Source organism: Balaenoptera borealis (assembly GCF_965194805.1).
Source record: "Balaenoptera borealis genome assembly, chromosome: 17".
NCBI classification, from domain to species: Eukaryota; Metazoa; Chordata; class Mammalia; order Artiodactyla; family Balaenopteridae; genus Balaenoptera; species Balaenoptera borealis.
The window spans coordinates 21910748-22054926 of NC_138876.1; the positions used below are offsets into that span (position 1 = coordinate 21910748).

Below are 144179 nucleotides of genomic sequence, written 5' to 3' on the forward strand. Positions count from 1 at the left end.
GGGTAGATGAGAGTTTTCTGGAGGCCAGACAAGATATCACCATCCAAGAGAACAACTCTACCTTGTGTTACTTGCCTGGACTGCTTCTTAATGGGAAACACAGGTGGCCTCTGATATAATGTGAAATGACTTTGTGGCTCTTCACCGTCCTCTTCTCTCTCCAAAGGACAGCCTTGAGTCTAAGTCACTTTGATTCACATCTATCGAACAGCCTGCAAAAGAGAACATTTTGCCTTCTGACAACAGCTGCTACGAATCCTGGAGCATAGATTTGTGGTTTATTGAAGCACAGCTATAGATCGTTTTTATTGGCAGATTCGTATCTCCCAGCTCCTTCCACCCTTACCTACATCATAAACGAAGGTCCTAGAGAGATGTAGTCTGAAAAAATCTAAAGCTATTACCTTCAATTTGAAATAGAATTTTCTCCTGGTTGAAACCTCATTTTTTGCAATTCAGCTCAGTTTCCTTCAAATTGAGGTCTATGGATTTAGGCTACGATTGGAACTTCTCTCAATATCTATTTTTCGGGTTGAGTTTGCTCAGATCATGAGCTGAAGAATGCGAATTTGTGATTTTGCTGTGGTGATCCTGCCCGTCTGCTGAGCAGTCAGGTAGCTCTGGGCTGAAACTCTGACTTCCAGCCAACGGACTGGTCTTGGGTGAGCTCCCTAATCTCTTTGAGTCTCAGTTTGCTCATCTGTGTAACAGGGATAATCATGACCTATGGGATTTACGTGAGCTGATGGATGTAATGTGCTTATACAATACCTGGCACAGAATACATGCTTTATACATGTAGATTTAAAATTCTAACCAAGTCACAATAGCTTGCACATAACAACAAATAATTGTTACATAATAAGTAAATGAATATCCTTACCGACCAGCGCCGATGATGAAAGCTGCACATCTATTTACCAAAATTGTCTTCTATAATATTGCGAAAATGATTTATCCAGATTGCAAGACCAGTCAATATGTATGAATTGATCTCTTTCTTTAATTTACATGTTAATAGTAGCATCACTAACTGAGAGAATTATAACAGGAACTGTGCTAAATGCATATAAATATTATCTTTAATTCTCACAGCATACCTGTGAGGTTGGTATTATTATCCTTTCTGAAGAATAAGAAAGCAAACTTAGTGAAGTTAAATAACTTTCCCCAAAAATACACAGCCAGAAAGTGGCTGAGTTCACATTTGAATCTGGGTCTAACTTCAAAATTTCCTTCAAACCCAATTGAGAGGAGCTGTGGGAAAGATTTGAGGTTGCTTATTTCTTTTCTTTTTTTTTTTTAAATTAATTAATTTATTTATTTATGGCTGCACTGAGTCTTCATTGCTGCGTGCGGACTTTCTCTAGTTGCGGTGAGCGGGGGCTACTCTTCGTTGTGGTGCACGGGCTTCTCATTGCGGTGCCTTCTCTTGTTGCGGAGCATGGGCTCTAGGCGTGCGGGCTTCAGTAGTTGTGGTGCACTGGCTTAGCTGCTCTGCAGCTAAGATGTGAGATCTTCCCGGACCAGGGCTCGAACCCTTGTCCCCTGCATTGGCAGGCGGATTCTTAACCACTGCACCACCAGGGAAGTCCCTAGGTTGCTTATTTCTAAAAGAGTGTCCTTGGAGAGCAGAGACTCCTGGGGCCATGGGACAAGAAATGTTAGATTCCAAGTTTAAGTAACAGTGAGGGCCAGGAGAAGAGGGACATGACTCTGGGGGTGGACATGGGTCAAAGTCAGTGCAGAATGGCCTCAAGGCAGGTGGGAGAGAACTAGTGAGTGTTCAGGATACCTCTCTACTCCAGCGTGAAGGGAGAACCGTCAGCCAGGTGTCTAGAGGAGCTGCCGTAGGACCTGAGCCACCAGCATGCAAACTACACTAAGGTAGAGCCTTTGTCTTGTTCACGCTATGAACTGTGCGTGGTCTAGAGAGGGCACCCAGTAAACATTTGTATGTACAAATAGATGATTGATTAAAAACATTTGCTCTAATGCTTTGATTCTGAAATGGAGGAAGTAACTGGTCCAGGACACAGGACTCCAGGTGCTACTGGCCCTCAGTGGTAGGCACCCTGCTTAATACTGTTGAGGAAGATGAAGTAAGGAGTGGTACCCATGCTGTCTTCAAGCAGAAACCTAGTGTGGTTATGATGTTTACCATCTCCTTGTTAAGCTACAGTTTTTAAGACAGGCCCTTAAAAGGTTGTTTATTTCCTGTCAGATCCTTGGCCTCCACAGTAGGAAAACCAAAACCAAAAATCAATCCCTTAATGCAGTGTATAAATTTAAGTCTTTAAATGGGATCAGAGTGTTCTTTACCGAGGTTGGAAATGATTCAGTCGAATTGGTGAAAAGATGACACAAAACAAGCTAAACATATTGAAACACGTTTCTTCACCGGGGATTTCTGCACTTGTCCAAACTGTAGTTTAGAAACTCAGATAATGTCTAATTGCATTAAGAAGAGTCAAATTCCATGTTAATTCCTCTAGGCTACTCAACATTGGCCACCATCTCTTTTTTTTTTTTTTTAATTAATTTCATCTGTTTCTTTGTTTTTTGTTGTTGTTTTTAAAATTTTATTTATTTATTTATTTATGGCTGTGTTGGGTCTTCGTTTCTGTGCGAGGGCTTTCTCTAGTTGCGGCAAGTGGGGGCCACTCTTCATCGCGGTGTGCGGGCCTCTCACTATCGCGGCCTCTCTTGTTGCGGAGCACAGGCTCCAGACGCGCAGGCTCAGCAATTGTGGCCCACGGGCCTAGTCGCTCCGCGGCACGTGGGATCCTCCCAGACCAGGGCTCGAACTCGTGTCCCCTGCATTGGCAGGCAGATTCTCAACCACTGTGCCACCAGGGAAGCCCCTGGCCACCATCTCTTAAACAGCATTTGTTTTTCGTGTCTCCTTGGCCTGTCAATGTTTCTTATGTATGCCTCCGCTTGGTGGGTTTGGAGTGGGGTGTGTAGGGAAGGGGAGAGGAAGGGATAGAAAAGGTTGGTTTTGATTGGAAGAGCTTGTTGGGCAGTGTTATGTCACCTTTGACACTTTCACTTTCAACCTGGGATCTTGTCTTTGATATCAAATGGCTCTTTCAAGAGTAGCACCTTAATACGTTAACATAAATGTGTATTATAAATAGAAGGATTTTTTTAAATCTCTTTTATTGTGTTCCTTAATAACAAAAACCTTTTCCTTATTTTTTCCTGCTTAGCACACAATCGATGCAGCAGACAATGTAAAACTTTTTTTTTAATGTTGTCCCAGGACATCATAAGGCAGGGCAGCTTGTCCCTGGTGTATATTTAACTAGCATATTAATGAAGGGAAAAGCCTAAGTATTATTGTGGTTAATGCGGTTCTTTAAAGCTTCACAGCACAAAACAACATGTTTCACGTTACTGTTTACCCCCTTGAAGGAAACGGTGGTTTTAAGGGGACATCGTGAGATCTATCTGATTATGTGCCACCATGGCTGCTCACATATCTCCTAGAAATCTGAAACGCTTTAAACCCATCCCCATATTTCCATGGTGAGAATTTCTACGTGCAGTGCCCCCAAGCCCTGCTCTCGTCACAGAATGAGATTATTTACTGGAGGGCTCTGTTAATTACTAAAACAAATAATTTACCACCTTTTTTGGATAGGCATTGCAATATGTAATCATGGATATTAGAAACCTTTTGTCATCTACAGTTTTAGATGTTTCTTTTTTCTTAAGAATGGGAAAGGGGCCTAAATGTTCTTGTCTTCTGTGACATCTGAGTCCCTGTGCCCAATTCACTAGCTGGAGTAGGTAGATCGATTGTTTGGGGGCTGGAACAGAGCAGCGTTTGCTGTCAGGGACCCACCGAGCTACGCCCTCTTTGGCTTTCACCTGTACAGTAAGTCCCCTACATATGAACGAGTTCTGTTCTGAGAACGCGTTCATAAGTCCAATTTGTTTGTAAGTCCAACAAAGTTAGCCTAGGTACCCAACTAACACAATCGGCTATATAGTACTGTACTGTAATAGGTTTATAATACTTTTCAGACAAATAATACATAAAAAACAAACACAAAAATAAAGAATACATTTCTAATCTTACAGTACAGTACCTTGAAAAGTACAGTAGTACAGTACGACAGCTGACACTTCTTAGCAGTACCAGCTACATCACCGCTGCTTTTACGCTTGCTTCTGGACATCCTGGGCTTGAAATAAAGATACTGTATTACTGCACTCTGTACAGTATGGTACAGTAAAGTACACAAAAGCACAACCACTAGTAGAGGATGCACACATGTGACATTGTATGCCAGATGCATGAACTGATGTGATTGGACATGTGAAAGCACCTTTGCATCTTTGAAAATTCGCAACTTGAAGGTTCGTATGTAGGGGACTTACTGTAAAGGCAAAAGCCCTGTGTTTTATAAAATGTCCTCATTCTGTACTCATAAAGAACCTCTAAACATTAGGATGATTCTTTAACAAGGTATATATCCTGATGAAATGAAGTCATCAAAAGGACCCAAATGCCCAGCTATCTATAGAAGCTTCTATACAATCCTCCAGACTTGTTCACAGACAATGAAACGTGAAAGTACCTTCACACCTTTGAAATTCACAACTTGAAGTTTCGTTATGTCGGGGACTTACTGTGTACCGAGAGGCTGCTTCCTGGGACATCTGTGACTCTTTGCCTGGGGACATTTTTTCTGGCTGGGATCTGTGGCGTAAGTTGGAAGTTCTAGGGAGTTGATTCCCCAGAAGCAGCCTCAACCAATGAAGGATGAGGAATCGGTGGATAAAAGCCACAGCTTTCTTGCTCCTCAGTTAGGATAACTCTGAGGGAGAATCCTCACTGTCTACCAGTGTCCCCCATGGGAATCAAGCTCCAGGTGCTTCCTCCCTAAATACAAAGCACCCGTTATGCTTCTCTCCCATCCCTGCCACAGTTCCCAACTCATGACTGGTGCCTTCAGCATTTTCACCTCCCAACCACTCTACTGGCACTTGAATCCCAGAATCTGTTTCTGAAGAAATCCAGAAATCCTCAGGAAAGGTATCTGAAGTAATTTTGGGATTCAAGCAGAAGACATCTGAGTTATATTGAACCAGCCAGCCCCAGACTGTCATGAAGAAACTCTATGTCTCTTTGCTTTAAAAAAAAAAAAAAAGACTTTATTTTTTAGAGCATTTTTAGGTTCACAGCCAAATTGCACTGAAATTATAGAGAATCTCCCCCACCATAAATAGCCTGCATGAGAGCGGTACATTTGTAACGATCCGTGAACCTACGTTGGTGTGTCATCATGACTCAATGTCCAAAGTTTACCTTCGGGTTCACTCTTGGTGTTGTCCATTCTGTGGATTTGGACAAATGCACGACGACATGCATCCACCATGCTCTTGCTTCTCCTTAAGGATTGAATCCATGTTTTTTTCAAACCCTAAATTCATATTTAAATTTTACTCCTTTAGCTTTCCGTTCTGCTGCATTTCATCTGCGGGTCAGTGGGGGGAAAGCCATCCCTCAGCAGGTCATTGGGGGTGGCTGTGCATTCCTAAACGTGGAGGGATCATCACAGGCCCTGGGATCTTTGGTTGAAACAGGCTATGTAAATATTATCTATTATTATTGCTAATAATGACCCACAGCTGTAATGGCGATAAAGCTTGTGTGCAACGAGTCCCAGATGCAAGTCTCCTGGGCCCTTGTGCTCGACGGCGATGTGAACAGCAGTGAACTTATCTTGTCAGACCCTATCCCCACGCAGGGAACGAAATCCCTGTTGCTCAGAAATAGTGGCCCGTTGTGCTTTACTGCAACTCAAGCCTCATTTGCACTTCTGAGCAGTTTTCCCCACTCTTTTCTTTTTTTAAAAATGTAGAATGGAATAATCAGCTATAGTTCTTGGTGGGAGGTCCCTTGTGCTCTGCCCTAGATTTTCAATCTGGCTGTCAGGCCAAGCCAGATTGTAGACGGGGGAGGATTATTTTTGTTTGTTTGTTTGTTTGATTGATTGGTTTGGTTTTTTTGGGTTTCGAAGTGGGGGGGGGGGTGGCAATTTTCTTTCTTTTCTTTCTTTTTTTTTTTCCCTTTCCTTCTCCCCCTTTCCTTTTCATCCTTTCTCAATCACAGTGCTTGTAGCTGCACAGCTTCAAAAACTGTACATCCTCCCTGCTGGGCTGCAAGCAGTGAATTACCTCCCTGGGTTGAAGGAGAAAGTGACAGCCTGGGACCCAGGAGCCCAAGGTAGCTGTGTGGCTGAAAGCTTCCAGCTTAATATCTCAGCAAGTTTTAGATTCCCAGTCTGTCTTCTGTCCACGGGTATTGGAAGCACTGTGGAGTTACAGCCTTCTCTCTTATTTCCTCTTAAAAGTCCCTATAGGGACTTCCCTGGTGGTGCAGTGGTTAAGAATCCGCCTGCCAGTTCAGGGGATATGGGTTCGAGCCCTGGTCCAGGAAGATCCCACGTGCCGCGGAGCAACTAAGCCTGTGCGCCACAACTACTGAGCCTGCACTCTAGAGCCCGCGAGCCACAACTGTTGAGCCCACGTGCCACAACTACTGAAGCCCGCACGCCTAGAGCCCGTGCTCTGCAGCAAGAGAAGCCACCACAGCGAGAAGCCCGCGTACTGCAACGAAGAGTAGCCCCCCGCTTGCCGCAACTAGAGAAAGCCCACGCGCAACAACGAAGACCCAATGCAGCCAGACAATAAATAAATTAATTAATTAATTAAAAAAAAAAAGTCCCTATATATTTTCTTGAAAGCAATTTTGATCTGGTTGTATTGTGTTTGTTGGTTGGTTTGCCTTATCCAACATCTGCCTGCCTTACCGACTGTAGGGACCACCTCTCCGTGTCCAGCACACTGCCTGGCACTTAGGGAGGGCTCAGCAAATCCTTGTGTTGAAAGAGCAAATGAATGAAAAGCAAAAAGGAATCCCAGCTGTCAAATGGCCCAGTGTTCTCCTCCTGCAGATGAGAAAAACAAAAGTTCATTGAGGAAAATGACTTCTGAGAAGTTTCAGAGCGAAGATGCAAACCAGGAGGAAAACGCTTTAAACTTCCAACACGCCACGGAAATAGAAAGCGTATCCTTCTCCTGGTGAACTGGGCAAGGCGTCAGTGTGCTGATGGGAGAGCAGAGTCTGGGGACCCAGACGCGCACCCCACCTGGAAGGGCGTCTTCCACACGTCGGGCCCTGCAGCTGTTTTTCCAAGGCTACCAGGCTGCAACAGCCAGAGTCATGGGATTTTAATAGGCTCATTTCCAGAGCAGGAGGGAGGCACCTTCAGTTGGTTTTCCAGTCCAATTTCCCATTGTCCTTGCTTCCTAGCCAGCTGCATGTCCTATTAGCCATCTTTCAAACAATAGCAACTTCAGTGGCTGCTGACTTCCAGGCAGTTAGATTTTGATTGACGGCCTCCCTACCTGAGTGGGGCTAATGTGTTCTAGACAAATATTGGTTTCTATGAAATACGGTTGGAGCAGTGGTCACCCATCTCTGGGGTAGGAGCTACAGGCATAGAAGGATATTAAAAAAAATTCTGAAGCCTGGCTGTGTGCAAGGCAGAAGTGGCTTCGGTAAGGCTGGCTACTTTATTGAAGGGAGGTGGGGTTCTGTGATTCAGGTTAAGGACCAGGTGCCAAGGCTTAGAATGCTAATTAGAGAAGGAAAAATGCGTCAGCCATGACTTCAGTCTGGCAGGCTCTAGACAGACACGTAATAACGACATTGCTATACCCTTAAGCCAGTTACATGCTGAGGAAATCAGTTCAGTTTTGGGAAACCATCCTTCTTTCAAGGTGGATTTATTTCCTTCTCTGCAGTGTTTCCCATCTATGAAATGTTAATAAACGCTTTTTAAAAAAATCCAATATCTGGGTGAAATAAATTTTTAAAAGGAAGGGTTCAATGAGCTTAAACAGGTTAAGATGGCACTTTTCATTGTTTTTCTACAGTAGCGTTCTTAGGTTCTTTGGGCATTTTCTGTGTTGAGTATCCCCATCTTATGAGACCACGGAGCACTTTACGGGAGAGTGTGATGGAGGATTCTAATTCTGAGAAACACACCTTTGGAAACAGTCTTCTGGTGTCCTCCCAGGCTTCAACATGTACGATTTGAATGACTCCTTGGCTTCCTTGGGTAAATTTTCCCTGCCTTGACAATTGAATTCTCATGGAAACTTTTCTACTGTGTTTGTCTTCTTGCATTTATCAGAACGAGCAGTTCCATAATAGTCATCAACAAGCACAGTAGTTTTAGACACATGTAAATATTATTTGGAACTTGAGGAAATGAACATCCAGATAGGGTCAAATAATTTACCCAAGATCACATCATTTTATTTTATTTTTTATTTTATTTTATTTTATTTCTCTCTCTGTGAATACAAGAGCCTCTCCATTGAAGAGCTTCCTTTTTTTTTTTTCTTTTTCCCTGAGGCCTTTCAGAGCATCCTGGTGGGAAATACCTCATTCCATTGTAGAACACAGTAGGTCTGACCCAGAGGCCTGAGTGCTTTCGTAAACTCAGCAAAAGTGATGCTTATTACTGAGGAATATTTGCTCTTGCAAAGGAGCTCTTAGAATAAAGTATTTTTTGTTTGTTTGTTTTTTAACCCTAATTCATTTTGCATCGTGAGCAATGCAGAAACTGAAAATGCCAAAGAGGAGGAGGAGAGAGAGAGATCACAGAAAAGCTAGGCTCCTCAGAATAATGAACCTAATTTTTCCACAGCCAAATTGCTGGGACATGAAGACAGGAAAGCTTTTACCTGCCTGATGGAAAATGCCAAGCTGAAAGTGGAGTTCTCCGTTCCACTCCTGCTTGGTGGGAGGCCCTCGCAGTGTACACTTCTTTCCTGGCAGAGAGAGGAAGAGCCTGAAATATGGCTTTTCAACTTTATCAGCAATTGTATTGGGAAGCTATGGTGAGTTTGGGTTTGGTTTTCAAGTGTATGATTACCATCTTTCTAAGACGGTCAGAGAGAAAGCTTTTTAGGGGCAGGAGGAGGGACAGATCTGACATAGCTGTCACTGTCTCCCAAGGAGGCCCCAAAGGGCTTGGAAGTCCATCAAAGTAGGGATTCCCAAAGTGCATGGTCAGGAAATTTCTGGACAAAGTTTTGTTTGGAGAATTGGACTATGAAATGCCATTGACTGACTGAATAACAGAATTCATCTTGCCAGGAGTCTATTATAGACAGGGTTATTTCGAATTGGAATGGCTTGTCAATGGCTTCTCCCATTGTCCAGAAAGCAAAATGTCTCAGATGTGTATTATGTAGTGCAGAGGTAGGCACACATGCTTTGTGCATGTGCCTTATACATCAGCTAGTTCACTTTTGTAACCCCAGCAGTTAGCCCAGTGACTTGCATGAAGTAGGGAATTAGTGATGTTTGTTGAATGAATGAATTACTAAAGCGATTGAAGTTCTGATGTTGTAACTTTCTAGTTTAGAGATGGCTAAGTCACCCTAAGGTCTTCGAGCCTCTCTTCTCCTTTCATGTCTTCTACTAAAAATCTGATAATTCACAGTGCTTTTGTTGTTCAATACAGGAATCTGGCAACCTTAACATCTTAGCAATTATAAAGATGAACTGGATGTTCCAGAACAATTGGAAACAATGGTGAGGCCACAAAGGCCTCTTCTATGTGACAGAGAAGCAGCTCTAGGGAAGGACCCTGTTGGCTGAACTTGAAGCAACTGTTTGATAAACCAGTTACTAGAGACACTGCAGCCAGATGCTTGGGGGAGAAACTCATCTGTGATGTGGTTTTGAGAACCTTCTGGTTTTTCATGGCACTTCCTCCTCTGAATTCCAATAGTACCTTCTTTGTACTTTGCTTACATCACCTCACTTGGGAAGGAGCAAAGTGTTCGGGGTTGGAATTCCTGCAGTCAAGTCTGGTTGCTGTTGATTGTCCTCTTGCTATCATGTAGCATTTTTTCTAAGGACTAAACAAGATAATAAATGAGGAAATCCTGGTCACATCACAAAGCAACTTGCAGATAATAGTTGTGATGGTGGCATCTCATTTTATACTTAATTTTGGATAGGCCTGCTAGATTGTTCATTCCCTAAAAGCAGGAGGCTATGGATGATCTTTTTGTGTGTGTGTGTCACAGGGCCTAGTAGGGGGACTTAAATAAAATAATTGAAGAATTGAATCAGTACCGTGATAGGGTTAACAAATGACTAAGCCTTAAGCTGAGAGCAATCTTTCTTTGCCAGTTCAAACTTATAGTCATAAGGAGGGGCCTTTAGGAGATTGGGGAGGTGAGGGGCATGTAGGGGTGGAGGAGATGGGAGGAGGGAAAGGATATCAGAAGTCTAGGAAGGTATCTGTCATCCCCTCCCTCAGGGACAAATAGAAAAGGAAAGTCTGAGAGGAGGCCTAGTGGAGGTGCTCTTGAGAACATAAGTGCCTTCTTTTGTGGCAGCCAAGGGTGCATCTAAATGGGTCATGAACATTAGCATTGGCTCAGAAACCCCAGGCTGAGAAGCCAGCAGTGCCAAACGAGAGAAATAACCCGAAGGTTTTTTTTTTTAAACTACTGCTTATGGGGTCTTTTTTTTTTTTTTTAATATTTATTTATTTATTTGGTTGTGCCGGGTCTTAGTTGTGGCAGGCGGGCTCCTTAGTTGTGGCTCACGGGCTCCTTGGTTGTGGCAAGCGAACTCTTAGTTGCGGCATGCATGTGGGATCTAGTTCCCTGGCCAACGATTGAACCCAGGCCCCCTGCCTTGGGAGTGTGGAGTCTTAACCACTGTGCCACCAGAGAAGTCCTTAACCTGAAGATTTGAAAGAACCAAAATGCCCAATCCCCATGGAAGTTTGAAGGAGAATTAGAGGTCCATTGGCTTAGAGCAGGTCTTCCCTTCTGTCTAGCTAGGGATCGGAGGGACAGTGGCAGAGGTGAGGAAGCTCCATTGTTTGGCTGAACTCCATCGATATTGGAGGGCCAAATATGCATTTGGAAGATCTGGTGATTTTGTAAAGCTGTTTGCAAGGCCATATGGATATGTTTTTAGTTTAAATGAGGGTCAGTGTGATCTATTAAAGAGTCGGTGGCTTAAGTGTTCCTCCTGTCTCGCAAGGCAGCCCAGGGATGGTTTCATCCCTGTTGACAGCCACTCCCTGAAGCTCTGGACTAGGCATTACTGGCTTTGTTAAGGCGTGTCCCAGCCCTGTCTGCCTGACCAGCCCTTTCCTCTTTCTCCTGAGTCTTGTTTCTTTATGTGCTGCCTTGTCCTTTGTGTCTGAGGTGGGTACCGCTGCCTGCGAGTTCTCTCACTGTAGGTTTGGGTGTGGCTGCAGAGACAAAGATGAACATGACTCCTGGCTGCCTCCCAAGTGATTCTTCCAGTGGCAGCAGAATAACACCTGTGGGAAAGTCATCAAAGGCTAAACAGGACCCAGAAGGAGTAAGTCGGTCCCAGTGCCTCCCTGCCCAAGCTTCACTCCCCTCTACGCTCTCAGTACTAACTCTTCTCACAAGATCATCACACCCCTTTTTTCTGTCCCAAACGCTAAACCTTTTCTTGATATGAATCAATTCGTGTTGCCATCATTTGTTGTGTTGTTTCTGCATCCATTTGCGTGTTAAGTGAGTGTCTTCTATCTTCATTTATAAGTCCACAGCCATGAGGATTTGATTGTATCTATCTTAATGAGCTTCTCGAGAGGAGTAACAAAGGCTTATTCATGATCGCGTCCATGGGACCTGGGGATGGAGTTTCTGCTCTGGTACCGGCACATGGTTGTTCAATAAAGATTCAGAGGATAGGAACTGAAAAATGCCAGGCTTGTATGTGTGCCAGGAAAATGAGGAACACTGGTCATGAATCACGAGTGTGTTCATTAAAGACCCAGATGGAAATTCAGAGTGATCACGAATGCAGAGCTACTGATAAGCTGAGTTTCTGCTTTGCTTTTGACTCCCTTATCTTTGACAGGACCCCCATGTCAACTGGTAGCAAATGTAGGCTCGGGATCTATAAGATCTCTGAAGAAATAAAAGACCTAGTAGCCAAAAGTAGGCTCTGAATAGCTTATGTCTTTGGGAGACCAAGAAGGCTGTCCAGGAGTCAATGTGAAGCCTTGAAACTGTGTTGAGCAAACTTTTCCATCGTTTCTTTGCTGGCTCAAGAGTTCCCTCGTCAGCTGTGTGTTTCCCCTAATAAATCTGTTCATTATGTTGTGTATACATAGTTCTTTTAATTTCTGACTGGCTCAGTTACTTCTCAGAATGTTGTATAATTTCTATTGTGAATTGTTTTTGCTCTGAGAGAGACTGGAACTCATTTGCATGTATACCCTCTCTAAGCCAGTGCCACCCTAACGGCACACCACTAATTTATGACCTAAGTTTTTCTTTTTTTTTTAATCAGTGTCATCATGCTGAGGTCAGCTTCACTCTACCCTATGGGCTATGCTCTTCTTTACACAAGAACTTAAGGAATACATTAGGGACCCAGGAGGATAAGGGGACTCCTACAAATCCTGACTCCTCTCTCTGTGTCCAGAGATGGCATAGATGGGCTGAGTGTTTATAATCATGCTTGTCATGATGGCCATTAAGAGAGGATTAGGGGGTCTCCCTGGTGGCGCAGTGGTTGAGAATCTGCCTGCCAATGCAGGGGACACGGGTTCGAGCCCTGGTCTGGGAAGATCCCACATGCCGCGGAGCGACTAGGCCCGTGAGCCACAATTACTGAGCCTGCGTGTCTGGAGCCTGTGCTCCGCAACAAGAGAGGCCGCGATAGTGAGAGGCCAGCGCACCGCGATGAAGAGTGGCCCCCACTTGCCGCAACTAGAGAAAGCCCTCGCACAGAAACGAAGACCCAACACAGCCATAAATAAATAAATAAATAATTTTTTTAAAAAAAAGAGAGGATTAACGTAAGGAGATTAAAAGACTAACATAAGGAAATACGCTTTGAGGTTGTTCTAGGCATAGTTTGCTCTAGACCAATTAATACTGGAGAAATTATAGCTCACAAATGTCTACATTTTGATTTGCTTGAAATGTGATTTAGACCAGTTCAGTTTAACATATACTAACTGAACACCTACTATAAACTCAGAAAGTTTACTACGCACTTGGTATGCAGAGCTGGATGACACAGGCCCAGTTTTCAAAGAACTCATCAGAAGTTTTGTTCGCAACGATGAAGAATTCTACATTTAACCCTTAACATGGTTCTGAAACAATCTAGATTTCAGACCAAATGTATATCACAGGCACTGCCTTTCTTCATATTACTGATTATTCCTTATTCATATATATTTTTTCACTTTAGTGTTCTCATAGTTCCCATAGGATCTGCAAAATTGTTTACCTGGCCTTGGTCAATCTCCACCTACTGTTAATTTACCTGAAGACTGCTTCCCTTTACAGGGGCATAAATATACAAATAGTTTTATATTAGGTTTAGAGAAAAGAAGATGTATAAGCTCTAATTATTACAATGTCAGATTCAGCATTAACCTTTTTTTTTTTATAACATGTTTACCTGTCGCCGTGAAGATCTATCCTCTCTTTTCTGCTAGTCTGAGTTTTCTTCCTTCTCAGATTCAGCTCAGATCGCAACTCTTTTCTTGGGCCTTTCTTAACTGGCCCAGGCCCTTTTCTAACTTCTAAAACACTGATTTGTCTGACTGTATTTTGGCACTTAACGTGTATTTTATTGTTATTATCTCTCATCTCTGTTCTTCAATTAGCCCTGTGAGGAACTCAAGATGTAGCTGCATTGTGTGTGCTTTTGTGTTCTTTGAGCATCTAGCCTAGAACCTTGCACATAGTGTGCAGTTAACAAACAGCTCCTATTTGTTAATTGATTTTGCTTTTTCCTACGTGAGGTGTTGGTTACCCATATTAATTAACGCCCAAGGCAAAACATGACAGCTACATGTGCTGGTCTAAGAAAAATAAAAATCAAAGCAAACCCTTGAAAGCTGAGAGCCTAAAACCTCATCTTGATAAGGGAAAGAACAGTTTTATGAGCTCAGCCATCATTTAGCATTTTGGCTTCCCCTGCATGATCTGGCATGGTACCACACCACAGAAATATTTGTTTACTTCTTAGGACCCTGGGCTGGGGGCACAGTGCCGCTCTCCATTGCCTGCTTTTGTCATTTTTCATGTTTGGCAATTGAAGCTGATCCAAATAAAACGTTATTTGCAAAAAAGTTAAAAGCAAAATGTTCACTGAAAAGACATTCTTCTTTGAGTAGGGAATATCTCTGTATTTCTTGTTTGGTTTTAACATCTACATTGGCAAATTACTGGTTGATCAATGCTTGGCTGTTCACCATGCAGCATCTTATTGGAACAATTAAAATGGTACAGAAAAGTCATGGCAGTGGAGCTGAAGCTGGGAGTTTCCTGGGAACCATTTAAGATACTTGGCAGATTTTGCCAAACAGGCCTAGGCCATATGTAGGCAAATAACCATGCATTAAAGAACTTTTTCAAATCTCCGAGTAATCTCTCTTGGACATCTTTTTTCTTTTGTTTCCAAAAACACAAAAAGAAAGAGTCAGTGCCACTGAGCATAAATCATCTCAAGTTGCTCAGGGGTGACATAATGTGGGTCAAGGTCCAATGACCTGGAAAGATGGAGTCCAGTATAGCAGGAACCTCAGACTTGCCCCAACTCCCTCCATGTCGTCTAGCCCTAGTATGCTACTTCCTTCTGGTTCTGATATGTGTTATGTATCAGTTTATATCCTCTAAGACCTAAACCTGTATAAACATTTGACAACCTACAGAAAACCTTTTTTTGTAGGGTGGTGGGGAGAGAAAGCAAATAGCTAAATCTGACCACCCCCTTTAATACAAGGCCTCTGTCTCCATCCTTACTTTGAGAATCCTTTTAGCGTTGGAAAGCAGTAGGGTAGAATCCTAGACCTGTTTCTTTTCCAAGGGAAAAAAACTCTCATGGAATCAGAGGCTTTGGAATTTATTTGTGGCCACAGAGATAATCCCTTTTATAGGAAGAATGAACTAGCAAATAATTCCCAGCCTCGAGCATGCTTATCTCTTGCCGAATCCACCCTTTTTTCAAGTTAGAGTGTTCTTTATTGAGAAATGTGTTTGCTTTCCCAGTGATTCTGTCCTTGTGCAATTGTTTTCTGTTGTTGTTGTTGTTGTTTGACTTTGAGGTTCAAGGTTCTTGTCTGGAGGAACCTTGGGTTATTACCAAACTCATCCAAGATATGCAGGAAAGATCTCCGTTAAGTTAAAAGGTATTTGCTTGCCCACAAGTTCACATTTGCATTTGCATCTCGGCCAGCCTTTGTTTCTTGGAAAGCGTTTTTCACACATGCTGAGCCTTGGTGGGAAAATATAAACTCCTGGCTTTGAAGGGTGCCATGTATGCAAATGTAAAAATGTGGTAGGATAAAATATATCTCCGTACTGGGCCAAGGCTGGCTTTATATTTCTCATTTCGGTTGGCATCCATGGCTTTCACTTTTCTGAGAGATGTAAGTACAGTGCTGGGTGGGGTTTGTGTGGATAGTCTTACCAGTGTAGATCTAGAATCTGAATCAACCTGACCTCTGAACTTCCATTTTAATTCCATAGGAGATTTGAGCCTCAACGTTTTTTACATTTTGCCTGTCAGGGAGCAGCTTGACTGTTTCTGATGGGATACTCTTACATTTCTACAGGGGTATAAAGGTTCTTTCAACACCAAAGGAATAGAATCTAGGAGAGAGGCACAAAGCAGTGGAAGTGGTTTAGGGAACCTTATTTTCTTCCCAAATATAACTGAACTACTGAAAGTGTGGAAAAAGGAAAATAACTATTATTAAATGGTATAATCTAGTCAGGTATTTTCAAAAGACAAAATGACCACTCAGAAACTTTGAGTTCTAGCCAGTCCTCTCAGGAAGCTCTAACAAGTGACTGAAAGTCATGGGTGGAGCCATGGAAAATCACAGTCAAATAATGAAGTGTCAAAAAAGATCATTTAAATAAGTAACACAAAATGACCCAATGACACTGGTGAGCCGATTCTGAGATGAGGAGAGAATATTTTCATTCTACTGGAATAATTTTTCTGGCCATTGACTGTCATGTTCCTAAGTGTCTATATATTTAGGACTTCCTATGTTGCATTTGAATTATTCTCAGAATTGGGCCTTCAGTGTTGATCTAGGCCCTGGAGTTCTGTTCATATTACTAGGCAATGTGTGGGCAGCGCAGATGTCTTTCCATGGAAGCTATACTCTAGATTTAGTGACATAACTTAGGGAAGGCGCCTAGCATTGTGCCTGGCATGTAGCAAGTGCTCAATGCAGTAGTTACTGGTGCATTTCAGAAAAAAATCCTTGTCATCCAGGAGCATATAGCCAAGTAAAGTAAACAGAAAAGAGACATGAAACTATTATTAATGATGCAAGGCAACATATGATTATGTATCTGTTTTTAGAGTCAGTCAGACTGAACATTAGTGGTCCAGAGAAGGGAGACATCAATATGGACTTTGGCAGGGGGAAAGGTCTCACGGAGCAGAAACAACCTGAACTAGAACTGAGGTTAGGGAGAATTGGGACAGGCAAAGAGAAGGGAAATGATAGGCTAAGAGTATGGAAGTGATCTGGCATGATGAGGGGCAGTAAGCCCCAAAGTTGGTAGGGTCGTTGACTAGATCTGCTGTTTGTGCACCAGATCCCTAAAAGGAACAATATTTTCCTTCCTTGGTTAGTCATATTCACATTTTTTTTTCTTTGAATAGAAAAGTAGGCTTAGCCTAAATACCTTGGATGAGGCTGAGGTACCAACTTGCCTGCCAACAATGCTTTAAACGGAGCAGCTTTCCTGGCTACATAAACTAACGCGAACTATCAGAGGGAGATTCTGTGTGTCGATTTCCCAGAATATCTGACCATTGTCTGGGTCATAGAACTGATATTCCAAGTACAAGTTAGATCATTTCCATTCATGGACATAAGTGAAATGCTTCTCCTTTAGGTAACTCATTTGAAAATGCTGTTTCCTGAGTCCACATTCTTTATTTTATTTTATAGGGCAAATGTTATGTGCCTACAGCATAGGGTAGGATATCATAAAAGATACTTGTTCAGAGTTTAATTATTGTACACAAGACTCCAGCAGAGTGATTTCAAAGCCTTTTTGAATGACCGAATATTCAGTTTTCTGTACCCACAGCTGTCTATTCTTATGCTTTATGGAGGCCTTCCTTTCCTCTATTTGTTGAAGATATAAAACCACATCTCAAAACCCATGTAAAAATACTATAAAAAGCATCCATGATTAATAGAACGTTTTCTACATTAACTGTCTTAACCAATTCTATTAAAAGAAATTTTAAAGAATATCTCCCCTCTTTTTTCTCCTTCCAAGTTTTAGGGGGTGTTCCAAATATGGAAGCCTTCTGTCAGAATTCCCTCAGATTGACAGGGTGGCTTTATGATTGTGATATAAAAAGACAGAGGTTTCTACTTTCCACCCCCCCCCAATGGTTGTTTTAACCATCTGACAACTAAAAATGTGCTTAAGGACTTGGTACACTGATGAAAATGGAAGTCATACACTTTATCTGAGACCCTATCCATTTAAAAAATGACAGGAAACAGTCAAGGTGCTTTTAAACTCATTATTATTAACTCACTGCTTGGGGTGTTCCTTTCTCAGAGGCTATACCTTGTCTGAGAATCACCTCCTCTCTGTCTCTCTCTCTCTGTCTCTCTCAGCATTTTTTCCTCAACTGTCCCCTCTGCTGACTTTTCCGCAGACTTCACTTTATTTACGAGAAATTGAAGTGACAGTCTAACTGAGACGGTGATGGTCAGGTTTCAAAGAATAATACAGCACATCGAAGAGAAACAATCACCAGAAATCAAGCACTTGTAAGAAGCCCAAGATAAAAGACTCTTGTTTTCTTGGCAAGCCCGATAGATGTTCTGCAGTGACAAATGATATAACTGTTATCTTGACACCATACTCTCCCATGTTGAAACTGTTTATGAGAAACAAACATCATATGAAAAACAGATTGCCAGACACTAAGTAAATCACTATAAAGGGTAGTGAGTCAAGTATTGCCAGTTTTACCCACATTGTCATTGTTATGATGTAACACATTCCTGAAGTCTGATATTGTATCCAAATTTGGGCACAAAAAACCTCCTCTTGATCAGTTGGCTGAAATTCCCCGCCGCATAATATGTCACACACACACGGAGACAGACACACACATACACAGATTTGGACGCACATCCAACCTGAGCAAAGCACAAAGGACAATCCGGAAAGGGTGGAATATTAAAAAGGTGTGCAGAGATTATACAAACTGTAAATTTCAGCCCTTGCCCAGGCAATAAACCCAGTAATCCTCTAAGCTCTGCTAGCAATGATTAATAAACAGTGGGTGTGCTAAACATATGGAAAAATCATCCCATCTGGACCATTTAAAACTAGGACATAGACTTTATCTTTGTTTATTTCATCCTTAGCTAAAAGGCTTATTATGAATTGCAATAATCCAAGAAGCCAACCATGGAAGACAGACAAACTCTTTAGATAAAACCAAAAAAGCAAGTTCTGTAACCGAGGACCAGATGTATTTTTGGGTTTAGCCCTTGTACATATTTAGCCGAGCTTTTCAAGTGGTGAAGATTTGCATGTTTGTTTTGCAATACTAATGAATATGTTTTTGATTTACATTTTAGAAAATGGAAACTTTTATCTTCTTGGGGCTTTGTAACTTAATGACTTCCAGAGGGTGGCTTGGTGTCCTCTTTTAACCCTTCACCACGAGAAACGTATCTCTTTCAGAGGCCCAGCGCTCTATCTTCCTGAATGAAACCCCTAAGATAATGTGGTTCTGTCTTTTGTTGCCGGAATGGCAAGGGTTGAAGAGCTTTTGGCTTTCAATCTAGTGAAAACATATGTAAATGGCAAATTATTTTTAAACTAGCTTTAATGTGAATCTTGGGGGTATAGAGAATGACTCCACAGATGATATTTATATTAGATGAATAAGGACAACTCTTTTGGAAAAACATTGCTTTGAGAGGTAAGATCTTGAGTATTGGTTCAATTTCCTCGGAGATAAAGATTGTTTTAGGAGGATGAGGAAAACGTCTTACTGAATTTTTTACTTCTGGAAGATATCCTTAGGAGCAGTTCTTTCTTCCTTTAAGTTTCTTTGAAGATGTTACGTGGAAAAATAAGTAAACATGTTTTCCCCCCAAGACTTCCTGTGCTTGTAATTTGGATTCGACAAGGACCTTATCAGAAATGGAAAATTTATCCTTGAGGGATAACAGAGTATTTTAGAATAAGAGATAACTCGAGCTTTGAACTCTCATTATTTGACAAATTGGACCAAGGAGATAGTTTTTCTTCCAAATTCTTCCAGTAGTTTTTAAAAATAGAATATGATAAAAGAATAAGTATGCCCTTAAAAGCCTGTGTTGGGGCCATGAAATCTTTTAAATGCTTAACTTTCTGGGACAAACAAGTAAAGGTGTAATATCACACTGAGCATGAAATGGGAGATGTTTTGCATTAGTTCTACAGTGATTAGCTGCGTTGAGGTTCAATGAAAATGTGCTAGTGAGGGCTGAGTTGTCCTTTGATAAGGAACCAATGGCGTTTTTATTGTGTAATATCTGAAAGGCTTATGATCAAGAGTCCCTAAACCTAGTTCTTCACAAGGGAAATCATTTCTCCCCTAGAGAATATTTTTCCCACCCAGACTCTCTTAATAACTAGTTTTAACTTTCCAGAACAGTTTTATAGTGTTGTATTAAAATTGGATACATATTTGCTGTGAGTTCTTGGTTAGCAGGCATTTTCTAACACAATTTACTTAAACTAAAAAAGGTTGAAACGTGGTGTAAGAATTCCTTACTTTCCCTTAAAAATTCCTCCAAAACTTTCAGTTCTCGTCTATTTTAGATCCGAGAGAAAAAAATACCTAAGTGTATTTTAAAAATACCTAAATGTATTTTAAAAGTAGTTATTTTTCTTATTATTCAGGATCTAAGCCTAGATGGATATTTCTTTTAATGTGATCTTAACTTACGAGATCTTATTTTAAAATTATTTATTAATAATTTAGATCTTAATTTATCCTTGCTCTTCCTCTCCGCTAAAGAGGAAGGGAACAGGTAACCAATTGATTGTGTAAGCACTATGTGCCTGGAAGTTTGTCTTTGCTATGTTATGTTCACAGAGGCCTACAAGTAGATCTTATTACAGAGGAGCAAATCGAAGCTTAGAGAAGCTAACTAATGTAAGGTCACAGAATTAGGTTGATACAGACCCAGGATTCAAACTCAGTTCTTTTTGCTTTTCAAAATGATTTTCTCTGCCCAACATCATGCTGTTGTAGCCCTTGCATCTCAGAGTCATTAATCTCAAATCTCTTTTTTTGTTGGTGCCCTTCAAAATGAATGTGTCCAGCATACCAGGTACCTCGAATAATGTAAATCTGCTTGGGCATAGAAAACCAGCTGCTGGTGGGATTGCTGGATGAATATTGTGGAGAAGCTAGTGGGAGAGAGTTGGGGAAGAAGACCAGAAGGAGACATGGCATAGCCAGGCGAAGAGCAGTGGTGGCCTTGGCCAATGGTTCCTAACCTTTGTGTAGCATCCTTTGAGACTCTGATGGAAGTTATAGACCCTGTCCCTAGAAAATTTGCTAAAAATTTCAGGACTTTGCAGACCTGCTGAAGTTGCTGAGACTGACAGATTCTATGCTGAGTCCTTGGCCTTAGTCCTGGTTACTCTAAAGTATGGTCCATGGGCCAGCAGCATCAGCAATCTCTAAAAGCTTTTACAAGAGAAGGATCTCAGGCTCCAGTCAAGAACGATCAAATTAGAATCTACATTTTACAAGATCCCTAGATGATGCCCAAGCACCTTACAGTGTGAGAAACATTGGTCTAGGCAGGCAGTAGTCAAGTAGGAATGAGGGTGTGAGGTTGACGTGTCAGAGGGTAAAGGTAGTGAAGATTGTGCTTAAGCAGGAAGAATGGGGAGAGAACAGGGTCTCAGATTTATCAGGAAATGAGAAGATGGTTGGAGGCTGGTCATGGAGCTGTTAACTGTGGACATTTCTCATCTTCAGTCATGGTCAGTGGGTAGGAGGCACTTGCTTGAGTTGTCTGATTCTTCTTATCAACCACCTACACTTACTGAGTTTCAAATGACTAGAGTGGTTTTCACATAATAGCCATAAAAAAGTCATAGTTTAAAAGTAGGAAGTATTTGAGAAATGATGAAATTGTTTATTTGACTGTTAGTCACTTAAACTACTCAATTTGAGTTTGTTTTGATCATCTTAAATTAGTATTGCTAATAAATGGCTTCCACATCCTGTGGAAAAGTGGTTTGAACTATCTTCTTTTAATTAAGGGTTTTGGATGGATGTCCACACATTCCTTGCAGTTTCTGATGTATCCTCACGATCCCTGGGACAGAGTTGCAGGAAGTAGCTGAGCAAGGTGTCTTATACACCATAGCCATTCAGAGCATTTTTCAACAGGAGTGGAAGGTCCTTGTAGGGACTGGCCCTGGCAAGGCAGCATCAGGACTCTTAATCAGAACTTGGTCCACCCCACCCAAGATGAGAACCTGGGTCATATAGATGGTGACCGTAAGATAGTTTTGCTGTAAATGCACTTATTCACTTTTATTTGTTGGCCTTTTAAGCATGTGAAGCCTTAGCAAATAGTCATTAACTGCTTTAGCTTAAAAATCCCTTTGTGATAGGACAGTGCACAAGTCTATAGCACATAAGTGGTACCAGTGTTCTATTGGGAGCACTTCTTGGGTGGGAAAAGGACTTGAGACCCATAAAATAGTATAACTAAGCAAGATAAAGTATCTCTGGTTAAACTGTTTCTAGGTGCAATGGATTCTGGGAAGACACAGCAGGGTTTTCAATAAGAAAGTAATTTAGGCATTTGGCACACAGTCGTTGAGAACTGGCTCTGCTGCAGGCCTTGTGTGGGTGATGGACATACAGTTATGACAAGGACATGTTCCCTACCCTTAAGGAAGTCCAGTCAAGTGGAGTAGGTACTATGGGAGGGGAGGGGTAGAGTGCCATAAATGCGTATTGGAAAGTGCCCTTACCTAAATTTGTTGGGACAGTGAAGGCTTCCTGGAAGGAAGTAAAGGAAGTGAAGAAAGAGACATATAAGCTCATATTTGAAGTGGTGAGGGGGGCGGAAGGGTGCCCAGGCAGAGGGAATGGGACGTGCAAAGGCTCAGAAGTAAGAGATAGGATGGTGCTGTCAGACAACAGGAAACATGCCGACACCATGAGGGTGTCTTGCCTGCGGATCTGGAATAAAACCTTAGAGCTTGAAGAGGCCTTTTAGGTCAACTAGTCTCAGCCCCCCACGATGTCGTAACAGACGATCCCTCATTGTCCCTTCAGCACCTCCTGTGATGGAAAGCTGCCCAGCGAAGTCCTTCCACAGGGAGAAGTGAAATCCGTCTTCGGCTTCTCATCACTGGGCCTAGTGCTGCCCTTTCTTGTCACCAGGACAATTTGAAGCTTCTCCAGTGTTTAACAGTCACTAGTCAGTGACCCCAATACCCTTTTGGGGACTGCCTTGCCAAAGGAGATGAGGCAAAGTCCAACTGGACAATGGCATACATGTAGCAAATATTGTACTTCGTGCATTCAAATCCTACAATATCCCTGAACTGCAGTTTTATATAGGCTCTCAGTCAATCATGATATTTCACGGAAGAAGTGGGAAGAGGCCAGATATTTGGCTTAAAGAGCTCACATTGTTAAGATTATATTAAGGATTCAATTTTGTGCAAGCCTTCCTGTAAATTTCCGCCTCCCATCCACCAAGTCTTATACCATGCCACTGTTGTGCTGGCTTGAATTGTCAGCACACCTGTACTTTTTTAATGATTATGGCTAAACCCTAGTGCCAGCTGGAGGGAAAGGTCACATTTCATAGTGGTGTAATTGGAGAACTGTGTTTCTTAGGAATAGAGGTAGCAGAGCCTTGTTGGAAAGTTTGAGAACATAGACCTAGTCAAAAGCCACTTACCTTTAGCAGTGGATCACTTCTTAAATAACTGATTGGATCTCGATTTTTTATTGTGACTGCTCCCTCATATAGCTAGAGGATTAAGCTAACAGAATTAGATATGTCCAGAAACCAAAGCAGAATCTGGGTCATAAGAGAGGACAGAGTTGCAGGTAAGTGGGTCCAGTGTGTAATGTGGGGTCCATAATACACTTTCACACCTCCTGCATTTATGATTGAAAGGACGATTTTCCTCAGCAAGTGGCCCTGAATCATCTTTATTAGTTAAAGCCATGTTTGCTGTTCTAATAATAAAAAAGTAACTTTTTTAAAAAAAAAGTTTGTTTACTCTTTTTTTTTTTTTTTAAAGGGAACGCTATTTATTTATTTATTTATTTTGGCTGTGTTCGGTCTTCGTTTCTGTGCGAGGGCTTTCTCTAGTTGCAGCGAGCGGGGGCCACTCTTCATCGCGGTGCGCGGGCCTCTCAGTATCGTGGCTTCTCTTGTTGCGGAGCACAGGCTCCAGACGCGCAGGCTCAGTAGTTGTGGCTCACGGGCCTAGTTGCTCCCTGGCGTGTGGGATCTTCCCAGACCAGGGCTCGAACCCGTGTCCCCTGCATTGGCAGGCAGATTCTCAACCACTGTGCCACCAGGGAAGCCCAAAAAGTAACTTTTATTTATTTCTGTAGCCTGCCTGTTCCCTAATGCAGACTGTTGATGGAATACAGACATGGGTAAGCATTGTCATAGTGCCTTTTACACTGTAGAAGTATGTCCTTAGAAGAAGAGATTACATATGTAGAGTCACAATGCTTAAACTGTAGACATGAACTTGGTTTCAGAGGAGATGAAGTGACATCTAAAAGATGAAACATGCGTAGCATTTGAGTTTAGAAAATTTTAGTTTCATTTGCAGCAACACAGTGAAAATATCCAAGATCTAATCTTAAAATAAAACTTGGCTCTAAGAGGCATGTGTAATAAATTAGCAGATTAAAGTTGTTTACACCTTTGGCATTTTTAATCTCATATTTCTGCTTTAAATAGCTTTCCTGGCAATTATATACTAGTTTTTTTTTTACCATATAATTCTGAAAGTTGCATATTGGACATGCTTTTGATATTTACTTCAACTATTTCTTTCTGCCTCTGACCGTAAGATGACTATTAGTTAATGACAACTCACAAAATATTCTCATTTATGTTTGATTTACTTTTCAAATGAATAAATATGAAAATGTACTTTTCATGTAAATAAATAGTATTTGGTAAAACTATTTCCTGTTTCTTTTGAAAATGCCTTTATAAGTTGTTACTTTGATACTTTGAAATAATAAATATTTAAATTAATTCAACATATTTGAAGAAATATTTATGTGAGTCTCTGGTGAGTTAGACATGGCCCTACATCCTGCAGAGGATATCAAACTGAGGGACACATTCTTTAGCCCTACAGGGGCCTTACAACCTTGTAGACAATTTAGGACAGATACTCAAATGATTGTGATGGAAGGGCCATGAATGAAATTCAAAGACAGTACTGTGAATCCAAAGGGGGAAAAGGTAATGTCATTATGTGCTACAAATGTAAGATTTTTTTTCATATTGGGACATCCTCATCAGATACTTTCTTGAAGAGACTTTTCTTGACCTCCCCTAAAATGGGTCTGATTTCCTCGCTCTTAAAGATCTCCGTGTGCTTCCTTAAAAAAAAAAAAAAAACAGCTTTATGGAGGTATATTTCACATACCATGACATCCACTCATCTAAACATCCATGCACCTGTATGTTTCCGTGTGTGTGTGTGTGTGTGTGTGTATGTGTGTGCTTGAGCGTGTATGCATGTATGCACGGTGTGTGCACTAGACTAACCTAGGTCTGGACTTCCTCTGAGCACCCAGCTCTCCCTGCAACCCTGTCTGGTCATGGCTCTTTTCCTCTATCACCTCCTGGACCATTGGTCATGAAGGTGCATTTGGGTGTCTTCCTAGTTCACCATTTCCATTTCCAGACTGTTCATTCTCCCTCCCTCTTCCCTAGAACCCTGCAGTTTTGACTCCCTTGTCATTAGACAATCCCACCTACCACCTTCTTTGTCTGTGGACCCCGGGATCACTCCTGTTCATTTGTTGAAGACTTTCATTCCTGGTTGATTGTCGTTCTCTCTTTTCTTAATTCTCCCCTATTTTAATATCCAGAGGGTACTTGTGATATCCTGGCCACTCAGTTCCTTGACCTCCTTTCCTCCAGTGATCTCATTCCGCACTCTTCCTCTAGCCCCCTCCCTCCCATGGTTCTTCTCTAGACTAGAATCTAGACTTCCTGTGACCTGTCCGTAATTCCAGTTTCAAACATCCCACCCTCTGACCTCCACTTCCTATCTTTTCAGCTTAATTCCTCTAATATCTGACGCCATCACTCCTCGAACTCTCTGGGACCTGCAATCTATTGATCCTACCACCTTTCTCCTCTCCCTCCCTCCTAATGCTAATTCCTCTTACTACCCACCCATCTTACCACCTTTTTCCTTACCCTCCTTTTTAATCATGTTCCTCCCTTCCCAGCTTAAATCCTGTGCTCAGTTATTATAATCATACCCTTGTACCTGCTCTCAATTCTCTTGACTCTCTTGCTTCCTTGAACTGACTTCGGAAAAACCCATCCTTGGTTAAATCCAACTCTGCCTATTCTATGCCTGTACCTATGCACTGAATGTGGCTGGAAAACACACGCACACACACACACACACACACACAATGACTGGTTTTATTGTTAACCTTATGACCGTAAACCTCATGTGAATATCTAATGCTTCCCAGCAATCGTACTACATTTTCCTAATGTATTCACCCTGCTCTTCTGGACAACTGTTTTATACCCGTTCTTTCTTTTTCAAACCTCTAGCATCTCTGTGTCACCAGAGATGGCTTTGCTTCCTACTTTTTTGGAAACACAGAAGCAATCATAAGATAACTTCCTACAGAATACCACCACCAAATTTAGCTACCTCCCAGTACCTGTACTGACCTATTCTTGCATCCCTCCTGTTACCATAGAGAGGAAATGTCCATACTCCTATCTAAAGACAACCACTCCATGTGTCTATGGATTCCATAGCCTCTCACCTTACTCAAGGTCATTGCTCCAGCAATTTTGTTTCCCATATCATTAATTTCTCCCCTCTCCTGGATTATTCCCATCAGCATACAAATATTTACACTGTTATTTCTCTGATTAAAGTCTCCATCATGCCACAGAAACTTTTTCCCTCAAAGTTGCCGGTGACCTCACACTGCTAAGTCCATTGCTCCACTTTTAGTGCCCACGCTTAGACACAGTGGTCACTTCCTTCTCCTTGAAATGGTTTCTTCACTTGGCTTCTAGGGTCCTACACATTTCTAGTCTTCTCTTCACACCACTGACAGCTGCTCCTGTTTCCTTTGCTGATTCTTCATCATCTTCCCAGCATACAATGGGCTCAGTGCTTGGTCCTCTTCTTAGTTACCCGCATCCTCTCTCACTGCTCCCATCTATTTTCATGACTGTCAATATTGTCAACCTGCTGACAGCTCTTAAATTTATATCTCCAACTGCGACCTCTCCATGAACTCTAGATTTGTATGTTCAGCTGCCTCTGGGCATCTCCCCTTGGATGTCTAGCAGACAACTCAAATGAAACATCGCTAAAAGTGCACTGCTGATCTTTCCTCCCCAAACTGCTGCACCTTCATTCTCTCCCATCTTGGTAAATGACAGTTCTGTCTTTCCAGTTGCTCAGGCCAAAATGCTTGATATCATTGTCAACCCCTCTCTTTTTCTCATATCCCACACTCAATCTGTCAGCAAATATTATTGGCTTTTCTCTCAGAATATATTGAGAATCCAAACACTTTTTCCACATTCACCTCTGAAGGTGATGGTCTAAACCACCATCTTCTCTTACATAGATTGTTGCAATATGCTTCTCATTGAACTCTTGGCTTCCACTCTCACCTTGCATTGAGATCCCTTTAAATTCTAAGATGATGTCACTCCTATTTTCAAAAATTCCAATTTCTCTGCATCTGATACAGAAGAAAAGCCAAGGTCCTTAGTGACCCACAAGACCCTACTCAATCTGCCGACTCCTGTTCCACATTTACCTCTACGATTGCTACTTCTCTCCCCTCACTTTCTCTACTTCAGCCACGCTCTAGGAACTCTAGGTTTCCTCCTGGCTCAAGACCTTTATTACTGTATTCCATCTTCCTAGACTATTCCTTTCCCTCATTTGCCCCTCACTTCCTTCAAATCTTTGCTCCAACATCACCTTCTAAATGAGGTCTTCCTTAACTGCGTCATTTAAAAATCTAACCTCCTAGGTCCCTAACCCCATTCCCTGCTTTATTTTTTCCCATAGCATTTAGCTCATTTTAATATATCATATAATTTGGTTTTTAAAAAAATCTGTTTGATTTATTGACTTTCCCTCAACTAGAATATACACCCCATAAAGGCAGAGATTCTCTTCTGTTTCATCCATTGCTGTATTCCCTAGAACAGTACTGCCTAGATAACTAGATACTCAGTAATATTTGTTGGGCAAAGGGATGGAGTTCACACTAGCTTAGCTGAGATGAAGCCTACCATGGCCACGTGAAGGTCTGATTATTTTGTAGGTGCTCCCTCCAAGGACATGATTTTTAAAGCCTGCCTCCCCAGTGATCTTCTCCTTCCCCATCATTTCTCTGAGGACTATTCAAAGGAAACCAGATATAATCTGACTTCTGGAGTGGAGGGAAAAACAATGTGGGGGTCCCAGAGGAGGGGGACAAAGGGGTTAAAGTGACTGAGTGGGGCAAAGGGAGAGGGGAGAGCGGGTCCCAAAGGAGCGGTTTCGTTTCCCTGGAGACTGCCTGACACCTGTGAGTGGGCACCTGTTCAAAAGATCGACCCAAGCTTTCCTTTCAACTCAGGACTCCCACATCTTCCCCACACCTCCACATCCCTGGGCACTCAAGGTTTGTCACGCTCTCACGAGAGACTTCTCAAGCTGCTTCATGGGTGGTGGGGAGCGGGAAGGAAGTGTAATGTATTTTTACAAAACCACTCTAAAATTCTTGCATGAAAGGTGCTAAACATGCAAACTGTTAGATTTTATTTTTAAATTGTGCAAGCTATATATTTCCCCATTAAATGTTCACTTGCCAGTTATTCTCTTTCTGCTTGAAAAAATAATAAAATCAAATCGTATAGTATCCAATTACTGAGATAAATTTGAAATATAAAAGAAGTATTCTTTCTTGTTCCTGTGAGATGCTTCCAGTCATTTAAAGGATAATATTAGCCATAATGGCTTTCATATCTTCATTTCTAATGTAGTTACCATTCTGTCATAGACCATGATCTCTGAAGCAGATAACAGAAGAGTTGTAGGGCATGAAAGCAGGCTGTCTCTCCCCTAACTTGTCCTGTTAAGTCGCTCAACTTTTCCAAAGTCAAAATGTCTCTCTACCTTCTTTAAATCACCTAATTATATTTTAATTAAAAAAGAATAATTCTCCATCGGTGGGAAAATTAGTCCCCCTTTCCAACACTTATACTACCTCCTTCCTATTAAGACTATCCCGCGCCCCCCATCTAATGCATCCTGCTGCTTCTTGACAGTTTTTCTTGCTCAGTCATCAGTTGGACCCTGCTCAGAGTTTGAGCACCCGCTAAGACTAGGATGAAACCGGGGCATTTCTGAGCCTGGGCTTTGCAATAGAACAGACCCGACTGCCAGTGCATTCTCTGTCACTTGCTATGTGGAGAGGCTTGGGCGAGATACTCAATTGCTCTGAACCTCAGTTTCCTCTGCTGTTGAATAGAGATAATAATACATACCTTACACTGTTGTTTAAAAATTAATGCACTTCGCCTAAAGACCACTGGGAAAACACCTATAGTTCAACAGGTTGGGTTTATTACTTGTTGCATCGAGGAGAACACACAGTCCAGGCAAGTGTAGGATGGCTCAGTAAGAGGGCGTTAGAAAGAATCTGTCATAGAATTGGGGCCTTGGGTGGGTGATCTGGGGAAAGTTTCGCTCTGCATTAAATGTTGTCAGGAAGCAGAGGCAATACACAATATGATTGTGTATCTCAATAAATCTTATCTACAGGGAGCAGAGACCAGCATGAGTATAAAGCTGTGATTGGTAAATACGTAGGATTTTTTGGGGGGGCGTTGGTATTTTTAGGGTGGCACAGCGACCTTGCTTTTGTCTGCACTTGGACGAGGTTGTGAAGTGGCTTTGCTCTGTCCCGCTTTGTCATGGTCTCCCAGCAACCTTGTCTGAGGTTGGAATTCTGAGAGATGTTTTATGTCTAATAGGAGGATAACAAGACTTTGCTGGGAGTGCCAGGCCAGCTTCTGAATGCTGGAAGTTGCACTTTTTTCTCTTATTAAACATAAACCCTTGGCGCAGTATCTAGCCTCTGAGGACTCCATACATTGTGGCAATTTTCATGGTAAAAATCTAAATTACACACTCAGCCTTCTCAATTCCAGAATAAATAATTCTAGTTCTTTCACCTGAGCCTCAGGGTACTGGAGGGTAATAAAGATAACTGGTATTTCTTTAAATCCTATGCCAGCATCATGCTAAACACTTTAAGTAGATGCTCATGTGTAATCTTTACCGTAATCTGATGAGGTATTGTTATTTTTCACATTCTACAGATGAGGAGTTGATTTTTACAGGTGAAGAGGCTTCCCCAAAGTCATACAAACATAAGAATAAATGAGGGGAGGACAGATCCCGCCCCCAGGAAGTCTTCTTTCTTTAGAACCCAGATTCTTAAACATGACGTGATGCTTTCTATTTCCTGACTCATTGTGGATGGTCCAATCCAAAGCTTCTCTAGTACCAATTACATTTCTTATTCCTCATCTGAATTACAATTAACATTGTATTTCTTGCTCTTATTTTCCAACAATTCCTTTATAGTATCCATTAGCTGATAGCAAAGCATGTAGCTTTAATTCAAGACAGCTGGATTGTGCCTTCAGCATTAATTGAAGGACAAGTCTGGTAGAGTTTTAAATTGGAAAATTTTTAATCTTCTCTTTGGACTAGAGGAGAATGGCGATCCTAGATTGTGCATTCAAGACGCATTATGGTCCCCATGCTACTTTTTAAAAAATGAGTTTACAGTGTTCAAGCATAATGGTTTTTGGAGTTTTAACGAAATGGCAACACAAGGCAATATGTACCAGGCTGGAATTGGCATTTACTCGGCCTTATTATAATGTTGCTGTATCAACATTCAGTTGATGAGAATGCTGGCATTCACACTTACACGTGTTATATCTGCCTCTTAGAGTGCTTTGTGGGAATAGAGATCTCTGCTATATTATAGAGTTGGAAGAAGAGAATTAAAATATTTTGAGCATCCACTCTGTGCCAGGAATTGTCCTAGGTGCCTTTACACGATCTCATTTATTCTTTGCAACAACTCGAAGAAGGAAAGAATTGTTTGTGGCTCAAGTCACCAGCGTCTCACCCTGGGTTACTGCATATTAGCTTTCTAATTACTCCTTTGCTCTTGCTTTGCCCTCTTATGGTCAAGTCTAAAGTTTAAATGATCTTTTAAAATTGTAATTCAAAACTCATCACTTCCCTACTTAAACACTCCCCCTGGCTTTCCATTGCCCTTGCAATAAAATCCAAATCCCTTACCTTGACCTCCAAGCCTACTCTGTTTGACTCCTTCCTGCTCCTCTGACTTTATCTCAGCCACTCTCCCCCTTGCTCACTGTGCTACAGTCACACTGGTATTCTTTCCTTTTTTTTTTTTTTAAACACCTCAAGTGTGTTCCTACCTCAGGACCTTTGCACTTGCTGTTTTCTGTGCCTGGAATCCTCTGCCCCAATTCTTTCTTTGGCTGATTCCTTGTTGCCACTCAGTTTTTAGCACAAATGTAATTTTTTTCAGTGAAAACCTCCTGTGATTATAGAATTTGCAGTAGTTCTGCATTTCTAACCAGGCATTCTCCATAACTGCCATGTTTTTCTTATAGTTCTTCTCACCATCTAAAATCATGTTGTTCATTCATTTCTTCACCAGATTATTGTCTGTGTCTCTGCCTTTGGAAGTAATTTCCACGCTAGCAAGTACCCTGTCTGTCTTATTCACCACTGTATCCCTGGAGCCTAGTTCAGTGTTGAATGAACGAATATGCGTTTTTTTACAGATAAAGGAACTGAACAACTACAATAATAATCACAACAATAGCAACTGCAACCACCATTTATTGAGTGCCTTCCAAGTGCCGGACATTAAGCAAGGAACTTGAAAAATATTCTTTCACTTCTTTATTTAATTTTCAAAGCAACCCTCTGAGGCAGGTACAATTTGCTCCACCTCTCAGAGAAAAATGCTGAAGCGTAAGGCTGTAACATGGCCCAGCTCACTCAGCAGGTGATGGGTCCTAGAGTGACACTTGCTTGTCTGATTTTACTGTTCTTTTTCCTGTAGCGCACGAGAGAGCAGGGCTATGTCGGAACACATGTAATGCAGGAAAATTTTCCTCTTCAGTGAAAAGAGAGGCAAAATCCCACTTTAGATGTGATAGAAAGGTCATGGCACAGAGAAATGGTAAATCTCAGTAAGTGTTTTACAAAAAGTGACCAAACGCGCTCCAAGCCAAGTTGGCTGGGCCCAAGCAGAAGACCAGGGCCCAGTGTGTGAAGCCTGGACCGAGCCGGTTCTATGCTGATGATAGATAAGTTGGTGCAAGACCATGGCCAGGCCAGGCCCTGCTGAGCCCTGTGTGTGTGCAGCTGAGAGCAATGGAAGCCCATCTACTGCTTTATCAAGGGCCAGCTGCCATCTCTTGATTAGAAAAGCAACGTGCTCAGACTCACGTAGGAGGATTATTTCAAAAGTGCTTCATCAACAAGTCCCGGATATTCCAGGTTGCTTTCTTCAGGAAAGTGGGACGATTTGAAGGTTCCCAGAAAAAAAAAAATTTACAGTTGCCCCATTGGGCCCTGGTGTGACCTCGCCTGCCCAGCAAGTTGGTTTCTGCCACATCTTCAGGGAGCCTAAAGCTCATCCTCAACCCCAGGGCCTAATCCATCGTACCCTCTGGACTCTGACCTGGGCCCGAATCTGTCTGGGGAGTTCTGAACTCATCTTTGGTTGGTTTCAGGGTTACTCTGGTGGATCCTCTGAGGATACAGATCTCACTGGAGGTTGTGGGATGTTTGACTCCTGGGTTGTATAAAAACAGAGAAAGGACGTCATGAAAAACCTGATGAAATCTGAATAAAGTCTGTAGATTACTTAATAGCATTGTATCAATGTTAACTTATTGGTTTTGACAAACGTAACAAGGTTAGGCAAGATGTAAACATCAGGGGAAACTGGATGAAGGATAGATATATGGGAACTCTATGCAATGTTGCAACTTCCTGTAATTAAAAAATTATTTCAAAATAAAAAGGTTGTTAAAAAAAAAAAAGAAAAAAAATCACGTTGGAAAGCATGGCATGCTGGGGAATGAGAAAAGTGGGAAAAGGAAGGACAGGTAGGAACTGCTTTCGTGGAAAGTGACTCAGCTTTCAGCGTCCTCATTCAGATTGTTTGTTACCCCGGTTTTTAAATCGAAGGGGATATGTGGAATTGTACAACTCAGGAATTGTGTAGCGGCCTGAAGGAGAGAAGTTAGTGTCTTGGTTCATTTGGGTTGCTGTAGCAGACCACCTGAGTGTCTAGCTGGCTTGTAAACAGCAGAAGTTTATTTCTCACAGTTCTGGAGGCTCAGAAGTCCAAGATCCAGGCACTGGCAGATTCAGCGTCAGGTGAAGACCTGTTTTCTGCTTTATAAGCGGCTGTCTTCTTGCTGTGTCCTCACATGGTGAAAGGGGTCGAGGAAACTCTCTGGAGTCTCTTTTCTAAGAGCATGAATCCCATTTATGAGGGCTCCACCTTCATGATCTAATCACCCCAAAGGCTCTACCTTCTAATACCATCACATCAAGAATTAGGCTTCAACATATGAATTTAGGGGATGGAGAGGACACAGACATCCGGTCTATAGCAGTTACTGACCGAGAACATGCAGGGGCCAAGAGTATTGGTGAGACTGCAGGCATCTGGACTCTTATTCTGGGCTCGTCCAGGAATGCAACTGTTTGCGGAGCAATCAGCTTGAGAGACCACGTGGTGACTCCTCATATCATTAACATTTTTGACATAACCTCATCATACTAAACCCACTCCCACTATTTTATTTATTTTAGTCACTTCGATATGATTTGTAACTTGGAAAAGTAAAACCCCTCCAGAGTGGCTATCACTTTTTGGGGTGACATAGATAATTTATGCATCATCTCAATTGGTATAATATTCCTACAAGGTCAGTATTGTTATTTCCGTTTAAAGATGAGGTCACTGAGACTTGGCCAAAGTGGTACCATCAGTTAAGGTCAGACTTGGGATCAAATACAGGTTTGTTCAACTGCAAAGCTTGTATTCTAGCCCTTGAATTCCAGAGCTTTCCTCTTTGAGCCATTCTCCATAATCCAATTTTTTTTCCTGCAGTGCCTTTACATAATTCAACTTGCACATTATTGGTTGATTTTCACTTTCTATGGGTTGTCTTATCTGTAACAATGGTTCTCAACATTGGCTCTGCTAATATTTTGCAGCAGGTAATTCTTTGTTGCAGGAGGATGTCCTCTGTATTGTAGGATGTTTAATAGCATCCTTGGATTCCTCCTACTAGATATAAGTAACATCCTCACACCCCCAATTGTGAACATAAAATTGCTTTTAAACGTTGTCACATGTCCCTTTGGGGGCAAAATGTCCCTCATTTGAGAATCACTGATCTACAAAATTAAGCGATAAACTTCTTAAAGGTCAAAATCTCTACTGTATTTCAAAAGAACTCTGTGATGTCTACATCACTGAGGTCATTAGGTAAACACCATATGGGGTCAAACACCACTGGGGTCATTCAGTAAACACAAAAAACCCCTGTTCTGATTCAAAGTTTCCCAGTACCATTACTAAATAGCTGTGGGATTTGGAGCAAAATGTTTAGCTTGATAAGTCTCTGTTTTCTCATCTGTAAACCAGGGATTATACCAATTTCAAGCCCAGTTTTGAGAGTTACATGAAGGAATATATGAAAAGCACTTAGCGTAGTACCTTAACCCTGGTAAACACTCAAGTAATAGAGATTTTTGTATTTAAAAAAATTCATATTCAGTTTCTAGCTCAGGGCCTAGCACAAAGTAAGTGCTTAAAAATTTGTCATAAATAAGTGAGTGAAATGTTAAGTTACCCTACAGGCATAACTGCCTGCAAGAGTTATGAAACACAAACAGTCAAGGAAGTATAATGCTGACAGTGTTATTCATTCATTCAGGAAGACCCAGTATCACAATAGTACTCTTGCCTTTAATCATGGATGCCTGTGTTGTCTTCTATGATTTAATAAGGACTTTTAAGTATGGTAGCAAATGCCTATTTTATTGGGGCTCATGGGAAGGGAACACAACTAGAGAGTCCATCTCCAAGACTGTTGGTTGCTCTTTGGGAACTTGATCATAGAAGTGCTCTCTGCAAGTCAGGGGAACGTGATGTTTGTTCTTTAGACAGTGAGCCATTCTTGAAAAGAAACTAAAATGGCCAGGAAAGAGCTGAAAACTTTAGGTGACCCTCTCTCTTGTTGCTTCATTTTCTCCAAAATCAAATGTTTAAACAAGGATTCACAGCATGCTTCCCATGAGCTGATTGGGTTGACTCCAACAGTACTGATTGGGTAGACATGGCTTACATTCCCTGACTGGGGCATCAGACCTATGAAAACTGTGCCTTGAGTCCTTTATGAATCAGAGGGAAGGACTTCCATATTCTCCAATGAAAAGAAGGGGATCTGGATCAACACGAGGGCAGGACTTAAGTTGAAATAGGGAATCAAGATGCCAAGTGTACAGGTCAGAGGCGATAGAACTGAGGCTGTGGAATCATACAAATCTGGTTCAAATCCAGGCTCTTGAACTAACTAGCTCTAGGACCTGGGCCATTTTATTTAATCAGTGTGCATATGTGTAAAATGGCTATGATGATAATACCTAATTCACAAGGCTGTTGAAAAAATTAGAATAATGTAGGTAAACTGCTCAACATGGTACCCGGTGCGTAGTTAACTCTCAATAAATAGGAGCTGTTCTTTTTGGATATTCCGTAAACATCAGACAAATATCTTCATTATTCTGGGCCTGGTTATGCTGTTGACACGTGAGGAAATTGGATTTGATTAATGGTTAAGGCTTTTCCAAAGAGCCTTAGAGCCTTGCTGGGTGCTAGCAAGAGAAATTAAGACATAGAGTGTTTGTCGGGCTGGTGAGATAGCGTGCGTGCGGGTGCATGCGTGTGCGTGCGTGGAGGGGGTGGGAAGGGGGAAATGGGCTCTCAAACCTCTTGACTGCGCCAGAAAATCCACACATTGGGATTTTTCCATGTATTTGAAGGAAGGGTCCTGCTGCTAATAAACACCTATTAAAAATCACAGGGTTATATGATTTTTAATATCTTCCTCAGTTTTAAAATTCTAATGAACATATATATGTATACATATATTCACTTAGTGTGTGCACATGTTTATATAGTGTGTATATACACATAGAGTGGGTATATATATATATATATATAGTGTGTATATATAGAGAGAGTATGTATGTGTATATATATATGCAGCTAACATTTACTGAGTGCTTTCTATGTGTCACACACCATCCTAAGAACTTTCCATGGAATATCTTATTTAATCTGCACAAAACCCAATGAAACAGTTCCTGTTGTTATCCCCACTTTACGGCTAGACCGAGGCTTAGCGAGATTAGGTCACTTGCCAAAGTTACATAGCTAATAAAGAATTTCAGGCCAGATCTGACTGACGTCAGAGTCTGTACTTCTTTTTCCTCTTTTAACTAATTATCTGTTCATCTACTGTTACATTGCTCCTCTCGCATCTTAATATTCTGACTGGATTGAGTGATTGAAAACAATAAATAAAATCTTCTAGATTCCAATCCTTATCCTTAGCCATCCTGTCTACTTTAAATTCATAGCTGCTTGTGCTGGTTAAAGGTGGATAGATTTGATTTCCACCTTAGCTGTGTTTTTTGTGTTTATTACAGTTTTCCAGAGTAATCCAATCACTTAGCAAATAGTCATGGGATAACTATTATTGGGCAGGCACTGGGTGAGATCCTGAAAGCATATTAGTATGGAAACCATACTAGTTATAGAGTAATGTGCTAGTTATTGATTTTTAAACAATTCAAAAAATTTTAAAGCAATATGACTTAAAAAAAATAATAAATTCTGACATGGGATCTAGTATATAAAATCAATGAAAGTGGAACTGCAGGGGTGATTGAAGCAGAGGCAGAAGTCCAGAAGCCTGCTCTCGGGTCCTTGCCCTCATCCAGTTATAGCCCCCAAGGCATCTTTGTGGAACCCCAGGGGTGACCTGGAACACAGTCTGAAAACTGCAGACTTAGTGTAAGGCTTGGGCATGCCATGCTTAGACACCAGCTATCATTGGACATTTCCTGGGTCTCTTCATATATATCTGGTGAGCTTTGCCTTGGAGGCCAGGAATATACAGATGATGGTAATATGCGGTCCCTACCCTGATGAATTTGCTCTTTTTTTTTTTTAACGAGTGAAAAATAACCACCTCAACAATTATTCCTGTGTCCTAATGAGTGTTATTCTTCAAAATCCTGAACTGAGGTCAGTTATGCTTCAAGGTGCTTATGGAATTGCCTTTAAAACTCTTTTTCTAAGAAACTCTGCCTTTTAATTTTATATTCACACCTTAAATTAAAAACATTTCCTTAGTGCTGGATATTTGCCATACCAGATCCATGCTCCCATCAGAGTTATTTTAAAGAAATAGGATTGTATAGGTATCTTTACTTATTTTTTTTTTTTAATAAATGTTTATTTATTTATTTTTGGCTGCATTGAGTCTTCGTTGCTGTGCTTGGGCTTTCTCTAGCTGTGGTGAGGGGGGCTACTCTTCGTTGTGGTGCAGGGGCTTCTCATTGCGGTGGCTTCTCTTGTTTCAGAGCACGGTCTCTAGGTGCATGGGCTTCAGTAGTTGTGGCTCGCAGGCTCTAGAGCGCAGGCTCAGTAGTTGTGGCGCACGGGCTTAGTGCTCCGCGGCACGTGGGATCTTCCCGGACCAGGGCTCGAACCCGTGTCCGCTGCATTGGCAGGTGGATTCTTAACCACTGCGCCACCAGGGAAGTCCCTCTTTGCTTATTTTTAATGACTATGTCATCAAGAGTAATGTCTCATATTAATTAACATTTGTACATGTACATTACATGTGTAAATTACATCCCAGACCCTTTCTGAGTGTAGACTTGTCTGGGTTACTCTCATGTGATCCTCATAGCAGTCCCATATTGTGAGTACTAATAACGTCTCTGTCTTATAGCTTTTTCAAATGCACAGAAAAGATGTGTAATATGTTGAAAGTGACAAGCTGCTAATGGGGACCATCAGAATGTGACTGCAGAGTGACCCCACAGTCTCATGCTTGTCCACCCCCCCTTCTGTACAAGAACCAAGAACTGTCCAAACCACAACCACAGCTTTTGGTCCTTAGATGTATCAGAAGTCACCAGCCAAGGCAAAATCGATTTGCAAATAATGGGACAGTTGATTAATATTATCAAATTGATGATATTCTTATTATCTTACAATGTGTTCTTACACAATGAAGAAACAAGTTCTTACAATGTATTTCCTAGGAATGAAATGATGGGGCTCCCTACAACAATCCCAAAGAGCAAGTACCAATAAGACCCTTGAATGCAACTGTAATGCCAAAAATATTGAAAAAGCCACCTTCTCAGTGGCTTCCCTGTCTATTCTTCCCAAAATTTCCTTTCCTCCCAACTCATGACATTTCATATCTCTCTTCTATAATTAATGTTTTATATTTTCTCCTTAGTACTTAATGATCGCTAATATGCTATATATTTTACGTTTTTGCATCTTGTTTGTTGACTGTGACCACAGTAAACTTAAATTCTTTGAGAGCAGGGAGTTTTGTCTGTTTTGATCTTCACTGTGTCTTTGGCACCCAAAAGAGTGCCTGACCCATAACAGATTCTCAATAAATATTTGTTGAAAGGATGAGTGAGTGAATTACACACCTCCACACAGGACTCAACCACAGCACGTTTCATTTTCTCCTCATCTCTCTCCCCCTGCAGATGCAGGATCAGAGGATGGCAGTGACACAGGATGTGACATAGAACTGTTAGAGTCCCAGGTAGGCTGTGTGACCTCCACAGGCCATTCAGTCCCCCAGCCCCAGTTTCCACAAATGTGACGTGAAGATGATTAATAGCTGATTGTTATGGGAACGAAGTTATTTAAAACTCTTGCCAAAAGTATGTGCTTAATTAATAGAAGCTGGACCTGAAGCGAAACTCTTGTAAGAGTATTAAAAGCTTCTCTCTTTTAGAAAACATTGATTTTAGCTGAGGGATAAAAGCTAAAGGCAGTGTGAGATTTTTATTCTCCTGAGGGGGCCCTAAAACATTTTAGCAATTTCCCTTCTGGCAAATGCCAGAATGAAAACCGGCTGCTTAGCACACTTGCCTGCCCCCTTTACTCAGGCCCACATGAGCCTGGAAAGCTCTGGGGAATCCAAGGCAATTTCACAGTTGCTCGGGGACTGCAGGTGCTTTGTGAGGGCTTCCACAAGCTGTGGAGGCCAGAAAGACATGGAGCCGGATGTCAGAGGACCCAGGTGATGCCCTAGGTTGAGTTAGCTGTGAGTGGGTTGTGAGCATTGCTTGCTTAATGAGTGCAGAGCAATGCTGCATTTAACAGCAGATTTTTATGCCTCCTGTACATGCAGTACTAGTATTAAAAATGGAAACCCAGATGAAATCCATCAGAATGCTGATTTCAAGGTACTGAAATACAATGGTTCATAAGACCCCATGTTTGCAAATGAATCTTTCTATTTCATTCCTTTGTACAATGCCAGGGATTACTTATGAATTATGGAGAATAATTAAGGAGGACTGTTCTTGGTGGAAGACTATGAACCGAAAAATGACAGTGGTGGAGAGAGAGCTCAGGGCTGAGGTGAAGCTGAGGAAGTGGTTCTGTTGTCTGTGCACGAGGGCGTCACCAGGAGCCTTTCTAGTTGCGATAAGATGAATGAAGGGGATTTATTAACGCCCACAGGGATGGATGAATAGAATAAACTTGATTTCCTTTGGTTCTAGAGGAATAGATGGCTTTAAACTGCTATCTTTCCGGACTGTTTGCTAACATCTTTGAGGAAGAGATTTCAAATAATAAAGGTGACAATGGGAGGACAGACATAATTAAGAACGATGGAAAGAAGTGTCCTCTTTAAAAGAGAGTGCCTACAGAGCCATTTAAAAATACACTTTGCAGCATGTCTTTAAGATACCTTTATATAACATGTGATATAAAATAAAGCCAGGGATTGAAATTGCAAATACACCAGGAGAGTTTTTCCAAGATTGCTTTGTCCTATAGCATTTCTCTTGCACATGTATGAGAAAAATAGCTGACTAAGGAAGGCACAATTCCAATTCCCCACAAAAAGACTGTAGGTTGATGGCCATCACTTGTTTCGGGGTGTGGGCCTGGGGAAGGTACAGGAGAGGGTAGAAGGAAGAGCATTTTGCTAGGAATCAGAAAGTCTAGGTCCCACCTACTCTTGTCACTGTGTGACTTTGGTCAAATTTCTTGACTGCTTTGAGTTTCAGTTTTGTCATCTATAAAATGTCTAACCCACACAGTGGAAGAGAAGGGGGACAAGTGGGGAGGGAATACTTAGATACAAGTTATTGTAAATTTTCTGGTTCTGTGGTTGAATGTTGGGATTACGGGAATTCATGCGTTATTAGAACAAACCACCAATAAAAGTAGATGAAATAGAGCCATGCATGAGACAAGGATGATGGCATGTTATGAACTGAGGATTAAGATTGATGCAATTCTGTGCACCTGATTACTACAAATATAAACAAAGAAACAAACAGAAGGATAATCAATGGAATGAATGAGTGAATAGATTAATGTACTCTATTTACAGCTCTTGTAGCACTGGTTTTTTTATTCTAACAACTGATCAATGACAATGGTCTTTCTTGGTATAATTCATTTGGGGCAGGTAAAATCTAATTTATGAAGATACTGACATGAGGAAGGATGTTGCTATCAAAGAATAGGGCAGTTTCAACTGTACTGAAAATGTATTAGTCAGCACTGAAATCCTGACTGATCCTTGGCTCACTTTTAGCATCACAGAACCGCAGCTGCTGATGGCAATGAATGACTTCAGTGGACCACACCACCTGAAGACATAGATGTCAGCTGCAGTTCCAGTTTTTTTTTTTTTAATAATATTAATTTCTTAATGCAGTAGGCATTAATTTAGCTCCTACAAGGAGACAGACACTGCTCCACGTCTTATAAAGCTGAAACGACCCAGATTTTACAAGTGGGATGTTCCCTTAGTCCGGTTGGAGCAACATATATAAAAATAATTCCTACCTAGTAAGATGGGAAACATCATAAACCAGGTGAAAGTGTGTGATGAAAGTCTGGAGAGGAAAGATGAGTAGCAGGGACGAGGGAAGTTCTCAAGGAGAATGTGGGGTGATGTGGAGTATGAATACCTTCTGGGATTTAATCCAACTAGCCCCATTTTCATGACATATTAATGGCTGGGCGTCAGTTCCTTCAAATAAGGTTTGTGTTAGGAAATTAGGTGAATTGTAGGGAACCAGAAAGACCTGGTCCCCAATTCTCTGAGCAAAGAGGAGAATCAAGACAGTTAAGAGGGCTTCCCTGGTGGTGCAGTGGTTAAGAATCCGCCTGCCAATGCAGGGGACGCGGGTTCGAGCCCTAGTCAGGGAAGATCCCACATGCCGCGGAGCAACTGGGCCCCTGGGCCACAACTACTGAGCCTGCGCTCTAGAGCCCGTGTGCCACAACTACTGAGGCTGCGCTCTGGAGCCGGCAAGCCACAACTACTGAAGCCCGCGCACCTAGAGCCCGTGCTCCACAACAAGAGAAGCCACCGCAATGAGACGCCCACACACCACAACGAAGAGTAGCCGCCGCTCACCACAAGGAGACCCGCACAGCAACAAAGACCCAACGCAGCCGAAAATAAATACATAAAATAAATATATTTAAAAAAAAAAAAGACAGTTAAGAAATATTATAATTTCCTTTTACTGTAAATTTGCACTGATTCGTTTCTACTTGTTTTTTCCTTCTGTGGCTCATTTTCTCCTCCTTCTCCCCTCCCCCCTTCTTCTTCTTCCTCTTCTTTCTACTGCATTCTTTTTTTTTTTTAATTTATTTATTTTATTTATTTATTTTTGGCTGCGTTGGGTCTTCGTTACTGCACATGGGCTTTTTCTAGTTGCAGCAAGCTGGGGCTACTCTTCGTTGCGGTGCGCGGGTTTCTCATTGTGGTGGCTTCTCTTGTTGCGGAGCACGGGCTCTAGGGACGCGTGCTTCAGTAGTTGCGGCTCACGGGCTCTAGAGCACAGGCTCAGTAGTTGTGGCGCATGGGCTTAGCTGCTCCGTGGCATGTGGGATCTTCCTGGACCAGGGCTCGAACCCGTGTCCCCTGCATTGGCAGGCAGATTCTTAACCACTGTGCCACCAGGGAAGCCCTCTACTGCATTCTTAAGGACCAAATAGATTGTGAAACTGCGATTGACTCAGGATTCTTTTGAGATTCTCAAGAAAGTGAATCAACTTTGCATGAATTTTAAAAGTTATTTCAGGCAAAACTGTAAAGAACTTGGCTGAATTATCTAATTTTAATATTTTGGCACATTTCACAAGCAAATAAAGTTCTCCTTTTCCTATACACAGAGTCTCTCTATATAAAATTCTACTTGTCTGTGTATAGACACACATATGTGTATATCTATAAATGCATGTGTAATCAGTGAAACTATTCTGGCAAGTAGTAGTATGCATAATCTACTATCAGAGCAGTATTGCAATGCCAGCTAATGTTTGTTCTTGAACAAATATGTACAAAAGCAGCCAGTTATCTCTTTGGGTTAAAAAACATTGAAATGTGTTTAGGATGACCAAAACAGTCATGCCTTAGAGGGGAAAGAGCCCAAGGAACCCACACGTACAGGGTAGAAATATTCACTTTAGTTCCATAGTTTACAGTTTTGGAATACCTAGCAGTTTATAGTTTATTAACTTTGGGAAAAGTTGGGGAAGAATTTGGCACTTACCCAATGGAGCAGATTTTGTGACTTCTCTGTAAAGTGAAGAAACTTCCATTTGATGTATTGCTCATTTCTTTGTTGATTTTACTGAAGCTGTTATTTATCTAATCTTCACAGAATAGTTTTCATTTAAAGAGTAAAACACTTGAAGAATGTTATGCATATTCAACTTTTCTCTCTTTTTTTCTTGTGTTACCTTATTTAAAAGTCACCATAAGTCATCAACATTTTTTTCACAAAATCTTTTCTTTAGTTCAGAGGGTTCCCCATGAAACAAGCATGATTAGAATCATCAATCATACCAAAAATATCAGCAAAATTCTACCTTTGGTGACAAGTGGTAATTTTAACTCTGTTTTCTTTATAACATGGCTGTTAAATAATATGAATAAGTTGTAATCAACATGGTACTTTGGTAAGTCTGAAGTAAAGTTTTTCTCCCCATGGGCAGAAATCACTATTTTTTTAGGGTTAAAAGGCTATTCACTCAGGGAAACCTTATTGATATTTGTGAGGGTTGGGGGATATGGAGGATTATTCTAGAAACTTAGGTTCGTGGTGAGTTCCTAAAAGTAAGATTTAGGGATAAGCCATCCTCAGAGCTTCATTTTGGTTGGATCAACCCTTGTCCAGGCTTAAAGTCATCTGGTTAGGGCCATGGTCAGAGCAGTAGTGGAGGGGAGTTGGGGAGATGGGCACTTGTCTGTCCATTGTATGGAAGCGACCAGCTCCCCTACACCATTCCTCCCCTAGTCCCTCAACTTAGGGGGAGGAGTTTCTCTTCATACGGATGAGTTTCTTCTCCTCACTGATGTTCTGCAAGTTGCACTTTGCCCTAAGAACTGATTAGAGGAAGAAAAATACTTAGGTTGCATGTTTTCCCACACATGACTAGTACATTTTTAAAATCCTCTGAGTGACAGAGATCTTGCAGAAGGAAATAATTTTCCCACAAAGTGAAATCAGTAGATAATGACACAGCTTCATTATGGTAAACAAATTGGATTGCTCTCAGAGAGAATATGGCAGTTCCACTGTCACTCGTGTATTATATAATGTGTAAGCCTACAATTGTAGGGAAGACAGAAGCTGGTCTGAGCATGAACAAGGCTCACCACGTCTTGGATCCTGCCAATGATAGCTTCATTTAGGTTTCAAAGACAGAGATGAGTTCCAATCACAGCTGCCTGCTTTTGCTCCCGAGTCCTGTTCAGTGAAAACTGTTCAGCCACCACTCTCACCGGCGGGCAGATGGCTCAGAACTAGGAAGGAAGTTTGGCAGTGATGAAACATGCAGGGAGAAAATAGTAAAATAGTGGACCAGTGATCCATATGGATCAGGAAAAAAAATTAGGATAAAGAAACTGGGGCAAATTTATTCATTCATTCATTCAGCAATCATTCATTCAGCCATCATTCATTAAGCTGTTCATAAGGTATCAGACACCGGTTAAGTGCTGCCGGTTCAGAGATAAATGACATGGATCTAGCCCTTTTGGAAACCAATCTGGTGGCTTCAGTGGGAGAAATGAGTAGGTTGAAAGAAGACTGACAAATATCAAAGATGACAGTATAATGTGGATAGGGGCTACACTAGGGCTTTTCAGGATGGCACAGACGATGAAGGTCAGTAGGTGATTGAAATTGGTTTTCGAAAGGGGTGATGACTAAGCTGACTTCAGCTGAAGTCAGATGAAGGGTGATGGTGGTTGAGTCAGAGGAAGAAAAATGCAGCATCGTTTATTGAGAGCTCACTACATACCAGGCAATATGTTAAGCATTTTATGCATCAATACATTATCTTTTTAGTATTTACAATAACCCACATGATATAGGTATCACAAATCCTATTTTTATAGAAACAAAATTAGGTGTAAAAATTTGAGGAACTTGCCCAAGTTCACAGAGAAAATACGGAGGGTCTGTCTGGTCGCAAAGCGTGTGCCCTTAACATGATGTCGTCATACAGAGGCCAGAAATGTGGTATAAAGGAAACACCAGAAGGGAAGTGACCAGCATGTCAGGTGTTTTGACTCATTCCTGCCGGGGTTTTCACCTTCTGATTTGTTCTAGCTCCACACAATTTCCCCTGGATCCTGAGTTGCCCTGGAAGCCACCACATTATGGATCTTTGTGGTCAGTGGTCTCCAAACTGACATATGGGTGTTTATTTAAACATTATATACATATTCCACTGGATTGTATATTACATATGTTTTAAAACATAAGAAAAAGCTAAGAAAATTGTTGAAGGCATAAAATAAAGCAAACATACATGTTCTCAGGTTTCCTTATGCATCACCCCCTAGGGTGAATGGATCCATTTTGCAGACCACCACTCTAGATGGATCCTACTCCTTCTCTTCTCTGAACCGGGAGCTCCCTTCTCCTTTATTTTAACAAAGGTAAGGTTTACATTTATTTTCAGAGTAATATGGGCTTGAAAACTAAGTGAAAATGACAATAAACATAAAACATAAATCTCTTAACCTGACTTAACCAAAGGCCCGCCATCACTAGCTTAGCCGGAGTAATTTACAGGATTCCAGAACTCTATTCCTTTCTGCATGTCAGACTCTTTAATAGATAGGGCGGAGGTGAGGAAGAAATACAGATGGTGGGTGTCTCACCAGTTGCACCAGCTATGCCTGGCTATGACACTTAGCTTCAGTTAACACTCGTGTGTTCTGCAAAGGTTTTGAGGTCTATACTTTTCTACTGGTTTTCTTTACTCTTGGTTTCCTGTTAAGATCCCCTCTTGAAAAATTTCAATATAGTCTTGTTAAAACTAATATCAAAGGGGATTTCTTCTTCTGTAATCAGTTGGGGATGAGCAGAAGGTCAAAGACATTGGCTGTGCTGATAGCTGCCGCCATTTTGGTTCAAGATGGCAGGAATTGTAGGCAGAATTGGAGCAGTTCCAAACAGGCAAAAGCCAAGTGAAGAAATGAAGCAAGCTCAAGTGGCCACAGGGCTTTCTCTCTAAGGGTTCTAACTTTGTCAGAAATCCTGATTCATCCTTGTTCATCTGTTTGCATTTGGAGCCTTCAAATATTAGCCCCCATAATTCCTGTAAAGCAGCATAATGGAAGGATGAAAATTTGGATTTCAATTCTAAGAAAGCTTTTTTTGTTATTGTTGTTAAAGTTGTAACTGAAGAAATTCACTTGATAGTTTTTCATTATTAGGGGGTTAAGAACATATAAACAAAGCTGAGGATCAGAAAATTCTAAAGCAATCGTTATTAAAATGAACAAAGATGTTTATGAAATCAGACAAGCAGTTAGAGGGAGTGAAATGATTAGCTCTCTGCATGTGTAGTCATTTTTTATATCTAAGGATGAAGAAGCAGATGGTCTTGTTATCAGTTTGCATATTTGTCTGAAAAAAAGCAAACACCACAGGTGTAAGACCCACATTCCTTTCCACATGGTACGCATGTAAGAGTCTGGCTCTGAGTTTGTAATTATAGATGCTGCTTATAGAACTTGACATCATTTCGCTGCATCCCAGAGTGCACTGAATCTTTGAGCAAGAAACCAACCCATTTCTAGTAGCCACACTCCAAATCCATTTGTCCAAGAACTTGTTGATATTGCCCTTAGAGGGAGTCCTCTAATGATTCTTTGGCTTTATTGATTTATCAGAAATAATTATAGAATGATTACATTGACAGGCACTGTGCAAGGCACCCACTTGTACCTACAGCTCTTTTGGTGGAGATAAATAAGCACATAAACCTTGATTACTACATTTGCATATCCACCAAGGGGTCCATTTCTTATACATCATATGCAAATGCTTTTGGAAGAGAGTTTTATAAGAAAACTTCTCATAATTATAATTCAAATTCGGGTATCAGCAGCACAACGATACCTGAGATTTGGGAACAATGATTATCTATGGATTCTTCTGGAAGGCAAGTACACAAGATGGCTGCCCATACGCCAAATTCAACTGGCTGATGTATTTTGCTTTGCAGATTGTGTGTGTGTGTTGTGTTTTGAGTATTTTTAGACAGAACATTCTCAGTTTTCTACAGTCTTTATCAGTCACTCTTATCTTATTCCTTCTTGGGTCACATGTTTACATTAGTTGACCAGTCTATGGGTCTTCAATTCTGTTAGCTCTGATAGACATGGGAAGGGGAAAGGGAATAGGAAAAAGCAGTAGGAACAAATAGAAAGAGTAAAAGAGAGGGCTGGAACGGAATATAGGGGATTATGTAATGCAAAGGGCAGGTAGTCCCAGGCTGAGGACTTGGTCTAGAGCAGGTACCACCATGAACAACATGGGGCATCAGTGTAGGGAGAGAGGAAGAAACCAGAGGGAGACAGTTACTAATATCTATTAGGTATCACAGCCCAGGCATTTTACTCTCATTATCCCTTTTAATAAACATAAAAATCTACCACCAACCAGGTATTCATATAATGAGGTTATAGTCAAGGAAAAGGAAGTTTGGAGGTTAAATAATTCGCCCAAGATCATGAGTACTAGCAAAGGAGTGGGTTCTCAAACCCAGGGTTCTGTGACTCCAAGGCTGATATTTTCCCACTTTTCTATGACACTGGGATTCTATATATATATATAGTACTAAGTCCAATTCTGGAGAAAATAAAAATATTTCTTGGTCACATTCTTTTTCATCTAAAATTAAAATAGCTTTATCAAGTACTACAGAAAAAAATGTGTATTATTGTAACTTAAATTACCCATTTTACTGACTAAAGGATTGCCCATGAGGAAATTGGAATTACTTTTATCCACTAAGAATATTAACCCCTCAGATGTAGAAATACAGTTCAAAGAGCAGATCCAGGTGAGTCTGAGTGAGGGTTACTCAACATCTACAATGTGAAGCCATTCCAGGCTGAAATTATAGGTCGAATCAACAGTATATCCCTGATTCTGATTTTTAAGCTAAAAGCAAAAAGATGCAGCATAAGAGGAGATATGTCACTGCTTTGATTGCAGAAGTATCTTCTCAGAAGAGTCACTGATAGTAAGAGTGGAAAAAATGGTCTTTGGTAGATCTAACCTAGGTTGTCAGGGACAGGGAGAAAATGAGAAAGTTAGTTGATCATATGGCAAAGCATCAAAGTAGGGGAGAGGATGTCTAACAAACAAACTCAGAGAGTAATACTAAAAAAATGAGAAAAAATAGGCCTTATTACTAAAACTATAGGATGATAAAATCATGCCTGAAATCACAAAGATATAGAACTTCCTTATAATGCATGGTTAACAAGGCACTGTCATAAAGATACATGTAAACTATCAGGAAATAATTAAGAGCCTGTAAAAGTAGCTCTTGATAAAAGGTACTTAAAAGACCACTTAACGTGTTTGGACATATGTACAACCGGGACATATGTGCTTCTATTAAGATGTTGGTGACAACAGTAGTTAACAGTAGTTGCTGGCCTCTGAGGACTATTATGAAAATCCATAAGAAGTGGAAAGTGGTAACGAGTTTGTTTTACTGGTGGACATTACAGTAGTCCAGGAACTCATGAGAAGCCTGCTTGTTTCCATCAAGCATTTCTTCTGATAAGTTAAGTGACTTGAGTTACCCACCTGTGCTGGGCAGTCTCTGTTTGCCCCTCCAGATCCACCTTCCACCTCCTTCACCCTGCTCTGGGCCCTGGGAGGCTGATGTGTATGAACAGCATCCAGATTCCCTTGCCTTCTGGCTTCTAGTTGAGCTTGGCCTGCGGAGGCGGCAGCAGGAGAGGGTAGGGCAGGAGAGTGTGTTCAGGGCGTTGATTCCTCTGGCTGCCTTCTGCTGTGTTGTCCATTCTTTGTTTCTCCACTATGGACCACAGCTCCTGTGTGTGGAGGAGGAGAAGGCGCTTTCCTACAGCTCTGGATGAGTTCATGCCACCAGCCAAGGGTGGCATGAGCTCCTGGCTGTTGAGAGCTCCAGTGGGCTTCACATGAATTCTTCCTGCATCTTTGTAGCCCATCTCTTTCTAAAAGCTCTCCTCAAGTTCCCTGTTGGAGTATGCCTTGAGTGTGCCTGTTTCCTGACTGATAAATCACTGGACTTCAACTTTGACATTTGTACAGTGAGTTTTTGAAGGTCAGGCTATGAAGCTCTTCTAAGGGCTCACAGAAATAATTTTAAGTAACACTTCAAATTAGAGTAAATTAGAGTAATAAAAGTATTATAAATTATATTATCAACCAAAATGCAAAAATGGAAACTGCTTTGAGTGAGAGGAAAGAAAAGCCGTGTGAGTGTTTACATCAGAGAGTCTGCAGAATCGGCTGCCACAGGAGGACCCCAGGAGGTCTCCAGTGGCAGAATTTTCCTTATCCCTTTAGTTCCCTTTTCATGGATTAATGTCGGGTTGGCCAAGATAAGGCTCAGTGTTAGGCTTCCAGGCTATGCCACAGGGCAAGGCAGGAGGTAAGATTCTGGATGAAAAAACTGCAAATAGCTCACGCTTCTTATGAATCGTGGTAAAGTCTTATTTCGGAAATGTTTTTTCATCTAAATGCATCCCTAGAAAAGGCCTTAAAATTACATCTCAGCATCAGGTCAACACAGTCAAGTTCATTCTTCGTTGAAGCTGCCGGCTGGAGAAGAGGGTTCGTTTTCACATGGGGTGGACAATGGTGACTTCAAATTGTCTTCAGTTGCTTTCATTCAGCAAGATTCCAAATGCTTTCCCCATACAACAAGAGAATGGGGAACACACAGGTTTTTTGAGGTGAAACAACTTCAGAACCAAGGATGGCTGTTTGAGGGCACGTCACAGATCACAGCACTGCTCAACTGGAGAGAAATGAGGTCGGGAAAGAAAAGTCCCCTCCTTCCCAAACCTTCTGGAGCCGTAGAAAGAATCGGATAAATACAGCATCTTATAAATACTTAACTGGTCCTTGGCCAGAGCAGCAGGGCCCACACCTCTGTTCAATGCTTTTGGCCACTAGAGTAAACCCCACAAACTTCTGCTTCCCTGTTCCTGTTCCTCAGCATCAGGGAAGACCTCAAGTCTGGCCACTCCCATCACATCATAGGGTGGCCTGCGTTTTGTTTATATGCTGAGCTCTGTGCAAAGCTCTCACTAGGAATCATTAAATATAAAATATCAATTTCCCAAGTTTAAAGGCAGCCATGAAAAGGAAAATCCAGTTGTATTTTGGATGTGCTGAGTGAGGTTGCTTCCCCAGGCAAAGAATTTCAAGGTTTCAAGACTTTCGATCTATATGGTTTAATTATTGCAACATGTAGGGAGGCTCTTGGAGACCCAATCCATCAGTGTTACGAGATGGCCCGAGTCAGGCAAGGCCTCATTAGCTTCTACCATTTTTCACACAACAGGGAGGCCAGTGGGCAGACATTAAAATCCTAAGGCTCTTTCCAAAAGAATCATAGTAAGATACATCCTCTGGGATCCTGGGATCCTTTATCAAGGAAACAGGAGGCAGACAAGTGAGAGAAAATTTGCAAAGGTTTTTAGGTCTTATAAACACAAACTATATGAATAGTAGCATCAATATTAGGAAACATACCATCCTGTATATCCTTTTTTGTTCCTCTTCTGGAGAGACAAGGGCATAAAAAGGCAGAGAAATTGCTAGTTATCGAACAGAAATAGTGTTAGATCCAGCTTTCCCTTCTCAGAGGCAGTGTTATCTCCATATCTTTCCAAGTTTTGTTGGCTTGACAGAATGCTGCTAAAAAATGAACAGTCTGTATGCAGGCAATGCTCTAGCTGTAATTCCCCATTTAGTAGGAAAATAAGAAATCGCTTTTGCATGATTTGGTAGCCTCTGCCATAGTATCATATTACTGAAAAACATGGTATAGTTTCCTTTTCATAGCCCCAAATTGTCTTGTTTAACAATTTAAGCAGGAATTTAAACTAGGTCTTAACTCAAAAAGTTAAAACAAATATTAACCTAGTTATGATTTAAAGCCAAATAATCTGTCCTAATGCATTTCCCTTGTGGGGAGGTACAGGGCAATTTAAAGAGATCTTACAAAAATAATAAATTCTACCTAAGGGAAATGGAAATCTACAGTTTTTTGGGTTTTTTTTTTTTTCTATTTTTTTGTTTTTTTTTCCACAGTTCTTTTAAAAAGGGATTCACATTTCCAAGGAGCTGAAGGACGGAGTCTCTTGTTGGCAGACTCCATTAGCTGTAGGACCTGACATGGTAGAAGCAACCCAACAGGGTATCTTTCTCATTTTCATGTAATCGGAGATTTTTTCTTTTTTTTGTCTTTAAACAATAAGCGAGTCAAGTCACGGCTGAATGGATGTATTGCTCCGGTATTTTAATGTATTACAATTGATGGCAGTATTTACTTCAGCCCTTGGCTTGCTGACACTAAAATTATCTTAAACAGGAATTATAACATAAAATTAGATTAGATATACTTTAACAAGTTTATCTCTAACACTAAATATATACAAATTCTGAAATGAAGTACCCTGCAATTTTCAGCCAGTGCTTAAAGTAATTACACATTCTGTGGTGATAACACCTTCCGTTTTTTTATTGTGCCACAAGCTGGTGAGATACCTCTACCACGCATGTTAATGCTAATTAGCAGATAAAGTGTAAATCTGAGGGAGCCTTAAATTCTGTTGCTTTGCCAGTTTTCTCCTGACTGGAAATTGCAGGCCGAATTTCCTCTCATTCTGACTTGGTCTATTCAGGCATCGCCTGAGCTGTCTTTCTTCAGTGCGTTTTAATCCATCAGATCTGTTCGCCATTGAGTGCCTCACTGTTTGTTTTTAATTCAGCAGACTCACACAGTTTCCCCTATAACTGCCTTTTATAATCAATCATAGGAGAATTTTGACTCTGCAGAAAAATAGGTGGGGATGACATGTTTATGCCACGCTCCCTCATCCCTGTTGTTTAGCTGCTAATAAAGTGACATGTTGAAATATGTTCCCGAACCTAGAGGGAGAGAGGGAGGCTCTGTAGGAGCTTTGTTTCCACTTATGCATCCGGAGCCCTCAGCCTGGAGGAATGCACCCAGTGACTCCAGTTACAATGAGCCTTCAGAGGGATGCGAATGTGTGGGAGCAGGAAGGACTGTCCACCCTGTGCTCTGGGATGGCAGAGACCCAGAAGGTGTGGTCGGCAGCTTCCACAGTTCAAGTTCAAGTTCAAGAAGTACTTATCCGTAGCCTCCACGCAAACTTGAGGCACATTCCGTGACCTCTTTGCCTCTCTTCCCTATGGCCCAACTCTACCTTTGAAGTCACTGGGAGATCCTTTAGGAAGAGTTTTGCTTTGAGCTGTTGGGCTTGATTTAATTTGAATTTACATTCTGCCCTACAGCAAATACGTTTGAGTTTCATTAACCAGGATGTGCTCATCAAGGACCTTCCACACTCTTTTTATTTCCACCTGCCTTTTTGATTTCTACCTCTACATCAATTAGTCAATAAAAAATCTCCCCTGCTATCCCCACCATCTGTGTGTCCTCAGCTCTGTCCACGTTTGCTACATGCCTATTGAATTCTTAACTGACTGTGTGTGAACCACCAGGGTCCCAACGATGAGCATGAAATGTCCATCAGCTGGGTATGGAGAAGAATCAAAAGGCCTAGAAGAAAAAGTGGTTCAGGAACATTTGGAATTCACTTGTGTGTGTGGGGAAGAGCACTGCCACCTCTTCCATGTCTCGATAACCATGGGTGAGGGTTACCAAAATGATGTGATTGCTCAAAAAATTAACTACGAGGTTAAATACTTATGCATGATAATAAAAATGATTTTGTTGCACCACGATGTTTTTATTAGTCAGCTCGGGCTGCCATAACAAAATACCATAGACTGAGTGGCTTAAACAACAGAAATTAATTTTCTCATAGTTCTGGAGGCTGGGAAGTCCAAAATCAAAGTGCCTGCAGATTCAGTGTCTGGTGAGTCCTCTCCTCCTGGTTTGTAGCTGGCTGCCTTCTTGCTATGTTCTCATATGACAGAAGGGGAAGAGAGAGAGAGAAAAAGAGAGAGAGAGAGAGAGAGCGCGCGCGTGAGCACGCGAGAGAGCAAGCTCACAAGGGAACTTCTCATGTCTCTCTCTTTTTTTAAAAAATAAGGACACTAATCCTATCCGATCAGGGCCCCACTGTTATGATCTCCTTTAACCCTAATTACCTTCAGAAAGGCCCAACTCCAAATACAGACACATTGTGGGTTGGAGCATCAACATATAAATTTTGGGGGGGATGCAAACATTCAGTTCAAAACAATGTTTCTTTAGGCACCAAAGGCACAGAGGAAAGAGATAGTGATGCAGACCCTGAATACAAAAATTTTACTTTTCTGGACATGTGGTGTGATGTTTAATTGTTTAGAGTTGTATTTCTACTTTTATTAAATTTTAAGAGAAATAACATTAAGTTTTATCTTTAGTAAAGTTCTAATGTCCGTTAGAGAAGATTTTGAAAATATAGTTAAGAAAAAAGAAGAAAAAAATTATCTCCAGAAAACTCACCACCCAAAGAGAGTAACTGCTAACACATTGGTGAATATCTTTCTAGAATTTTCCTATGCAAGCATACACGTGCACATACACACACACACACATACACACACACACTATGCATTCTGTTTTTCAATATGAATTCACATTGCATTTGCATTTTAGAAATTTGCTTTTTTCCTTTACCAATATATCTTGAATATTTTTCCATGTCATTAAATGTTCTTTTATAACATGTGTTTCCATTTTTTTAATGAGAAAAAAGAGTGGTTTCTGCTGCAAGATTTCATGGTCAACTTGTTTAAATTTATGGCCAGAACATTTTTAATTGAAAGTGTATCAGAATGACATGCCCAGTCCTGGAGAGGAAATGGAGCAGAGGGGAGCAAAAGGGTGTAACCCGAGGACCTGGAAACACACAGAGGACAAATTACTGAGCAAATCAATACTTGAAGATGTGCAAAAGTCACTGTGCCCCAGTTACCAGCAAAATTCATTCTGTCTCTTGAAGACATTATTTGCAACAAGCCTGGAACTCAATAAACTTTGTGTTCAGTGATGGGATATGAAGTTGATTTAATAACCAAGGACCCTGCAATTTACTCAGCTGGCATAAAAAAAGTTGATCCTGTGGTATGACAAATGTGTGAATCTGTTGGATTATGTGGGAAAGTAGCAATCAGCTGCTGTTTAAATACTTGTAGGGATTACTTGCCATCTCTTAAAATCAGTTTCATAAAAACACTTTGTAAATTTACTTTCTGAACAGCCCTTGTGCATTTGATGCAAGAATGCTAATTTGGTGATCGACCAGAAAGTGACTGGCAGGAATGTCGATGACACTGGGAGCAGACAAATTGAGGCTAAAGCTGTCCTTTGGTTTAGAAAGTGTGAATAAAGACATTAAAATGTAGGACAAAGAGGAAACCAGAGGTGAAGGAAGAACTGGGAGTCTGGTTAGCATAATTTAGGAAAGATGACACTCAGTGGGATCTCCAGTCATGTGTCTGGAATATCATATTCATCTGACAGAGGTCAAATACTTCTGGGACCATGACAAATGGTGCGCTTTCAGTGGAGAGAAGAGTCTGAAATGGTGAAGAGTCTGAAAATCATGGCATATTAAGAACGTTTGAAGAGCTGTGTGCATTTAGTGCGAAAAAAGGAGAGCTGCAGTCAGCTACATGTATTGAGTTTGAGGTCTGATGAGGTATGTGCATACACTTATTCTGTGTTACAACAGATGGCTCAGAAGTTTCTCATGGTGATCTGCCACTGTTCTAGGATGTTTGAGGCAGGTCTGCATTGTGGCTTGTTGCTGTAGAAGATCTCTAACTTTCCTTTTAATTGAAGGTTTCCAGGGCCTCAACCTTCCTGCAAATTAGCTAAAAGCTCTTTGGTAGAGATGGCTGACAACCCACCAAAAGTTAGTGTTCTCCTTGCAGAGTAGGGAGCGATTGTTGGCAGAAAGGTGCCCAGCCAGAGGCTCTATTTCCCATTTCCATTCTAGGTGTGGCCGTATGACACTTCTCACCAATGGAAGGAGACTGGAAGGGATGGTGCTCACTTCGGGGTCAGGGCTTTTTAAGATACAGCCTGGGCTTCTTCCGTTCTCCATTTCCCTGTCTGCCAATTGAGTGCAAAAACCTTCAAGGCCCAGAGGATGGTGAGCTACAGGTGGAGGGAGCAGGTCCCTTAATCACCTTAATCACTAAACTACCTGCCCATCAGGAACACCAGCTCTGGACTATTATGTGAGAAATCAGCTTTTAAAGTGTTAAGCTGTTAAGATACGGGGTTTTATTTGTTACAGAAGCTAACCTAGTGCTTTCATCTGGGCCAATTCTGGGTGGTCTCCTGTACAAACAAGAACAGAGAAAACAGATCAGACCTTCAAATAAAATAACTATAGGGCAAGTACAGGGATTGTACCTGGACAATTGGGCCTAAAGAACTTTGCCTAGGACCAGAGGGAGGTGAGGAAGATGAAATAATGATAATGATGATGATAATAAAATATATAATTTAATATAATTATTTAATATATTTATAAATTTAATAATTATTATTATTATCAGTTAACATGTACCAGCACTGCACTCGGTAAATTACATTTGATCCTCACAATAACTCTATGAGTTTACCAATACCTTCCCCATGACAAAAATGAGGAGACTGAGATTCAGAGAAATTAAATAACTTGCTCAAGGTCACACAGCAAGTACGTGACTAAACCAGGATTTGAATGGAGGCTGTATAATGGCACCGTTTAATTCTAAGCCTGTGACTTGAAGAAGAAAAACCCTTTTAAATCCTGGGGTCATACTAGCTTTGGAGGGAGAACTACAAGCAGGAACCTTTCTGTTTTGCAGAGATATTGGAACTCTATGCCATGGTGCATTGTCCAATCTCTTCTGCTAGCATAAGCTTGCTTACTTTCTTGTTTTCCCTAAAACATATCTCCTGCAGAGCCTTCTAAGGTAACAAGAAATGCAGCTTCAATTCGAGCTCTGCAATGCATTCTAGAAGGGAACTCATCTGGATTCCCTTCACTGAGTAGAAAGTGTAGCTTTCAGCCAGAAACACTGCCTCTAACTGCCAAGGATCCCACACAGAATCCGGAATATTCCATTCACCCTACTCTCCACTATGTATCTTAAATCTGTAAGAGTGACTCTCTTTGTATGTTGAATTGTAGTGAAACACACAACTCATGTATGTCCGTGGTACCTTTAACCTGTGATGCAACTTTGGCTTCAAAACTCAGATGAAAGGACCCTTTTCTTACCTGCATTTAACTGGCTGTTTGTGGATACTCATCTCAGATATACAGATTGGGCCATTTTGTTATTTTGTTCCTGGGTTGTACCAGGCACTGGAGGAATTTGTGTAAAGTTACTGCTGAATCAAACTGAAATTTCCTGGGTCTGGGGAGGCATAGGTACCTACATATTTAATACGCTTCTCATGCACACAAAAAAATTGAGAATAATGCTTTATAGGATTGTAGAAAACTTATGTTTCTATAAAGTCTGAGTCTTTCTGCTTAAACATACAGACAGTGTGATGTTTTCTGAGCATCTTTCTATTGACTGAGCAAATGCTTCATTACATTTACTATGTCTAGAGCTCTGTCCTAAGAGCTGGAGATAAAACACCCTCTTGAAGCTTTCAGTCAGTTTGGGAAACAAAGTCAGCTTTTATAGTGCACTGTAGTAAATTATTGCTATGTTTTGTTCTGATTGATCTAGTAAGTTACTTGACCATGCCGCAGTACCCTGACTTCCTAGTTAAATTTTCCATTACAGGGGTGAGTATTATCTCAGGAATCTTTTATAGGGTTTTTCAACCTTGGCTGTTGTTAGTTTCACCTTGCAAATAAAAAGAATCTTGATGCAGCCTGGACCAATTAAATCCAAGTGTCTGGATTGGTGATCAGTGTTTTTCCCCAGGTTTTAGTTCCAATTTCAGTCTTAGCAGGATGTTTCTCTCCTCTGCCTTCCTGAGTATCTGTCCTTTGGGTGCTAGGAGGGTGTGTGTTTCCCAGAGACATCCATCATCGCGGAGCAGGATTTCCATTCAGATCTGATAGAAGGCCACGTACTTGGCTTCCCATCTGGGATGCGAGGTCCAACTCTTTAATTAGGCTTCCCCCACGTCCGCTATTGTATCTCCTTGTAATTACAAGAAGTTGGCATGGCTTGTGTTTGAGCAAGCCCATGAGTGATGTAGGCCTGTTTTCTGACATTTAAATTAGAAAAATTAATTTGCCGAGAGCAGAACGGAGGGGCTACCAGAGAGCCCTGGACCGAACAGTCTATCTTTAAAAACATCATTTCCTATTTGTTTGTATAAAGCATTTCAGGAAGCCTTAGGTGTTGGGATGATGAGAGAGGTGTAAAGCAATTCTACCAGCCACCCACAGGTAAGATGTTAATTACGCTGGGTGAGAGCCCAACACCAGTTGAAAACTAGATCCGTGAACACTAAGACGGGTGATTTTCCACTGAGAGAATATTTTTCCATTCTGGGGGTTATGCTTTTGACCTGAGACAGTGATTTAATAGTAGAGCCATTGAGCATATCCCGGATCTCTTCTTTGCCCAGGACTTTCTCAAAGTCCAGGCTAAGGCGAGTGACGGAATCTCTGGCGCGGAAATGCAGGCTCTAACGTTCTCCATTGTTTGCGCGTTTCTCCAGATGCCAGTCCACTTCGGCCTGGGTGGTCCAGGCTTGTGCTTCAGGCAGCTGCAGAGGTTCCAGCAGGCTGCAAGTCTCTGACGCAACCTTCCTTGTGAGGACTGATTGGCCAAGAGCTGGCAGCCAGCCACGGGTGTTTTTTTTTTTTTTCCTTCGCAGCGTTTGCACTTTTATGTCTAAGCTGCTACCTCTGCTGAGCTGAATGGAAGCAAAGTGTTCGAGCTTTATTTTCAAAACCGAGAAAGGTTTGTGGGAAGAAAGCGGTAACCAGGTTCTCATGTGGGTTTCTAGTAGAGGATGATGGCAGTTTATTATTATTTTTTTGGTGGGCATTTATAGATTCAGGTATCTCACAGTTTTGTGACTTTTTAATTTCTACTTTATGCTTCTGAGAGCATCACTGATTAAAATGATTTAAAGGATGATACAAGGAGGCACTTTGCTAGTTATCTTTTGCATTCTTCCACATCGCTGGTAGAAGACTCAAACATAAGTGGAGCACCTAATTTAAAGAGAACCCCACTTTGATTTCAGGGACAAATCAAAATGATCACGTCAGTGTCTTGTCTTTACATGTTTCCATTATCCATTGAGGATACTTGGACTTGAACCAGGGGAGGGAAGAAATTGCTTTTTGTTGAGTGGCATCCAGTTCCATGTACTTTCAATGGCCTGAATCAGCTAATCCTCACAGCAGTCCAATAAGGCAGGCACTCTCAGTGTCCTCATTTGACAACACAGGGAATTCAAGCTCAGAGAGGTCAAGCAACTTGGCTAACATTACAATATAGGGATTCCAGGAACCAAACCCTGGTTACTGAGACTCCAAAGTCCATGTCTTACCATTGCCATTATTTTTACCTCCTTGGCTCAGTCTAATTTGCAGCAGCTAATTCACAAGGCTGGGGCTCAAACCTAGAAGCCATTTAAATAGAAGGAATGCTTTGAACCAGGAGCACTTACTGCCTATCTTATTCACTGCTACATTCTCAGAGTGTGGAATAGAGTCATATATATGTGTATACACACACACACACACCCATACACAAACACACACACATACACACGTACACACACATATATAGAATATATATAGTAGATGCTCAGTAAATATTTTCTAACCAATTGAATGCTTTTTTTAAAAAAACCTTAACTCTTACAATAGTGTTCCTGAAACATGTAAACTTTGATCTCAATTAAGGTCTTTCTTTGTTTTTGTTTTTCTTGGTGTGGATCTTGGACTCCTCTTCTATATTTTCTATGCCTTGAAGGAAATGAGAGACCCCATTGTCTGGTTCTAACTGGTATAGTGAATGTCAGCAACTTAAGCCCTTTCTGCGGCCCACGAGGAAACCAACTATTGGACATGTGCCTGTGAGGGAAAAATACAATTTGTGTCTTACCTGATTTGAAAAGCCTTGTCTTGACATTCAGAGGCAAACTGGTGAAGTCCAGTCACTGTCATATCTGGTGAGCTCTGTTTAAATTCAAAACTTATTTAAGGAGACACTGCTCACACTAGAAATGCCAATAGCCAATGGATATGAGGCCAGGTTTGTCAAGATGCAATATTTTCCTGCCTTATTTTATGGAAATGCAGTATACCGTATGTCTCAAGGGTTGCAAAATCTGTGGCAGTATTGGATACCTAAATTATATCAAACTGTTTTGGCCTGAGTATATTTACTTAGTGGAACATGTAAGGTAGGAGGAGAGTAATTTAAATTACTAATCTTTTTTGAGAAACAAAATAATCCGTCTCTTTGTAGAGTATTTTTCTTTTGACTAATCTCATGAAGTATGAAAAGATAGTTATGGTAAAGATCCTTCTGCAATTCATTGAGGCTACTTCTAACCTCTTTTTATAAACTATTTTTCTGTGAGAATATTTAAGAGGTCATATAGAAGGAGTACATTTATAATAATAATAATACCAAACGACAGATATTTTCTGTACCAGTTACTGGTACCAAAAAGGACTTTAGCTGTATTATCTCAGAGGTGGGTATTTTTAATCTACATCAGTGTGAATATTGCAGCTCTAAGAGGTTTAAGATCACGCAGCCAGGAAGAAGCAGAAATGGGCTTTGAGTTCAGGTTTATTTGAGAACCAAGTTCACGGCAGGCCCTTATTTGCTGGGTATGCTATTTCCTGGTAATAGAGTGAAACATTTTGGTTAGTGTGATTTCCTTACTATTGTCCTTCCTAAAGTATAATCATGCTTCTGGTAGATATTAACTATACTTCTCTAAATATTAATTAGTTATGTATTTATTAATTAAATTAGTTGGCTCTGCATACTGAGGGAGGCTATATTTTTTATGTTATTAAGGAGAATAAATTTATTATATTATTACAAGGAGGAAAGAAAAAATTTATGCACCTAAAAGTGCAATTGGGAAGGAAAACTTGGAGCTAAATATAATATTTGTCTTGGGATCCAAAGCAATGAAAGAAGTTTTATATAAAGCAAAGTAAGAAATTGATTCTTGGATACATTTCTTTCCCATGCATCTGAAAAGTATCAGTAAGAGCATCTACAAAACAGTCACAAAATCATGAATGATTCCTAAATATTAGATCGAGCTTCTATTTCAGAAAGATTTGTTTTTTTTTTTTTTATGCAGGAGTGGACGTTTGGATTATTTCTCATCTTTGGCCGTTAAAAGTAAAGCTGCTATGAACATTCATATACATGATATTTTTGGGGTTTTTGGATTATTCATAGTTATAGAAACAACTGGTTTTTGAGTGTTGATTTTGTGCCCTTTAATGTTGCTTAATTTAGTTATTAATTTCACAGGATTTTTTGTGGAACCTTTAGGGTTTTCTATGTATAGGAAGACGTCACACATGAACAAAAAATTTTTTACTTCTTTCTTCCCAAATTGGATGTCTCTTGTGTCTTTTTCTTACCTAAGTGCTCTGGCTAAAACTTCCAATACTGTGCTGAATGGAAGTGGTAAAACTGGGCATGTTTGTCTTGTTCCTGATCTTAGGGAAAAAGCTATCAGTGTTTCAACACTAAGAATGATATTAGTGGGACTTCCCCTGTGGTCCAGTGGTTAAGACTCTGCACTTCCACTGCAGGAGCCATGGGTTCCATCCCTGGTTCCTGAGGGAGGCTATTTAGATGAGGATGCCCTGTTGTATTTGGCAGAGGACATCCAGACCCAGGAACCCAAATATCACTTTGTAAAATATGATTAGATCTTGGGCCAATGAGGCAATGCAGGCCATATATTTAGGGAGGAAAACTTTGGTGACTAGAACAAATATAAGAAGATGTTTTAATTCATGACTGACGATGTGATGATGTAACTTGAGAATGTTTTATGGAGAGTTTTCTCTCTTGTTGAAGTTTGGTTCAGCTCGGTATGATGTTGGGTCAAATTTCAGTTTGAGACGTGGAATGATACGGTGAAGAAGAGTGGGGAGTCCAGGGTAAAACTGTCTGAGTTTGAATTTCAGTTCCATTATTTACTAGTTGAGCATGTTCCTTCAACTCTGTTTGTCTCGGTTTCCTCATCTGTAGAATGTGGATAATGTCCAACTCATAGAGTAATTGGGAAGATACAAGTGAGATGATCTTGGTGGATATTTTTGCCTGACAGAGGAAGTACTCAACAAAAGTTGATAATAATTGTTAAAACTATATTTCTTTATTATTATAGTTACAGAGAGTGTTGGATGAATATGGTGATTCCAAGTCAGCTGGATGTTTCTAAGCATTTTCTTCAGCAGGTGTAGAAACCCTAACAAATGGTTTTTCTCCACTATAGAGAAATGTCAAAGAACCAGAGTCTGGCATGGAGTTCCCACTTCTCTTGCAGGAGCTAAAAAATAGACCCATTGTGTCTTACTTTCCGATTCGCATTTTCTGAGAGGTTGGGTGTGTTGGGAGCTACACCTTCCTGTGTTTCTCCCTTCCTCTCCTGCTACGACCAAACTCACAACCTTTCTAACACCAGATGTGTAGGGTTTTTTTCCCACACCGAGAAATTCTCTCTGATAGCAGCTGGTGTCCTCCAAGTCAGTTCAATTCTGACATTGACTGGAGTTAGTGCAGACCCCACAGGTGAAGGGCTCAGCCCCATGAGACTGCCCCCCACTTCAGACACCAATTGCAAATTGTAGGTCCCCAGGTTACCCACTACTTTTGTTCAACTTGGCTACAAGTTTGAGGTGCCTATGACCCACCTCCTTGAATGTGATCACAATCTTCCCTCAACTTCTGCAAGGGATTGGTTCTAGGACCCCCTGTGGATACCAAAATCTGTGGATGCTCAAGACGCTTACATAAAATGGCCTGGTATTTTCATATAATCTAGGCACATCCTCTCCTATACTTTAAATTGTCTCTAGATTACTTTTCAATGCAAATACTATGTAAATAGTTGTAAATACAATGTAAATAGTTGCCAGCACGTGGCAAATTCAAGTTTTGCTTTTTTGAACTTTGGAATTTTTTTTTTCCTTGAGTAATTTTGATCAGTAGCTGGTTGAATCCGTGGATGCTGAGCCCATGGATGCAGAACCCGTGGATCAAAAGGGCCAACTGTATTTGCTAGAACAGCTCATAGAACTCAGAGAAACAATTATTTTCACCCGTTTATTGTATAATAAAGGCTATGATAAAGGACAGAGATGAACAGCTAGATGAGGAGATACCCCGGGCGAGGTCTGGAAGGATCCCAGCACAGGAGCTTCTGTCTCCATGGAGTTGGGGTATGCCATCAGTGGGTGTGTTCACCAATCTGGAAGCTCCTTGTACCCCATACTGTTGGGATTTTTATGGAGGCTTCATCACATAGGTGAGATGGATTATTATCTCAATTCCCACTCCTCTTCCCTCTCTGGAGAATGGGGGTGTAGGGCTGAAAATTCCAAGCTTCCAGTTATGGCTTGGTCTTTCTGGTGACTAGCCCCCATCCAAGAGCCCACCAAGAGTCCCCACCTCATTAGAACAAAACACACTGCTATCACCCAGGAAATTCCAGGGGATTTAGGAGCTCTGTCTCAGGAATCAGAGTCAAAGATTAAATGTTGGAACACAAGAGTTCTCTAGCACCACTATTTAGAAAGGTTTTAGTTGCTTTGTGTCAGGAACCAGAGTGGGGGCAGTGGTGGGGGAAAGAGACCAATATATATATTTCTAATTATTTTACACTGGGCCAGACTATTTTTTTTAATATCAGTAACAGACTGAAATTCAGCATCCCTTTTCCAGCTCTCCATTGCCCACCCCACCTCACATTGCCATTGCCATTGCCATGCTGTTGTGCCTCCAGTTCATCGTATGTGTGTTTTCGTTCTCAGTGGTGTCAGATATTTGTTCCTTTCTGACACCAACCTTGGCACACACCTTCCTTTGGATCTATAATGACTACAGGTCATGTGTTACAGAAAGGCTTATTGCACAGTCAGAGAAGTTGCTTTGGTAACTTAATTGTTTCCCGTATTTTTCATAACCTAGTTTAATACTGTGTTAAAGATGCTTTATTTACTTTACTATGTCAAGATGCTTTCTTTCTCTCATGCCCAAATCCATTTTAGGGTTATTTTATGCATTTTGGGGGGGCCATACTTTTTAAAACGTTCAGTAGAATTTCATTTATTTTGATTCTTTGAAAGTTGAGCAACAGTAATTCTTCAGCCGTTTCCAGACTTGCAGAAGTATTTAAAAATAATAAGTTAATTTTTCTAAAAGTACTTTATAATTTGGAACTTTCTAGTTCATACATGGTTCCTTTCCTTTTTTCCCCTTCATTTGAGTTAATGTAATTTATTTTATATATGCTTTGATAACAGACACATATATGTTAAAAGATATTATTATATTATTACTCCGTATTTTTTTTAGTGTTGATCATTACTAATAATAATCACCAACATTTATTTGTAAGATATAGCTTGCAATTGCGTCTGCCTATGATGTTATTATTTCCATTTAGCAGATTGGGAAATGATGTTAAGTGAGAGATGACTAGCAAATGGCAGGGTAGTCATGTCAAGCTGGATCTTCTAATTCCAAAATGCATTCTTTTTGCAAAATACCACATTGTGTTTTTCTGAGAGTTACTGTACTTACGTAAAATAAGTGAATCTTATAGAGAACTGTGAAATCAAGATTACCCATTATCTGACTCCTTCTTTCATAAAAATGTAACATGCATTTTTGGGCTCACATTTCATATTGCGCTAAGTATGTACATGCTTATCCTCTACAAGGGTTTTAACCTTGCTTTTCTAGTCTTAAGATTAAGTGCTTCTTAATTTCTCCTCCCCCTTCCTTTGGTTTTGATATAGTGGAGATCTGAGGAACTGTAGTCTGTGATCTCCTGTGACCTTGAGCAGTTTTCATAACTTTTCTGAGCTTGTTTTCCTCTTTGGATATAATACCACAGTGAGTATCTGATACAATATGTAAAATACTTTGGAATGTGCCATACAAAAGTCATTTAATATTATTGTTGCGTTCATATTGTATATTATTTACGGGGTCGATTTATAAGAGTTATGGAATTAACAATTTTTATGTTAATCGCAGAATAATTCATTGCATCACTCCAAGTTCAAACGTCACTCCAGAGCTTTTGATCGTTGGCTGAAAGGGATCAGAGAGGCCATTCAGTGAGCTAATTAATTAGTTGACTAATGCCTTAAAAACTGTCATCCATATTTTAGTTGAAATGAAGAAATCAAGCTCAGAGAAGTGGTGAATGATTTGAAGTCACAGAGCAAGTTAAGTGAGAGAAAACAAACAAACTTAGGTCTTCTGATTCCAAACTGATGGGAATAGCATGGATCTGGAAAGCACATGGTACTCATGTATCCTGGTTCAGAGGCAACTCAATTAACATGTTCACATTCAGGCATTTTACACCTATTCCCAGGGTGGGGGACTCACAAGTGTCCCACATGTAAGGTTGTTTCTTTAGAGACTAAAACAACTTTCCAGATATATTAACCTAGACACCCTGATCCACTCTTAGCTGTTGTAACTACTTCCTGAGAATCAATTCCTGGTATCAAAGGCTTTCCTAAACCCAGACACCAATTATCTAAAGACAGTGTAAGCAGTGCTAGCACCTTTCTCTTCATATGTAGGATAGAAAAGTGGTTTTACATAGAATTCATAAAATTAGCCTGAAATAAATATTTGGGTTCGTCCATGAAAGTTCACCCATGCATTGAAACTGTTTATGCAGGCGACCTAGGGATTTGACGCAGATAGCTTTAAGGATCACAATACAGAAACTCTCATGCATGATTAGCTGTCCTCAATGTTTTAGACAAATAGAAAATAATGCCAATTTGCTTCTGTTTACTTTGAGGCCAAACTGATAAACTTCATAAGAAGGAAGAACGGATTTATTTAATAACGTTCAAGAGTTTGGTGCTGTTTCATCAAAGTTGTGTAACACTTTTCCCTTGTCGTAATATTTGTTTGTATCTTGGGGGACCTCTTTTCAGCATTCTTGGAAGCCGATTCTGTTACTGGAACACTTAACTCCTTTAATGATGGTGATGAATGCTCATTCATGACGTCCATCACTGGCTTTAGAATTCTCGTAAGAGGTGCATTTTGTACTATATACGTGTCTTTAACAGGATTGAATGCAAGAGGCATACAGAGTAAGGGTGATAGACTTTTAAAATCATGATTACTGTGAATGGCTTCAGTCTTTTAGATAGTTCTATAAAGGGTTTTTCTGTGACAGGTGAAATTCCAGTCAAGTGAAAAGGTGATCTTTTAACTCAGCTACTGTGGGACATATCTTAAAGGTTTTTTTGGGTTTTTTTTCCCTCCACAAATCTTTACAAAGCTTGTGAATCTGCATAGGGGAGAAACATCTCCACAGAAAACTTGTTCAAATGACAGATTTTTATGGTCTAGACATTCCAGAATTTCATAAGATTTACAAGGCTCCAGTAAATGTGGTAGAAAAACTTATAAAACTCCAGTGGCTTGAAATGAAACATTTTCATGGAGTGGAAATCAACCTGCTTTGATTAAAACACAGTTCAAAGGAGGTAAACCAATGTGATGTAACAGATTTAGTTAAAATAGTGCCTTTTCATCGTCCTCCACCATCCCTTCCCATTTCCTTCTCATCAGTGGAAAATGGTGTATTACAAAGAAGTTACTAATTATTTATTTATTATTTCCATGATCCTGCAACTGTGTCCTTGTTAGGTATATTAGGAAGGAATGTTGCTTCCCTGAAATAGTATCTTGTCAAGCACATACCTGTGCACACACATGCAAACTTTTAGACTTTCACTTGGGAGAGAAGCAACTTCTAGATCTCGCTCTAATTTAGGGAAGTGCCATTTATGCCCAATTTAAATGTAGTTTCCACGTTGGATCATAGGGGCGTTCTCAGCCTAGCTGAATCCTTTCCCACTGAATTTATTGTGTGCTGTGGGTTTGGAAACAGGTGTAGGGGGTACAGTTGGTTTCTGTTCTTCTTGGTCAAAGTCATAAAAACTTTCTTCTGGGGGATGGGTGTGTGTGGGTGGTGCCAGTGGTGGTGAGATGTAGATCTTTTAGTCTTTATGTCTGCTCCCTTGGTTGATGTTTTTCTTGTTTTTTGCATTTCTACAGAGAAGATGTTGTGGCTAAGAGGCTGAACCGAGAGAGGTGTCATCAAGCGGTTTAGTAGGTTGAGAAGGAAGCTTGTCATTACAGCTACGGTTGTCAGGCTCTTAGAATTTTTCCTACAATAATAAAGATTTCAAGAAATTATGGTGTGCCAAAATGCCAATTATTTAAGGAGTGAGATATAGTTTTCTAGTAAGCAGATTTCTCTTGAATACTAGCCATGCCACCCCTTTCCAGGATCATGGCACCTGTCAAATCAAATCAGTCATCTCAAGGTTACTTCTGAGCACAGAATCAGAGCACAGAAATATGGATGGTCTACTATGGTTCTGTTTTTAATATTTTTGCTTTTTCTTCTTCCAGTTTTATTGAGATATAATTGACATACAGCACTGGGTAAGTTGAAGTACAGCATAATGATTTGACTTACGTACATTATAAAATGATTACCGTAATAAGTTTCACAAACATCCGTCACCTCATATAGATACAAAATTAAAGAAATAGAAGAAAATGTTTTCCTTGTGATGAGAACTTTAAGGATGTACTCTTAACAACTTTCATGCATGTAAAACATCCAGCATAAACTGTGGTTCTTACATTTTAGTGTGTCTGAGAATCACCTAGAGGGCTTGTAAAACACAGATCAATGGACCTCATCCCCAGAGTTTCTGATTTAGTAGGTTGGGAGTGGAGCCCAAGAATTTGCATTTCTGACAAGTTCCCAAGTGGTGTTGATACTGTGCTCTGGAGGTCCATTTTAAGGACTACTATTTTACAGCAGTAATGTGTTGCTCAAGTTGTATTACAGCTTTGTGACTTATGCCTCCTTTGTCATAGAGTATAACTCCCCAATGACTAGGATACTTGTGTCCACCAAATGTAACTACTTCTCACCTCAGATGATACTTGATAAGCACCAACAAACTCTTTTTTCTTTTTTCAACATATTTATTGGAGTATAATTGCTTTACAATGTTGTGTTAATTTCTGCTGTATAACAAAGTGAATCAGCTTTATGTATACCTATATCTCCATATCCCCTCCCTCTTGCGTCTCCCTCCCACCCTCCCTATCCCACCCCTCTAGGTGGTCACAAAGCACCAAGCTGATCTCCCTGTGCTATGCAGCTGCTTCCCATTAGCTATCTATTTTACATTTGGTAGTGTATATATGTCAATGCTACTCTTTCACTTCGTCCCAGCTTACCCTTCCCACTCCCCGTGTCCTCAAGTCCATTCTCTATGTCTGTGTCTTTATTCCCGTCCTGCCCCTAGGTTCTTCAGAACCATTTTCTTTTTTTTTAGATTCCATATATATGTGTTAGCATACAGTATTTGTTTTTCTCTTTCTGACTTACTTCACTCTGTATGACAGACTCTAGATCCATCTACCTCATTACAAATAACTCAATTTTGTTTCTTTTTATGGCTGAGTAATATTAGATTGTATACGTGTGCCACATCTTCTTTATCCATTCATCTGTCAATGGACACAGGTTGCTTCCATGTCCTGGCTATTGTAAATAGTGCTGCAATGAACATTGTGGTACCTGACTCTTTTTGAATTATGGTTTTCTCAGGGTATATGCCCAATAGTGGGAGTGCTGGATTATATGGTAGTTCTATTTTTAGTTTTTTAAGGAACCTCCATACTGTTCTCCAAGTACCAACAAACTCTTATTAACCAGTACCTTTCCTATATCCGCCATCAAATATAATATTATTGAGAGACTCTACTTCCTCGTTACATTACAGTGTAATTAAGATGATCATAACTTTCTTTAATAATTATTAGATGTCAATTATGTTCTTCTGAGCACATCTCTTTGGTGCTTTGCTTTGGTTGGTAACTGGATTTCCTAGGTAGACATTTGGGAATCTGCTTTTTCTCATTAGCAAACAGCTTACAAACCATCTCCTTAAGATGAGGCTATTTCTCTGATAGGCAATCTCTTCTATGAGGGGTTCTTTCACTTGCTTCAATTCCAGAAAGTGGCATTTTTTTCTGACCCTGTCCCCCAAATCAAGTGGGGTGAAGTCTTTGTAGTTTCTCATGTGCATTTATGATGAGTAATGATATCTCACAATTATTTAGGGCTTATTATGTGTCAAAAGTTACTCTAGACACCTTGCACGTCTTAACTCATTTAATCTTCACCACAACCAAATGAAGAATGTACTTTTATTATCCCTACATTAAAGATGAGAAGATGAAGCCAAAGAGAGGTGAAGTAGTTTGCCAAGGGTCCCACTGATAATACATGGACCACCCAGGATTTGAACCCCAGGGTTAGATATTTGTCTGTTGGTTGTGGTTGGTCCTCCCCAATATGGGTGTTGAGGAGGGGAGCTTCTCCTCAGTCATTCTCCATAGTGTAGGGCCTCCATTGCTGCTCTGCAAGTTGGTCCTGCACAAAGGAAGCAGGACAAGAGGTTGAGAGCAGCTGAAACTGTGCTGTTCTCAGGTCACCAAGTCGTGTCCACCCTGGTGTGGGCTCTACCATCGGGGGTGGGCCTTCTCCAGCTTCACACATAGGATCTGTATAGGTCAGTGCTGATTAGAAAGGAACTCTTGCTCTGCTTTCCTGGGAGGGAAACGGATGGGAACAACATTTTGGGTCCCTTTCTGGCCTCCATTTCTCTGTAAAAGACATTTTAGTACATCCTTGCTGGTGTCCGGCTGTTCCTGTGATGGGGGAGGTGGTGATGAAGTTAAATTGGGGGTGTGTGTATGGGTGGTGGAATTAGAAAGCCTAATTGTGGCCTCACATCTAAGCAAAGTGTCTTAGGTTGGGTTCTCCAGAAGAAGAGCCTAGGAGGGATGTGAGTGCATGTGGTTTATTGAGGAAGTGTTCTCCAGGAAAACCCATCAGGGAGCAAGGGAAGCAGCATAGGCAACGGGGAAGACTTGAGCGAGGAAGAATGTGGCCTTGGGTCAAATTTACCTGATCCACAGGGGAAGACCCCAGCACACAGAGACCACTGCAGAGCTACTTCTCCTTGAGACAAAGGGGTGGAAGGGCTGCTGGGGTGGGGAGGGAGGAGGGAGTGGTGGGCTTGTAACTTCCCAGGTGAAGTGACCCCATCAACTGAGGACAGCTCTTCAGATTAGGGGGGCATCTATGCAACACTCACAGCAGCTGAGGGTGGGTGCACTGGGCCCTGAATGGGATCTGGGTGTGGTAGCAAGCTCTGTTTGTAAGTTTAGCTTTAATAGAAATAAATATCTGTATTGTCTTCTGTTTGACTCGTATATCTACTGTACAGATATAGGAGGAAAAGAGATGTGATTATCACGCTAAAAGCCCAGCATTAGGCCACCAAGCTTCACTCTGCATTAATACCAGCTTGAGATGGCTTATTTATAGATAAATCACACATTTACTGAAGCTTTTCATTATAGCACTGTAGGATTGAGTTTGTCTAGAAGAAAGAAATGAAAATAATAATTCGTTTGCTTTGATCATTTTTTTCTAACGAATGAAGGGTATGGCTTCTAGTTGCATATTGTAAAAAAGAGAACAAGAGAAGTCAAAGTAGATATATAAATGGTACTTTTGGCTACTGTTGTTGAGATTGCTCTAGCCATGAAGCCTCCATGAAGACCTCACAACATATTGGAGAATATCCAGGCTTTGGAGAAGAACAGGGATAGATTCAAATGGATCGGCTTCCACTTAGGAAAACTACTTAATCTCTTTGGGATTCATTCTCTTCATTCATAAGATTGTTGGGAGACGCAATAAGATGTTGTATATGAAGCTTCTCTTACAGTCCCTGGCACATAGTAGGTGCATAAAACATAAAAACCACTTGTTCAATAAAGATTTATTGCCTGTACTACTATAATACATGCTGAGCAATGCACTAGGCACTGGGGCTGTCAGTATGAATACAACACAGTCCTTTGCCCCCGAGTCTAGTGAAGGAAAAAGACACATGAGTAAATAATTACAACGTTAAGTGGGACAAAAGAGGTGTAGCTTGGGGAGACCAGATGAGGAAGTAGTTGCCTGAGGGAACTCCAGAAAGTCTTTGCAGGGGAGAAAAAAATTGAGTTGGATTTCACAAGATGGGAACAAGCTTGCTAAAAGGTAGAAGGAACTGTAGAAGGCATGGATGAATGGAAAGTTATGTGGTATTTAAACACTATGTAAAGGGTCCCCAACAAATAAATATACAATAAGAGTTTCTCAAAACTCTGTTTTGGGTCAACCTGATGCTCATACCTCTTGCTATAAACCAATACCCACATTCCATTTTGGTCCTATAAACTTTTGAACTGAATGATTGTTTATTTATGACACTTTATTTCCATCCCCAAACATGATTTCTGTAGGTATCAATGATGATGATGATAAAGATTGATGGTAAAGATTATGAAGATATATTTAATTTAATATGGGTGTATTGGATGTAGCAAAAGTGCATCAAAAACTTGATATGTGTATTTTGTTTAATTTGTGTTCATTGAAATGCAGCTTAAATGAATTGGAGACCCCATGTTTACATAAATATGGAGTTGGAACATTTAAGAAAAGGCTTTTTTTGTATTAAATAGCATTCCTAATATATCTATATAAATCAATACCTCCTGTTCTGGGATAGTTTAATCTGAGAAGATTATGGCTTTAAGATCTTTTAATCACTAAGGAGGAACAAATATGTATCAAGCACTTAACATGTGTTAGATGAATCACAGTATCATTCAAGCTTTTCAACATTCTTGACAGATACAAGGAGCAGTCATTACTGTTTGCCTACCTACCTCTACACTCCGCATTACTAACAATACTCTGATTTGTTCAGATGTGTGGTGGAGTAGATCCCTTTCCTAGCCATTGGGGATGAACAATGATACAGCTATAGTGCCATGTCTCTTTACCAGTGATTGGTTTAGAGGTGGACATACAACTCACTTCTGGCCAGTGGAACCTGAATTGACATCTCCTGGGGGCTTCTAGGTAATATTTTCCTCTTGGTGGAAAGGCAAAGCTGCATAAGGGAAGTGCTTCTCACCTTGTTCCAGCTTTGGACATTTTCATATGAAAATATAATTCTTGGAACCACTTTAGCCGTCTTGAGATCATGAGGAGGAAGCCAAGGCAATTGCACAGACCAACTCAATTTCTGAATACTTTAGCTGCAGAATCAACCCTGGAGCTTACCATCTTTGGACTGTGTGATATATTAGACAAATAAGCCACAATTGTTTGAGCCAGTTGTAGTCAGGTAATCTGTTACTTGCAGCCCAAAGCATCCTAATTATATATTCCCATTTTACAGGTTATGTCACTGAGGTGTAGGAGGCCAAATCATTTATTCAAGATCTTACTGATATTGAGCAGGGAAGAAAAACCAGGTCTGTTGAAATCCAAAGCCCGGTCTCTGTGTCTTGTAAGAAAAAAGAACTTAAGTTTAAAAAAAAGTCTTTTCTCTTCCTCACATATTGAACTCTATTTCATTCATTTTTTTCCCCTCAGGAATTTTCAGAAAGTGCCTCTCGTCAAACACCAGGGTAATGAAGCAGTTCAAAAACACATGGATGTTCCATTAACCAGCTTTACTATATAATAGCTAATAATTACAATTTATTGACAGTTTGATATATGCTTTGTGTGAAGTGCTTTCCATGCATCATTTTATTCTTGCAACAACCTTGTGAGGTAGGTTGTTTCAGATGAGGAAGATGCATTTCTGCAAGGTTAAACTACACGCCTAAAGTCACACAGCTCACAGAGGCAGAGCCAGGATACAAACCCACTTTTACCAGTGTGTTTAACCACTCTGCTATACTTTGCATAGCCCTATAATCCTGCTCGACCTAAGCTATCTGAAAATCCTGAGAAGAAAATAAACAGTTTTCCCAGCTTCTTTTCTGCTTTTACAAGGCAACCACACTGCCAATAGACGTTTCTGCAAGAATACATTTTACTTTTGCCAGGACAAAAAAGGAATTAACTTAATGTGGTGCCCAGCTGTTTGCCAATAAATTATAGCATTTTAGTTTGGAAGAGATTGTAGCAGCCATCTTGTTCAGGTTTTCTTTCCCAGGTTGGTCTCCCCAAGCAGAGGTTATTCAACCTTTGTAGAGAAACTTCCACTGATCTTGTAATGGCTCACCTCAGCATTGCTCCAATTGTTAGAGAACTCTTCCTTTTTATTGATTTTCTGTTTTTTCTTTGTAACATCATTTTAGCAATTCTAGGTCTGTCTTCTGTAGAAGTAGAAGCTTTGACATCACCGAGATCTGGGTTGATATCCTCCTGACTGGAATATTGTTTATCCTTGCTCAGTTCGAGTTTGCCTGTTATTAAGATGAACAAGAGCATCTCTAATACTACAGGGTCAAAGTAAGAATTAAAGGAAAGCCTCACAGCTCTAGTACAAATTCCCAAGGGAATCTAAGTGATTCGGTTAGACGCTATTACTTTAGGGGTAAAACTTCTGAAGCAAGTGACCTCATAGGCCACTCACTGGATGGGAGATAGTTTGCCTGTCTTTGTATCAGGTGCCCTGTTGTGCTCAAGGACCAAGTGTCACATGATAGAATGGCCCATTTTAAGAGTATGCCATGGGTGTACCTCATCAGAGACTGCACATCTTTCAGTTACCTTCTGTAGAGGGCCACAGACATGGTGGTAACAGAGTGTAGAGTCCTGTCTGGTACCCACACTTAGTTTGGTATATAAGTGCTCAATAAATTTGTTTTATTTATTTTTATTTTATTTATTTTTATTTATTTAGTTCATTTGACTCTTTCTTATTCCACTAGCCAGGCTTTCAAGTTCTTAGAGACGGCGCTCACTCAATTCGATTCAGCAAATACTCACTGAATGTACTGTGTTTGTATTAGCTTCCTAACTCTGCTGCAATTCCCCTGATGCAGGGATGCATCTTCCAGTTCTTTAGTCTTATTCTGTAGCCCTTAGATAATGACAGATTCCAAAGGGGACAAGCCTTCAACATTTGACAATCACCCCAGTTGATTCCAATATACCATTACACTGAAATTTTCATTCTTCAATGAGGGAAGCAGAGTTATGTCACCAAGTTATTTTTTGGGCCTCCACAGTTTCTAATAGCCTTCATTGGATGGTGAATGGCTGAAAATTTTAAATCTAGTAGAGGTTGCATTGGGGTACTCTGAAGGCTTTCGACTGGCTTTCTACCCTTCTACATTTTCTGTTGCCATAGTTGAGACCTGTGTCCTAAGCTAGCTCAGCTTCTAGTCTAATTTTCGAAGTTTAGTGCGCATAAGAATCTCCTGGGGACATTTTGCAGATTCCTAGACTTCATCCCCCAAGGATTCTGATTTATATGGAGCCTCAGAGTTGACTTTCTAAAATAATAATCCCCAGGTAATATTTTTGAGAAGCATAGAGCTAGGGTAAATATAAGAACCCTTAGATTGTCAGCTCAGTGATTTTCCATGAAAGTAAACTTGCTATGGGTTCAGCAGTGATCATCTTCCTGGATTCAGACTCTGGGCTCTTATTTCTTCCTTGTGAGAAAATACTTGCCTTTCGCCCCAATGTTGACCCTTGTCTTGTAACTACTCCCCCTGCAACACACACCTCTCAGAAACTGGGAACTTGGCACTGGATCCCAGTCCATTACGACTAGGTTCACGTTCTCTGTACTCACTTAAGGTATGGAGTTCTGCACCCAGAATAAAGTAAGGGGCAGGTAATTGATTAGATGAAGATGCAAAGGCAGAATGTCTGATTTGGTGTGGCATCTCCGGTGTGATAAAATTGAACCAGAAACAAAGTAATTGAACCACTGGCACCATCCCTGCAAGTTGTTTTCCTAGAATTTTTCTTCATTACTCAAATTGCTCTTTGGGTTGCTAGCTCATTTGACCCTTATTTTTGGTTTTATGGCTCTGGTTTTTGAATGTGTAAACTCCCTGACTCTCTGGCCTGACCCTGTACCACATCTAGACTATGTCCTAGTTTAATATTCTATCATGTATTCCTATTGAAAACTGATATAATGATAATAATTATGGTGGTCCTGCTACTACTACTACTAAATATCTATAGGGTACATATTATCAATATATGCTTTACATTCACAGCAAACATCTGAAGTAAGTCCTATTTTTATTCCAAGCTTTAAATAAAGAAACTGAGGTTAGAGTTATACAGCTGTTAAGTGGCTGAGCCAGAAAGGCTATGCAGGCAGTCTCACTCCTGGAGCCGTGCTCTCATCAAGCACATTACATTGTTCATTTCCATCTCTGCTGTACCTGCCATTGCTCACTGAGTGACAAAGAAGTCTCCAAAAATCTTACATTTTCTTTAATGTATATGGTAAATGGAGACAGGGGATGAAAGTTCCCAATAATTCCTTTTTGGAACTCCTTGAGCACCACTGAATTTCAACAAAATTTTTCCTCCAAAGAGCATTTTTGAAACCGTGACATTCCCTGTTATCTCTCCTAACTAGTGAGATCATCCCAGTGATTCTGGGGGGTGCTTCATTGCATTTTATCAGTGGCGCCTTTGTTGTACAATTTCCACTTTTGCTCTTGAAGATACAATAAAAGATTTATGTCTGATGGACTATGATGTGGTTTGCATCTAAGAGAAAAACAATTCCTCCCAAAAAAGTACCATATCCCCAAATGATTTCATAATTGCAAACAGTGTTGACGAGCTCTTTGGCTTAAATCAGTTTACAACATATTTGCTGTGTTTTTGTGTAGATATGTTTTGATGTGCTTGCTAAGGAAAAATAATTAAAACCCCTCTGCCATTTCTAATTGAGAAGAAAGAAATGTAACCCATTAGTTGATGTCTACCATAATAAGATTTTTTTCTCCCTCATTTCATTCCAGATTTGTTTCAAGGATTAACTTGCATTAAATGGTTTCAGGTCTGAACGTCAGCCATGTTTCTCATTATTGGAGATCAAAATGGCTTAATTCCTTTTGTGTGTTGGTGCCACTAAAACACAAGGGAATCTTAAAACGACAAACTTCTGATAGAAGCACCACATTTTCCTCGTCAATCTGCCCAGCAGAGCTTGTGTTTTTCCTCCATTTACTGCTGGAAAAATGCTGTGTACTGACAAGTTTTGGGGTTCTGGTGTCATGCACAGGCTAGGCAAGACTTACTTTGAATCTAGTTACTGTTGTATTTTCAAATATGTTGATGTGAACTTTGTTTTCTAATGCTCCTTGAGTCAACTATTGTCTTTGATCTTTAAACAGAATGTGGCCATCCATCTAGTGGGATGGTAAGGACTAGCATCTAGGTTAATCCAGGGGCCTCTGGATTTAAACAGACCTGACTTTAAATTCTGATTCCACCACTAGCTATATAACCTGGGTCAGTTTTGAAAACTTGCCTTGTCTGTAAAATGGAGCTAATGATAGTACCTATTTATTGGCTGTAGAGTGGCATACAAGAGCGAATGCATGTTAAAACATTGCTGAGCAAAGGAGAACGTGTTAAGTGACCAGTTAGTTCTATTGTTATGTTACCCTATTGTAGGGACTATTACCCAGAGTGTTGTATTACCCAGGATGAGTTGGAGTCTCATTCCCCGTCCTGGTATCTGGGTTGGCCTCAGTGACTTGATTAGCCATCAGAATGTGGCAAAAGGGACATTCTGGGACTTCTAAGGCTGAGTAATAAGAAGCCTGGCAGCTTTTGTCTGGGTGTCTTGGAATGCTTGCTCTGGGGAAAATCAGCTGCATGCTGTGAGAAGCTCAAGCCACATAGAAAGGCCATTGATAGGAGCTCAGGTTGACAGCCCCAGCTGAGCTCCTGGTTGTCAGGCCAGCCATGTGAGTGAGTCATTTGGATGTCCAGCCTTCAAAAGGCAAGAGTTGATTTCAAGGCTTTTGGAGATTCTCTTTCACTTCTAGCATTTCCTTGTGACCTTGCTAAACTTGGTTATCTGGTTGATTCAAGCTAAACAATTAGACACTAAGAGAGAATTTTGGGGGCACAGGAGCATAAGGGCAATAAAGAGTACCGCTTTCCTCTGCTCAAGATCTGAACCAACGGAGAGAGGAGACCAAGGAGTAAGGGAGATGGAGACCAAAATATCGCTTTTATGAGAGTGAAGACCGGGCATGTGTCTATGGTTTCCTCATGGAGAACCCTAGAAGGAACTAGGTTTATCTTTTCAACTGGCCCGGGGCACTGACCTCACTCTAGAGGAGCAAAGAACCTGACAGCCTGCTCTCAAGAGGAGATGTCTGGGGTCTTCATGCTCATCTCAGACTCGCCAGTCAAGGGGAAGGGGCTGAGGTGTGGAGCGGAGCCAGGACCATCATACTGATGATCGCCCTCTACCTGGAAGGAAACATCAGGAATGGGAATGGGTGCTCCTCTGACAGGACTGTCTACCTCAGTATCTATTGAGTTCAAGAAATAAGTGACCCGGGTTTTACTCTGTGAAGACACAGTTTATGGTGACAGATTCAGACTGAGGCGTTTCACTTTACTTGTAGGTTAAATTGGTTTGTATCAATGATCTCATTCTTTTCTTCTAAGTCCAGAGAGTCCTGGTAACATCAAGTCCCATGTACTTACAAAGATGGAATTAAGTAAAGAACCTTCCTTCAATCATTCCCTCTTCCATCTTTCCCTAACTACTTTCAATTTATGACCCCAACAATGAATCTTAAATAAACTGCTTCAAAGTCTTCAGCCTAAAGGAACTGATGGGATGGTATTAGCAATCACACCGTTGATCATGAAGTTAAGGATGAAGGTTCAATTTTAGCATGCTTTAGCTTTAAATAGAGGTAAGTTGTTTTATTATTACAAGCCTTGGCGCCCTTGCCCTTGTCCGGCTGTTTAACAAATGTGTGTCCTTGGTTACCAGTGGAACCCAACTAGGGGATATAGATAGCTGAGTGTGAGCCTCAATGACTACTCTTCAAACAACTCCAAGCACGTGTCCTATTGACGGGGTGTGGAGAATGCAGGCAGCGCAATCAGGATGCAGATGTTCTGAGGTGTGTTTTCAAGTTGTGCTTTGCAGGAGGTCTGAGCCACATGCACACACACACACACACACACACACATACACACACACACACACACACAGACACACACTTTCAGAGTCTTAGAATCTCACATGTATTAATTCCTTCCTTTCTATGCCTTCACTTGGAGGATCTTCACAAGATCAGGAGTCCTTGCCTCTGTGCTAAGACTCTTCTCTTACTACTTTTGTTAGAACACTGATATTGTTGCTTTTTACTTTTTAAAAATCTGTTTCGAATGTTGTACTAGGCTCTGAAGTCTACGGGAGCAGGGTTGAGGCTATCTCCTTCAGAGTTGTATATAGCACCTAGTACAGTGTCTGACCCCTGGAGGGGCTCAGCAAATATCTCCTTGAATTGAATTGAATGACAGCTTGCTTCCCAAGGCAGAGGAGTGCAGGCACCCTGGGTTGAGGTTCTGCTTCTAACCATAATCTGCAGACTCAAATACAGTTTTCAGTGGCTCCTAAGATCCCTGAGGAATTAATCACACTAAGCTTCTTGTTTGGAATAACTTCACTGCCAATACACAAGCGCTACCTAGACTTGAGGCTCTCAATACCCCAATGTAAAGAGTCTCATTACATTGTTCCTTGAAGTCTCTGTTATGTCAATCTATGTGACTGGTGCCCAGTCCTTCAAGGAGGACTGTAGCAGGGACTTGGGCACAAAATGGAAGTGGCACCCAACAAACTCAGTCATCAGGGTAAATAGTATCTTAATGCTATAGTTTGAAAAATCAAAATTAATGCAAACATTTCATAAAAAACAAAATATCAGAATTCTAAATCAAGACCGTTTCAGTATTCTTGATTTTCCTTTTGCCTCTGAAAGGCGTTAATTTGTTGCCTCACTCCTCTTGTCTAATCTTGGCCCTGGAGCAGACAGAACCAAAGGGAAATCTCCTTGGACATGACTTCCCTGATTTTCACCCCTTGATTTTTTTTTTAACTATATGGGGTCGGGGGAGATGGTATGGGTTTCAGGTTAAGTACTAAAAGCTAAATGCATAAACAAAGTCATAAATGTAAGAAGTCAAATCTGAACTGTGTGTCGGAGAAAAGATTTAGCAGGACATGTTGCATAGTTAATAATTGAATAACAAAAGGCTGAAATAAATAAAAATTTTAACAACACTCAGCAATAAGGCTGCAATATTTAGTTCTCAGATGAATTTGTATGGCTCCATTTTTATTTGGAATCGATTTTTAAAGGGCTTTTTCTTAAATTCTTCTGAATTCCCGTTAAGCAGTACATGAAAAGTTACTTTAAGTGAGAGCAAATGTGGATGAAATCAGCCAAAGCTCCAACTGCGCCTTCATCCCTACTGGAAGAGCTTTCTTCATTTACATAGGAGAACGTGGAGCCAGAAAAGGGGAAAATACAAACATGAAATCTCCAAGAGCCTTTTGGAAACACAGCAGAAAAACACATTGCTTAAGTGGAGAAGCCAAGTGGTTTTCGAGTTTCCTGCAAAGCAGCAGCTTTAGGGGGAGAGTGACCTTCTGGGGAACGCGGTGGCCCTGGCTGGAAGATTAGGGGCTGACGTTTTGCAGGCTGTGGATGGGGGTGGAGAGATTGTGTAACTGTAGTAAAGCGTCTTGAAACTTTTCAACAGGAAAACAAAGTGGGGAAGAAGCCTTAAAGAGAAGGGAAAGCCTCAGGCAGGTTCCCCCCCCCCCCCCCCCCCCGTGGAGGCACAGCTGCCGCTGTGTCACAGTATTTCCCAAGTGCTTCCTTTGGATCTCTTTACCTGGTGCCAACCCTGTACAACGGAAGTAGAAGAGAGCTGCTTGATAGCAATCGAATCCCAGTCACAACGCTGAGTTTTCTCCTGGCTCCTTTCTGGAGCACAGCGTGGGTCTGATTTGCTTAGAAATGCAAGGGACCTTCCCTGTCCGCCTCCCATCTTCCAGTTCTGGAGGGACAGGCTGCAGGCAAGCTTTCCTGCTGCACCGGTGACGGGAAGGTGGAAAATCTTGGCTTGCTGAGTCTGAAATGAGATGCCAGTGGACCCAGTACCAGAGATCAAATTTTCTATTTTTGGCCCTTCAGACACAGAAATGCACAGCTATGCCAGAGTAACCTTTTCTCTGGAGGAATCGTCTCATGGCTTGTTGCACATTAAAATCATCTAGGGAGCTTTAAAAATACTGATGCCAAGGCCCCACTTCAATCCTATTAAATTAGATGCCCTAAGGGTGGGAATCATGCATCCAAATTTTTTTTTTGAGCTCCCCAGGTGATTGTAATTTGCAACCAGGGTTGAGAAATCATGACCCAGAGCTCTTGAGCCCACAGACAGCCCTTTTCTGTCCTCTGGGTCCACTCTCCACCCAAAGAGCTCTGTGATCTCCATCAGTGGAAGCTAAGGCTCTTTCAGTTTAATTCAGTTCAATTACAAACAATTCAATTCAATAAATACTTATTCAACTGCTTTCTTACCCTTCATTTCTGATTGTGTCTCCCATGAGAGTGGTGAGAACCATGTTTCTCAAATAAGAGGATGGAGATACTTGAGTTAACCTCATTTTTTGGAGCCATATTTTTTAAAAAACCTGTTAAACACAGATTACAAATTTTTAAAAATTATGCATTGGATTTGGATTTTTTTTCTGACACAACACTCTGAACAGCATATGTTTGTGTGTATGTAAAACATCCATTTTTTAAAAGCATTTCTTAATTTTAAAAAAAAATTATTTATTTTATTTATTTTTGGCTGCATTGGGTCCTCACTGCTGTGCACGTGTTTTCCCTAGCTGCAGTGAGCGGGGGCTACTCTTTGTTGACGTGCGCGGGCCTCTCATTGCGGTGGCTTCTCTTGTTGCGGAGCACGGGCTCTAGGCGCACAGGCATCAGTAGTTGTGGCTCACAAGTGGTAGAGCACAGGCTCAGTAGCTGTAGCGCACTGGCTGAGTTGCTCTGCAGCATGTGGGATCTTCCGGGACCAGGGCTCGAACCTGTGTCCCCTACATTGACAGGCGGATTCTTAACCACTGCGCCACCAGGGAAGCCCTAAAACATTCTGTCTTTTAATGGGTTTCTGTATTCAGTGCATGTTCTAAAGCGTTGATGCACTGAGATAAATAAGACAGAGTACTTAGCTTCTGAAGAGCTCCCAGGCTGGTGGGAGACATGAGATGGGAACAAGAAATTAAAGGATTGTGAACTGCTGTAGCTAAAAGAGGTATGTATAAAAGGATGTTTCAGATGAATTCAGAAGAAGGAATTGTGCCTGGCAAGGCAGAAAGGCTCACAGAGGAAGTAGAGGGGAGTAGCCATTCTCCACGAAGGATTCAGGCAACGGGAGGAGGACGTGCACTTTTTGAAGGTGAGAATTAAATGTTTGGCTAAAGGCTACACAGGAAACATAGGAGGAGATAGGGAAGGAACTTGAGGGCTCCCAACTGTCTGTTGAGCTTTATCTGTTGGAGTCTAGCATTTCTAAACCATTCTTGCCTCAGGGCTGACTTTTAGATTCATAAATTTGCAGCTACACTTGGGTGTGCCGTGGTGGACAGAACACGCTAGGTGGATGAGACCGTAGCTGCTCTGCTTCTGGAAAGTGATGGACAGGCCTTTGAGGAGGCTCTAGAAATGGATTGACGTGGATTTCATACACTAACTGTGGAACCTTGGACAAATTCCCGAACCCCCTGTAAAGTGAAGATTCTCCTGCTCACCTCATAGGGTTTTTTGTTTGTGTTTTTGTTTTGAACGAAGACTCAGTGTATTAGGTGTTGTGTAAAGTGCTTAACAAACTGCCTGAACATAGGAAATGTCAATGAAATGTTGCTCTTCCTGTTGAGATATTGAATTTGTAATTCCCTTTAATTTTTCTTCATGTATATTCAGCCTTCCCATTACACCTTCTTCCCAGGTACATAGAGAGACCATCACCCTGGGTGATGATGAGAAGGGCATGACTTTGGACAAACAATATAAAATGTGTTTTACGGAGCAGTTACTAAATCACCAGCAAGGAACGACACAGTTCTAGAAAGTTCTCTAATAGGCTCGTCAAGTCTCTTTTACCGATAAGTCCATTCTGCTGTCCATTGTGTCTCTGCTTCCAAAATTAAAACCACCACAAAAATGACCAGGCTCAGTCCATCTGCAGCATCACATCTGATCTCTCCACGGCTTACTCATCATTCTTCCTCACATTTTAAGACATGATGAGGAGGATGATATTTGAGAAAGAACTTGAAGAATGCATGGAATGTCTTATGGCTGAGAATAGGCATTCCAGGTGGTCAGATTAAAATAAGTAATGGTATAGAAATGTATGTAGGAACGAAAAGTAGTAAAATAGTTGTTTTGTTGGAACCCAAGTTGTATTTACAGGAAAAGTAGAGGAACAGACCTCAAAATGGAAGCTGAGGCTACAAGGATCCTCCTTAGAGATTCAGCCTTGAGAATGAAAATTCAGAAAATTTATGAACATGCTATAAAATAGCTGACATCTCTTAAATAACTTGGCTCCAAATTTCTTTTAAAATAATTTACCTCACCTTTTATTCTGTTCTTTTTCTTTCTTTGTGTTGATTTATTTCTTCCCTTGTGTCCTATCGAGGGCATTTGGGGTGAGGTCCCAATCCTGGCTTGCTGAGAGTTCATCTGCTTCCAATGCCTGTTCTAGCTCCACGTAAAGTCACAATCTGTTCCTGGGAGAACATATTCATTTGCACAATAACCAATTGTAATGTGAAAAAGGAAGGATTATAACATCAGTTGGGCTATGAGTGGCTGGCATGGAAGAAGTCCAGCAAGGCGCAGATCCTGTTTCTGTACATATGTCCTTAATAATAATGAAGAAGTAGGGGGTAAATTATGCCAGAAGGGAGCGGAGCTGGTTTTCTGAGGGAGTACATATGATGTCAGCAATTAATTAAGGCCTCAATTCTGTTTTCCTATAAAAATCCTATTTTAGTTGCGGTATCTTTGACGCATCTGCTGGCATAAGCAGGATACAGGCCATAAATAAAAATTCAAAAATATCTCTTTCTTGTAGAACTTGGAAACAGACATTCTGAAATTGAAGGAAACCTACATAGTATCCAGAAGGATCCCGAGATCCTTTCTAAGATGAAGGGCAGTGAAGTCCATGCTAAATCCAGGCCCTGAGGGATTTGATTGGGAGGGAAGACAACTCTGACCGGAAGCAGGTCCAGGATTTACAACTGGACAATTTCAAATCCATGTTGGATGATACTTCAGTGGCAAAGGCATTTCTGGAAGAAATGTTAAGCAGTGCCCAAAGCGAAGAATTTACCCAATAATGACAGTAAAAACTTTAAAGTTTCAAGATACTGGTAACAGAGGATGGAAGGTTGACAGGACCAGGCATCACAAAGTCCTTTTCTGGCAACTTTACCTAAAATGAGGACCAATGGGTTGTAATTAGAACTCACGTGTCCTCTTTAAATAATAAGCAAAGATACATCCAGAACGATAGATTATTTGAGCTGAGAGGGACTTGATTGCACATTGAAGCCAACCTCCTATTTTGTGAGGCAATTGATGTCCAGTGATCACTCAGCTAATTTCTATCATAACCAGGGGCAGAATTATGGTCTTGTAAGAACTTTGTCCATGTCATTTTAACGCCCAGCACTCTCTTTATACATGATCCCAAGAGCATCCTAAATTTTGCTGGGTGAGTCCCAAGGTAGGCGTAAGGAGGAATGGGTATGTTACATGACCACTGTGGAAAATCTGACATGTCAGTGTAAACTACTGGGAAGAGTGAGTAGCCAAAAATCACAAAGAGAGTCCAAACGGCGCTGTGGCCAATTCAATCCAGTTTTTCTGGTCAGCTTCATGATTTGGGGGAAACAAAATAGGGATTTTTGTTTGGAAATGTAGAATGGAGTTGAGAATTTCCTCAAAAGCAGAGGAGGGAGATCCTTCTAAGTCAAGGCAGTAGGAATGAAGGGGAGGGGGCCCAGATACCCAGGAAGGGAGTCCAGGAAAAAAGATGGGGAAGCAGGTCCCAGGCCAGCCAGCTGCTCTGGAAGGCAGGTGGTGGCTGCAGTGATGGTGGTAGTGGTGAAAGAGCATTTGAGAAACTCTGGGTACTTATGAATCTCAGGAAGAAGAGGGACAGACAGAGGGTGGGGGTGTGGTGGGGTGTGGAAGCAGGGGGTGCTTCATCTGGGGGTGGGGTGGGGTGTGGAAGCAGGAGGCTTCCTCTGATGCTGACAAAGCATCCCAAACTCCAGCCATCAGTCATGTCACTGATGGGATATGAACTGGGATATGAACTTGCTTATGAGATACAAACCCAATGATGTCTTACTGATTACAGGGGAGGAAAAAGAAATCAAGTTGTTAGAGGTCAGATTTCTTTTTATTATAAAGTAACTCCTCAAAGGTCCATAAATGAATTCTATTCAGTGAGGGAGACACATCAAGGAAGTATAGAGCTGGAAGACTTCCTTTTTTCTCACTATTAATATTGATACATGGCATTTTAAAAATGTGTCTTCTAGTTCCAAGGCCGAACATAAGGATCAAAAAGTGGGTGGTGGCCCAATTCCTGGAAATCCCCCCCTTCCTGAAATAGCTGGAAAACTCCTCCCACTCATTAGCCTATGAAATTACCCACCCCTATAAAAACTGACAACCCCATACCCTGGGGCTGCTCTCGCCTTCTGAGATGGCCCACATTCTGTCTATGGAGTGTGTATCTCTCAAAATAAATCCACTTCTTACCTTAAAAAAAAAAAAAAATGTGTCTTCTGATATAGTTGCTTCACCATAATAACAAACAATCTTAATATATAATAATAATAATAATAATAATCTGCAGGCATCCATGTATCAAAATTTTTTTCAGAGAATATGCTGGTGGAGAGGCTCTCCACAAAAAATATTAATAATGAAGAGCCTGAGTTCTAGAACTGTGGTTTTTATGAAGATCCTGTTTACTTAAGTTCTAACCTCTGCATAGTTACAGAAAGACTGAGAATTCTCAGCAGTTAGTGTTCTTGGCAATGATCTGGGGAAGTACAAACGCAGCGTGGGTCAGCACAGAAGATAGACAGGAAGGAGGTGGTGACCAGCAGGCAGCATCCGTGAAGGATATAAAGAGAAATAGGACCTGGACTCAAAGAGTTGCCACCACCTTATGCTAAGGGCTCATAGCGAAGGCTAATTTTTAAGATAAAAACATAGCTATACTGTATTGTTTCTCTGAAGGATTTGTTAGTATTATTAAATACACATACATAAACAGTTAATTGACTAATAAATAATATTTATTTCTTAAATAGTTTCTTTTTATCTCCTCAGCGAACACTTTTGGTTGTTGACATCAAACTCTTGAGTTATAAGAACGCCTGTCAAAGGTCTGTTAGAAAGTTCCTTGAAACCAGGTGGATCGGACTGGTCCTTTAGTACAGTTGTAGATGCCCACTGTGGGCAGACTGAGGAAACGACCCTCTTACCAGGATGTGCTTGAACAAGGCCCAGGACATTTAAAAAAAAAAAAATCTTGCAATTACACTTTTCTACCACTAGATGATATGCACGTATAAGCAAGATGAAAACCCTCCTACCTTTCCTTTCTGCATCATTGGCCACAGTGTTGATAGGTAAGTTAAGATATCCAGAATTCAATTCCAGATGTTACTAAGAAAGAGAAACACAATATGAACATGAAGAACTGCCAGCATTGATTAGGTAATAAGTGTGATCATACCAAATTTATCAAACACTTATCCTTTCATCTAGGGGCCATCAAAGTTTACCACCTGCCTATGGGCCAAATCCAGTTTACCACCTCTCTTTGTAAATAAAGTTTTATTGGAACACAGCCATGCTCATTTGTCTGGGACTGATTTTGCTCCACAGTGACAGAGGTGAGTATTGAGACAGACTGCCTGACTTGTAAAACTTAAAAATATTTCTATAGGGTCCTTTACAGAAAAGTTTTCCAATGCCTGGTCTAAGCACATATAGGTCATACTAACTCACTTAATCTTTACAAATCTATGGTTGTGGGTATGTGTTATTACAATTTTTTTTTAATTTAAAATTTTTATTGGAGTATAGTTGATTTACAATGTTGTGTTAGTTTCAGGTGTATAGCGAAGTGAATCAGTTATACATATACATATATCCACTCTTTTTTTAGATTCTTTTCCCATATAGGTCATTACAGACTACTGAATAGAGTTCCCTGTGCTATACAGTAGGTCCTTATTAGTTCTCTATTTTATATATAGTAGTGTGTATATGTCAATCCCAATCTCCGAATTTGTCCCTCCCCACCTTACCCCCTGGTAACCATAAGTGTGTTGTCTACATCTGTAACTCTATTTCTGTTTTGTAGATAAGTTCAATTGTACCCTTTTTAGATTCCACATATAAGTGATATTGTATGATATTTGTCTTTCTCTGTCTGACTTACTTCACTTAGTATGACAATCTCTAGGTCCGTCCATGTTGCTGCAAACTATTTGTTTTACAGATAAAGAAAGTGATTAAGGACACAATGAATCCTGGCACATACGTTAAATGACTGTAGCAGACATACATGACAAAGGCTGTAAGTATTGATGTACACCATGCTTGATACTCTTGGGTTTGTGTAAACAAGATGAATAACAGTTGGCTTCAAAGTTGTGGGGAACCTAGAAAGAAGAAATTAAAATTATTGCAAGGTCAGGCCTGCCTTCTGTGTGATCCACAGGTAGAAATGTAGCTGGAATTGAGTAGCTGCCCATGAGCACTTTTTCCCTACATGACACTTATTCTGAACATATTGTAAGAAACTCTTTTGACACAATAATTCATAAGACTGAAGCTGACTCATCAAATGAAAACAGTGCTTAACTTGTGACTGAAACATCCGTGGTCAAGTGGAGAGACACAGAAAGAAGGCAGTCAAAGGGAGTCTTCTTCTTAATGTCCTAGTTTTCCCCCAATCAAAGGAGGTCTTTGCTCCTTCAGTGCTGGGTATACTTGGGCCCTCGGGATATCTGCTGGGGATGGTGGAAGCTGGGAGTGGGGCTGGGGAGCAGGGTGGTATTCAGCTTTATAATTTCCTAGATTCCTAGTCATCCTCAGGAATGTCTTTCCCAATAGTTTATAATATGCAGTGAAGTACTGGGATAACCCCTGATGGTTCGTTCCACATTTGTGATTACTGATCTTTCTTTCTTTTTTTTTTCCTCCTGAAGAGTTTAGGTAACTAACTGCCTCAGAGTCATACATCATGAGGCGGAGAGGGGAGAATCAGGAACTGGGTGAACCAACTTAATCCTTTGTCCCACACGAAGGATGGGACCATATTGCCTAGACTCCAAGGGTTTTCCACATGGACATGCCCCAAGCTCCTTCTCTCCCTTTCCTTTGCTCCAAGAAGACCTCTTCTATTATTCGTCCACATTTTGATGTCCTCTTTTCTTAGGATAGATACCCCATCATCCCTACAGAAAAGGAAGGCACACTGGACTGTTCCTTCCACTCAATCTTTGTTGACTCTAAGAAAGGGTAGGTGCTAATGTTTGGTGTCTCCTTGGGGTGAGCTGGGGGTGTGAGTGGTGGAGGGTCAGGGAGGGGAGCAGGAAGGAGAAACTCTGAAGCCTGGCAGAGGGATGTGGGGAAAGAGCAAAGGCTTCTGTATCAGGGAGCTACTGTTTTCTCCTAAAGAGTCTGAAATAAACAAAGCTTCCTGTAATAATAATTAATTTTCTTCTAAAGAGCATCCTATCTGAGTTACATGAGAAATTTATATTCCTCCCAATAACATAGCTTGGAACCCCTCCCCCTGCCTGTTGTAAAATGATAATCCCAACCTCATTACGCCAATGGAGGATTTGCCCCAGTTTTCTTTACAGAATGAATGTCCCAAGTCCAGCTCTCTTTTCTTTAATATACAGGTATGTATATATGTAGGTTCAAATGTATGTATGTATTTACATATTTACAGTTGAATTTTGGTCAGGACAGGGCATGTGGGATAGTGTTAAGCTGAAAGTTGGTAAAGATAATCTGGGCTTTTGGAATTTAGGAAAAGGGAAAAGGCTGAGTGATCAGACACGGTCTTGTGACAGGTAAGTGAGTTAGGTTCTGAGGGAATTTGGATATGTAAAGGAAGGGGCATTTTAGACTATGTGGTGGAGAGGCAGGGGTATGGGCTTGAGTGTGGGCACTTTGGGAGAAGATAATTCTGGTAAGGCCTGAATTTAGGAGTTCAGAACTATCAGGTTAAAGTTTGAACTGGATCTCACAGTCCTGGAAAGAACCAGGACTTTTGACTAGAGAAGTATCACTGACTATGAACATTTCAAGGGTAAAACCATCATGTTTACCTTTTCTTGTCAGTTTTTAGCTAAGTGACCACTGACGTGTGGTCAGGTTTCAACCAATTTCAAGCGAATAAATGCACAGCAGTGATATTTTAGGAAAAGTAATCTGGGGACTAGGTATGGGATGGATTGGAGAGGAAAGACAGAAAATAGGGAAAGAACAGGAGTGAGTGCAAAGACATACACATATTACTTTCCTTCACCAAACAGTCCATGTAAAATGATCAAATTTTAAATCTCATTGCTAGTACCACAACTGTAGTTGGAAATGGCTGAACATGAATCAATCATCACAACAGTAATTGTAACCAGAAATAGGAAACGTTTCATAAAAAGTCTATCTGTTTCACTTTTGACTACGTGGCCATGTCTTACTGTGCCCAGTTTAGGATATTTCACAAATGCATCATGATGAAAAAAATTAATCGGGAAAGTAGATTTTGTGTTTGCCTCAATCACAATCATTTTCTAATTAGTGTGAGGAGTAGCTTATTTAATAAATATTATTTCTTTTTATTCTTACCATCTTCAGATCTATATCTGAGACAGAAAATTTTATTTCTAATTTACTTTTTTATTCAATGAAAGCCAGATAAGAAGAAAGGGTTAAGTCTGAGTTATCAAAATAGGTTTTCTTCAATTCTTAATTCCTTATTCTACCCCTGGTACTAGGCTGATGTGTTTCACTAGAAGGACTCACTTTCAAAATCTCTGTGTTATTGGGTGGAGAAATAAGGGCCCAAGTCCATCCCTGGTTACGTCAGGTGGTGTCAAATTTGGCTTGCAATTCTCACTTCCTGTTGACTCCAAGAGAAAGGCTGCAGTTGGCGTCTAAAAGTGAAAAACATGAAGCTCTGAGACCAGTCTGAATTACTAATCACTACATCTCCTGTTCAGTCTAACCACTTTCCAAGCGATTAAATGAACCGGCCAGGTCAGTGACTCAGCTTCCGAGGGGGTGGCCAGCAGTCCGAGCTGATCTGCACATCCCTGGTTTCAATTCCCAAGGTTTGATCCAGAGCTGCCTCGGAAGGGTGATTTCCCCTTGGAGCTTGTCTCTCTGGGGACAGAAGGACAGACACAGATGCTGAAGTGTATAGTCTGCTGGAGAAGGGCCACCTCACCATGAGTCTTTGGCGGGAAAGAGTTGCAAGAATGTCGTCTTTCATCAGCTGGTGTCACTCTTTGGAACCAGTCACAAGTAGCTGGGTGTGGTAGGGTGAAGTTGTCTGAAGTCTGAACGAAGAAAAATATATTGAGTAGGAAACATGAACTTTTTTTCTTTTTTGGCTTAACTGTCAGTAGATACAGTATTCCCTTGTTTGTTTCAGTAACTACCAAAGGTTCTTGACGACGTCACCATTTTAGAGTAGTGTATTCATTCGCCTGGTTTTCTAAGTGATTAGCTGAACTTTGCTGCTTTTATGAAGCTTAATGTCCAGTTACCATAAAAAAGCAGCACATGGTCAGTGGTGGAAATAGGGGTGGGATTGTAAGGGCCACATGGGAGTGCAATTCCAGGAACTCCCGGCCTCCTATGCAAATTAGATTAAGCTGCTCTTCGGCCTGGGCTCCCAGAGCAAAGAATTCCCATTCCCACCTCTTTTTTTTAGCATTGTCTCCTGTGGGAATTAAGAAATCACTTTCAATTTATTTCAGCTACTGCCTGTTTTAAAAAAGGACATCACAGGCCTCAGTTTTTCCACCTTGCTTACGAAAACTCCTTACCAGGTAACCTCTTAAATATTTAAAAAGAAAGAAAAAGATTTTGAGATCCTTAGGAGAAAATACTGTAAGTAAATCAAAGTCCTGTTTTCTCAGAAAGAAAGTTGAGTCTTTTGACTGGCTGGTGCCACCATCTTCTTCAGGCGATTTTCATACTTGGCATAAAACTTTTAGTCGTTTCTCATATTACCTTTGTTTTGATTAGTTAAAGCATGATAACTTGACAACACTCAAATGTGAGAGCTTGAGAAAGGGAGGGTGGCCGGGAGGAAAGAAGCCCTCCAGCCAGCAAAGCTTTCTTTAAAACTTTATTGTTTTTTAAACATGAATATTTTAAATATCCCTCAAATACAGGGACTGAAGGTGAACTTGAAGAATGCATGCAAAACCACAACCTAGATTCTCTGAAAGTGGCCATTTCAGAGCTCTCTGGAAGGAATGTGTGAGCATGTGCACACCAGAGAGCAAACATGCAAATCAGTTCTTTCCCAGGACACCCCAGTGCTGCTGCTTTATCTGCACAGATATGCTGTGAGCCTTGCAGATAGCATCTGTTTGTTCTATTTATGGGGGAAAAAAAAAAAAGTATTTGTGAGCTCGGCAGGAGCACAACTTTCTTTTTGGATCTTTGATTCCATTAGAATTTTTGAAATTTCACATTTTGGAACAAAAGAATTTGAGTCGTTGGCGATTCTAGGTGCTGTGTAATTCCCTCTCCCGTTTATTTCTTACCTGCTTCTCCTGCCTCCCAATTTCATAGAGTTAAAATCAGAGCAGGGGAGATGAAGAGACTTGCACAAGCACATAGAACATTTATTCTTAGTTTCATTCATCATTATTGATTTGTTTAGTTATTAACCAGATACTTATTGAGGATCTATTATATCCCAGGCACTATGCAACATTCTAGGACCCAGTGGTGAGCAAAAATGTCACTGTTCTTGTCCTCATGTATTTCATAGTTTACTGGGGGAAATGTACAGAAATAAGAATAATCACACACAAATATACATCTTCTTCTGTGACAAGTGCTAATTATTGCCCTAGGAGCCTAAAATAGGCACATTTGAGCTGGTCCAAGAGGTAACAGAAGGTTTCCTTGAAGAAATGATGATGCTTCTTAAGCGACCCTTAAGAAGGATGAGTAGGACCTAAGGAGGCATATAAAGGAAGGGTCTTCCCGGCAGAGGGAAGGTTGAGAAAAGACCCTGCGATGGATGGAAACATGAGAGTATGAGAACCAGAAAGAGGGTCAACGTGGCTGAAGTGAAGAGGGAGGGAGAGCAGGAAGGAGATGGGCTGAGCTCTGAGTCAGAGCCAGACATCACAGCGCATTGTGGCTCATTTTGAGCTTTGTTTTAGGAGTATTGGGAAGCCCAAGTAGTGAGCAATGGGAGGAGGGTAAGACTGGATGAGGAGGACCACTGGGGGCTACTGCAGTAGTCCAGGCAACAGGTAGCAGAAGCTTGGTCTAAAGTAGTGAGTGGTGGAAGAGAGGGGAAAGGAGTAGATGCATTCAAGAGGTATTTAGAATGTAAAAATGATAAGATATGGGGAGGGAGGGAGTAAGCGGGGGCAAGGATGACCCTAGGCTTCTGAGTGGGGCAAATGGATGGATGGTGGTATCATTCATCAAGACAAGGAAAGCTAGACGGTGGGGGTAAAGGCAACATGATAAGTTTATTTTAGGAAGTATTGAAGTTAGATGGTAAGTTATAGGTTGACTATATGGGTCTGGCCCTCAAAGACAAGGTCTGGGCTGGAGATAAAATATTTGTGAATGAGTTGTTTATAGTTTTGACACTGATGTGATTTATTCCTCTTCAGCGTCTTTCCAGAACAACATCTCTGTAAGTAGGGATAAATCAAATGGTTTTGGACACCAGGCTAAGTGAATTGTTGAACAACTTATTTTATATGGCAGGGATTTGAAGGACTGTTGGGAGGTAGGTCTAGTGTGGATGAATTAGGAGAATTATGGTTTCAAGTATATCAAAAGCTACCCCTGAGCCCAAATACCCATCATTTTCCCCTTGACCTGCCAGAGGGCCTAATATTGCTAGCGATCATGTTACTCTTTAAGTAATTCTCATTTTATTTGGCTTAAGAGTGCTAAAACTTTAGTAAAAGTTGTCTACACCAAACTTCTCACTCAAAATGAGTCTGCTTTACAAAATCTCTAGACATAGGGCCTCGGCTTGAACATGTCTGTGATGGGGAATCCAATACTTGGCAAGACAGTGCAGATTTTTAGTTCTGTTCCAAAAATTCTTCCCTGTATTGATCTTCTCATCTAGCATGACACAGAACAGTTCTTCTTTTCCACAGAGCAGACAATCAACTGGCGTTAAGCCATCAGTCATCACTATTCTCAGCTCAGCTGCCAAGAGATGAATGAGTTAGATTCAACTGTCACTGAAGCCCTTCAATAGACATCATCTCACTTAGAGGTCACAACAACCCTTTGAGGTATGTGTTATTCATCTAGAAAGAGAGGAGGAAACTGATTCTCAGAGTTAAATGACTTACCCAGTGATGTCACACGAGTAAAGGGCAGAGCCAGGATTTGAATCCAAATATTCTGCCTCCCAGTCCAGAGCCCCACGCAAGCTGCCTCGATAATCTGGGTTCGGGCTCTGCGCTGACTTCTAAAGGTAACACATTAGTAAGGACCAGTGACTGATCAGCTGATAGCACTGAGGTGGTGCTTACCCACCTGACCCTTGTGGACTGAATGATGCCTGCCCGGTACTTGACCTTATAACCTTGTATCTCTTTAAGAACTGGATAGAACACTCATCTTCACATTTTTTTTTTCAGATTTCACTCCCAATTAGTTAAAAACAATGAGCATGTATCCCAAATATATTTATATGTGTATCTTTGGATTCAGTATAAATATGAATATATCTGTTTTTTAAAATTAATTTTTATTGGAGTATAGTTGCTTTACAATGTTGCATTAGTTTCTACTGCACAGCAAAATGAATCAGCCATACATATACATATATCCCCTCCCTTTTGGATTTCCCTCCTATTTAGGACACCACAGTGCATTAAGTAGAGTTCCCTGTGCTATACAGTATGTTCCCCTCAGTTGTCTATTTTATACATAGTATCATATAAGTTTAAAAAAACATAAAAATATAAATGAAAGTCGTAATATTTTCTTTTTCCACCCCAGTGAGTCATCTTCATGGGTCATCTCTGTCTGCTCCCGCTGGAGGGACCACTGAAGTGGAGTCGGAGGACAGGACAGGAGAAGAGCCCAGTGTGACAGGCCATGGCTAGTTGGAGTACGACACCTGGGGAGTGTCTGGAAACATTTCAGACGTGCTGACGGCGAGCTTTCCTCTCTGTGCTGCCCAGCTTCAGCTCGGTTTCTGCTAAGATCTCTCTGGAGGTTCACAGGGAGTGAAGGGCTCATTGCCCTGCTCTGTGTTGTTTGTCCTTGGCTTTAATTGCCACTTGTGTCCTGAGCTATGTGGTAATAGCACTAATAGCTAACATTTGTTGACTGCTTACGATGTGCCACTGTGCGAAGAGATTTACGCACATTACCTCATTGATCTTGTTACAACCCTGTGAAGTTTTGCTATCCTCGTTTCACAAATGGGAAAACTGAGGTGTGGAAAGCTGTGACTTACCCACAGGGGTATGTCTAATCAGTGGCCCAGCTGGGATTTGAACCCAAGTCTGTTCTCCACCAAATCACTCATTCTTATCTGCCGTTCTATACTGCCAGTAGGATTAGGGTTTAGATTCCTGATAGTGATCTGGAAGGATTTCCAGCACTATAAGTGACTCAAATGGGAAGACTCATCAGTTGCACAGACCAAAAGGTTGGGCTCCCATCAGGTGTGGCTAAATGAGAGGAAGCCATCAGCTTTACGGAAGTGCAAATGTGCCAGTGCAGTTACAAATGAACGTCTCCAGTCAAATCTGAGTCCTTTGTTTCGAGATAATCTGGCTCTCATTGTAACCCCCAGCTTCAGGTAGCAAATATACGCTGAATACTTTTCTGGATGAGACCCCTGGAGGCTGTAGTTGTTGTTTAAGGCACCTGAGTTCCATTACAGACTATACATGGTTTAACCTTACATTTAAGTGTTTGAATGTATGTGAGAGAGATGTCAAGGGGTCCAGGAGTTTTCTTCATTATCTGTCAGAAGGCTTCAGCCTAGTGGAGTCAGATAGACATGGGTTCGAATCCTCACTCTGGTACATGTAAGCCGCGAGAACTTTGGCAAATTATCGTTCTTCCAGTCTTAATTTCTTCATCTTTAAAGAGGCGGTAATAGTACCTGCTTCAAGGTGGTGCTGTGAGGATTAGATCCTATACATACGCAGTGCTTGGAGCACAGTAAGTGCTCAAAAATTGGTAGCAGGTATTGTTCTCGGTGACCCTGCTTTGTCTAAGAAGAGGCACTGATGGATCGTTGGTGGCATTAAGTCCCTGTCCTCTGCCGTGCTGGTGATGTCCTATTTGAAAATGAAAAGGAATTTTTTTTCTGAATCTCCTCAGCATCTTGCTGCCACAGGAAAAGAAATCTGTTTCCACAAAGAGATGCAAGAACTGGAGACACTGGAAGTTTACGGACTGGAGAAGGCGGATCCGAGAAGAAAAGCATTCTGGCGATCAGCGACACTCTCCTGAGCCGCCCAGATGTGGGCCAGATGCTGCAACTCTGTAGAGACACGTCGGGCTCAGTGACTTGTGCCATGACTTTCATCCACGTGGCCATGAAAGATAGTGACTGATCTCACTCCGATTATTAAGAGTGACTTCAGGGCTCTGGAAACATGGGGGTAGGAGGCTGGGACTCGAGGGGGGAGTCTTGACAATCCTCCCAGTTGAGCAGAAGGGTTTCTGGAGCTGACAGCCCTGCTCTGGGGATACATGTCTACTTCACATGCCTCGCCCCACACCTAACATAGAAGAGGGCTCAGCAGGAAACACTGAGGGCACGTCAATGGGAAGTGATCTGCGATTTCTGCCTTTGCAGGAATCATCTCTAGCGACTTTTATTTGGTGTTATTAAAGACGATTTTGATGTGATCTTAACTATAGTGATTCTTCCTATCATCACTTTCTCTTTAATCAGCCTGTATGGCCCCTTTTCTAGCTGGAATTTCACTACACTGCTCAGCCTTCCATTCCATGCTTTTTAAAAAATATGAATACTTTATTTATTTGTGTAATTGAACTATAGTTGATTTACGATATTATGTTAGTTTCAGGTATATAGCATAGTGATTCAGTGTTTGGCAGATTATACTCCATTATAGGTTATTACAAAATAATGACTATAATTCTCTGCGCTATATGGTATACCCTGGTTGCTTATCTATTTTATATATAGTAGTTTGTATCTGTTTATCCCATACCCCTAATTTGCCCCTCCCCCTTCCTTCTCCCCTTTGGTAAACACAAGTTTTTTTCTATATCTGTAATTCTGTTTCTGTTTTGCATATATATTCATTTGTATTACTCTTTAGATTCCACATATAAATGATAATATACAGTATTTGTCTTTGACATTTCACTAAGCATAATATTTTCTAGGTCCATCCACATTGCTGCAAATGGCATTATTTCATTCTTTCTTGTGGCTGAGTAATATTCCATTGTATATATATACTACATTTTTGTTTTGATAAGCATATTTTCTTCTTCTAAATGGATAATGATGGTGAAAATTTCTCTTTTTATGTTTGGCATTAGTAGAGGCACATTAGTATACCTCTTTTTAACTAAGGGCTAAATGCAAGAGCTGAAACCTGGACACGGAAAACAAAGAGTTGATCATAACTGCTTCCCTGCCTTCAGTTTTGCCCTGTTCCCTGGCCAGTTCTCTCTACTGCAGCCATAGTGACATTTCTACTTTCATCCCTACTGCATTCATTATTTATTGCTGCTGTAACAAATTACCACAGACTCAGTGGTTTAAGAGAACACAAATTTATTCTCTCACAGGTTTGTAGGTCAGAAGTCTGACATGAGTCTCAATGGGCTAAAATCACAGTGTTTGCTGGGCTATGTTCCTTTCTGGAAGCTCTAGGGGAGAATCCTTTTCTTTGCCCTTTCCAGCTTCTAGTGCATATTCTTTGGCTCATAATCCCTTCTTGCATCTTCAAAGCCGGCAATGTTGCATCTCTCTGGCCATGCTTTCATGTTCCCATCTCCCTCTGCCCAGAGCTGGGAAAGGATCTCTGTTTTTAAGGATCTATATGATCAGATTGACCCATCCAGTTAATCCAGATAATCTTCCACCTCAAGGTCTTTAACTTAATAACATCTGGAAAGATAACTTTGCCATGTAAGGTGACATATTCACAGGTTCCTGAGATTAGGATGTGATACATTTGGGTGTTATTCTACCTACGACACCTACCAGTCTGCTCCAAGCCCATCATCTCTCTCCTGGACAACTGCAACTGCTTCTTAAATGGTTTTGCTTTGTACAACCTGTTTTGCTCCTTCACCTTTTGTTATTTCTCTTCCCATTCACTCTGATATAAAACCATACTGGCCTCCTTGCTGTTCCTTGAACACAAAAAAGCACAATTCTGCCCCAGGGCCTTTGCACTTGCTTTTCTCTATCACAAAGACATTTTCATGACTGCCTCCCTCAGGATTCTGTTCAAATGTCACCTCTTTGGGGGGGGGGGTCTTTTCCTGAACAACTTATATAAGTGAGCATCCTTTCCCCCCACTTTCATCAGACTATTCTTTGTCTCATGTTCTAACCTATTGACTCATGACAGATGATACATTTATTTTTTTTCTCTTTTCCTTCAAGTCTTTATTTCACTTTCTTTTTGAAAGGTAGTTTCACTGATTATGGAGTTCTAGGTTGACAGTTTCTTTTCCAATATTTTATAGATATAACTACACTGTTTTCTGGATTGTATTATTTCCGATGAGAAGTCTGTTATTTTTAATTTTCTTCCTCCCAATATAATTTTATGCTTCTGTGATTTTCTCTTTGACATTCATTTTCAGAGATTTAATTATCATTTGCCTTGATGTGGCTTTCTTTATGTTTCTTTTGCTTGAAGTCACTCAGTTGCTTGGATCTGTGGGTTTATAGTTTTCATCAAAGTCTGCCATTATTTCTTCAAATATTTTTACTGCCTCCCCCTTCTGAGATTCCAATTATACATATGTTAGTTCACTTAATATTATATCACAGTTCTCTGTTCATTCCTTTCCCCCATGGTATCTTTTTTATTTCATGTTGTATAGTTTTAGGGCTCTATTTTATATCCTCTACTTCTGCCATACCTAATCTGCTGTTAATCCCACCTGGGGTATTTTTCATCTCAGATATTGCTGTTTTTTATTTCTATAAGTTTGATTTGTATCTTTTCATACTTTTCACACCATCCTGATCATACTTAAATTTTCTCTACTTTTTAAAATATAAGAAGTCCATTTATTATAGCTGATTAGCATCCTTAATTTTTACTAAGTCTATCATTTGTCATTTCTGGGTCTGTTTATATTGATCGATATACCTCATTATGAGTCATATTTTTCTGTTTCTTTGCATGCCTAGTAATTTTTGATTAGTAGATTTTGTGAATTTTATATTGTTAGCTGCTGGATTTTTTTTTATCCCTTTAAATAATTTGGGACTTCTTTCTAGGACACAGTTATTTGTTGACAGTTTTGTTAAGGGGAACCTAGAGCAGCCTTTAGTCTAGGGTTAATTTGACTCTACTCCTGAGAAAATATTCTCTAAGGACTCTATTTAATGCCGTGTGTGTTAGGAGTACTTTCTATTCTGGCTGGTGAAAGTAGTAACTCTTTTTCACACTGTATTTTCCCTGAAGATTGTTTTAAATGCTCCCTTTCTTTCTTTGGCCTTTATAGTTTTCTCACATGTATGTGCTAATCAATAGTTAGCCAAAGACTCCAGGGTCACTCTCTGCCACTGTCCAGAGCTTTCTGAGTGAAGCTTTCCCCTCCCCAGTACTCTGTATCCAGAATATTATCCACCTTGGGCTCTCTGAATCCCAAACTCTATCTATTCAACACAGGGAGACTGCTCAGCTCTGTCTGGGTCCCCAGTCCCTATGCTGTGGCCAGTATGTGCTCCCCAGATATTAAGCTGGGTCGCTTGTAGGGCTTATCTTGTTTGTTTCACTTCTCTCAGACATGAGTATCCTACAATACCAGTTGTCCAGTTTCTGAAAACTGTTGATTCTCCTATTTTATCTGACATTTTAGTTGTTTAAGCTGTTTAATTTTTGTCTTTTATTTTATTTATTTATTTATTTAATTTTATTTTTTATACAACAGATTCTTATTAGTTATCTATTTTATACATATTAGTGTATATATGTCAATCCCAATCTCCCAGTTCATCTCACCACCACCCCACCCCCACTTTTCCCCCTTGGTGTCCATACGTTTGTTCTCTACATCTGTGTCTCTATTTCTGCCTTGCAAACTGGTTCATCTGTACCATTATTATACATTCAACATATGTGCATTAACGTACGGTATTTGTTATTCTCTTTCTGACTTACTTCACTCTGTATGACAGTCTCTAGGCCCATCCATGTCTCTACAAAAGACCCAACTTCATTCCTTTTATGGCTGAGTAATATTCCATTGTATATATGTACCATGTCTTCTTTATCCATTCGTCTGTTGATGGGCATTTAGGTTGCTTCCATGACCTGGCTATTGTAAATAGTGCTGCAATGAACATTGGGGTGCATGTGTCTTTTTCAATTATGGTTTTCTCTGGGTATATGCCCAGTAGTGGGATTGCTGGGTCATATGGTAATTCTACTTTCAGTTTTTTAAGGAACCCCCATAATGTTCTCCATAGTGGCTGTATCAATTTACATTCCCACCAACAGTGCAAGAAGGTTCCCTTTTCTCCACACCCTCTCCAGCAATTGTTGTTTGTAGATTTTCTGATGATGCCCATTCTAACTGATGTAAGGTGATACCTCATTGTAGTTTTGATTTGCATTTCTCTAATTATTGATGTGGAGCAGCTTTTCATGTGCCTCTTGGCCATCTGTATGTCTTCTTTGGAGAAATGTCTATTTAGATCTTCTGCCCATTATTTGATTGCGTTGTTTGTTGTTTTAATATTGAGATGCATGAGCTGTTTATATATTTTGGAGATTAATCCTTTGTCCATTGATTCGTTTGCAAATATTTCTCTCACTCTGATGGTTGTCTTTTAATCCTGTTTACAGTTTTCTTTGCTGTGCAAAACCTTTTAGATTTCATTAGGTCCCATTTGTTTATTTTTTTAAATTTCCATTTCTCTAGGAGGTGGGTCAAAAAAGATCTTGCTGTGATTTATGTCAAAGAGTGTTCTTCCTATGTTTTCCTCTAAGACTTTTATAGTGTCCTGTCTTACATATAGGTCTTTAATTTTTTTCAGTTTATTTTTGTATATGGTGTTAGGGAGTGTTCTAATTTCATTCTTTTTTTTTTTTTTTAATCATCTTTATTGGAGTATAATTGCTTTACAATGGTGTGTTAATTTCTGCTTTATTACAAAGTGAATCAGTTATACATATATCCCCATATCTCCTCCCTCTTGCATCTCCCGCCCACCCTCCCTATCCCACCCCTCTAGGTGGTCACAAAGCACCGAGCTGATCTCCCTGTGCTATGTGGCTGCTTCCCACTAGCTATCAATTTTACATTTGGTAGTATATATAAGTCCATGTCACTCTCTCACTTCGTCCCAGCTTACCCTTCCCCCGCCCCGTGTCCTTAAGTCCATTCTCTACATCTGCATCTTTAATCCTGTCCTGCCCTTAGGTTCTGCAGAACCATTTTTTTTTAGATTCCATCTATATGTGTTAGCATACAGTATTTGTTTTTCTCTTTCTGACTTACTTCACTCTGTATGACAGATTCTGGGTCCATCCACCTCACTACAAATAACTCAGTTTTGTTTCTTTTTGTGGCTGAGTAATATTCCATTATATATATGTGCCACATCTTCTTTATCCATTCATCTGTTGATGGACACTTAGGTTGCTTCCATGTCCTGGCTATTGTAAATAGTGCTGCAGTGAACATTGTGGTACATGACTCTTTCTGAGTTATGGTTTTCTCAGGGTATATGCCCAGTAGTGGGATTGCTGGGTCATATGGTAGTTCTATTTTTAGTTTTTTGAGGAACCTCCATACTGTTCTCCATAGTGGCTGTATCAATTTATATTTCCACCAACAGTGTAGGAGGGTTCACTTTTCTCTACACCCTCTCCAGCATTTATTGTTTGTAGATTTTTTGATGATGGCCATTTTGATTGGTGTGAGGTGATACCTAACTGTAGTTTTGATTTGCATTTCTCTAATGATTAATGATGTTGAGCATCCTTTCATGTGTTTGTTGGTAATCTGTATATCTTCTTTGGAGAAATGTCTATTTAGGTCTTCTGCCCATTTTTGGATTGGGTTGTTTGTCTTTTTGATATTGAGCTGCATGAGCTGCTTGTATATTTTGGAGATTAATCCCTTGTCAGTTGCTTCATTTGCAAATATTTTCTCCCATTCTGAGGGTTGTCTTTTGGTCTTGTTTATGGTTTCCTTTGCTGTGCAAAAGCTTTTAAGTTTAATTAGGTCCCTTTTTTTTTTTTTTAATTTCCATTTCTCTAGGAGGTTGGTCAAAAAGGATCTTGCTGTGATTTGTGTCATAGAGTGTTCTGCCTATGTTTTCCTCTAAGAGTTTTATAGTGTCTGGCCTTACATTTAGGTCTTTAATCCACTTTGAGTTTATTTTTGTGTATGGTGTTAGGAAGTGTTCTAATTTCATTCTTTTACATGTAGCTGTCCAGTTTTCCCAGCACCACTTTTCTCCATTGTATATCTTTGCTTCCTTGTCATAGATTAGTTGACCATAGGTGTGTGAGCTTATCTCTGGGTTTTCTATCCTGTTCCATTGATCTATATTTCTGTTTTTCTGCCAGTACCATATTGTCTTGATTACTGTAGCTTTGTAGTATAGTCTGAAGTCAGGGAGTCTGATTCCTCCAGTTCTGTTTTTTTTCCCTCAAGATTGCTTTGGCTATTCAGGGTCTTTTGTGTCTCTGTACAAATTTTAAGATTTTTTGTTCTAGTTCTGTAAAATATGCCATTGGTAATTTGATAGGGATTGCATTGAATTTATAGATTGCTTTGGGTAGTGTAGTCATTTCCACAGTATTGATTCTAACAATCCAAGAACATGGTATATCTCTCCATCTGTCTGTATCATCTTTGATTACGTTCATCAGTGTCTTACAGTTTTCTGAGTAGAGGTCTTTTACCTCCTTAGGTAAGTTTATTCCTAGGTATTTTATTCTTTTAGTTGCAGTGGTGAATGTGATTGTCTCCTTAATTTCTCTTTCTGATCTTTCGTTGCTGGTGTATAGGAATGACAGAGATTTCTGTGCGTTAATTTTGTATCCTGAAACTTTACCAAATTCATTGATTAGCTCTAGTAGTTTTCTGGTAGCATCTTTAGGATTCTCTATGTATAGTATCATGTCATCTGCAAACAGTGACTGTTTTACTTCTTTTCCAATTTGTATTCCTTTTATTTCCTTTTCTTCTCTGATTTCTGTGGTTAGGACTTCCAAAACTATGTTGAATAATAGTGGTGAGAGTGGATATCATTGTCTCCTTCCTGATCTTAGAGGAAATGCTTTCAGTTTTTCACCATTGGGAATGATGTTTGCTTTGGGCTTGTCATATATGGCCTTTATTATGTTGAGGTAGGTTCCCTCTATGTCCACTTTCTGGAAAGTTTTTATCATAAATGGGTGTTGAATTTTGTCAAAAAAATTGTCTGCATCTATTGAAATGATCATATGGTTTTTATTCTTCAGTTTGTAATATGGTGTATCACAGATTGATTGATTTGCGTATATTGAAGAGTCCTTGCATCCCTGGGATAAATCCCACTTGATTATAGTGTATGATCCTTTTAATGTGCTGTTGGATTCTGTTTGCTAGTATTTTATTGAGGATTTTTGCATCTATATTCATCAGTGATATTGATCTGTAATTTTCTTTTTTTGTAGTATCTTTGGTTTTTTTTTTTTTGCTATCAGGGTGATGGTGGCCTCGTAGAATGAGTTTGGGAGTGTTCCTTCCTCTGTAGTTTTTTGGAAGATTTTGAGAAGAATGAGTGTTAGCTCTTCTCTAAATGTTTGATAAAATTCACCTGTGAAGCCATCTGGTCCTGGACTTTTGTTTGTTGGAAGATTTTTAATCACAGTTTCAATTTCATTACTTGTGATTGGTGTGTTCATATTTTCTATTTCTTCCTGGTTCAGTCTTGGAAGTTTATACCTTTCTAAGAATTTGTCCATTTCTTCCAGGTTGTCCATTTTATTGGCATAGAGTTGCTTGTAGTAGTCTCTTAGAATGCTTTGTATTTCTGCGGTGTCTGTTGTAACTTCTCCTTTTCCATTTCTAATTTTATTGATTTGAGTCCTCTCCCTCCTTTTGTTGATGAGTCTGGCTAAAGGTTTATCAATGTTGTTTATCTTCTCAAAGAACCAGCTTTTAGTTTTATTGATCTTTGCTATTGTGTTCTTTGTTTCTATTTCATTTACTTCTGCTCTGATCTTTATGATTTCTTTCCTTCTACTAACTTTGGGTTTTGTTTGTTCTTCTTTCTCTAGTTCCTTTAGGTGTATGGTTAGATTGTTTATTTGAGATTTCTCTTGTTTCTTGAGGTAGGATTGTATTGCTATAAACTTCCTCTTAAAACTGCTTTTGCTGCATCCCATGGGTTTTGGATCATCGTGTTTCCGTTGTCAATTGTCTCTAGGTATTTTTTGATTTCCTCTTTGATTTCTTCAGTGATCTGTTGGTTATTTAGTAACATATTGTTTAGCCTCCATATGTTTGAGTTTTTCACTTTTTTTCCCCCTGTAATTGATTTCTAATCTCATAGTGTTGTGGTTGGAAAAGATGCTTGATATGATTTCAATTTTCTTAAATTTACCAAGGCTTGATTTGTGACACAAGATGTGATCTGGGAGAACATTCCATGTGCACTTGAGAAGAAAGTGTAATCTGCTGTTTTTGAATGGAATGTCCTATAAATATCAATTAAATCTATCTGGTCTATTGTGTCATTTAAAGCTTGTGTTTCCTTATTAATTTTCTGTCTGGATGATCTGTCCATTGGTGTAAGTGAGGTGTTAAAGTCCCCCACTATTACTGTGTTACTGTCAGTTTCCTCTTTTATAGCTGTTAGCATTTGCCTTATGTATCAAAGTGCTCCTATGTTAGGTGCATATATAATTGTTATATCTTCTTCTTGGATTGATCCCTTGATCATTATGTAGTGTCCTTCCTTGTCTCTTGTAACATTTTTTATTTTAAAGTCTATTTTATCTGATATGAGTATTGGTACTCCAGCTTTCTTTTGATTTCCATTTGCATAGAATATCTTTTTCCATCCCCTCACTTTCAGTCTGTATGTGTCCCTAAGTCTGAACTGGGTCTCTTGTAGACAGCATATGTACGGGTCTTGTTTTTGTATCCATTCAGTGAGCCTGTGTCTTTTTTTGGAGCATTTAATCCATTTACATTTAAAGTAGTTATCAATATGTATGTTCCTATTACCATTTTCTTAATTGTTTTAGTAGGTCCTTTTCTTCTCTTGTGTTTCCCACTTAGAGAAGTTCCTTTAGCATTTGTTGTAGAGCTGGTTTGGTGGTGCTGAATTCTCTTAGTTTTTGCTTGTCTGTAAAGCTTTTGATTTCTCCATCAAATCTGAATGGGATCCTTGCTGTGTAGAGTAATCTTGATTGCAGTTTCTTCCCTTTCATCACTTTAAATATATTATGGCACTCCTTTCTGGCTTGTAGAGTTCCTGCTGAGAAATCAGCTGTTAACCTTATGGGAGTTCCCTTGTATGTTATTTGTTGTTTTTCCCTTGTTGCTTTTAGTAATTTTTCTTTGACTTCAGTTTTTGTCAGTTTGATTACTATGTGTCTCGGTGTGTTTCTCCTTGGGTTTATCCTGCTTGGGACTCTCTGCACTCCCTGGACTTGGGTGGCTATTTCCTTTCCCTTATTTCCTTTCCCTTGTTAGGTAAATTTTTGACTATAATCTCTTCACATATTTTCTCGGGTCCTTTCTCTCTCTCTCTTCTCCATCTGGGACCCCTATAATGTGATTATTGGTGCATTTGATGTTGTCCCAGAGGTCTGTTAGGCTGTCTTAATTTCTTTTCATTCTTTTTCCTTTATTCTGTTCTGTGGCAGTGAATTCCACCATTCTGTCTTCCAGGTCACTTATCCATTCTTCTGCCTCAGTCATTCTGCTATTGATTCCTTCTAGTGTATTTTTCATTTCAGTTATTGTATTGTTCATCTCTGTTTGTTTGTTCTTTCACTCTTCTAGGTGTTTGTGCTTTAATTCTTCTAGGTCTTTGTTAAACATTTCTTGCATTTTCTCAACCTTTGCCTCCATTCTTTTTCCGAGGTCCTGGATCATCTTCCCTATCATTATTCTGAATTCTTTTTCTGGAAGATTGCCTAGCTCCACTTCTTTTAGTTGTTTTTCTGGGTTTTTATCTTCTTCCTTCATCTGGTACAGAGTCCTCTGCCTTTTCATTTTGTCTATCTTTCTGTGAATGTGGTTTTCGTTCCACAGGCTGCAGGATTGTAGTTCTTCTTGCTTGTGCTGGTGGATGAGGCTATCTCATCCTGGTGGATGAGGCTATCTAAGAGGCTTGTGCAAGCTTCCTGATGAAAGGGACTGGTGGTGGATAGAGCTGGGTGTTGCTCTTTTGGGCAGAGCTCAGTAAAACTTTAATCTGCTTGTGTGCTGATGGATGGGGCAGACTTCCCTCCCTGTTGGTTGTTTGGCCTGAGGCGACCCAGCACTGGAGCCTACAGGCCCTTTGCTGGGGCTAATGGTGGACTCTGGGAGGGCTGATGGCAAGGAGTACTTCCAAGAACCTCTGCAGACAGTGTCCTTGTCCCTGTGGTGAGCCACAGCCACCCCCCTGCCTCTGCAGGAGACCCTCCAACACTAGCAGGTAGGTCTGGTTCAGTCTCCTATGGGGGTCACTGCTCCTTCCCCCTGGGTCCTGATGCACACACTACTTTTTGTTTGCCCTTCAAGAGTGGAGTCTGTTTCCTCCAGACCTGTTGAAGTCCTGCAGTCAAATCCTGCTAGCCTTCAAAGTCTGATTCTCTAGGAATTCCTCCTCCCGTTGCCAGACCCCCAGGTTGGGAAGCCTGACGTGGGACTCAGAACCGTCACTCCAGTGGGTGGACTTTTGTGGTTTAAATGTTCTCCAGTTTGTGAGTCACCCACCCAGTGGTTATTGGATTTGATTTTATTGTGATTGCGCCCCTCCTACTTTCTCACTGCGGCTTCTCCTTTGTCTTTGGATGTGGGGTATCTTTTATTGTGAGTTCCAGTTTCTTCCTCTCAATGATTGGTCAGCAGTTTGTTGTGATTCTGGTGCTCTCACAAGAGGGAGTGAGCGTATATCCTTCTACTCGCCACCTTCAATCTGTTTAATTCTGAATTAGAAAGCCCTGGATCATTTGCTGTGGGCAGAATTTGGGCAATATTTCATTTAAAAAAATCTGAAATGTAAACTTTGGTTTGATTTTTATTTCTCTGACTACTAGTGAGCCTGAATTTTCCCCAAACATGTATTGTTTATATTTCTTCTTTCCTGTGTAGGCACTACCCATTCTCTCCTTTCTATTGCTTTTTCTCTGTCCCAGAGGCCTCCACAGTGAAAACTTTTGTTCCTACTGTAGTTTGGATAGATTTATGGGACAATTTCTCATGCCTAATTTCCAGTGGTCTCTCTGTCTAGCAAATGGGGATCTCCTTTCAGATGAAGGACTTTTATGCCTTGAAGTCTTCTTAGAGAGGTTTTTGTTTTAGTTTGAAATACTTACGGGTAGAAAAAATGCATCAGTTATTGGTTTTTCTTCCCATCAATTTACCACTCAAGATCAAATGCCAGGAACAATGCCTAATCACTGAACTTGATTTCTTTTAATTAATTTTGGTCCTGAAAGTATTTTGGCAACTAAGTCTAAATGAAAGGGAGATGAAAATATATCATGTAATGCATCCAACATGTTAGAGAGTGATTAATGAATGCTCTGCTATTGAAGGCTTTGGGAAGAACTGATGAATGAACTGAGGGCAACTGGGAACTTTACTAACTGTAGTTTCACGATTTGAGCACTGGCCTAAATCTTATCTGAGGGTTAGTGGATTTATTGATGTAGAACAAGTCACTGAATTACCATTACTCAAAACTGCCCTTGATTTTGCTGTATATAAAGTTATCATCGTTATAATGACTTTTAAATTTACTATCATATTAGGGTTAGTCACTAAATTTTTGCTACACAATGATTTGAACTCCTGATAGATTTTGATCATATCTGTAACACACAATTTAACTATCTCTTCCATAAGTCCAGAAATTATATTTTCCCTTTTTAATGTCTCTACAAAATGAAATTATATTCTAAGAGAACAATTGGGGTAATGCAATTTTCCCAGCTTGTATGCTGGCTTCATATTGTAATTTTCTTCATCTATGTAACAGAGAACAGTTCTTTAGTGATGCCTTATTTTCACTGATACTTTATATGTTTTTTATTTATTTATTTTTTTTGATGGGAAGAGCAAGGTGTCAGGATATAACACACTTTTCTTATCTTTCCAGTTGGAGAGTTAGATCTGGTAGCAAGATAGATGGAGATCAATGGATTGTGTCAGCTCTTTTACTGATAAAGTAAGTTGGAGTATGTGACCTGTATGCCTTGGCCAAGGGAGTTTACCAATAGATCAACCCTGAATAGACAAACTACATCCACTTCCCCTTCAGTCTCTGACACAGCAGGAAAAATTCAGGTCTTCCCCGAATTGTAGCTTCTTACATTTGGTAGGAAGATAATTAGGAAGAGAGGAGATAGGAAAGGGCTAAGAGAAGCATGCCTTAGTTTTCATCCCAGAGCTACTAATTACCATTGGTTACTTAACCTCCATAGACTGTTTCCTTATCTGTGAAACAGGACAATACTACCTGCTCATCTTATCTGATTGATACAAAAATTCAGTATGATAACACATATGAATGTGCTTTTTAAAAAGTAAGTTATTCCTAAATGTGTTTCCGGTGGCCAGTTGTTGCTAAATGACAAAAATCTGCTTGAAGAATGTAAAAGCAATGTAAATAATATCAGCTACCCTTTATATATGCCTTTTCATATCAAGCCACTGTGCTAGGGGCTTGACATGCATTCTCTCCACATTCTCTTAACACATATTCTCTTTAAATGTTTTTTCTATTTTCTGTATCAATTCACCATAAAAATTATAACTGCAAGTTATTCTTATTCTCAGTTTACAACTTGAGAGGACTACTTCTTCTCAAATAAATGTTAAGTTTTCGCTTTAACTCCTTGAAAAGCTTTCCAAGAGTTTGTTGCTTTTACTTCTTGGAAAAGGAAATCTTAACACCTCAGACCTCCTCCACAAGAGAAAATGGGGGCAGAATCTTGCCTTAAGTCTTCTCATCACTAAGGTTTCCACTGAAGACAAAAGTGCCTGTAAGGGGTATAAGAAGTGGGCTTCAGGAGTGAGATGATTGAAGGAGAGAAGTCGTGTCCTGTGTGTCAGCATATGCTCAGTGAAAGCAAAGAAATCTCTCCCCTCCCATCTAGCTCCTTTGCTGTTTCTTTGCCCTCTCTCCCTCTCCTTCAGCGGGTTTACATGGGCACCGGTCCTGGCTCTAGTCCCCTGAAGGTGGAAGGATGTGCTGAGCCTTGGCTATACTCAGCTTCTGGCTGGTCTCACTGTGCATCTTCTTTGCTCCCCTCTCTGCTCTCTCCCCAGATTTGGGCCCCAAGTTACACTGCCCATAAGGGCAGGACGACCTCTTCCTTCTTCTCCATTGTGCTTGGGGGAATTAACTACAGTAGATGCACTCCATTCTGGCTTTGCCTCATTAAGAGGTCTCTATGGATTAATTCCCGGGAGATCAAGTCTCATTACTTTACTGTGGCAAAGTGAAATTAGTGCAAAGTAACAAGGAGCCAGATTAATGTGACCCCAGGAAATAATCCATAAAAAACTTATGAGGCCTTTAGCAGGCTATAAATTGGATTTCAGACAGGGTCAGGGGAGGGGGAAGAAACATGTTAAAACACAATCAGTTTGTAATGAATAGAGCTAATATTTTAGCACTTCCAAATAGAAGAAAACACCAGAGTAAATAACTCTGAGAACCCAATGGCAATATTTTCTAACATGTGTAAATAATTGAAATTGTGATTATAATCCTAACTGAATTTTTCTTGCTTTATGGCTGCTAGGAAGTGTATTGTTCATTAAGCATCACAGAACTCTAAATCAAAAGAACAAAGGAGAAGGGGAAGGCAAAAGAAAGAAATGAAAAAGAAAAATATCTTGTCTGGGTGATCAGTTGTCTGGCTTAGTATATAGGCAGGAGAATATGTGGTCTTCAGCCTTTTGCAACAAAGCAGTCAGGCTGTTGGAAAGATATATCCCTTCACAGGTCATAGCAGTTGTAGCAGAGCCTGAAAAGCAAATAAACAACTCATTAGTTGTCCATATAGTGTTTTTCTGGGATAAAGAAACTGACTTTGAAAGAGGGGGGAAATGGTTTGGAGACTGATAGGATACCAATTTCTTCCTTTCCTTTCCTTTCCATTATTTTCTTTCCTTTTTAGCAATAACAGGAATGGTGAAGTGACAGGCACTTTGTAGTGGTACCCAGAAATCCTGTGTCATCAAGTGGTTAAGAAAGGATGTCTTGGGTATTTGACAGAAATAGTAAACATAATTCTAAAATTCATTTGGAACTGCAAAAGACCCCAAGCTGCCAAAGTAATCTTTAGCAAGAAGAACAAAGCTGAAGGCACCACACTTCTGGATTTCAAAGTATATTACAAAGCTATAGTATTCAAAATAGTATGGTACTGGCATAAGAACAGACATACAGAGCAATGAAACAGAATAGAGAGTCCAGAAATAAATCCGTGCATATATCGTCAATTAATCTTCAACAAAAGCAACAAGAATGCACAATGAGAAAAGAACAATATCTTTAAAAATGATGTTGAGAAAACGGAATACCTACATGCAAAAGAATGAAATTGGATTCTTCACACCATAAACAAAAATCAACTCAAAATGGATTAAAGACTTGAACTTAAGACCTGAAACTGTAAAACTCTGGGAAAAATCTGCTTGACATTGGTCTTGGCAATGATGTCTCAGATATGATACCAAAACCACAGGAAACAAAAGCAAAAGTAAACAAATAGGATTACATTAAACTAAAAAGTTTCTGTACAACAACGGACACAATTAACAAAATGGAAAGGCAACCTATGGAATGGAAAAAAAAATTGTAAACCATACATCTGATAAGGGGTTAATATCTAAAATATATAAGGAATACAACTCAATAGCAAAAAAACAAATAACCTGATTAAAAAGCAAGCAAAGGATCTGAATAAACATTTCTCCAAAGAAGACATACAAATGCATGAAAAGGTGCTTAACGTTACTAATTATCAAGGAAATTAAAATCAAAGCCACAATGAGCTATCACCTCTTACCTGTTAGGATGACTATTATTAAGAAAAAAAAGATAGCTAGTGTTGATAAGGATGTGGAGGAAAGGGAACCCTTGCGCACCATTGGTGAGAATGTAGATTGGTACAGCTATGATGGAAAGCAGTATGGAGGTTTCTCACAAAATTAAAAAAAGACCTACCATATGATCCAGCAATCCCATTTCTGGATATTTATCCAAAGGAATTGAAATCAGGATCTTGAAGAAATATCTGCACTTCCATGTTCACTGCAGCATTATTTACAATAGCCAAGATATGGAAACAACTTAAATGTCCATTGATGGATGATTAGATAAAGAAAATGTGATATACAGATACAATGCAATATTGTTCAGCCTTTTAAAAAAGGAAATCTTGCCATTTGTGACAACATGGATGGACCTGAGTAGCATTGCTAAGTGAAATAAGCCAGACACAGAAAAATGCACTGTATGATTTCACTTATGTGTAGAATCTAAAATAGTCAAACTCATAGAAATGGAGGATAGAATGATGGTTGCCAGGGTCTAGAGGGAGGAGGAAATGGGGAAATGATGGTTAAAGGATACAATTTCAGTTATGTGAGTTAAATGAGTTCTGGAGATGTACTCTATAGCATGAGCCTATAGCCAACAATACTGTACTGTATACTTAAAATCTGCTAAGAGAGAAGATCTCAAGGGGGGGACAGCGGGAGGGAAATTTGGGAGGGGATGGATGCACTTATAACCTTGATGATGGTGATGGTTTCGTAGGTGTGTACTTATCCCCAAACTCATCAAGTTGTGTACATTCAATATGTACAGCTTTTTATGTCAATTATACCTAAATAGTTAAAAAAAAAAAGGATGCCAAGGTAAGCCTTGTGTGTCATGTGCCCTGAGACCTTTGAGCCTACACAAATTATTGCACCTCTGTGTTTCCCTAGAGCCTGACTCTTACTCCCTTTGGAGTCAGCCCACACAATGAACTGGCTCAGGGTCAGGTGGTCTCAGGCATCCTTGTGGAGATGCAAGGATGCAGCAAGAAGAAAGCTGGGTGGGTTGGTTTGGCCACCAGGAAACCAGGCCCATGTAAGGAGGATATAGATGACCTCGGGTCAGGGGAGCACTGTAATGAGTTTGAAGTGTCAGGGCACCCAGGCACAAAGGCCAAGGGTGAAGGGTTTGCCCTATAGGCTCCCTCAGTCCTGCGTGAACTGCAGACAGGAGCTGTCAGTGCCACATGTTAATCCAAAAAGAGTCTGGGCAGGGGATGAGAGGCAGGTTTCTAGTGTTTAAAGGGACAGAGAAATTCAGGCCCAGCTGCTCAGCCCTACCTGCCTGGTCAGCCTTTTCAGGTTAAATGAGAATTTATACCTTCCCTCGATTATTAGTTTAATGCAATACTTTAATATAATTCTGATCTTTGATGGAATTAAGAAAAGTTTCTGAAAATACCTGGAATAGTGAACAGGTAAGAATAGCTAAGGCAGTTTTGAAAAACAAGAGTAATGAGGGATAGTTATTCTGAAAGTTAACAAAACATATTATAAAACTAATAAGTAAAGCAATATGGTAGACAGAAAAATAGATTACAATGGAATGTTTGAATCCAAATTACAGAATATTTGAAGACTTAATATGTGATAAAGCAGAAAACCCAAATTATGGGGAAGAGAATCATTTAATTAAAGTATTGTTGGGAGGAAATTGCTTTGTCATTTCGAAAAAAAAGTTAATTGAGATTCTCAGCCCTTATACAGAGCAATTTCCGAGAAAGCATGTGAGTGTGTGTACATATATATGTTATGGATTGACTTGTGTCCTCCCAAAAGACATAACTTTGTTTACAACAGCCCTAGGAAGCTAACACTATGTATTTAAATATATGTATGTATATAATTATAATATTTTAATGGTTGATTTGCATATTGAAGTGCTAAAACTAGCTAATATAATTTGATGAGGAAGCTTGAGTGGTACTTTGCCTTAACAGTTTTTTTTTTTTTTAATAAATCATTTGTTTAACTTTTGGCTGCATTGGGTCTTTGTTGCTGCACGCAGGTTTTCTCTAGTTGTGGCGAGTGGGGACTACTCTTCCTTGCGATGCGTGGGCTTCTCATTGTGGTGGCTTCTCTTGTTGCGGAGCACGGGCTCTAGATGCGTGGGCTTCAGTAGTTGTGGCTCGCGGGCTCTAGAGTGCAGGCTCAGTAGTTGCAGTGCACGGGCTTAGTTGCTCCGCCGCAAGTGGGATCTTCCCGGACCAGGGCTCGAACCTGTGTTCCCTGCATTGGCAGGTGGATTCTTAACCACTGCGCCACCAGGGAAGCCCCCACCTTAGCAGATTTTAAAACATTTTCTAAAGCAGTGATGATTAAAGCAAAAAGACTAATAGATCATTAGAATAGAATGGGAATTTAATGTATAAAAATATAGGAGGAGAGTAAGGATGTGGACAAGCAACTCAGTCTTTTTCCACGTGGACTTACCCAGGCTTCTTCAGAACGTGGTGTCTGGGTTCTGTGAGCATCCTGAGAGAATAAGGCGGAAGTGTGTGACATTTTTTGACTTAGCCTCAGAAGTCATACAGTACCTTTTCTGACACACTCCATTGGTCAATGTAGTCACAAAGACCTGCCCAGGCTCAAAGCAATGGAACATAGACTCACCTCCTTTATTTTTAAACCTATTTTATTGAAGTATAGTTGATTTACAATGTTGTATTAATTTCTGTTGTACAGCAAAGTGATTCATTTATACATATATATATATATATATATATATATACATTCTTTTTCATATTCTTTTCCATTATGGTTTATTACAGAATACTGAATATAGTTCCCTGTGCTATACAGTGGGCCCTTGTTGTTTATCCATTCTATATATAATAGTTTGTGTCTGCTAATCCCAAACTTCCAATCCAACCCTGCCCCACCCTCACCTCCCCCTTGGCAACCACAAGTCTGTTCTCTATGTCTGTGACAGACTTCACCTCTTGATGGGAGACTGGTAAAGTTCTAGGAAAGCACGTGCAATGGGAAATATTGTCGCTACTGTCATAGGAAAATAGTCAGCCATGATTTGGGACTTGGGAAATCCTTGCCCTCTCCATATGTAAACTGTATTGACTATAATTGACTTTGCTCTCTGGGTTTCTTGGTTTGGTTCTCACATTTGCTTCCCTGAACTCTCACTGTACCCTCACCTTTGCTTCCCTATCATTATCTTAGGGCAAAATTCCTGGACACTGGTGATAATTTTATTTTGTGAGGCATTTTGGGAAAAAATTTGAACTTGATTTCCAACAGGGTTAAAGTGGTTGTAGAATTAGACCCAAATATAACAGCACAAAAACTCAAATGTAAGGCACTGAGTTTTTGGTAGTTTCAGATGATACAAATGTGAGGAATTGTCAAAGAAATTGTGAGCATGCACACAGCCATGCATGCAACCTTCCATGTATTCCTAGGTGTGGAATGGCCACAAGAATCTTGATCTCTCACCACATTATTTTGGGGGTTCAAGTCAAGCTCTGCTTCACAAAACCTATTTCAGGGCCATGTTAAACCTGTCAACTAGAAATTGACAGCTCTATGACTTTAGCATTGAGAAATTCCTTTCGTTCTTTGTCCTGGGACTCCCTCTTCCTCCCCAACTCCAATCCCTGTATCCTGTCACCTATAGCCTCTCTAGGGTCCTCAGATAATGTAGAAGAATAAAAGATAAGTCTGTCTTATAGAATCTGAAGAAGCTGCTGACTTCAAAACTCAGCCCTGTATCATGAGAATCAGTTAGATCACGTACAGTCTCAAGTTAAGTTCAAAGAAGCAAACTTTGACAAAAGTTTATGTAAAGAATTTTCATTGTTCCTACATCACCATAGCAACCATATCTTATAACAAGTAGCTGATGTTATCCGAAATGAACCTGCAAAATAACCTTAACTTCTAAGTGGGGGTCTCATACAAGTGATTTCATGGCCCATGATACCCATGGGCTAATTAGCACTTGGTAACAGTTATTTGGATGGAGGTCAGCAAATCTTTGATACCAGAGATATTGCTCAGTCCTTTCTATGCCTTAATACCAATAAATACAGTCAACTCAGCCAATGTGGAGATGGCATAGAATTTCAGTTTTATTTATCTTATGCTTCAATAAAAAATAAATGAAAATAGAGGTACTACAACATTTTAGATAATGGAAGAACCACTATCCAAAGGGGAAAGGTGTGTGTGTGGCTAGGTGGGTGCTAGCATGGTCTCAGGACTCACACAGTGCCTGCACCTATAGAGGATCAATATACATTCGTTGAATAATGAAATGAAGGGAGGAAGGAATTGGGATTATGTTAAATAATTGACTAGATTATGTTAAATAATGAACTAGAAGAATAGAATGCAATAATGCATTATTGCATTCTATTCTTCACTTGGTATTTTGAAGGAAGGGTCAGTTTGAAATCCTTTCCTTGAGTTCACTATATTGGATAGATCAATTTGTTCTAAAAAGACTGTAAATTCTGTTTGTGATTTAACTTTGAAAAATTCTCCTTTTTGGTCTAGAAGCACCTGGATGACATTTTGGAGTTTGTTCTTTTTTTGCATCTGATGCCTCCATGACCGATTTCAGGTAGGCTTAGCAAACGCATTTCAGAATTGAGTGAAGGAAGTTGTTAAGATTATATTTCAACTCATATCTAAACACAGGGTGAGGAAATGCAATTGCAGGAATAATAAAAATGATGAAAAAGCCCTTACACAGGACGTTCCCAAGGCACTTGGGACACTGAAGATAATAATTAATGCTTATTAAAGTCCTATGGGGTTAGGAAGGGGGCAAAGAGTATTAACTTGTTTTATAGGGGAAATGAAGCAAGAGAGCTTTAACAAACTCCCTCATATCAAGCAGTAATTATGTAAAAAAAATAAAGTGTAAAGCACCAAACTCCTTTTCCTCAAGCCCTTGCTCACCAAAGCGTAAGATTGCTCCTGAACTGCAGTCTCGAGTAAATTTCAGCAAGCTTCAGACTTATCTCTTTTTTTTTTCTTTTTTTTAAAAACATCTTTATTGGAGTATAATTGCTTTACAATGGTGTGTTAGTTTCTGCTTTATAACAAAGTGAATCAGCTATACGTATACATATATCCTCATATCTCTTCCCTCTTGCGTCTCCCTCCTACCCTCCCTATCCCACCCCTCTAGGTGTTCACAAAGCACCGAGCTGATCTCCCTGTGCTATGCGGCTGCTTCCCACTAGCTATCGGTTTTACATTTGGTAGTGTATATATGTCCATGCCACTCTCTCACTTTGTCCCAGCTTCCCCTCTCCCCTCCCTGTGTCCTCAAGTCCATTCTCTAGTAGGTCTGCGTCTTTATTCCCGTCCTGCCCCTAGGTTCTTCATGACTTATCTCTTTTACCTTCATACCTTGTGCCTCAGATCAGGTGTTCTAAGCCCTTTTTCCACTGTGCAAACCCCAGCCCTCTACTTCCTTCGCTCTCAACAGAAGAAGTTACTTCCTATTTCACAGAGATCCTTCGGTGAACTTTCAACCTACTTCCTCTCTGACTAAAAATTTGTTTTTATTTTCACCCATTTTCTGCTCATTCCTCTTCCTTGTTTCAGTCTCATCACCTTTCACAGGCAAGTCCATCCATCCCTCTCCGGATTCCATGCATTACAGCCCTCTGGCGGGGGGCGGAGGGCAGCAGGGGATTTTCTGCCACCTGCCACCCCACCCCTACCTCTTGCCTCCTGTCTTAATCGCTCCTCCTCCCTTAGCTCTTTCCTGTTAAGCTGAAATCAGGCTCAAAACTCTCCTTCCCTGAAAATACTTTTCCTTGGCCCTGCTTTTCTTTCACACGACTTCCCCACCTCTCTCTCTTCCTGGGATTGCTAAATTTCTGAAAAGAGCCGCCTGTTCTTATGGGTTCCTTTGCATTGATCATTTGGGCTGCTCTTGTTTTCCCAGGGGCGGGGGGCAGCAGGAGCTTTGGAATCAGACTGCCTGGGTTCAATCCCAATGAGAGGAAGACTGGCTTTATCACTACTGTGCTGTTGACTGGGAAAAAGTGATCATTCCTTTCATACTGCCTTTTCAAGCACCAATTTATACTGCTCTGCAGTTTACAGGAGCTCTACCTGGAGAGATAAATTGTTTGATTTTATTTTCAAATTTGAGCTCCTGTCTGATAAAAAGACTTGTCTTTCCTATAAAATCAAGCATGTATATTGTTAAGGAGAAACACATTTTTTAAATTTAGATTTTTATTTTAATTGGAAATGAGGAAAAGAAGAAGAACAACTACCATGCATAGTGAAAAATATCTGTGCATAATGGTTGGTTACCATTCACAGCTCTTCAGCCTTTTCTATTAAAAATCTCCGTACAAACAGAATGGGATGGTCACTTCAGTCTGTGGGAAAGCAATTTTCCGTAGACTTTATGGTAAGGATGAGGCAATCTTACTTCACCGGTTACCTGCAGGCCTTACAAGCATTTCTTTCCTACACATGGTTTAAAATCACTGATTTGATAGGTAAGAGAGGTCTAAATGTATCAGGGAGATTGTTGTAGAATAAAAATGTGCTCTAAGTGAGGGGAGAGGGAAGAAAGAGCAAAGGGCTAAGAACAGTTACTGGTAGTAGTTCTTTGGGTAAATAAAGAACTGGGATGCTAAAAATGAAATTTGATATCACTTATAACATGAGACTGTCAATCTAAAGATACCAAAAAACGGAAGAGGACTTCAACTGCTGCCTCTAGCTGGTGGCCACCAGACAGACATCCATTTCATTCGTTCAACAAACATTTATGGAACACTTTCTAGAGTAAACACTTGGAAGGCAGGAGTGAACAACACAGTTCTTGTGCTGAATGAGTGCATGATGTAGGGCATGAGACAGATAGATAAATATCAATAGTTTATGGTGATAAGTGCAGTGATCCAGGTTTCCCTGCAGGTGTGATGAACTGATACAGACACAAGAAACAGGGCAAGTATCCTGGTGGAGGTGCTGACTGGGCTGTACTTGGAGGAGTAACCCTATCATGGAGGGGTGGGAGTGGAAAGGCAGTGAGGAGAGATAGAATGGAGAAATTGGGGAGCAAAGAGTCAGAAGAGTGGAGGGCGCAAGATAGGGATCAAAATTTAAATGATGTTGAAATAACACCAGTGGCAATAAAAATGGGGGTTAAAAAATACAAATAAAGAATTAAACTTTGCAAATAAAAGATTATAGCTGGGAATGGGAAATGTAAACCATGACTTAAAAACCCTTGGGAAGAGGATTGTAAACCAGACTGTGTGTGGGTCTGAGTGACCTTGACCAAGCGCAGTAATTCTAAGAGCCCAAAACTGTTTAAAAGGTCCCTCAGGCTCCAGATCTCAACTATGCCATGTTCTTGTGTTTCACGGGAAACCACTTTCTACCTATGTTTATTTTCATCTCTGTTCCTCGTGCCCTACTGCAGTGCAATGAAGACTAGATATGCCTAGTGAAGGGTGAGTTTGGTTTGGTCTCTAGATATTCCCTCTAGTCACAAGGATAGATGTGGAATGTTCTAGGCTGTGTTTGCTTCGTAGGTAGAAGTCTGGAGTGGCATTTCCACCATGCCCCTTGAATTTTTCCTGCAGAAGTTATGACTCGTGGAAATGATACCTGATGCTTTCATGATCTCAAGTGGCTCACCTTTGTAAAAGAATTCTCATAGTGAAACTGGCAGTTTTATAAAGAAATAGGCAGTGTGGATAAAGAAACAAAGAACTACTTTTTTTTACCAGTTTTACAGGATGTGGAGCAACTTCTCATACAATGCTTGGCAAATATTTTTAAACATGGCACTGAAAATGAAAAAAATGCAGCTTCTGAGAGGGTTATTTCTTTTCTTTTCTTTTTTGTTCTGTTGTGTATTTGTTCTGTTGAAAGAAAGACTTAAGAACAAAACTGAGAGAAGGAGCTGTATTTCCTCAGCCCTTGTTATGTTCTACTTGTTTTCACATGTTATTTCACATATGTAACATATCCAGTGAGGCAGCAAGTAGTATTATTCCCATTTTCTAGAGGAGGAATCCCCAAACCAAAAAGATCAAATAATTTGTAGAAGAGCAGAGAATCAGTAAAAGAGCTGGGATTGTAGGGCTTGCCTACCTGAGCCTAAAGCTTCAACTTTCCCTACTATAACAAGTTACAGCAGTTTGGGGCCTCCTTTTATGCCCATAGGACCCTATCCTTCCTCCTTTGTCCATAAAAACGTTGTACTTTTCATTTGAAGTAAAATATACCCCCAGAAAAGTGCACATGTACCTTAGGGGTATAGTTTAATGGATTTTTCACAGACTGACACATCCGTGAATTACCTCCCAGATCAAGACACGAAGGATCACCAGCATCCCCCAAAGTCCACTCACGTCCCAGCCCAGTTGGGAACCCCCATATCCAGAGTAATCACTATCCTGACTTCATCATAGAGAGATTTCGCCTCTCTCAACTTTATACACGTGGACTCATGTAGTCTTCTGATTCTGGCTTCTTTCACTCAACGTTGTGAGATTCACGCACAAGATTACAAGTCATTGACAATTGTTTGTTCTCATTGCTGTGTAGTATTCCATTGTGCAATCACACCACTATTACCCACTCCTTTGTTGCTGGGAAATTGAGAACTTTCCTGTGTGGCGTTTGTAGTACACAGAATAATGATTCCCCCAAAGATGTCCACATCCTAATCCCTGAGGGTATGCTACTTTTCGTGGCAAAAGGGACTTCGCAGAGGTGATTAAGTTAAAGAACTTGAGAGGGGGACGTGTCCTGGGTTATCCAGGTGGGCCCAATGTAAGCACAAAGGTCCTTTATAAGCGGGAGGCAGGGGAGGCATATCAGAGAGGAGATGCAAAGATGGAAGCGAAGGTCGGAGTGGGACGCATTTCTTTCTTTTTAACAGAGCCGGAGGTGAGGCTTTGCCTGCGCCGCGCCCGCCCGCTGCAGCCGCTGCTGCCTCCGCCCTGGCTTCCGCCCTTGTCCCCGCCCCCTCCTGCCCCGCCCCCGCCCCCCTCCGCCGGGCGCAGGTGAAAGGTCAGTCAGAGCGGCGCCCCGCGCGACCCTACGCTGTGGCGCTTCCCGGCAGCCACCGCGGTCACTGGGCGGCAGGTGCCTCGCGCCTGGAGCTTCATATTCTCAGCTCGCTGCGGCCCGCCAGGCCTCCGTGGTCACGCCTGGGATACATTTTGAAGATGTGTTTTGAAGGTGCAATCTAAGGATGGCAGTTGGCCTCTGGAAGCTGGAAAAGGCAAGGCAACAGACTTACCCTTAACTTCTCCAGAGCTTGACGCCTTGATTTTTTTTACGCCAGAAGGCCCCTGTAGACTTCTGCCCTAGAAGTAGATAGTACATTGGTGGTGTTTTAACCCGTGAAATTCATGGTAATTTGTTACGGAAGTAATAGGAAATGAATACAGGGCTATTATGGGTAGAATCACTACGAACATTCTAGTACATGTATTTTGGTGAACATACGAGCAACATTATTGTTGGGTGTATATCCCCAGGAAGGAGATTGCCAAGTCACAGGATATGCATGTTTCAGCTTTAGTCGATAATGTCAAATGTGTTTCCAAAGTGATTATACCAATATGTACTCCCCACTAGAAGTGAGGAGAGTTCTGGTTACTTTACACCTTTGCCAACACTTGGAGTTTGCTTTTTTCATTTTGAAAAATTTGGGAGCGTGCAGTGGTATCTCTTTGCGGTTTTAATCTGCATTTCCCTGATGACTGATGAGGTTTAGTACTATTTCACGTATGTCTTGGCCGTTTGAATTTTTTGTGAAGCGTTTGTTCAAGTCTTCTGCCCATTTTTTCTTCCTACTGTCTGATTATTTTGGCTGCAGAATTCTACTCATCTCTGCTTTCCTGAATACTCAGTGCTTCATAATTATCTTTCCCTGGTCTTTCCCGTTTTTCTAACTCTCATTTATTTAGTTGCCGCAAGAGAAATGCATCATAAGCTGATTCAGACCTAGTCATGATTCACTGTTAAAAGTTTGTGAATATCTCTTTTAGAGCTTTACGATTTCAAAAGAGACGTTTGGGTCTTGACTGTGCCAGCCTCTATGCAGCCTCTTAACCTAGGCCTGCATGGTAAGGCCTAGCAACTCAGCATTTAGACCACTTGGGGCTTTCCACCAAAAAGCAAAGTCTGACACACAGCCTCTCTTCTCTGTAGCCAAATTTGACTGTTAGCAAGGAGTTAGAAAAAAGCTCAATGGTTTATGGAATTCAGGTTTTGTGGGTGACACTAACATAATTGTTGTTCTTCAGTTGCTTGTGTTGCCTTTCAAGAAGGAAAGTTTAAGACATTCTGTATTTGGCATTTAATATATACATTGCCATTCATAGGTGCAAGCTTTTAAATTAATTTTAAATTGACAAAGAACATTGACTTTTCTTGGTGTACAATTCTTTGATTTTTAACACATGTATAGATGCATGTAAGCATTGCCACAGTTAGGACAGGGTGGAGATCCATTACCCCAGACAAGTTGCTTGTGTTATCCCTTAAAAATGACATCCTCCTCCCACCTGTAACCTGGCAACCATTGATTTGTTATCCATCTCTATAATTTTTGTCTTTTTGAAAATGTCATAAAATGGAATTTTACAGTATGTAATCTTTTAAAACTGGTTTCTTTAATGTAGCATACTCCCTTTGCAATTCATCCAAGTTATTGCATGTTTCTTTTTATTGATCCTTTTATTATTCCTTTTTGTTTTTCTATTTCATTGTACAGATGTACCAACAGTTTATCTATTTACCGGTTGATGGACACTTGTGTTCTTTCCAGTTTTTGGTAGTTATACTGCTCTCAACTTTTCTGCACAGGTTGTTGTGTGAATATAGCTCTCGTTTCTCTAGGGTAAATGCCCAGGATGAGTGTACTAACTTTATAAGAAACTGTCAAACTGCACAATTTGCACTCCCGCCAGTAACATGAGTGTTCTAGTTATTCTGTATCCTAATCAGCTCTTGATATTGTCAGTATTTTTTATTTTAACGATTCTAATAAGTGAGTTTTAATTTGAATTAAATTATGGTTTTAATTTGAATTTTCCTAATGGCTAATGATGTTGAGCATCTTTTTTGTATGCTCATTTGCCATTTTTATATCTTCTGTTCATTTTGGTGAAATGTCTGTTCATTTTGCCTATTTTAAAAAAATGAATTGTTTTCTTAGTAAGTTTTGAGAATTCTTTATGTATTCAGGATACAAGTTCCTTGTCAGATATATATGACTTATAAATATTTTCTTCCAGTCTGTTATTTGTCTTTTATCCTCTTAAAAGTGTCTTTCACAAAGAAAATATTTTAATTTTGATGAAAACAAATTTATCATTAAAAAAAAATGCATAGTGCTTTTGGTGTCATACTTTAGGGCTCTTTGCCTATGTCCAGGCCATAAAGAGTTTCTCCTGGAAGTTTTATAGATTTACATTTTATTTAGACCTATAATCTATTTTGAGTTAATTTTTGGATAACATGTGAATAAACTTGTGTTTTTAAATTTTTTGCTCATAGATGCTCAATTGTTCCAAGATCATTTTTTGAAAAGACTTTTTATTTTTTCATTGAAATGTTTCTGCACCTTTGTTAGAACAGACCATATTTGTGTGAGTCTATTTCTGAACTCTCCATTTTTTCCCATTGATATAATCCTTTAATCCTTTCACCAATACCATACTCTGTTGCTTATCGTGGCTTTATAGTGAATCATAAAATCTGTGTAACATATTCCTCTTCCTTTATTCTTCTTTTTCAAAATTGTTTTAGCTATTCTAATTCCTTTGCCTTACTATATAGATTTTTAAAGTCAACTTGTCTATATGTAAAAAAAAATCCTGCTGAGATTTTGATTAGAATTGACTTAAATCTATAATTTAATCTGAGGAGAATTGACATCTTTCTATGTTGAGTCTTCCAATCCATGAACATGGTATGACTATTTATTTTGGTCTTCTCTGATTTGTCTTATCATCATTTTGTAGTTTCTAGTGTAAAGACACCTTATGTGTTTTGTTAAATTTATTCCTAAGTATTTTATTTTTTGGAGTTGTTATAAATGGTATTTAAATTTTTTTGTTTTCCAATTTTACATTGGTAGTATACAGAAATAAGATCAGTTTTTGAGTATTAATCTTGCAGCGTGTGACCTTGATAAATTCACTTATTAATTTTAGGAGTTTCTGTTGATTCCTTGAGATTTTCTATTTGGATAATAATGTATTTCATCTGTGACTAGAAAGAGTTTTATTTCTCTCTTTCCAATCTGTATGCCCTTTATTTCTTTTTCTTGCATTACTGCACTGGCTGGGACTTCCAGGATAGTGTTGAATAGGAACAATAAGAGTGCACATCCTTCTCTTGTTCTTGTTCCTGATCTAAGAAGAAAAGTACTGAATCTTTCATCATTAAGTATAATGTTAGCTCTCAGTTTCTTATACATCCTGTTATCAGGTTAAGGAAGTTCCCTTCTGTTCCTAGTTTGTCGAGAGATTTTATCATTAAGGGATGTAAAAACACCCAGAGTGTTTTCTATCTTGGTGAATGTTCCCTGCGAACTTGGGGGAAAAAAGTCTATTTTTGAAGACATTTTTGGATAGATTATCAGCTGCTATTGGGTGGAGTTCTACACACAACTAGATCCAGTTGGTTGATGGTGTAGTTCAGTTCTATATCCTTGCTGATCTTCTACCTGCTAGTTCTATCTACAGAAAGAAGAGTGTCAAAGTCTCCAGGTATAACTGTGGATTTTCCTATTTCTCCTTTTCGTTCTGCCAGTTTTTGCTTCATGTACTTTGAAGTTCTGTTGCTAGACACATACACATTTTAAAATTGTTATGTCTTCTTGATGAACTAACACATTTATCATTATGTAATGTCTCTGTAGGTGCATGGTTTAACTTAATTTTTTCATCTGTATATGGAATCTGAGAAGAATGTCTAGGGCATCATGGATTCTTGAATGTAGACTTAGTCCTGATTATGTTATGCTCTTTCTGTAAAGCTAATTTGTAAAGGTCTTGACTCTTTTAATGTTAGTTGAGCCAGTAGCACCTACTTGGCTATGTCTTAAATATAGAAAAGTTAGAAGAGCTTGTCATTGAGAATCTTTTAGTACAGTGAAGTCACAGACATTTGTTAGGACAAATGGGTTACTGCTTTTTCTCAAAAACTGTAGGGTAGGAATTATCTGATTTTGAAAGACTTAAGTTTCATTTTACAGATTCTGAGTGGATGAAGACTACTCCCAGGATCCTTGCCCAAGGGTTTTTCTCCTTTGGTTTTCCTGCATCTCTGCCTGAGAAGACAGGCAGAGTTTCTAGGAAAGAGAAAATATCTCTCTGTGAAGTGAGGGAAACCAAACCTAAGAAAGGTTTTTTTTTTCTTTCCGGGGCAGCCTTAAGTTTTAGTCACTCACTTCCATTGCGCTTCTGATAGACTGATGATCTAATGGTATGTGGCAAATACAGCAGTCTCCAGGCCGTTCCACTTAACTCATGGCTCAGCAATGGAAATGACACGGTGCCAGTTTTTTTCTGAAGCAACCTTTCCTTGTTCCCAGTCTGCCTCTCGAGCAGGAAATGACCATCCTGGAGAGCAACATGGAGGAGCAGCGAGAGGTTAGGAAGGGAGGAAAAAGGAGAAGAGTCTCTGAAAACATTTCTCTTGCTTCTTCTTATATCTGTCAGGTTAATCACGCTTCAACTAAAATAATAGATGGTTACCAAATTGAATACCAGTCTGAAACCTATTTTCAGGATTAAACTACCGGGGATTAACTGCCTAAATAGTGAACTTTAGTTTATAGCATCAGCATAGCCCTCGAATGAGTTATGGACTTGTACTCACTCCAGAACAATCTGTTACCCTCCACATAACAGAAAATGCCATTTATTACAATTTGTGCAAACTATAAATCAATACATTATTACTTAGAGGCATGTAAGCTGTGGCTATACTGCATACTCCTGCGTTTGGTAATGGTGTGTGTGTTGGGGGTTGGGGGAGGAATATAGATTTTCTAAGTCTCCATTTGAGTACTTGCAAAGATTCTCAGGAGAATTAATGGTGGCGGCTGTCTTCTTATATTGCAAAGTGGCCTCTCTGTTCAGGCATTCCTCTGGGTCTCAAACAGGTACTGTCTCAAATAATCAACCTTTGTGGAGAAATTGATTGTATACACTCTGGAAGGAGGTAGAGTCTTTTTGCAGAGGTTCCAACCCTGGCTGTACATTAGAACCACCTGGGAGGTGGGGCTGACTTTTGGAAAAACATTGATGCTTATGCCAAACCCCAAACCTTACAATCAAAATTTTGGGTGACACCCGGACACCAGACATTTTAAAAAGCCATCCAGATAATTTTAATGTGCAGCCAGGGTTAAGAACCTCTGCTCTACAGAATAGGAAGAGGAAGAAAACAGAAGGTGTAGAGGGAGGATAGCTGTGAGCTGTAATTTTCTCAAATCAAGGTGGAAATGCATCTTAGGGATTTCAGATACAAGCAAATCCACAGGATGCTGCTTGGAGTATTTCTGTGCACACCCTGAGGAGTGAAAAAAGATAAAATTAAGTGTGCCTGACAAGAAGTAAGTGAGTAATAAATCCTTATGTTCTCCCTTAAAAATGCAGATAACTAATAAAGACCTAACATGTGCAAATAAGCATGCAGCAGCCTTGCATAAAACTTTTTCCCCTTGGCTTGGTCCTTCACACAGTGCCTCCTGACTCTTTTTATATCATGGTACCCCGAGAAAATGATATTTGATTTGCACGCAGAACTGAACAACTGAGGCTGCAGCCCAGCTGCCCCAGGAGCTGAGGAGTCAGTATCTGGTGGGAAACGGGTGTGGCATTTTGTCCCTGGAAGACTGGAGCGTTTGCAAGAGTTTCTAGGTATTTCCTTTATATTTCCTCTTTTCTTTTTGTTTTTCCTTTTGTGGTTTGATGATTTTCCTTTGTATTATGCTAATGTTCTCTTCTTTTTGGTTTTTGTGAATCTATTTTATGTTTTTGATTTGTGGTTACCCTGTTTATCAAGTATGTTAACCCCTACTTATATCTACTTGCTTTAGACTGGTAGTCATATAGGCTCAAACACTTTCTAGAAAAAAAACTACATTTTATTACTCTCCTCCCCCATATTTTGTGAGTTTGATGTCCTCTTTTACATCTTCATGTTTATCCTCTTGCTATTCATTATGGTTATCATAACTTTCATAGGAATTTTTTGATTTTTTTTTTTTAAATCTGTGTACTGGCTTATTTAGGTGATTTACTTTTTTTTCCCCCTTTCATCCTACCTGGTTACGTGGAGATCTTTCTTGTCCTTTCAGGTGTTTGAGGTTTTCTGCTAGTGTTCAGTAGGTGTTCTGTGAGAATTGTTCCATTTGTAGTTGTAGTTTTGATGTATTTGTGGGAGGGGGTGAATTCCATGTCCTTCAACTCTGCCATCTTGATTGGTGCCCTTAGGTATTTCTTGACTAGAGTGTACCCCTCAAGACTATTTTCATTTTACCTACAGCACCAACGAGACACTGGAAACCAATGAGATGGCTGGCAGGATGGAGTCTGTTAAAGTGAGTTATCTTTATGTACTTATGTTTTATGCCATGTTTGGGAAGGAGTGTTGGTGAGACTGGCAAGGAGCCGGTGGCAGAGCTGCTCATGAGAACCATTGGGTAGAGGCTGCAGGGAGTCTTACTAGGTGAGGTCTACTCAGTCCCCAGAACCCATCCTCCGCAGTCAGGTGGATGAAGCATAATAGCAGGAGCACTGGACAGGGAGTCAGGACAGCTAGATTGACTCCCTGGCTCTGTCACAAACCAGCTGTGTGACTGTGGACAACAGCCAAATCCAAGTATCAAATTGGGCCCAGCCAGTTCAGGAAGCTCTTTCCTCTGAAGTCTCCTTAAAGATGCTTTTCTCCTTTGTTCTCAAAGACAACTGTAAAGACTCACTGAGAATGACGGACTCGTTCCCCTCCATGAAACAACACTTATGCAAGATTTAGTAGAGAATTAACCTAAGAAAATGCTTATTTAATTATCATCCAAGTATCCAAACAGAGGCACTTTTGAGAGTGAAAGGCAGTGCTACTAACAGTTAAATTGGAACAACAGATATTGACTGGGATTTTCATAGACCAACCAGGATGTGTGGCCACCCTGCCTCTGACACTTTATTACACTGCTGTAGTCACCTGTCTAACTTTCCCATCAGAATGTGCTCTCTCCAGGGCAGGACCATGTCTTCTTTATCTCTAGATCCCCAGAATTCTGTACAGGGTCTAGGACACATTAGGTACTCAATAGATAATTGGTGGATGAAAGAATGTATGAATGAACTAGTTGGGGATGCATTGAGTGACCTTGAGCAAATAACTTGAGCTCTTGGTGCCTCTGGAAAATGAGCAGTAGACCAGTGATCTTTAAGTTCCTTCCAATCTCCCACCCTATGTGTCTTCCCATCTTGGGCAGTTTCTGCTTCTATCCCCCATCCTCCCCCTCATCTTGGATGACGGAGATGTGCTCTGTGAGCACCGAAGGAAAGCCCTGGTCCTGAGTTGGAGCTGATGGTGAGATGCCTGCTCTTCTCTGAGCCCAGGGAAAGGTCTCTTCACGTCTGTGGGAGTATGAATGGCAGAAAGGAGAAAGAAATTAAGAAAACCATGCCCGTGCCTTTCTAATTTATGGTTAGGTAAAAAAAAATGCTTGGAGAGGAGGTTCAACAGTGCCAAGGTCATAGAATAAATTGGTGACCGGGATAGGAAGAGCCTCAGACGGCTATTTACTTAGGGAGCTCTTTCAACCTGAGCCGGGGAGATGTGAGCCCAAGGAGCTCCTCAGCATAAGCGCAGGGCAGCATTATTGTCAGCAGCAGCCCTTTCAGGGAACCAGAACTGCAGTCAGATTGAATCATGAGCTAGATTAGCCACATTAGAGGTTAGCTACAATATATTTCAAAGTTAAAACACAGGATGTGGCAGTGGTATCAAAACCTGTAATTTCTGTTGCAAATGAACAGCATGAAAAATGGCCTCTGGCTACTGGGATAGACAGAGGAATATGTGAGTGAAATAACATGGCAGTTATGTCAAAATTGGAAGAATAACTATATTCCAGAATAGTAAATTATTATCACGGCCTGACTGGTAGAGTAACCCATAAGGTAAGAGAATGTGTTTTGTTTTTTTTTTTTTGTACCTGGATAAAATTACATTGTCAATTTTGTTTAGTCCCTGTTTAAAACCTGAACATTCATTTTTGAAAATATGTGTGGAACATAAGGTGACATTTGGAAAAAAAGCATAATTTTCAAAGAATACTGATCCCATTAGTTCTTATATTACAGATGCCGATGAATTTAACTTTTATAGTGTTGCTAACACATGGAAGGCATGAAATGGACTTTCAGCTACCTCGGGTTTTCAGCAATGTCTCAGGGAAGCACCTGAGCTTTATAAAATGTTTTTTGGGGGCGTACTATGGTATCGGGTTGCATGAGCACAGTCCATGGAATCAGAAATTTCTAGCTTCAAGTCTGAGGGCCATTTCTAATTGATTGAGTGACCTTATGCTACCAACATAATTGTACTGAGCCCAACTTTTCTTATCTTTAGAATGGGGTAGTAATACTTTTATTACAGGGCCTCATAAAGATTAGAAATTACAATATGAGTGAAGTATTTAGCATAGTACCCTTCATATAACAAGGCACTCTGTAAAGGAAGACTGATATTATTATCATCATCATTATTATTTAATCTTATACATGATATGAATCTTTTGAAATTAATTAATCTTTTGAAATTAATTATTAATTAACTCAGAGGTTAAAGCAAATATAGTGAGTTTACTATGCTGTTTTACATATTTAACTTTTGTGCATGTTTGATTTGACTCTGACAGTGGGTTATTTGTGTGTATGGTGACTTGACTCATCTTTCCAAAGGTAGCACTTTTAAAAATTTTTAACAAACTAAGCTGTAAAATTCTCCCAATCCGATGGAAAATACAAGTATATTTCACCTTTATTTATTAAAATATTATTTACTAAATATCAGATATTAAAATATAAAATATTTAAATGTCATTTTATATCCAATGTTAGCTTTAAGTAGTCATACACGCACACAAAATAAATTTATTTATTTATTTATTTTAATTTAATTTTATTATTATTTTTTAACATCTTTATTGGAGTATAATTGCTTTACATTGTTGTGTTAGTTGCTGCTGTATAACAAAGTGAATCAGCTATACATATACTTATATCCCCAAATCCCCTCCCTCTTGCGTCTCCCTCCCACCCTCCCTATCCGACCCCTTTAGGTGGTCACAAAGCACCGAGCTGATCTCCCTGTGCTATGCGGCTGCTTCCCACTAGCTATCTGTTTTACATTTGGTAGTGTATATATGTCCATGCCACTCTTTCACTTTGTCCCAACTTACCCTTCCACCTCCCCGTGTCCTTAAGTCCATTCTCTATATCTGCATCTTTATTCCTGTCCTGCCTCTAGGTTCTTCAGAACAATTTTTTTTCTTAGATTCCATAAATATGTGTTAGTATACGGTATTTGTTTTTCTCTTTCTGACATACTTCACTCTGCATGACAGATTCTAGGTCCATCCACCTCACTACAAATAACTCAATTTTGTTTCCTTTTGTGACTGAGTAGTATCCCACCATATATATGTGCCACATCTTCTTTATCGATTCATCTGTCGATGGACACTTAGGTTGCTTCCATGTCCTGGCTATTGTAAATAGTGCTGCAGTGAACATTGCGGTACATGACTTTTTTTGAATTATGGTTTTCTCAGGGTATATGCCCAGTAGTGGGATTGCTGGGTCATATGGTAGCTCTATTTTTAGTTTTTTAAGGAACCTCCGTACTGTTCTCCATAGTGGCTGTATCAATTTACATTCCCACCAACAGTGTAGGAGGGTTCCCTTTTCTCCACACCCTCTCCAGCATTTATTGTTTGTAGATTTTTTGATGATGGCCATTCTGACCAGTGTGAGGTGATACCTCATTGTAGTTTTGATTTGCATTTCTCTAATGATTAGTGATGTTGAGCATCCTTTTATGTGTTTGTTGGAAATCTGTATATCTTCTTTGGAGAAATGTCTATTTAGGTCTTCTGCCCATTTTTGGATTGGGTTGTTTGTTTTTTTGGTATTGAGCTGCACGAGCTGCTTGTATATTTTGAAGATTAATCCCTTGTCAGTTGCTTCGTTTGCAAATATTTTCTCCCATTCTGAGGGTTGTCTTTTCATCTTGTTTATGGTTTCCTTTGCTGTGCAAAAGCTTTTAAATTTAATTAAGTCCCATTTGTTTGTTTTTATTTTTATTTCCATTACTCTAGGAGGTGAGTCAAAAAAGATCTTGCTGTGATTTATGTCATAGAGTGTTCTGCCTATGTTTTCCTCTAAGAGTTTGATAGTGTCTGCCTTTACATTTAGGTCTTTAATGCATTTTGAGTTTATTTTTGTGTATGGTGTTAGGGAGTGTTCTAATTTCATTCTTTTACATGTAGCTGTCCAGTTTTCCCAGCATCACTTATTGAAGAGGCTGTCTTTTCTCCATTGTATATTCTTGCCTCCTTTATAAAAGATAAGGTGACCATATGTGCGTGGGTTTACCTCTGGGCTTTCTATCCTGTTCCATTGATCTTTATTTCTGTTTTTGTGCCAGTACCATACTGTCTTGATTACTGTAGCTTTGTAGTATAGTCCGAAGTCTGAGAGCCTGATTCCTCCAGCTCTGTTTTTTCTTTCTCAAGATTGCTTTGGCTCTTTGGGGTCTTCTGTGTTTCCATACAAATTGTGAAATTTTCTGTGCTAGTTCTGTGAAAAATGCCATTGGTAGTTTGATAGGGATTCCATTGAATCTGTAGATTGCTTTGCGTAGTATAGTCATTTTCACAATGTCGATTCTTCTAATCCAAGAACATGGTATATCTCTCCATCTGTTTGTATCATCTTTAATTTCTTTCATCAGTGGCTTATAGTTTTCTGCATAGAGTTCTTTTGTCTCCTTAGGTATGTTTATTCCTAGGTATTTTATTCTTTTTGTTGCAACGGTAAATGGGAGTATTTCCTTAATTTCTCTTTCAGATTTTTCATCATTAGTGTATAGGAATGCAAGAGATTTCTGTGCATTAATTTTGTATCCTGTTACTTTACAAAATTCATTGATTAGTTCTAGTAGTTTTCTGGTAGCATCTTTAGGATTCTCTATGTATACTATCATGTCATCTGCAAACAGTGACAGCTTTACTTCTTCTTTTCCGATTTGGATTCCTTTTATTTCTTTTTCTTCTCTGATTGCTATGGCTAAAACTTCCAAAACTATGTTGAATAATAGTGGTGAGAGTGGGCAACCTTGTCTTGTTCCTGATCTTAGTGGAAATGGTTTCATTTTTTTCACCATTGAGAATGATGTTGGCTGTGGGTTTGTCATATATGGCCTTTATTATGTTGAGGTAAGTTCCCTCTATGCCTACTTTCTGGAGAGTTTTTATCATAAATGGGTGTTGAATTTTGTTGAAAGCTTTTTCTGAATCTATTGAGATGATCATATGATTTTTATCCTTCAATTTGTTAATATGGTGTATCACATTGATTGATTTGCGTATATTGAAGAATCCTTGCCTTCCTGGAATAAACCCCACTTGATCATGGTGTATGATCCTTTTAATGTGCTGTTGGATTCTGTTTGCTAGTATTTTGTTGAGGATTTTTGCATCTATGTTCATCAGTGATATTGGCCTGTAGTTGTCTTTTTTTGTGACATCCTTGTCTGGTTTTGGTATCAGGGTGATGGTGGCCTCATAGAATGAGTTTGGGAATGTTCCTCCCTCTGCTATATTTTGGAAGAGTTTGAGAAGGATGGGTGTTAGCTCTTCTCTAAATGTTTGATAGAATTCGCCTGTGAAGCCATCTGGCCCTGGGCTTTTGTTTGTTGGAAGATTTTTAATCACAGTTTCAATTTCAGTGCTTGTGATTAGTCTGTTTTTATTTTCTGTTTCTTTCTGGTTCAGTCTCGGAAAGTTGTGCTTTTCTAAGAATTTGTCCATTTCTTCCAGGTTGTCCATTTTATTGGCGTATAGTTGCCTGTAGTAATCTCTCACGAGCCTTTGTAGTTTTGCAGTGTCAGTTGTTACTTCTCCTTTTTCATTTTAATTCTGTTGATCTGAGTCTTCTCCCTTTTCTTCTTGATGAACTGGTAATAGTTTATCAATTTTGTTTATCTCCTCAAAGAACCAGCTTTTAGTTTTATTGATCTTTGCTATCTTTCCTTCATTTCTTTTTCATTGATTTCTGATCTGATCTTTATGATTTCTTTCCTTCTACTGACTTTGGGGTTTTTTTGGTTCTTCTTTTTCTGATTGCTTTAGGTATAAGGTTAGGTTGTTTATTTGAGATTTTTCTTGTTTCTTGAGGTAGGATTGTATTGCTATTAACTTCCCTCTTAGAGCTGTTTTTGGTGCATCCCACAGGTTTTGGGTCATTGTGTTTTCATTGTCATTTGTTTCTAAGTATTTTTTGATTTCATCTTTGATTTCTTCAGTGATCTCTTGGTTTTTTAGTAGTATATTGTATAGCCTCCATGTGTTTGTATTTTTTACAGATTTTTTCCTGTAATTGATACCTAGTCTCATAGCGTTGTGGTCAGAAAAGATACTTGATATGATTTCAGTTTTCTTATATTTACCAAGGCGTGATTTGTGACCCAAGATATGATCTATCCTGGAGAATGTTCCATGAACAGTTGAGAAGAAAGTGTATTCTCTTGTTTTTGGATGGACTGTCCTATAAATATCAATTAAATCCATCTTGTTTAATGTGTCATTTAAAGCTTGTGTTTCCTTATTTATTTTCATTTTGGTTAATCTGCCAGTTGGTGAAAGTGGGGTGCTAAAGTCCCCTATTATTATTGTGTTACTGTCGATTTCCCCTTTTATGGCTCTTAGCATTTGCGTTATGTATTGAGGTGCTCTTATGTTGGGTGCATAAATATTTACAATTCTTATATCTTCTTCTTAGATTGATCCCTTGATCATTATGTGATCAAAGAAGGACTTCTTTGTCTCTTGTAATAGTCCTTTTTTTTCAAGTCTATTTTGTCTGATATGAGAATTGCTACCACAGCTTTCTTTTGATTTCCATTTGCATGAAATATCTTTTTCCATCTCATCACTTTCAGTCTGTATGTGTCCCTAGGTCTGAAGTGGGTCTCTTGTAGACAGCATATATATGGGTCTTGTTTTTGTATCCATTCAGCCAGTCTATGTCTTTTGGTTGGACAACATTTAATCCATTTACATTTAAGGTAGTTATTGATATGTATGTTCCTATTACCATTTTCTTAATTGTTTTGGGTTTGTTGTTGTAGGTCTTTTCCTTCTCTTGTGTTTCCTGCCTAGAGAAGTTCCTTTAGCCTTTGTTTTAGAGCTGGTTTGGTGATGCTGAATTCTCTTAGCTTTTGCTTCTCTGTAAAGCTTTTAATTTCTCCGTCGAATCTGAATGAGATCCTTGCTGGGTAGAGTAATCTTGGTTGTAGGTTTTTCCCTTTCATCACTGTAAATATATCCTGCCACTCCCTTCTGGCTTGCAGTTTCTGCTGAAAGATTAGCTGTTAACTTTACAGGGATTCCCTTATTTGTTATTTGTTGCTTTTCCCTTGCTGCTTTGAATATTTTTTCTTTGTATTTAATTTTTGATAGTTTGATTAATATGTGTCTTGGCGTGTTTCTCCTTGGTTTTATCCTGTATGGGACTCTCTGCACTTCCTGGACTTGACTGACCATTTCTTTTCCCATATTAGGGAAGTTTTCAACTGTAATCTCTTCAAATATTTTCTCAGTCCCTTTCTTTTTCTCTTCTTTTTCTGGGACCCCTATAATTTGAATGTTGGTGTGTTTAATTTTGTCCCAGAGGTCTCTGAGACTGTCCTCAATTCTTTTTATTCTTTTTTCTTTATTCTGCTCTGTGGTAGTTATTTCCATTATTTTATCTTCCAGGTCACTTATCCGTTCCTCCTGCCTCAGTTATTCTGCTATTGATTCCTTCTAGAGAATTTTTAGTTTCATTTATTGTGTTGTTCATCATTGTTTGTTTGCTCTTTAGTTCTTCTAGGTCCTTATTAAATATTTCTTGTATTGTCTCCATTCTATTTCCAAGATTTTGGATCATCTTTACTATCATTACTCTGAATTCTTTTTCAGGTAGACTGCATATTTCCTCTTCATTTGTTTGGTCTGATGGGTTTTTACCTTGCTCCTTCATCTGCTGTGTATTTCTCTGTCGTATCATTTTGTTTAACTTACTGTGGTTTGAATCTCCTATTCACAGTCTGCAGTTTTGTAATTCCCGTTGTTTTTGGTGTCTGCCCCCAGTGGGCAAGGTTAGTTCAGTGGGTTTTGTAGGCTTCCTGTTGGAGGGGACTGGTGCCTGTGTTCTGGTGGATGAGGCTGGATCTTGTCTTTCTGGTGGGCAGGACCACGTCCACTGGTGTCTTTTGGGGTGTCTGACCTTATTATGATTTTAGGCAGCCTCTCTGCTAGTGGGTGGGGTTGTGTTCCTGTCTTGGTAGTTTGGCATGGGGTGTCTGGCACTGGAGCTTGCTGGTCATTAGTGGAGCTGGGTCTTAGCATTGAGATGCGATCTCTGGGAGAGCTCCTGCCGATTGATATTACGTGGGGCCGGGAGGTCTCTGGCAGTCCAATGTCCTGAAGTCGTCTGTCCTACCTCAGAGGCTCAAGCCTGACAGCCGGCCAGCCACCAAGACCCTGTCAACCACATGGCTCAGAAGAAAAGGGAGAGAAAAGAAGAAAGAAAAATAAAATTAAAAAAAAGTTATTACAATAAAAATTTAAAAAATATATTATTAAAATAAAAAAATAAAGTAATTAAAAAAGAGAAAAAAAAGAGAGCAACCAAACCAATAAACAAATCCACCAATGATAACAAGCGCTAAAAACGAAGATAAACATAAAAATCAGAAACTGGTCAGTCGCATACAGCAAACCCCAAGTCTACAGTTGCTCCCAAAGTCCACTGTCTCAATTTTGGGATGATTCGTTGTCTATTCAGGTATTCCACAGATGCAGGGTACATCAAGTTCATTGTGGAGTTTTAATCTGCTGCTCCTGAGGCTGCTGGGAGAAATTTCTCTTTCTCTTCTTTATTCACACAACTCCTGTGTTTCAGGTTTGGATTTGGCCCTGCCTCTGCATGTAGGTTGCCCTCTGGCATCTGTTCTTCACCCAGACAGGAGGGGGTTAAAGGAACGGCTGATTAGGGGGCTCTGGCTCACTCAGGCCAGGGGGAGGGAGGGGTATAGAACGCGGGGCGAACCTGCGGCCTCAGAGGCCGGCGTGACGTTGCAGCAGCCTGAGGCGCGCCGTGCATTTTCCCGGGGAAGTTGTCCCTGGATCACGGGACCCTGGCAGTGGCGGGCTGCACAGGCTTTTAGGAGGGGCGGTGTGGAGAGTGACCTGTGCTCGCACACAGGCTTCTTGCTGGCTGCAACAGCAGCCTTTGAGTTTCATGCCCGTCTCTGGTGTGCACGCTGGTAGCCGCGGCTCTCACCCGTCTCTGGAGCTCCTTTAGGCGGTGCTCTGAATCCCCTCTCCTTGTGCACCCTGAAACAATGGTCTCTTGAGTCTTCGGCAGCTCCAGACTTTTTCCCGGACTCCCTCCTGGCTAGCCGTGGCACACTAGCCCCTTCAGGCTGTGTTCACGCTGCCAACCCCAGTCCTTTCCCTGGGATCCGACCGAAGCCCGAGCCTCAGCTCCCAGACCCCGCCCGCCCCGGCGGGTGAGCAGACAAGCCTCTCGGGCTGGTGAGTGCTGGTCAGCAGCGATCCTCTGTGCGGGAATCTCTCCGCTTTGCCCTCTGCACCCCTGTTGCCGTGCTCTCCTCTGTGGCTCCGAAGCTTCCCCCCACCACCCCTCATCTCCACCAGTGAAGGGGCTTCTAGTGTGTGGAAACTTTTCCTCCTTCACTGCTCCCTCCCCAGGGTGCAGGTCCCATCCCTCTTCTTTTGCCTCTTTTTTTTCTTTTTTCTTTTGCCCTACCTACCCAGGTACGTGGGGAGTTACTTGCCTTTTGGGAAGTCTGAGGTCTTGGTCTTCTGCCAGCATTCAGTAAGTGTTCTGTAGGAGTTATTCCACATGTAGATGTATTTTTGATGTATTTGTGGGGAGGAAGGTGATCTCCACGTCTTACTCCTTTGCCATCTTGAAGGTCCTCCTAAATTTATTTATTTTGAGAATTGCATGTTTATCCTAAAGAGCAACAAGTCAAGGCGGGCAATAATGTGATTGAGATCAGGGCTTTGGAGTTATACAAAGCTGGGCTTGATTCGTGGCTTTTTTTCTTCCAGCTGTGTGGCCTTAGACTAAGCCTCTGTGAGCCTCAGCGTTCCTCATCTAGGAAATAAAAGCAATATCTACTACAGAATTGTTTAAGGATTAAACGAGATACTACGTATAAATGCTTGGCATGGTACAGTCTACATAATAGTGTTTGTTATTAAAAAAGTTATATGGGGCCTGAAACTATAATTTGATCAGAGGGAAGAAATATTCATAGGGTTATTTCATATAGGGAAATCATATAAATATCCAAACAGTTCTTACAAGGTGGTTTGAAGAATGGATATAATTTCTGTGTAGGCAATGGGATCTTTTGGGTCATTTTCATGACCGGATGGGATTATTCACTTAGTGTTACAATACATTTCATAGCTCCCAAAACCAAGACAGAAAGAAAAGCAAAAGTGAACATTATACGTGGTTAACTGAGTAATATATATATTAAGGTGAGGTGAGACCAGGTATTTTTTTTTTTTTTTTTAAAGAAAACTTTCTATTTTCATTACCAGCAAGTAAGTGTGGTCTTGGGTTAATGTTATAGGTAAACTTAGTTTGATTCAGTGTAGTATAGTGCCAAAGCATTTTTCACAACCGTTATTCCAGTAGGAAAATGTGGGTATGATAAAGAAGTGGGGCTGGGATTGGTAAATGTGAGGAAAGCTAGTAAAAAAGGTATGGTTTGAGTGGACATTTTTATAGACCAGCATATGTATAGAGATATGCTTTGCCATCTGAGGATTTGAAAAATGGTCTACTTTGTCATCCAGTAATTTTGGTTGTGGGTCTCTTATTTTTGTTAAAAACCCTCAAATTGAGCAGTTTGCACTGGGTGTCCCCCTTGGCAAATATAACGCATTGCCGTAATTCAAGTCGTATTCAGTCAACTCTGTGGTTTCAGGGAGCCCATACATTTCAAATTTATTTCCAAGGTCACGAAGCCATCCCCTATGGCAAGTGCAAAATGCCTTTGATGTGGTGGGCACAACATCTGTGCAGACAGACACACTTAACTCATGCAGCGCTTTGATTTCACATTTTGGTTGAGAGGTAAGATTTTTGAACTCGAATACGTTTAATGTTAAGTCACATCAAACAATTAGGCAAATGGGCCTTGGAAGTGGAGATGGCACTCTGGCTATAAAGTCTGTCCTGGGACACCTGACAAGGAGAAAGAAGGACTCCTGGCCTGTTGTTATCACCATCATCTTGGGTTATGTGCTGGCAGTAACTCAGAATCAGCTCCTGAAACACATGTTTAACACTGAACTTCAGAGCTCCCAAATCTGTCTCTCCTCTTGGTTTCCGAGTTCAGTGAATGGCACCAGCATCCACTCAGGTGGCAGTGCCAGAGCTCTGGTGTCATTCTTAAATCATTTCTTTCCTTCATTTCCATCTCCATCTCCATATCCAATGGAGCCCCAAGACTGGTTAATCTTAAAGTTGCTGACATCTGTCTAGCACTGCTTTCTTCTCATCTCTTGCTTGGATAATCACTACAAGTCTCCTGATTTCCTTCCTGACTTATAAGCTGCCTCACTCTTATCCTTTTCTGTTCTGTAGCCATGATGAACTCTTTAAACTACTCCCTTTCTTAAAGAGTTTTTATGAGTTTCTGCTGCCTCCTGGATAAATAAGGTCCAAATTCTTTTATCTGGCCTTTAAGATTCTTCTCAGATCTCAGAGAGTCTCCTAGACGGGGGTCCCCAACCCCCGGGCCAAGGGCGGGTACCGGTCCACGGCCTGTTAGGAACCAGGCCACACAGCAGGAGGTGAGCAGCCGGCGAGCGAGCAAAGCTTCATCTGCCGCTCCCCATTGCTCCCCATCGCTCGCATTCCCGCCTGAACCATCCCCCCACCATCCATGGAAAAATTGTCTTCCACGAAACTGGTCCCTTGTGCCAAAAAGGTTGGGGACCGCTGTCCTAGTATATCCCTCACCACCTTGCATCCTGGTCTATGCTGTTCCTTTTGGATAGAACAGACTCTTCAGCTTTCTGTCTTGGCTAAAACCCATTCCTGTTTTGGGGCTCAGCTAGGATATAATTTCCTCTGCAAATTATAATTTCCTACCCTGACTGGCACCTCAGACTCCAAGCCAGGACTGAGTTAGTGAGTCTGCCCCTGCACCTTGCACTCAGTTTCTGCACAGGACTTCTTAGGTGTATCCTAATGCCTGTTCCCTGGTCCACATCACCTGCTGACTGTAAACTCCTCAGAGCAGGGAATTGTTCCAGGACCCAGCAGAGTGGTACATATTCAGTTTTCAGAAAATATCTGTTAAATAAGTAAATGATTTTAAATCTTCTGCTCCCTCTCCCTACAACTAAACTCCAGACCTTAATATAGGTTTATCTATACATCTGCATCTGTGCTGGGCATAGGAAAGCTTCCTTTATAAAAATGCCACTGGGAAGTTAGGTTATTTTGATTGAATGAAATATTATTAAAAGATATTGGAGCATGAAGTTCCTTCTCTAGTCTGCAGGTAGTGGAAGTGGAGCAGCGCTGATATATAGCTTCTTATAGAGAATAAGCAGGTGGAGGAAGTGCTGGGAAAGCAGGCCCAGTGGAAAGGATGCTTTATGCACACATTCCTTTCCTCTTCCCAGTTTATAGATCTTTTCTGAATTGTGGTATTTCTCTGGGTGATAAGGGAATTCATTTGTCATGTATACTAGTAATTTTCAAGTGCTGTCATTTATGAAAGCCTGGATAGGCACCAGTGGGACTATAAAAGAACATGGTTCCTGCCCCAAAAGATTTTGGAAGGTTGAAAAGATGAGATTTTAATAGAAGTGTCCATTAGAAAGAGTCAAAATGGCATTTATTAAATGGTTGTGACAATGGAGGTGGGAAATGCTGAATAGAAGAGATGCTACTTGGTAACAGGGCAAAAGAATTGTAAATTCCTCAATTACTGCTCCTCCACTGTCCTCCATAAAATGAGAACAATTTGGGCACTGGAAAAAGTGTGAACTTGGAGCTACATGAATTTGTGACTCTGTCACTTTTTGGAACAAAACTGGAGGACCTTTCCAGTTGGAAAGGCTGCTTAATCATGCTGATGCTAAATTTTCTTATTAAAAAATGGGGATAGGACATACTTTATTAGGTTATCATAATATAAGACCACATGTGAGTTAAAATAACTCATGTAAACGTCTCTAACATTATGATTATTTACTTAAATGTCAGGGTTCACAGTATACTGGAACTGCTAACTGCCTAAGAGTTAGAGGAAAAACTTAGAGGAAAGTCAAGGTTTAAAGTAAGATTCAAGTATCCGTTGTCCAGGATCCAGGAGGCAACACTGTGTGCAAAGAAGGTAAGCAGGATGGAGCCGTCGCATAAGGGGACTAGGAAGGCTACGTGGGGGCAGCCAGGCATATGATGGTTAGGGCAGGCGCCAAGTCAGGCACTACCAAGGCTGGCCAGGAATCCAGGAAGAGAATGATCTTCTGTATTATGTATTGGGTTGGCCAAAACATGCCTTTGGTTTTTAAGTAAAAATAAGAGACACAATTTTCAGTTTCACCAAGAACTTTATTGAACAACGTATTCACCGTTTTGTTTCACTGCCTTCTGCCATTTTTCAGGCACCTTCATAATTTCATCTTCCCAAAACTTTTTATCTTTTTGAGCAAAGAACTGTTCCAGGTGCCTTTTACAGTCTTCCAGGGAACTGGAACTTTTTCCATTAAGAGAATTTTGTAAAGACCTAAATAAATGGAAATCTGAAGGTGCAATGTCTGGTGAATATGGCGGATGAATCAGAACTTCCCAGCCAAGCTTTAACAGTTTTTGCCTGGTCATCAGAGAAACATGTGGTCTTGCGTTATCCTGATGGAAGATTATGTGTTTTCTGTTGACTAATTCGGGACGCTTTTCATCGAGTGCTGCTTTCATTTGGTCTGACTGGGAGCAGTACTTGTTGGAATTAATCGTTTGGTTTTCCAGAAGGAGCTCATAATACAGGACTCCCTTCCAGTCCCACCATATACACAACATCACCTTCTTTGGATGAAAACCGGCCTGTGGTGTGGTTGGTGGTGGGTCATTTCACTTGCCTCACGATCTCTTCCAGTCCACATTATTGTACAGTATCCACTTTTCATCGCCAGTCACAATTTGTTTTAAAAATGGAATGTTTTCATTATGTTTCAGTAGAGAATCACATGTGGAAATACGGTCAAGAAGGTTTTTTTCACTTAACTTATGTGGAACCCAAACATCAAAGCAATGAACATAACCAAGCTGGTGCAAATGATTTTCAATGCTTGATTTAGATATTTTGAGTATGTCTGCTATCTCGTGCGTGGTATAACGTTGATTGTTCTCAGTTAATGTCTTGATTTGATCACTATCAACTTCAACTGGTCTGCCTGACCATGGGGTAGAAATCTCCAGCACGAAACTTCGCAAGCCACTTTTGACATGTTTGATCAGTCACAGCACCTTCTCCATACACTGCACAAATCTTTTTTTGCGTTTCAGTTGTGTTTTTACCTTTTTTGAAATAATAAAGCATAATATGCCACAAATGTTGCTTTTCTTCTTCCATCTTCAGTATTAAAACGGCTACACAAAAATTCAACAATTTTGATCTTTTTTTTTAAATGCGTGCTGATATGACAGCTGTCACATACAATCTAACAAAATTGTCTTGAATGAAGTTAAAGACATCTAAGTGCTACTAGAGCTAGCTTACGGAAAAAACCAAACGAACCATTTGGCCAACCCAATATTACTTACTATGTAGGCAGAATTCTAAGATAATCCTCCATTGACACATGCCCTTGTATAATTCCCTCCCCTTGAGTTTGGGTGTGATTTGCAAATATGATAGGATTTCTTTCCTATAATTATATTGTATGGCAAAAGGGATTTTTGCAGACATAATTAAGGTCAGCTGAGCAGTTGACTTTGAATTGATCAAAAGGGAGCATATTCTGGGTGGGTGCAACCTAACCAGGTATGCTCCCAAAAGCAGCAGCAGAATCCTTCTGGCCTTGAAGAAGTAGGGCATCATCTTTTGAGATGAGCGAGCCACATGTCAAGAACCTGCGCATGGCCTCTAGGAACCTGAGCAGTCTCTGGCCAACAGCCAGCAAGAAAATGGGGACCTTGGTCATACAACTACAAGGAAATGAATTCTGCCAACAACCAGTAAGCTTCAGAGAGAATCCTGACTCTCAGATTAAATCACAGCCCTGGGAAACACCTGGATTTCACCCTGCTGAGACCCTCAGGACCAGGCTAAACCTGTACCCAGACTCCTGACCCAAGCAATCTGTGAAATAATAAATTTGTGTTGTTTTTAGCTACTAAGTTTGTTCTGCAGCAATAGAAAACTAACGTGCTTACTCTTCCTTGTCTATTCCACACAGAACTAACTGATATATCCTTTTAGCTCCCATAGCCTTCTGGTCACTCCTTAGATAGAGCACCAATCACCTTATTTTGTAATGTTGGGTTATGGCTCTGTTTTTCCATGAGCTCTTTTTAATTAATTAATTAATTAATTTATATTTATTTTTTTGGGCTGTGTTGGGTCTTTCTGTGTGAGGGCTTCCTCTAGTTGCGGTGAGCGGGGGCCACTCTTCATCGCGGTGCGCGGGCCTCTCACTATCGCGGCCTCTCTTGTTGTGGAGCACAGGCTCCAGACGCGCAGGCTCAGTAGTTGTGGCTCACGGGCCCAGTTGCTCCGCAGCATGTGGGATCTTCCCAGACCAGGGCTCGAACCCGTGTCCCCTGCATTAGCAGGCAGACTCTCAACCACTGCGCCACCAGGGAAGCCCCTCCATGAGCTCTTTATGAGGATATATCTCTTTATAGAAGCTAAGAATAGTGGAAAAACTTCAATTCCTTAGGAATCAAGGATACCTATGCTCTATTCCTGGCTCTACCGATTAATTGTATGAATTTTGAACCTCTCCAAACATTGGATTTCATTTACAAAATGGCAATAACATCACTAGGCCAGTGGTTCTCAAAGGAAAACAATTTTTGCAATCCCCAGGGGACATTTGGTAATGCCTGGAGACATTTTTGATTATCCCAACACAGAGTGAGGGATGCCACTGGCCATCTGGTATGTAGAGGCCATGGATGCTATTAAATGTCACATAATGCACAGGACAACCCCTGATTACAGAGTATTATCTGGCCCAAAGTGTCAACAGGGTTGAAGTTGAGAAAACCTTTATTACCCTAATAATATTATCATAAAGAATGTAAAATTGTTTGCACAGTGTCTATTTTCTGTGGGGAGGCTACAATTCTCTTTTGAGAGGACTCTCCAAATTATTGGAAGTGCTTTCATAAACTACACATGTGCTTTCACTTTCCCTACATGGTCCTGAATTTGTCTTCTTACCTCTTTCTCACTCTCCCAAATCATCACATGCATTAAGAGATGTTATAAATAGGAGTTTCTTGCGCAAAAATTAGCATGCAGCCAGAAAACAGTTTGAGAACCATTGGCTCTAAAATATAGTACTAAATAATCCTCTTTTCTCTTTTTGAGGTCTGTGATTTTGTCTGATCTTTAACACATACCTAGGAATATCATCAAATGCTCACTAAATGCCCAAATAGATGAATGCCCTTTTCTTAAAAAAATATTTTGAAATTTTAGCATTTTGCTCTTATTATGTCGTATTTTGAAAATTAAACCTATGGTAAAAATGGGGAGAGAATGAAATTGCAGTTGGAAACCAACTGTTACATTGAGCCATTGATTTAACATTTCTGAACCTCCTCTAAAGGAGATATTATAATAACATTTTTCTCATAAAATTGCAAGAATTAAAGGAAAGCTGGTAAACTGCTCCCATCTTTCAAAATTCAGCTCAAGTCTCAGCTCCTTTGGGAGAACTTTGGTAACTCCCACTGTAACCATACTGTTCTGCTAAAGGAATTCCATCCCCATGTCAATTATTGCACATATTTATAGCACATTTATTTCTTTGCACTTCTGTTTCCTCCACTTGAAAGATGTATGGGTCGTATTTTAATTAAACTTGAAAACTTTGAGATAATTATAAATTCAAATGTTGTTGTAAGAAATAATACAGAAAGATGCCATGTGCCCTTTACCCTTTCTCTCAAAGGTAGTATCTTACGATAGTACCAAATTACAACCATGATATTGAGAAGGACAGCCAAGCTACAGAATATTTCCATAACTACAAGGATCCCTCATGTTGCCTTTTTACAGCAATAATGACAACACTTCCACCCTAACCCCTTCTTCACTTCCTGGTGACCATGGATCTGTTCTCCATTTCTATAATGTTGTCATTTCAAGAATGATGTATAAATGGAAGCATGAAGTACATAACCTTTTGGCACTGGCATTTTTTCACTCAGTACAATTTTCTGGAGAGTCGTCCAGGTTGCTGTGTGTATAAATACTTTTTATTTTTTATTGCTGAGTAGTATGTCATGATATGAATGTCCTAGAGTTTATTTATTCACCTACAGAAGGACATCTGGGTTGTTTCCAGCTTTGGGCTATTGCGAATAGAATTGATGTAAACATTCATGTGCAGGATTTTGAGTATAACTGGAGTATAACTCAAGTATAACTTGAGTATAACTCTTCATTTCTTTGGGATAAATGCTCAAGACTGTTGCTGGGTATTATGGTAGTTGCGTGTTTATTATTTTAAGAAACTACCAAACTATTTTTGAGAGTGGGTATAGCATTTTACATTCTTGCCAGCAATGTATAAATGATCCATTTTCTCCTCATCTTTGCCAGCATTTGGTATTCTCACTGTTTTTTATTTTAACTATGCTGATAAGTGTGTAGTGATATATCATTATTGTTTTAATTTTCTTTTCCCCAATGTGTCATGATGTTGACTGTCATTTCATGTGCTATTTGTCATCTGTGTATTTTTTTAGTAAAATGTCTCTTCATGTCTTTTGCCCATTTTCTATTCAGATTATTTACTTAATGTTGAGCTTTGAGAGTTCTTTACATAGTTTAAATTATTATTTATTTATTTATTTTTGGCTGTGTTGGGTCTTCGTTTCTGTGCCAGGGCTTCCATGTAGTTGCGGCAAGTGGGGGCCACTCTTCATCGCGGTGCGCAGGCCTCTCACTATCGCGGCCTCTCTTGTTGCGGAGCACAGGCTCCAGACGCGCAGGCTCAGTATTTGTGGCTCACGGGCCCAGCCGCTCCGCGGCATGCGGGATCCTCCCAGACCAGGGCTCGAACCCGTGTCCCCTGCATTGGCAGGCAGACTCTCAACCACTGCGCCACCAGGGAAGCCCTTTACATAGTTTAGATACTAGTCTTTTCTCAGACTTCAGCTTGTCTTTTCATCTTCTTCACAGGGTGTTTCAGAGAGTAAAAGTTTTACATTTTGATGAAGTCTAATTTACCAATTTTTTTCTTTCATGATTTGTGCTTTTTTTTTTTGGTCAAGTCTAAGAACATTTTTCCTAGCCCTATATCCTGAAGATTTTCTCCTATATTTTAAAAAATGTTTTATAATTTTACACTTTACGGTTAAGTCTGTTATACATTCTCAATCAATTTACAAAGTATGAGACTTAGTTTGAGGTTAAGTTTTTGCCTGTGGATATTCAGTTGCTCCAACAAATGTCTTTTCATTTGTTGAAAATATTTTCTCTCATTCAGTTGCTTTGGCACCTTTGTCAGAAATCACTTGGGCATATTTGTGTGGGTCTGTTTCTGGGTTCTGTATTCTGTATACTAGGCATATTTGTGTGAGTTTATTTCTAGCTTATCTATTCTGTTTTATTGACCTGTGTGTCTAATCTTCTAACAATACCACAGAATCTTGATTATTGTAGCCATATGATAGGTCTTGATATTGGGTAGATGGTTTCATTTCACTTTATTTTTATTTTTCAAAAATGTTAACAATTCTAATTTATTTGCCTTTCCAAGTAAATTTTAGAATAATCTTGTCCATGTCTACACAGTATCTTGCTGGGATATTAACAGGAATTGTGTCAAACCTGTGTATCTTTTAGAGAGAACTATATTTTTACTACATTGAGTCTTCCAGTACAGGAATATAGTTGTATCTCCATTTATTTAGATCTTCCTTGGTTTATTTCATTAGCATATTATAGTTTTTAGCATATAAATCCTGTAAATGTTATGTTAGATTTACACCTGAGAATTTCATTTTTTGAGTGACTGTATTTTAATTTCAGTCTCCATGTCTTTGTTGCTAGTATATAGAAATAAAATTAATGTTTTTGTGTTTATGTTGTATCTTCCTATCTTGCTGAAATTACTTATTAGTTTATATGAGGTTTTTGGGGTAGATTTCTTGGGATTTTCTATGTAGACAATTATGCAATCTGCAGGTAAGGGCAGGTTTACCTTTTCTCTTCTCATTTCTATGCATTCTATTTCCTTTTCTTGTCTTATTGTATCGGCTAGAACTTAACAGCAGCATATTGAATAAAGGTAGTGAGAATAGACATCATTGCCTTGTTCTTTATCTTAGGGGGAAAGCATTCAGAATGTTACTATTAAATATGATGTTAGCTGTAGGTTTTTTATAGATGCATTTTATCAAGTTGAGAAAATTTTTCCTCTGCTTCTGTGTTTCTGAGAGTTTTGTCATGATCTAATGTTGAATTTTATCAAATACTTTTTCTGCATCAATTGATATGACGATGTAATTTTTCCTCTTTAGCCGGTTAACAGGGTGGATGTCATTGACAGATTTTCAAGTATCGAAATAGTCTTGTATCTTGGAATAAACTCCATTTGATTGTGGTGTATAAGTCTTTTTATATATTGCTGAATTTGCTTGCTAACATGTTTTTAAAGAATTTTTGCATCTATATTCATTAGGAATATTTTTACTATTTTTGACTGGTTTTGATATCAGGATAATATTAGCTTCATAAAATGAATTGGGAAGTATTCCCTCCTCTTCTATTTTCTAGAAGCAATTTTGTTGAACTTGGTTAAATCTTTTTTAATGTTTGGAGTATTTTCCAGTGAAAACTTCTGGGCTTGGGGATTTCTTTTTTGGAGACTTTAAATTATGAATTTGATTTCCTTAGTAGTTATAGAGCTATTCAAAATATTTTATGTGAGTGTATTGTGGTAGTTTGTATTTTTCAAGGAATTGGTTCATTTTATATAAGTTGTCAAGTTTATGTGTTTAGAATTTATAGTATTTCCTCATTATCCTTTTGATGTCTGCAGATTCTGCAATTAGGACCTTTTTTTTTTTTTTTCATTCTTGAGATTGCTAAATTTTGTTTTCTTTCTCTGTCATGACTCCCCAGGGGGGGATGGAAGTCCAAGCTCCCCACTTGGTTTCCACTGACACTTGGCAGAGATCTAATGGGGATGAAATTCCTGGCCCTCTACTCTGCCGTCCTTCATACTACCTTGGTGAGAGAGTTGTTTGTGAGGGGTG

The 144179-nt window shown here is 40.2% G+C and overlaps 1 long non-coding RNA gene across 10 annotated transcripts; it reads left to right on the forward strand.

The window, feature by feature from the left end:
* Nucleotides 1–41316: 41316 nt before the first annotated feature.
* Nucleotides 41317–112715, forward strand: LOC309615173. Of its 10 annotated transcripts, none has more exons than XR_014236578.1 (6): nucleotides 41317–57276; nucleotides 84394–84521; nucleotides 85133–85210; nucleotides 85845–86157; nucleotides 91029–91169; nucleotides 91885–112715. It is a non-coding gene; the product is annotated as an uncharacterized lncRNA (long non-coding RNA). The 10 variants fall into 10 exon arrangements; XR_014236579.1 differs by having other exon boundaries at nucleotides 86075–86157; XR_014236575.1 differs by having other exon boundaries at nucleotides 84394–85210.
* Nucleotides 112716–144179: the final 31464 nt, after the last annotated feature.